The sequence below is a fragment of the Aotus nancymaae genome, unplaced genomic scaffold, assembly GCF_030222135.1.
Source record: "Aotus nancymaae isolate 86718 unplaced genomic scaffold, 86718_ANA_hifiasm-v0.15.2.pri h1tg000059l, whole genome shotgun sequence".
NCBI classification, from domain to species: Eukaryota; Metazoa; Chordata; class Mammalia; order Primates; family Aotidae; genus Aotus; species Aotus nancymaae.
In genome coordinates, this window is record NW_026988473.1 from 13,986,381 (window position 1) to 14,108,276 (window position 121,896).

A 121,896-nucleotide genomic window follows, 5' to 3' on the forward strand; every position below is an offset into this window, starting at 1 on the left:
CAGCTGAAGAAAAAATTGAGACTCCGGGAGGGAAGAAAGTACGTGGCAGTTATCAGGACTAAAACCCAAATCTCCAGCCCAGATCTCTTTCCACTTCACTCAAGGCCTCCTGGGTTGGGCCCTCTTCCAACTATAGAATGGTCAGCCTTTGTGTTAGGAGAGCTTTTGCGGAACAGAAGAGGAACCAGAGCGGAAAAACAAAATGTTGCTTAGCAACGAGAAGTGTGGGCGTTTGTGGTTTTGCCACCTGGCGTCCATTTACCCTTCTTTCTGGTGTCTTCATCCCTGGCTTATTCTCAAGGGGACCAGCTACACTGCCTTTTCAGGCTCTGCGCCTCAAAGAAATTCATTTCCTGGAATTCACTTCACTTCCTGCTCTAAGAGTGGACATGTGACTCAGGTTTGGCCAATCAGAGCATCACCTTTCTCTGGCCATGGTGATTGGCTCAGGAATGAACACGTGACCTAAGCTCAGCGGGTTGCCGTCTTCCTTAGGACCTTTGGTTTTCCAAGCAGTGAGGGAGGAAGAAAAGAAATGGTATGTGCGTTAGTCTGCTTTTTAGCCTAAATTTTAGTCTTCCTGACAAGTCACCCGGAGTAAAGACTCCTCCATAACCTTTCCAAAGTAGTAGTTAGGAAATGAGGTGGTAATGTCATTTTTCTTATTTCCGAAAGTCATGAATCACTTTAATTGAGGCAGAGCAACTTTGCTCTTACGTCGTTACTTGGAAAGTGAGACTCAATGCAAGAAAATTCAGCTGACACAGAATGTATTAAGAATTACTTTAAATCAGTGACACTCTCTGCTGTGTGATCCCCAAATCAGCAGCAGCAGTATCACCTGGGAAATGCAAGTTCTCAGGCCTCACCCCAGACCTACTGTATCAGAAACTCTGGACGATAGGCCAGCAATCTGGGTTTTAAGAAGCTCTTCTGGTGGGGCACCATGGCTCATGCCTGTAATCCCTGTACTTTGGGAGGCTGAGGTGGGCAGATCACTTAAGGTCAGAAGTTCAAGACCAGCCTGGCCAACATGGTGAAACCCTATTTCTACTAAAAAATACAAAATTAGCCAGGCGTGGTGACGGGCGCCTGTAGTCTCAGCTACTGGGGAGTCTGAGGCACAAGAATCACTTGAGCCTGGGAGACGGAGGTGGCAGTGAGCCAATATCACACCTCTGTATTCCAGCCTGAGTGACAGAGTGAGACTCCATCTCAAAAAAATTTTAAAAAAAAGAAGAAGAAGAAGCAGCTCTTCAGGGAGTCTCTCTGAGCCTACTCTGGCTCAGGAGGCTGCCTGATTTGAAAATAAAAATAAAATTATAAAGAAGCTCTTCAGGTGATTCTAATAAACAGCAGAGTTAGGGTGTCCAATCTTTTGGCTTCCCTGGGCCACATTGGAAGATGAAGAATTGGCTTGGGCCACACATAAAATACACTAATACTAATGATAGCTGATGAGGTTCAAAAAATCGCAAAAAAAGATCTCATCATGTTTTAAGAAAGTTTAAGAATTTGTATTGGGCCGAATTCAAAGTCATACTGGGCCCCATGTGCCTGCAGGCTGCAGGTTGGACAAGCTTACAGTAGAGCTTGCGCACTACAGCTTTAAACCATTAAGCTCAGTCCTAGATGGATTTACTTAAAACAGTAGACTATGAGGAAAGAAGATGTTTAAAAGTTGTGTCTGGCAGCCGAGCATGGTAGCTCACGCCTGTAATCTCTACACTTCAGGAGGTTGAGGCCAGAGGATCACTTGAGGTCAGGAGTTCAAGATCAGCCTGGCCAACATGGTGAAACCTCATGTCTATAAAAAATACAAAATTTAGCCAGGCGTGGTGGTGGGCACCTGTAGTCCCAGCTATTTGAGAGGCTGAGACAGGAGAATTGCTTGAACCCGGGAGGCAGAAGTTGCAGTGAGCCAAGATCGCGCCGCTGCACTCCAGCCTCGGCAACAGAGTGAGACTCTGTCTCAAAAAAAAAAAAGTTGTGTCTGTCTCTTTGCAGATCAAACTTTACAATATTATTTTTTATATTAGTCTAGTGGCTTAGGGGTAGGGTTTTACATCAAGTAGACCTGTGTCCTCACCCTCACTCTACTACTTATTGGCTGTGTGAATTTGGGCAAGTTATGTCTCTTCTTTTTTTTGTTTTTTTTTATAAAGACGGGGTTTCACCATGTTGGTTAAGCTGGTTTTAAACTCCTGACCTCAGGTGATCCGCCCGCCTTGGCCTCCAAAGTGCTTGGATTACAGGCGTGAGCCACCACGCCTGTTTTTTTAGACGAGTCTCGCTCTGTTGCCCAGGCTGGAATGCAGTGGCACAATCTCAGCCCACTGCAATCTCTGCCTCCTGGGTTCAAGCAATCCTTCTGCCTCAGCCTCCCGAGTAGCTGGGATTATAGGTGCCTGCCACAACGCTCGGCTAATTTTTTTGTATTTTTAGTAGAGATGGGGTTTCACCATGTTGGCCAGGCTGGTCTTGAAATCCTGACCTCAACTGATCTGCCTGCCTCAGCCTCCCAAAGTGTTGGGATTACAGGTGTGAGCCACTATGCCTGGCCTGTGTCACGTGTCACTTTTTTTTTTTTTTTTTTTTGATGAAGTCTCCAACTGTCACCCAGGCTGGAGTGCAGTGGCGCGATCTCAGCTCACTGCAACCTCTGCCTCCCGGGTTCAAGCAATTCTCCTGCCTCAGTCTCCTGAGTAGCTGGGATTACAGGCGCCCACCATGACATCCAGCTAATTTTCTGTATTTTTAGTAGAGACAAGGTTTCACCATGTTGGCTAGACTGGTCTCGAACTTCTGACCTTGTGATTCACCCGCCTTGGCCTCCCAAAGTGCTGGGATTACAGGCGTGAGCCACTGCGCCCTACCCTGTGTCACTTCTTTAAGCCTCAGTTTTCTCATATGAAAAACCTGGAGTAATAACATCTCCTTTATGGGTTACTCTGGAAATTCAATGAAATAATGACTATAAAATTGCTAACACATAAAAAGCTCTCAAATTTCAGCTCCTATTTATTATGTTAATGGAATTAGGGCTACTAATTACTTATTTATAAGCACCGACTCCCCTTCCCCATCCCATGCGGGATGAGAACATATTTCTCACTTGTCTGAGATTGATGTCTAGCCTGAGGGGCACAGAACAGAATCAGAAGATGTAGGTCTCAGGCTTGGCACTGCCAGTAAGTTACTGTGCCAAATTTAGTGAGCTAACTTCCACCCCTGAACCTCAGTTTCCAAATGTATTAAATAAGTAGGTTCAGCTACATGGGTCCTTCTTGGCTTTGACACTCTGAAATTCTATGCCTTAAGCCTTGAACAGAGTTTTTTTATATTTTTTTCCAAGATGACATCTCACTCTGTTGCCAGGCTGGAGTGCAGTGGCGTGATCTCGGCTCACTACAACCTCTGTCTCCCGGCTTCAAGCGATACTCCTGCCTCAGCCTCCCAAGCAGCTGGGACTACAGGTACATGACACCAAGCCTAGCTAATTTTTGTATTTTCAGTAGAGACGGGGTTTCACCATGTTGCCCAGGATGGTTTCGATCTCTTGACCTCATGATCTGCCCACCTCAGCCTCCCAAAGTGCTGGGATTACAGGTGTGAGCCACTGCGCCCAACATGAACAGAGTTTTTAAATTGGCCGTAGGAAGCATAGGCTTCAGTGCCAAAATGATCGGGAAGCAACTCTTTATTAGGATGTATGAAAGTAAGACCAAACTCTTAAATGTGGGCATCAGAGAAAGGCAAATCTTTCCACAGAGCAAACATTCCTAGAGATTTACCTGCTTATCTTGGGGCCCACCCCATTGTCTGGGCTATACCATCAAGGAGCCCACATCCCCTGCTAGTCAGGAGATCCACCCTCCCTTTCTCTGTTCTCCTTGTGGAGGCTTCATCTCTTGTCTTGATATGAGTGTGCAAACACTGTGGTCAAGGGCCCTCCTAGAGCATAAAGCAGAGTGGACTTGAACCTGCCAACAAGTATGAGAAGTTAACACACTATTGGGTCTGAAGCCAGGATCCACCATATCTCACAAGAGCCCTGCTCTGTGTAGGACAAAATGGCAGGGCAGGCCAAGGCAGGAAGATCACTTGAGGCCAGGAGTTCAACACCAGCCTGGCCAACGTGGCAAACTCCGACTCTGCTAAAAATACAAAAGTTAGCTGGGTGTGGTAGTGCAAGCCTGTAATCCCAGCTACTTAGGGAGGCTTAGGCACGAGAATCACTCAAAACCGGGAGGCAGAGGTTGCACTTAGCTGAGATTACACCACTGCACTCCAGCCTGGGTGACAGAGTGAGATTCTGTCAAATAAATAAATAAATGGCAGGGCATAGAATCACCCCTTTTTATTTTCATCTTTTTGGTTATCTACATTTTCTATGTTTTCCTCTCCTGGGACTGGCTGTTCATCATTTATCTGTTTAGTCCTAAAAGCAGCGGCTTCAAATCGAGACCTTCATCAAGCACAGTCACGGATTTCCTTTGGCGATGAGAATACAGTGCATGGGGAGGCTGGAGGTTCCATTCTAGCACGGGGCCACTGGGTACCTCGGGCAAGTCACTTAGCAACCAGGCTCTCCTTTTCACTGTTGCAAAGTAAGGGTCTGGGGCAGGTAGCGGGGTGGAGAGGCTTTTCACATATAGTGCTTCACAGGACTGCAAATCACCACTCAAGGATTGGAGGCTGGCTGAAATTCTTTACTGACAAGGTCCTGAGTCCAATCCTGCCCCCTCTCCAACTCCAACCTACCATCTGATTTTGGCCAGCTGTTCACAAATGTGAATACATAGGGAAGAAAACGTGAATCTGGGCCAGGCGCAGTGACTCACGCCAGTAATCCCAGCACTTTGGGAGGCCAAGGCAGGTGGATCACTTGAGACCAGGAGTTCGAGACCAGCCTGGCTCAATATGTTGAAACCCTGCCTCTACTGAAAATAGAAAAAAAAATTGCTGGCCGTGGTGTCATGCACCTGTAGTCCCAGCTCCTTAGGAGGCTGAGGCATGGCAATCACTTGAGCCCGTGAGGCAAAGGTTGCAGTGAACTGAGATCGTGCCATTGCACTCCAGCCTGGGTGACAGAACGAGACTCTGTTAAAAAAAAAAAAAAAAGGAAAATGTGAATCTAGTGATGCAAACCACTCAACAATATAACTCCAATGTCCTGCTAACAGGAGAGGAAGGGGAAGTCTTGGAAGATTCACAGATTTCTCAAGATTCCCAAACTCATGACGTACAGATTGCAAAGAGAAGTATCAGTGCGTTGGGTTCACCTATCTCCCCCATATCTCAGACAAGGAAACTAAGGCCCAAACCCGGGAGGTGAGTTCTTAAAGCCATGCAGAGAGTAGGTGACCCCAGGTCAATACTCAGCCAATTATGCTAACTTTGCTTTTGTTATTTTAAAGATGGAGTCTCATTCTGTCACCTGGGCTGGAATGCATTGGCGTGGTCTCAGCCCACTGCAACTTCTGCCTCCCAGGTTCAAGCGATTCTCCTGCCTCAGCCTCCCAAGTAGCTGGGACTACAGACACGTGCCACCACACCTGGCTAATTTTTGTATTTTTAGTAGAGACAGGGTTTCACTATGTTGGCCAGGCTAGTCTCAAACTCCTGACCTGCCCACCTCAGCCTCCAAAGTGCTGGGATTACAGATGTGAGCCACCGCACCTGCCTGACTCTACTTTTATATCATGAAAGCAAATAGCCCAGGATCATTTTTTTTTAACCATTAAGTTGGTAGACTATGTCAGTTTTATTTCTTCTTATTAGGACACACTGGTGTATAATCAAATCCTTCAGCCTCGAAGATTGGGATGCTTGTCAAAGCTGAAGAATACCCTCTGGCACCCCTATCTCCTTAGTAGTAGCAACAGAGGCAGCCCTGACCCAGCTGCATTTTTCTCAGGCTGTCTCAGACAAAGGGCCTGCCTTGCCTTATCTCTTTGTCTTAATCAGCTCTGCTCCATTTTCTATCATGTTTTATGTGCAGAAGCCTCCTTGGCTACCCAAAAGGAAAGCTGGGCTGAGGTCCCAGAGTTACTTTGAAAGCCAAGCTGGGACGGGTTTGATGGGAGAAAGTACAGCGGATGTGTTGGGCCTGCAGCCTGCGGTACCTTCAGAGATCCATATCTCTGCACACAGAGACAGTGTGGGGGAGCAGAAAGAGCAGGCCGACTGGCCTGGCTTCACAGTGCAACTGCTTCTCAGCTGCGTGACTTTCAGGGAGATATTTCGCCTTCTGAACCTTACTTTCCTCGCCTGTAAAAGAGGATGACACCACTCATCACACAGGGTTGTTGGATTTCGTGTGTAGCATCATTAGCTCTGAGCCTGGAGGATAGAACTCTGGCTATATTTGTTTTCCTGGTGCTCAGGGTGTGGAGTAGTACTAATGAAGGATCAGTATTCTAATCCACGGAATTAGAATTCGTATTCTATCTGCCCTGAGGGTTGGGCTGTGGTGTGAAAGGCAGAGCCCAGGAATTGGGTCTGAGGATGGTGCTGATGCTTACCAGCTGTGGCTAATCCCACTTCTTCTGTAAGATTCAATTTATTTTTCTCTAAGTGGAAAGCGTAATACCTTTCCTGCATCCTGATATTATAGTTATGAAAATGCCTTGTTAACTATAAAATACTATGTCTGTTTCATTTCTTCTTATTAGTACATACTGGTGTATAATCAAATCCTTCTGAGACCTTGGGCCAGTCATTAAACCCCTCTGGGTATATCCATCAGGGTCCCAGCAGGAAACAGATGGCACATTCAAAATGGGTAATTTGATTAGAGTGTAATAATGGGCCTATTTACAAAGATGTATGCACAAAATAGATAGGGCAGTACCTAGTGACCATAAGGAGCCCTTGCTCTCCCTCAGCCTTGAAAGAGCAAGAGAGAAGCAGTTCCTTGGACCAGAGATGACAGCTGCATGGAAAAGGCCACCTGACAAGGGCCGTGGCCTTCAGAGAAGGAATGCAGCTCATCCAGGGTGCCCTTGCAGGGAGTTGGATGAGGAAATAATACCCACATCTCGCTCTCCTCCCGCCCTCTGATCTCCGGTTCGTGCTATCCTTTGGCCTTACCAAACTGGAAGCCAGAGGGTAAGGGAACTCCTTGATGCAATCCATACAGGTCACCCTCCCAGGACACAGGACAGGATGGAAAGGGTGGAGAGCAGGTCGGGTGATGGGGGATGGGGAGGAATTGGCAGGTATCCAGTGCCCTGGGCTTTAATGTATTTCACAGTTAGAGGAAGGTGTTGAATGAGATGATGTCTCCTCCTTTCCCACCCACTAACAGATTCTCAGTGCTTTTTCCAAGCTTCAGATCTGGACCTAGGGTTAGACCATAAGCCAGAATCCAACCCCTCTCCTAGGGAGATCTTTAGTCTTCTTGATTAATCGAAAACAAGGACATCCTTTTCTGGCAGCCCCAAATTTAAATTACCCTCTTTGAGTCCCATACTCAAAGCAATGGGTAAGCCAGTTACAAAGAGGGTAATTCTTTGGATTACTATGTTTTAGTATTTATTTTTCTCTTTTAATCAAAGTGTGCCAGGTTCATGTCTCAAATGCTAAACAGATGGCCTTCCGCTTTCATTCATTGGGGGAAAAAAAACTAATGCAATGTAGATGTCTCTTTAGGCCTTATCTTTAGAAATAATAAATTGCGTACAAGTGAACACCCTGGAGCAATCTAATTTCTTCCAATACCTTCTAGCTGACAGGCAGTGTGGCTCCCAGGGGAGAAATCAAAGAACTGAGTCATCCTGATCTTGGAGAGACAATCGTTCCCAAGTCCCCTTTTGCACTCCATCCTATTCCGGATGGCTGCTATAAATCACGTGCCTGTGAAAGAAAAGATAAGAGAGGGCTTCCCCAGAAGTTCCTACATGGACAGTACAGGACAATGGTTAAAACCATGGGCTCCAGGCCTGGTACCAGTGGCTCACGCCAGTAATCCCAGCACTTTGGGAGGCCAAGGTGGGTGGATCACTTGAGGTTAGGAGTTCAAGACCAGCCTGGCCAACATGGTGAAACCCCGTCTCTACTAAAAAGACAAAAATTAGCTGGGTGTGATGGTGGGTGCCTATAATCTCAGCTACTCCAGAGACTGAGGTAGATAAGTTGCTTTAACCTGGGAGGCAGATTGTGCCACTGCACACCAGCCTGGGCAACAGTGAGAGTGAGACTCCGTCTCAAAAAAAACAAAAAAAAAACAAAACAAAAAACCAGGGGCTGTGGAGGCAGTAAAATCTGGGTTCAGGCCCTTGCTCTGTCACGTACAAAGTTTTCTTTGTGACCTTGAATAAGTGACCTAAGTTTCAATCTCATCTGTCAAATGAACATCATAATAATACTCTGCCTGCCTTCTCGGGTTATTTCAAGAATTGCATAAAATGGTACATGTCTTTAGCATTCCGTAAGTGGTAGTGGAGGGGAAGCTGGGAGCTGAGGACACACTAGATCTACAATAGTGCCCCCTTGCCTGCCATGGAACTCCATGGATGCTTCTTCTGTGGCCCTCGTTGCTTTCCCTTGCATTTTAGCCATCCATACTATCCCCCTGCTCTAGACATGTCAGTCAGCACTGGCCACATCTACAGTCCCCTCACTGAGAAGCACTGCCCTTCCCCCACTGCTCTACACCAGGGGTAGTTTTTAGCTCCTTAAGCAAATCATCATAATGAAATACTATGTTTTATTTATTCCCCCATCATAGATACAGGTCAAAGAAAGGCCATCCTGGTTCTATAATGCAGAGAACCTAGGTATTGTACTAGATAGAACCTAGAAGACTGACTTTTCTTTTTCTTTTTCTTCCTTTTTTTTTTTTGAAATGGGGTCTCATTCTGTCACCCGGGTTGAAGCACAGTGGTACAATCTCCACTCACTGCAACTTCCGCATTACAGGCTCACATCTGAGACCCCACATCCTCCCACCTCAGCTTCCCAAGTAGCTAGGAACCACAGGCACACAGGCACACTAGCACACATGCCTGGCTAATTTTTTTTTTTTTTTTTTTGAGACGGAGTCTCGCTCTGTCACCCAGGCTGGAGTGCAGTGGCATGATCTTGGCTCACTGCAACCTCCACTTCTTGGGTTCAAGCTATTCTCCTGCCTCAGCCTCCAAGTAGTAATGCCATTGCACCCAGCTGGCATCAGTAATATAACACTGGTATCTTTAACCTTTATTTTGGCAATGATGCCCCTGTAAAACACCAGACAAACCCTTAACAAGCCAGCATGGACTGGGCGCAGTGACTCATGCCTGTAATCCCAGCACTTTGGGAGGCTGAGATGGGTGGATCACGAGGTCAAGAGATCGAGACCATCCTGGCCAACATGGTGAAACCCCATGTCTACTAAAAATACAAATAATTAGCTGGGCATGGTGGCACGCACCTGTAGTCCCAGCTACTCAGGAGGCTGAGGCAGGAGAATTGCTTGAACCCGGGAGGTGGAGGTTGCAGTGAGCTGAGATCGTGCCACTGCACCACTCCAGCCTGGTGACAGAGTGAGACTCTGTCTTAAAAAAAAAAACAAAAACAAAAAACAAGCTAGCATGATGAGTCTGGGAATTTGTTTACAAGGCCGTGTCCATCCATGGGAGGATATGGTGTTGGAGGAAGCCCTAGGGATAGTCAGTGAAATGGCTGAGGATTCTCTTGCAATGAGCATATTACTGATGAGAAAATTTTAAAAGCTTTAGGGAAAACCCTCCCTCAATGATAGAATGCTTCCAATACATCTGAATGATGTTGGAAATGTGCATGTCATGTCCTGATGGGAGCTCATCTATGCATGCACAAAGTCGGGTAGGCACATTGATCCAGAAGCATTCCCCGAATGTGGCTAAAACTCCAAAAACTCAAGGGTCCATGTCCTTTTTTCAAATTGCTTCACTATCGGCTGCTACTGCTCTGGTCTGTTCAAATGATGCCCCCTTGATTTGAAAGAAGGATGTATTTCATTTATAAAGTCAATAAATTTATTCTGAGTGCTAATATGTTGCAGGTGCTGTTGATTCAATAGTGAGTAAGCACCATCTCGTCCATGAAGGCATTTCTGCAGTTCCACAGTAGTAATGAGAGTTGCTTGCTGTTGATGCATGATCATCCATTTACACTTTACCATGATTCTGGGTAGGCTGGGCCGATCTTATAATCTCCATATTACAAATGAAAAGCCTGAAGATGAGAGAAGTTATGGGTTTTTTCCAAAGTTTCACAACTTGTAATTAATAGATATGAGTTTTTTTTTTTTTTCTGAGACAGGATCTTGCTCTGTGGCCCAGGCTGGAGTGCAGTGGTGCGATCTCAGCTCACTACAGCCTCTGCCTCTTGGGCTCAAGCCATCCTCCCACTTCAGCCTCCCAAGTAGCTGAGACCACAGGTGCACACCACCAAAGTGGCTAATTTTTGTTATTTTTTGTAGAGATGGGGTTTTTCCATGTTGCCCAGGCTGGTCTCAAACTCCTAAGCTCAAGTGATCACCCACCTCAGCCTCCCAAAGTGCTGAGATTACAGGTGTCAGCCACCCTACCCACGTGGTCAGATGTGAGATTTGAGACTGCTTAATCTGAGGGCACTTTTGAGTTGTGTGCTCTGTCGTCTTATTTCAGATCTGGTATTTGTTAGAGATGCCTAGTTTTCTGCTTGTGGTACTACAGAGTAAGGGTTAGCAACCTATGACCTGTGGGCCAAACCTGGTGCCATCTGCTTTTGTTTGTTCGTTTTTTGTGACAGGGTCTCACTCTGTTGCCCAGGCTGGAGTGCAGTGGCATGATCACTGGCTCACAGCAGCTTCAACATCCTGGGATGAAGTGATCCTCCCATCTCAGCCTTCTGAGACAGGTGTGCATCACCATGCCCAGCTAATTTTTGCATTTTCTTGTAGAGACATAGTTTCGCCATGTTGCCCAGGTTCATTTCAAACTTCTGGACTCAAGCAATCTGCCCTTCTCAGCTTCCTAAAGTGTTGAGATTACAGGTGCGAGCAACAGTGCCCAGCCTGCTGCCACCTGTTTTTGCAAATAAGATTTTATTAGTGTAATATTGGGGTTCAGGGGTTCAGGGGAGCCCTCAGTTCCCCTGAGAGGACATTTCTCCAGGTTCTTGGTCTATCACTCCCCAAGAATGGGAGAGGAGACCACGGTACAGTGCCCAGTAAATGCCGGACTCAAAAGTGTTGGTAGAAAGTGATTTATTTAGGTAGAGAGAGAAAAAGGAGAAAGAAAGAGAAAGAAAACAGCTAACTCTCACACTGAATGAGAGAATCCAGACAGATGGAATCCAGGAGAGGAAAGCAGCTTCTACACTGAGTGGAAGGGAAAAGAGAGAGAGATGGAGTTTAGGAGGGGAAGACAGGCTTCCATGAGAGAGCGTGGAAGGGGACTCCAGAGGGAAAATCTAAGAAAGAGAAAGACGACTTCCACAAAGGGAGTGTTCGTGGAAGGAGACTCAAACATGGAGTCCAAAAGGTTGTAGAAGAAGGGGACTTTTAACCTGGGAGGAACCCCCATCTTCTCCAAGACCTTTGGCCAATGAAAGGATTTCCTTAGATCTTCTGCTGCAGTGATTGACTTTTTGATTCTTCCCGCGCCCACCAAAATTAAAACAGAGACCGTTAAATCTCCCGGATGGAGAGGGATGGGAGGGGGCATGGCGCTGGGAAGTTCTTGCCCTTAAAACTAACGCCCCCTTGTGGACCTGGAAAGAGAACACATTCTCTCATTAGGACACAGCCACTCGCTTATTTATGTACTGTCTGTGATGGTTTTGTACTACAACAGCAAAACTGAGCAGCTGTGATCCAGACTACATGCCCCACAAAGCCTAAAATACTATTTCTGGCCTTTTATAGAGTTTGCTGACCCCTGGTCCACAATATAAACTTAACTTGCCTTCCCCTTGATTACTCCCTTTGTTTAGGATTATGGGTCAATCTGAGACCAGGATCAGAGTTCCTTGTGATGCTATGAGGGATTACAGTTGCACAAATTCTACCTTGCCTAGGGCTTTTCTTCATCTGCTTGACCTCAAAGATTGCCCTGTATCTCCACCTCTTCCGGTATGACTTAGAGAGGGCCCCCGAGAAGAGCATATGACTTCATATCCAAAGGAGGAAGAATGTTCATAAACAACAACTTGATTTGCCGGAAAACTGCCCTCACTGACCCTATCCTATAGCCACGGCACATTCCATTTGCTGTATGTAACATTCAACTCAAGAGGAGGCTGCCCAGGAACTCACTTGGTCTGAAAGCCAAAATGACTCTCTGCGAACAATCCTGTTTTTCCAATTGTGCTTTTCTAATTGTGCCTGAATTTGAAACACTTTCTCTTTACTTTGTCCTACTAATGGGAGCCCAAGCAATCCCCACAATTTGCATGTTTGAATGGTCAAGGCTTCCAGTCACACTGTCTAGGCTTTTTTGCCCAATGTGTCATTTGAGATGCCCTTCCAGAAATTTTTTTTTTTGTTTTTGAGATGGAGTCCCGCTGTGTCACCCAGGCTGGAATGCAGTGGCACAATCTCAGCTCACTGCAACCTCCACCTCTCGGGTTCAAGAATTCTCATGTCTCAGCCTCCTGAATAGCTGGAGTTATAGGCGCCTACCACCATGCCTGACTAATTTTTGTATTTTTAGTAGAGACAAGTTTCACCATATTGGTCAGGCTGGTCTCAAACTCCTGACCTCAGGTGATCCACCCGTCTTGGCCTCCCAAAGGGCTGGAATTACAGGCATGAGCCACCGTGCCTGGCCACTCCCAGCAATTTGATTCCATTAGTGAGAGCCTTTTCACCTGACATGCTCAGCTCCCAATTATGAACAAATCTTATCATAGGCCCTAAGTTCTCTCTTTGTTGCTAGGCAAGTCTAATATGGTTTGAGGAGATGAGAGTCATTTAATCTAGGCTTCACATTGAAAAAGACCTCAAATTCAGGCTTTTGGCATCATCTAAGAACTTATACATAGTCACCCTGCTACACTGGTAGGATTAAACTCAATAGTGGACCATGTCACTTAGAATCCACTTTACACTCAATCAATATTGCTATAGAACTTCTGTAGTCATTTGTGAATAACATTTGACTTAGTGCATTTGGGTTGCTATAACAAACTACCTTAGACTGGGTGATTTATTAACAACAGAATTTATTGCTCACAGTTGGAAGCTGGGAAGGCCAAGATCAAAGTGCCGACAGATTCGGTGTCTGGTGAGGGCTCCCCACTTCAAAGATGATGTCTTCTTGTGGCATCTTCACATGATGGAAGTGGAAGGCAGTTCCCTTCAATCACTTTTTTTTTCTTTGAGACAGAGTCTCGCTCTGTCACCCAGGCTGGAGTACAGTGGCTTGATCTCGGCTCATTGCAATCTACGCTTTCTAGGTTCAAGCGATTCTCCTGCCTCAGCCTCCTGAGTAGCTGGGATTACAGGCATGTGCCACCTCATCCGGCTAATTTTTTGTATTTTTAGTAGAGACAGGGTTTCACCATGTTAGCCAGACTGGTCTCGAACTCCTGATATCAACTGATCTGCCTGCCTTGGCCTCCTAAAGCACTGGGATTATAGGCATGAGCCACCACACCTGGCCTCAAACGATTTTATAAGAGCACTAATCACATTCATGAGGGCAAAACCCACATGACTTAATCACTTCCCCGAAGGTCCCACCTCTTTTTTTTTTTTTTTTTTTTTGAGGAGTCTCACTCTGTCCCCACGCTGGAGTACAGTGGTGCCATCTCGGCTCACTGCAACCTCCGACTCCCTGGTTCAAGCGATTCTCCTGCCTCAGCTTCCCAAGTAGCTGGAATTACAGGTACGTGCCACCACACCCAGCTACATTTTTGTATTTTTAGTAGAGGCGGGGTTTCACCATGTTGGCCAGAATGGTCTCAATCTCCTGACCTCATGTTCTGCCAGCCTTGGCCTCCTGAAGTGCTGAGATTACAGGTTGGTGCCCGGCCTCGCCCCACCTCTTGAGACTATCACATTGGGTATTAGGTTCCAACATATGAATTTTGGAGAAACACCAATATTCAAGCCATAGCGACATTATAAAATTACGTTTTTACTTTTGTGCTAAAAAATTAATTTGGGCCAGGTGCAATGGCTCATACCTGTAATCTCATCACTTTCGGAGGCCGAGATGGGAGTTCAGGAGTTTAAGACAAGCCTGGGCAACATAGTGAGACCCCTGTCTCTGCCAAAAAATAAAAAATTAGCCAGACATGGTGGTGTGCACCTGCAGTCCCACTACTCAGGAGGCTGAGTTGGGAGGATCACTTGAGACCAGGAGTTCGAGACCAGCCTGGCCATCATGGTGAAACCCTGTCTCTATTGAAATTACAAAAATTAGCTGGGCATGATGGCAGGTGCCTGTAATCCCAGCTGCTTGAGAGGCTGAGACAGGAGAATCACTTGAACCCAGGAGGTGGAGATTGCAGTGAGAGGTGGTCGAGCCACTCCACTCCGGCCTGGGCAACAGAACGAGACCCTGTATCAAAAAAATAAAATAAAGTGAGCATTGATCATTTCCTAACATCATCCCAAAGTTTGGCCATAATGGGGTATTTTTTGTTTGCTTATTTGTTGTTATTATTATTATTTTGAGACAGAGTTTTGCTCTTGTTGCCCAGGCTGGAATGCAATGGCACGATCTCAGCTCACCGCAACCTCCGCCTCGCGGGTTCAAGCGATTCTCCTGCCTCAGCCTCCCAAGTAGCTGGGATTACAGCATGCACCACCACTCTTGGCTAATTTTCTATTTTTAGTAGAGACAGGGTTTCTCCATGTTGGCTAGGCTGATTTTGAACTCCCGATCTCAGGTGATCCACCCACTTCGGTCTCCCAAAGTGCTGGGATTACAGGCCTGAGCCACCACGCCTGGCCTTAATTGGGTATGTTTTACTTCCTACTACCATGTCTCACATTATTTGTTCATCTCAGGATCCACATAGGCCAATGAGGAGGATCTCCTGCCATTATGGGGCTCATCCCCTCTCCTGCATCTCCCTCCTAGAAAAAAAAGAGAAAAATTAGCCCTGTAGCAGGACTTACTTAAACTTTTCAGATACGAGCCTACCTGAGAACTATCTACTGCATCAATGGAACCAATATGCAGACTCCATCACACACAGCTGTAACCCAGTATTGCACGGACTCAGATATCATCAGTCAGCAACCAGCAGGATTGTCTGCCAGTCACCTATCTAACAAGGCCCAGTGCTGCCTACAAAGCTGATATTAATATATATGATGTTAACATGTTTGTATATATACATACGTGCCCATGCATATACTCACATATACATATATACACACAGAGATATATATATAAATGTAATGGATTGAATTATAGCACTGATTTCTGAAATTGCACTTCCAGTTTCAGGTAATAGAGATGAAAGCTACTGCATCTTTTGACATGATCTGGTGAAAGCCAGAGTCTGAAGGGTCATTTAGAGTTGGGTATACATTCATTTAATAACTTTTCATGGCTGGTGCAGTGGATCACACCTGTAATCCCAGCACTTTGGGAGGCCGAGGCGGGTGGATCACCTGAGGTCAGGAGTTTGAGACCAGCCTGGCCAATGTAGTAAAACCCGTCTCTACTAAAAATACAAAAATTATCAGGGCATGGTGGTGGGCACCTATAATCCCAGCTATTCAGGAAGCCGAAGCAGGAGAATCGCTTGAACCCAGGAGGCAGAGGTTGCAACGAGCTGAGAGCACACCATTGCACTCCAGCCTGGCCTACAAGAGCAAAACTCCATCTCATAAATAAATAAATAAAAATTTTCATTGGGCTGCCTAAACACCCAAGACTGAAAGAGCTGAATAAGGTGGCTCTGCCTATAAGGGAGTCACAGAGCAGCGGCAGAGACCAACTCCAATATAAGTCAGACCACGGAAGTGCTGTTTTAGAGATATTAACCAGGCATTGCTGTATCTCCAAGGAAGAAGCAATGCATTGAAGCTGGAAGAAGACTTCTCCTAGAAAAATTAATATCGGGGGTAGGCCTTGAAGGATGAGAAGATTTTGAGAGCTAGAGAAGAGGAAAAAGGTTTTCTGTTCAGTTTAATACTCTTTGATCACCTACCTTCTACTAAAAGCACGAAACTCTATGCCTTCCTTGAATAGATGCTCAGGTTTTGTGACATTATTATGATGCTAGGTGCAAACAGAGCCAGCCCTAGCCATATAACACCTTTGTTCAATTAGAAAAGGTATCTGCCAGGCATGGTGGCTCATGCCTGTAATCCTAGCACTTTGGGAGGCTGAGGCAGCAGAATCACTTAAGGCCAAGAGTTCAAGATCCTGGACAACACAGCAAGACCCTGTCTCTAAAAAAAACTTTTAAATAAAAAATAACAACAGGCTGGGCGTGGTGGCTCACGCCTGTAATCCCAGCACTTTGGGAGGCCAAGGCGGGCAGATCACGAGGTCAGGAGATCAAGACTATCTTGGCCAACATGATGAAACCCCGTGTCTACTAAAAAAAAAAAAAAAAAAAAAACACAAAAAAAAACAATAATTAGCTGGGCACGGTGGTGCATACATATTGTCTTAGTTACTCGGGAGGCTGAGGTGGGAGGATCACTTGACTCCAGGAGGTCAAGGCTACAGTGAGCTATGATTGTGCCACTGCAATCCATTCTGGCTAGGTGGCACAGCGAGACCTTGTCTCTTAAATATATTTATCTTTCCCTCTAGTCTTTCTTTTTTTTTTTTTTTTTTTTTTAGATAGAGTCTTGCTCTGTCACCCTGGTGGCTGGAGTGCAGTGGCGTGATCTCAGGTCACTGCAACTTCCACTTCCTACGTTCAAGCAATTATCCTGCCTCAGTCTCCCAAGTAGCTGGGATTACAGGAACCTGGCTAATTTTTTGTATTTTTAGTAGAGACAGATTTTTCACCATGTTGGCCAGGCTGGTCTCGAACTCCTGACCTCAAATGATCTGCCCTCCTCAGCTTCCCAAAGTACTGGGATTACAGGCGTGAGCCACCCTGCCTGGCCTTCCTCTAGACTTTCAGAAGCCAAAATCAGGGCTTATACTTGGTGAATCAGGCTAGATTTTAGCTCCATTTACAGCCCAACTTACCTCCCATGATAAGCTCCTTTGTACGTGAATAACCTGCTCAACTGTATGTGGTAACCGTGAGTGCAGGAAACACTTTTTACCTTTGAGGAGCTCAACTGGTCAAGGAAATAAATATGGAAATATATATGATATCATATGACATAATAGAGGTATGTTTGAACGTTATAGGAGTTAGCATTGAGATGGAAATGTCATCAAAAATAAGCATGAAAATATGAATACCTTTGGGAAGAAAGGAGCAAGTGGCGTTATTTCTCTACCCCAGTGGTTCCTAAGTCTACAGGGTCATCAGAATCATTTGGTGAGCACCTAAAAAATTCAGACCCCTTGGCCGGGCACAGTGGCTCATACCTGTAATCCCAGCTCTTTGGAAGGCTGAGGCAGGTGAATCACCTGAGGTTAGGAGTTCAAGACCAGCCTGACTATCATGGTGAAACCTCATCTCTACTAAAAATACAAAATTAGCTGGTGTGGTGGCACATGCCTGTAATCTCAGCTACTTGGGAGGCTGAGGCAGGGGAATCGCTTGAACCCAGGAGGCAGACGTTGCAGTGAGCCAAGATCACGCTGTTGCATTCCAGCCTGAGCAACAAGAGCAAAACTCCATCTCAAAAAAAAAAAAATTACAGACCCCTGCCCTCCAAGCTTATCCCAGAGTAGGCCTGAGGTGGAGACTAGGAATCTGCATCATAATAACAAGTTCCTCCAGGTGATTCCATTGATTTGCGGGATTAGGAACCACAGGTGTGGACCAAGCCCCCACCCAGCCTCCACTCACCCAGTGCCCACTTTCTCTTGGTGAGATAATAGTGTTCAGTACTTTCTCCCTAGAATAAAAAGGAAATGAAAGTTCTGTGGTCTCTAAACCTGACTGCCCAAGTGAAATTTCAGTTCTGCTTTAGAAAGACAAAAGGCACTGAGACCTGAGATGACCGACACATCCAAGTGGCAGGTTACATGGGGTCAGATGAGCATCTTGCATCCACCGATGCAAGGATACAAAGAGAGGAAGGCGAAGCCTGGCCAGGACAGTGGCCTGTGAGCAGGAATTCTGATAACAAACCCTCAGAGGAAACCAGTCTGGTGTCTGTGAACCGGACTATGATGCTCATGCCCACCAAAGGGCTCTTCCTGATTTCCTTGATTATGACTTTGGGATGTGTATTTGGGGAATTAAGTGCTGGCTTATTCACTTGAAGGATGAAGTATGTTCTTAGGCACCAGTGTGGCTTGCAGCAGAGTCTTCCTATCCATGAACATGGAATATCTCTCCATCTACTGTGCTGCTTTGATTTCTTTCATCAGAGTTCTGTAGTTTTTCTCATGTAGTTTTTTCTTCCTTTTTTTTTTCTTTTTTTTGAGATGGAATCTTGCTCAAACTGGAGTTCAGTGGCAAGATTTTGGCTCACTGCAACCTCTGCCTCCTGGCTTCAAGTGATTTTCCTGTCTTGACCTCCCAAGTAGCGGGGATTTCAGGTGCCTGCCACTACATCCAGCCAATTTTTGTATTTTCTTTTTTTTTTTTTTTTTAAAGATGGGGTTTCACCATGATGGCCAGGCTGGTCTTGAACTCCTGACCTCAGGTGATCCACCCACCTTGGCCTCCCAAAGTGCTAGGATTACAGGCATGAGCCACCGCGCCTGGCTAATTTTTGTATTTTCAGTAGAGATGGGGTTTCCCCATGTCTGCCAGGCTGGTCTCAAACTCCTGACCTCAGGTGATCCACTCATCCCGGCCTCCCAAAGTGTTGGGATTATAGGCATGAACCACTGCACCCAGCTCTCATGTAGATCTTATACATACTTTGTTAGATTTATACCTAAGGATTTCATTTTTGAGGTGCTAGTGTAAATGGTAATGTGTTTTTAATTTCAAATTCCATTTGTTGGCTGGATGGCAATGTGATGCTCCTGCCTTGGCTTTCCAAAGGGCTGGGATTACAGGAAGTCATGAGCCCAGGAGTCTGAGACCAGTCTGAACAACATGGTGAGACATCATCTCTACAAAATATTAGAACATTAGCCAGGCATGGTGGCATATGCCTATAGTCCCAACTACTCAGGAGGCTGAGCCAGGAGGATGGCTTGAACCAGGAGGTCAAGGTTGCAGTGGGCCACATTCATGCCACTGCACTCCAGCCTGAGTGATAAAGCAAGACCCTGTCTCAAAAAATAAATAAATAAAAAATTCACTCATCCATTGCTGCTATATAGGAAAGTGATTGGCTTTTGTTTTTAACCTTGCATCCTGCAATACTGTTCTAATCACTTGTTAATTCCAGGAGGTTTTTGTTGTTGATTCTTTTGGATTTTCTACATAGACAATCATGTCATTTTTTTTATGAGAGGGTTTATCTTTTTTATTAATGTCTCAAAGAGGTCTCCAATGCAAACAAGTTTAAAAATAATTAATATAGGCTTTATCCAAGAAGGATTTGCTTTAAACTTTTTAACCTCAGCCTAGGGAGAAAACCAGATACAAGTAAGGAATGCAGCAGTTCATATCAGGAAATAATAATAACACTAATACTTCAGTAATTACTCTTTTCCTCTGTGCTGATTGAGATATAGATCTGGCTTTTGCGAAACAAAAAAAAAAAAGAAACCCCAGTGATTTGTGCTGAGACCAAGAGGATGCATCTGTTTCCTGAATCAGCCAGATCAAATGAACATTGGATCAAAAGCTGCCAATGCTGAGACATTTTCTTTCAGAGAAAGATGAAGCAGTTATGCCTAAGAGATGGGGGGAAAGAGTAAACCCAGGCAAGAGGAGAAATATAAGCTCTGGTTTGGGATGATGCCAATGGATTCCTTGACATGGCGCCTTCTCCAGACTAAAGATCATCCACACAGGTAGTTTTTCTAAAATAGCTGCATGCTAACTCCCCTCTGAAATAGTTATGCAATGGAGTCTGGCTCGGTCTGCAAGAGCTGCATTGTATATTGCCACCCACTCCTGCATCTTACCCAGTCTTCCACATACCTGCCATGATCTAGCCATGCTTAATTCTTGGTCATGTTCTCAGTTCCCATGGCATCTTTGCATTTGCTGTTCCCTGGGCATTTGCTATTTCCCCTGCTTGAAATACCCTTCACTCCCTTTTCCCCTGGCTATCTCCTCTTCAGCCCAAGGGACATCTCTTCTAAGAAGTTTTTGTTAACCCCTTAGGGAAAATTAAGTGTGTGTATGTGTGTGTGTGTGTGTGTGTGTGTATATATATATATATATGTACATACATATACATATATACTTAATATATATACATCTATATATACACTTAATATATATACATACATGGACACACACACATATATGTACATATATACACATATATATATATATATATATATTTTTTTTTTTTACATCAGAGTCTCTCTCTGTCACCAGGCTGGAGTGCAGTGGTGCAATCTCGGCTCACTGCAATCTCTACCTCCTGGGTTCAAGCAATTCTCTTGCCTCAGCCTCCCTAGTAGCTGGGACTACAAGTGCGTGCCACCACGCCCAGCTAATTTTTGTATTTTTTCATAGAAATGGGGTTTCACCATGTTGGCCAGGATGATCTCGATCTCTTAACCTTGTGATCCTCCTGCCTCAGCCTCCCAAAGTGCTGGGATTACAGGCATGAGCCACCGTGCCTGGCCTCATTTTATTTTTCATTGACAAATAATGATTGTATCTATTTATGGAGTACAATGTGATGTTTTGCTATATGTTCACACTGTGGAATGATTCAATCCTGCTACTCAACAAATTTATCACCTCATATAGCAATCTTTTTTTTTTTGTGGTGAAAACATTTAAAATCCATTCTTCTATAAATCAACATTTTTAAGGACTAGAAGAGCTGCTCTCTTTCCTGGAAGCAGGGAGCTGTGCGGAGCGATTAGCGATGTTAGAATTCGATGAGACTTTTTTCATGTTAGAATGGCATAAGATCATAAGTTTTGAGATTTAAAAGGGACTTTGAAGACCCTTTAAGAATCCAAGCTCTCACTCTACCCATATCCTGATTTGATTCATATCTCTTGGCATTATATCCTTGGAGAGCACAGGTGGAATCCAACCCAAAATAGGCTTTCACAGGAGGGTTTTGTCCTGTGAATATCTTCCCCAAGGATCATGTGGTCTAAACACCTTCATTTGAGGAAGATATCTAAATACATGGTCCCCACTGACGTGTTCAGTGCTTTATGGTTTATAAAATGTGTCCTCACAGTTTCTAACTCAATAAGGGGTAACGCACTGGCTTAAAGGTCATTCATCAAGAATAATTTGTCCCGGTCACTAGCCTGTTAATGGTGGAACTTTGGCCAGAATACCTGGTGGGATGCACTTTCTTCCTCACCCTGAAACGTTCTTACCAAAAATTATTCCAAAATGCTACTACTTGTACAATTTTGAGCAGAAGTGATGGCCATATCCAGGAATAATATAGAAGTAAGTTAAAGATTCCGACGTTTTGGCCAGGCATGGTGGCTCACGCCTGTAATCCCAGCACTTTGGGAGACTGAGGTGGGCGGATCACAAGGTCAGGAGATCAAGACCATCCTGGCCAACATGGTGAAACCCATCTCTACTAAAATACAAAAAAAAAAAAAAATTAGCCGGCGTAGTGGTGTGCACCTGTAATCCCAGCTCCTCGGGAGGCTAAGGCAGGGAAATTGCTTGAACCTAGGAGGCAGAGATTGCAGTGAGCTGAGATCGTGCCACTGGACTCCAGTCAGGTGACAGAGCAAGACTCCATCTCGAAAAAGAAAAAAAAAAAAAAGAAAAATTCCGATGTTTTACAATGAAACTAACAAATCATTTCATGAAGCAGGCACAATCCTTACAGCCCTCAACAAGGACATGTTAGAGATGTTTTCAAGCTGAGGATAAACTGATCACACCAAAGCCAGTGATGTTCTGCCTCACTTCAAAGCAGTTCAGAGCCATCCTTCACAGGGCAGGATTTGTTGTAAGCAGTGCTTCTCAAACATTGATATGTATAGCGGCATCTCAGTATCCTGGTAAATGCAGATTCTGATTCACCAGGTCTTGGGGAGAGCCTCGGATTATGTGTTTCTAACAAGCTTCCAGGATTTACCAAGGTTGCTGGTCCATGGACCACACCATGAGCAGCAAATTGTAAGGAAAGCACATCAGAATTGGAAGCAAAAGACTTAGACCCAAGTTTCAGCTGTGTATTGATGAGCCGTGTAAACTTGGTCAGAGCTCACTCTGAGTCTGTTTCCTTACCTGTAAAATGAGGTTATAATCTTATCTCTATATGCCCCAAGAGCCTTAAGACTGTTGTCCACTATTCCTTTCCTAGCACTCCATCCCAAACATGTGTTCAGATGTATGTATGGGAGCATTTTTGAGCAAACATGTTCACAATACTATTTTTTTCTTTTTCTTTTCTTTTTTTGAGACAGAGTCTCACTCTGTCACCCAGGCTGGAGTGCAGTGGCGTGATCTTGGCTCACTGTAACCTCCACCTCTTGGGTTCAATTGATTCTCATGCCTCAGCCTCCCAAGTAACTGATACAGGCGTGTCCCAACATGCCTGGCTAATTGTTGTATTTTTAGTAGAGACAGAGTTTCACCATGTTGGCCAGGGTGGTCTCGAACTCCCAGCCTCAGGTGATCCACCTGCCTCAGCCTCCCAAAGTGCTGGGATTACAGGCATGAGCCACTGCACCCAGCCCTCAATGCTTTTTGTAATAGTGAAAAAAGAGAAACAACCTAAATAGCCAAGATCAGGAAAACATTTTCTTTCTTTCTTTTTGTTTTTTTCCATTCACCATGGAATCAGAAGGTAAAACATTTTAGTAAGCTAAAATATATCCATTAAATTGAATATTAGGCAGTCATTTCAAATCTTGTCTAAGGAGAAGATATACACAGAATATTAGGAATATGCATGGAATTTTAGGCAGCCATTTAAAATCATGTCTAAGGAGAAGTACATCGAAAAATGTTCATGTGATAACAAAAAATTTTTTTCTTTTTTTTTCCACCATCTGAATTCCAGATAACAAAAAATTTTTAAGCCAAAATACAAAATTGGCTGTATCCATAGAATAACCACCACACTAAATATATAAAATTCCTGCCCTGGCTGACTCACAGAAACACTGAGTATAAAATGAGACATTAGTTATTACTATTTTTTTTTTTTTTTTTGAGATGGAGTCCCGCTATGTCACCCAGGCTGGAGTGTGGTGGCCTGATCTCAGCTCACTGCAACCTCTGCCTCCCGGGTTCTCCTGCCTCAGCCTCCTGAATAGCTGGGATTACAGGTGCCCACCACTAGACACAGCTAATTTCTTGTATTTTTAGTAGAAACAGGGTTTTACCATGTTAGCCAGGCTGGTCTTGAACTCCTGACCTCAGGTAACCCACCCGCCTCAGCCTCCCAAAGTGCTGAGATTACAGAAGTGAGCCACCGTGCCCGGCAATTTTTTTTTTTTTTTTTTTTTTTTTTGAGACAAAGTCTCACTCTGTTGCCCAGCCTGGAGTGCAATGACATGATAGCTCACTGCAACCTCTGCCTCCGGGTTCAAGCAATTCTCCTGCCTCAGCCTCTCGAGTAGCTAGGACTACTTGTGCACACCACCACACCCGGCTAATTTTGTGTATGTGTCTGTGTGTGTGTTTTTAATAGAGAGGGGGGTTTCAGCATGTTGGCCAGGTTAGTCTCAAACTCCTGACCTCAAGTGATCCACCCGCCTCTGCCTCCTAAAGTGCTGAGATTATGGACATGAGCTACCGTGCCTGGCTGATAAATTAATTTGTAACTTACTACATAACTATGAGGCATCACTACAATTATTTTCTAATGGTGTTGAGAAAATTCAGGTCAGGTTTTGTCTTGTGCTGTGGCGGGCTGCCCTAATTCTGCAACATAACATTTCCTAGAAGGGCTGCCTTCTTCTTAGCAGGAAGAATCCATTCTGACTATGCTTGAAAATATGGATTCAAGAATGTCAGCTAAGAATGTCTCACTTATCTGAGAGCTCCTTTATAACTGCAAAAAAAAAAAAAAAAAAAAGAATGTCTCAATTAAGGACTTTCAAGAAAATAAAACTAAAGAATGTATGTTTCCTACTTCTGTCGTTACCCTTTAGGAAGAGAAAGAAGGGGACAATTTTTAAACAAGTTTTCTGGACAAACTATTTGAAAGGAAAGAAATGAAGAGTAGAGGTGGTTTTAAGATCAAATAGTCTTGGGCTTGAGTTTCCAATTTGTCAGTTATTGGTTGTGGAACTTTGAACACATCAAACACCAGTTTCTCTGAGCTTCAATTTCCAAATCTGTAAAATGACTCAACTAGTATTTATCTCTTAAGGTTGTTTGAGGATGAAATGAAATAATTATAAGTGAAATTGATGAAATAAATAATTATAATGAAAAGTGCTAAGTATAGTGTCTGGTACACTGTAGATTCTCAATAAATATATATATATTTATATTTATACAACAGCCTATATGTGTATATATATATATATCCCTTGAAATTATTTTAAAGGGTACAATCCAGTGGTACTTAGCACATTCCTACACTTCTGTGCAACCATTACCACTGTCTAGCTCTAGAACATTTTCATTGCCCCAAAGGAAACTCCATAGCCATTAGGCAGTGACTCCCTATTCTCCACTTCCCCCAGCCCCTCGAGAATCTGCTTCTCTCTCTATGGATTTGCTTATTCTGGACATTTCAGACAGACATGTATTGTGTGATACGTGGAGTCATACAACATGTAGCCTTTTGTTCTGGCTTCCTTCACTTAGCATGTTTTTAAGGTCATCCAGGTTGCATAATAGCATGTATTATGTATCTTAATTCCTTTTTATGGTTGAATAATATTATTTTTTAAAATTTAAGTATGTATTTATGTATTTATCTAGAGACAGGGTCTTGCTCTGTTGCCCAGGCTTGGGTGTGATCATTGCTCACTATAACCTCAAACTCCTGGGTGCAAGCGATCTTCCTGCCTCAGCCTCTCAAGTAGCTAGGACTACAGGTATACACCATCACATCTAGCTACCTGCTGGAATTATTCAAACTAGCCAATCCTAAACTGCTTTTTCTTTTTTTTTTTTTTCTATTCATATTGAATGTATCCAACTGATCTAAACAGTTTACCCTACCATGCTTTGCCTTTTCTGCTGAAACCCCGATAAAGGCTGTGGCCCATGCCTTACCCTCACTCCTTTCTGCCTCCTGACCAAACCTGATGTTTCTCCATTTGAGTTTGCATGTGAGGTGTGGCATGCCCTCTTCTCTCGGGAAATATAAGTAATAAATTATTCTTTCAATGGCGTGGACTTCTCCATGTCATCACGCAGTCACCTTCATAAGTTAAAAAATCCTGCAGGTATAATTGAGATAGTTCTACCCTCTGAACTTCCTAGTCAGAGGAAATAATGGATTTCTTTGTTTGTATGTTTGTAGAGATGGGGTCTTGTTTGTTTGTTTGTAGAGGTGGGGTCAAGCTGGTCTCAAACTCCTGGGCTCAAGCGATCCTCCTGTGGGGGCCTCCCAAAGTACTACGATTACAAGGATCAGCCATCACACTAATCTGAATTTCTTTTTTGACCTAAGCTAATTTGAGATGAGTTTCTGTCACTTGCAACCTAAAGAATCCAGACTAATACCTACATATCCCCAGGTTCTATCTCAAACTCTAGATGGAGGTGACCTACATATCCCCAGGTTCTATCTCAAACTCTGATGGAGGTGACTTTTTTTTTCTTTTAAGATGGAGTCTTGCTCTGTCGCTGATCTCGGCTCACAGCAACCTTCACCTCCCAGGTTCAAGAGATCCTCCTGCCTCAGCCTCCAGAGTAGCTGGGATTACAGACACACATCACCATTCCCGGCTAATTTTTTTTTTGTATTTTTAGTAGAGACGGAGTTTCACCATGTTGGCCAGGCTGCTCTCGAACTCCTGACCTCAGGTGATCTGCCCTCCTCAGCCTCCCAGAGTGCTGGGATTACACATATGAGCCACCACGCCAGCCTAGAATCTGCATCTGAATAAGATAATTCTTTTGTGTCTAACTATGCATAGACCCCAGGGTACAGTTTGAGAACCTTCCGTGGGGGGCACAAAAGGCCACAACAGGTTAATAAGCATAAGTAGATGGAATGAAATAAAGATCTGATTTGGGTTTTGGGAAAATCACTTCTGGCAGTTGTTTTGGAAGATGGACCAAGAGGGTAAGAGATGAGAGGCCACTCCTGGGCCTGACAGGCCACACACAGACTGGTGCGGATTCCACAAGGTCTTATGCCATTCCCAGGCCACTGGGTGTAAAAGGAAAAGGAAGGGATGTGGGCATTTGCTGACGCCCGGAGCCCGCTCTGCTCCCTTTGTGCTACTTGCCCAAGAGGGCGTATTTTTGGGAAGGGGTGTGTTCTGAAAGCAAGGAGGAAGTCGCCACCCCATTGGAAAGAATCTGCCACCCTGCCTTCCAGCTGAAATATCAGATAGTCTGTTCTTCTCAGGCAGCAGGGAACTGGAATGGCCAACTTTTTTTTTTTTTTCTTTTCTTTTCTTCTTTTTGAAAGATTGCATGAAAGAACATGATGTTTTAGGTTCACAAAGGGAAAAAAGATAAGGGAAAAGTGGCAAGTTAGAAAGCCCATTGTATATGTTATCTCTGTTATTTTAGAACAAAAAAATAAGTATGGCAGACTGGGATCACAGTTCATGCCAGCCTGGTTCAAAATTGTCACTTTTATCTTTTTCCTTGGTTTTATATTTTGGCAGAGGGTTTTCCTTCAGAGTTTTCTGGTGCTCAGAACCGCATTGCCTGGCTAAGGAAGAGACTGGAGGCCAGGGCAGCTTTAATTCTTAGGAGCAGACACACATTAGCTAAGCTCGTAAATCCGATTGGATGAAACTGGTATGCCAATGTATTTAACAGTGGACTTTGGTTTTTTGTTTTGTTTTTTGAGACAGAGTCTTGCTGTGTCACCCAGGCTGGAGTGCAGAAGTGGCACCATCTTGACTCACTGCAACCTCTGCCTCCTGGGTTCCAGCTATTCTCATGCCTCAGCCTCCCTTGTAGCTGGGATTACAGGTATGCACCATCACGCTCAGCTAATTTTTGTATTTTTAGTAGAGACAGGGTTTCACCATGTTGGCCAGGCTGGCCTTGAACGCCTGACCTCAAGTGATTCTCCCACCTAGGCCTCCCAGAGTGCTGGGATTACAGGTATAACAGTAGACTTCAAACTGTAGGCTTTGGCTAGCTGAGCTGGAGCTCAGACACTTAATGTAGCCAAACTCTCCAGTAAATAATCATAATGATGAAAGTAATAATAAAAGCTAACATTTACTGAGGACCTACTATGTGCTAGTCACTGTGCTGAGCACTTACATGAATTTTTTTCACTTCATCTGAAGTAGGTACTTTTGTTATCCTCATTTACAGATGAGAAAATTGCACCACAAAGAAGGTAAACCATTTGCCCAAGGTCATATGTCAACTCCCCATCTGGCCCTTGAACTGGAAGTGAAACTTGTGAACAGAAAGTTGACAGAAAACTTGGATGAGAGATTTTGTGGGCATAAGCAGAGCTGTCCTGGAGTACAAATAGAGCAGATGACATTCTCCCCACCTCCTCTTCCCAAGGCAGGTGGTTTTAGAAGCCTGGAGAGACAGCCTGGGCACACGCTTTGGTGTCGCCAGGTGGAGTCCCTTCAACTTTGGCCTCCGTGAGTTTCCATCAACTGGCTTTGTGGGCCAGGGACCTAGACCAATGGAAGCTGAAGCTGAAAAGGAGGGCGAGGTAGACCGGCAGGCTTTGAGAATGTGTGTGAGGTCCTGTGTGTGTGTGTGTGTGTGTGTGTGTGTGTGTGTAGGTGGGGAGGGCACAGAAGTTATTTGGGAATACTGCGGGAATACTGGTGGTAGATGCTGAGCTCCTCCTTGAGCATATAGCAGTGTAATTTGGTCATACATAACCGACTTCCATTTGCATATTCCAGTTCTTGAAGCCAAATGATGGAGGTGACACTGGATGACAAGGAACTGCCATGGGGACCCTGAGTGCCCGTGTTACCTGAACCAGGGCATCCTGAAGGTGGAGCCACAGGGGCCATCTTACTGTGGTACACTCACCTCACCCTCCACTGCTCTCTTGGACCATGTATCACTACTGGAGTTGAGTCGTTGTTTGTCAAACCTCTCTCTCCTCTGCTGGACTGTCAGCTCCATGAGGGCAGAAATCACTTCTGTCGGTTCTCCACTCTAACCTTGGCACCTCACACAAAATCAGAGCATAGCAAACACTCAATAAATAATATTTCTTGGTTGGGCACTGTGGCTCACAGCTGTAATCCCAGCTCTTTGGGAGGCTGAGGTAAGAGGATTATTTGAGAGCCTGGGTAACGTAGAGAGACCCCGTCACTACCAAAAAAATAAATAAAAATTAAAAATTAGGCTGCTGTGCTTATGGAGTAGCCATTCTTTTGTTTATTTACTTCCTTTTTTTTTTTTTTTCTTGAGATGGAGTTTTACTTTGTCACCCAGGCTGGAGTGCAGTGGTATGATCTCGGCTGACTGCAACCTCCACCTCCTGGGTTCAAACAATTCTCCTTCCACAGCCTCTCGAGTAGCTGGGATTACAGGAGCGCCCCCCCACGCCCAGCTAATTTTTCTGTTTTTAGTAGAGATGGGGTTTCACCATGTTGACCAGGCTGGTTTTGAACTCCTGACCTTAGCTGATCCACCCGCCTCGGCCTCCCAACGTGCTGGGATTACAGGCATGAGACACCACACCTGGCTTGTTTATTTACTTCTAAAATAAACTTGCTTTCACTTAAAAAAAAAAAAATTAGCCAGGCATGATGGTGCATGCCTGTAGTCCTAGCTACTCAGGAGGCTGGGACAGAAGGATCACATGAACCCAGAAGTTCAAGGTTGCAGTGAGCTGTGATCACGCCACTGCACTCCAGCCTGGGCAACGGAGCAGGACCCTTTCTCTAACAATAATAATAATAGTAATACTATTTCTCTGCTCTTCAGCACAGACAAGTTTCTCAAGTCATCTCTCTTCCTTACCACCCATTCCCTCTTCTGCCTGTTCCAATCTTGGGACCGTCTATTCTTCCTCAGGACCTTTGCACTTGCTGTGATGTGCTTGGAAGGCTCTTCCAGAACACGGTATTGTTTGCTCTCCCACTGTCTTCAGTTCTCTGCTCAAATGGAACTTTACCAGACCACCTTGTGAAAAATAGCAACCCTATCCCCATCCTTGGTTCTTCCACATTCCCCTTAATCTGCTTTTTTTTTTCTGTCACTCTTATGACTATCTAAAATACTCCATATTTACTTGTTTATTTGTGTATAGATCATCTCTCAGTCATGGAGTAGAATATATGCTCCATGAGGGAGAGGCTTTGTGTCTTTTGTTTCCTATTTATTCCTAGCATACAGTAGACAAATATTTGTGTAGGGAGAGGGAGGAAGGGAGGGAAGGGAAGGGAAGGAAAGAAAGGGAAGGGAAAAGGAAGGAGGAAGGAGGGAGGAGGAAGGAGGGAGGGGGAGGAAGGAGGGGGAGGGAGAAGGGAAGGGGAGAGGAAGGGAGGAGGGAGGAGGGAGGAAGGGAGGGTGAGAGGAAGGGAGGGAGGGGGGAGGGGAGAGAGGAAGGAAGGGAGGGGAGGGGAGAGAGGAAGGAAGGAAGGAGGGAGGGAGGGAGGGAAGGAAGGAAGGAGGAGAGGAGGGGAGGGAAGAGGGAAGGGGAGGGGAGGTGGGGAGGAAGGGAGGAAAAAAGGAAGAACTACAGCATTTCTCACTCTAGTAGAGAAGGAATTGAGGAGACTGAGAAGTGGCCAGAGAGATAGGAAAAGAGAAACCAGGCACATGAAGGATAATAGTATATAGAGAAAAGTTTCTTGTTTTTTGTTTTTGTTTTGAGACAGACTCTCGCTCTGTCACCCAGGCTGGAGTGCAGTGGTGTGATCTGCACTCATTGCAAACTCCGCTTCCCAGTTCAAGCAATTCTCCTACCTCAGCCTCACAAGTAGCTGGGACTACAGGCACCCGCCACCACGCCCGACTAATTTTTGTATTTTTAGTAAATACGGGATTTCACCATGTTGGCCAGGCTGGTCTCGAACTCCTGACCTCAGGTGATCCACCCACCTTTGCCTCCAAAGTGCTGGGATTACAGGCGTGAGCCACCGCACCTGGCCAGCATTTTGTGTGTGTGTATGGTGAAATATACATAACAAAATTTAACATTTTTAACCATTTTAAGTGGATGGCTCTACAGCACTAAACACATTCGCACTGTTGTGCGACCATCACCACCATCCATCTCCAGAACTTTCTTCATCTTCCCACAGTGAAACTGTACCCATTAAGCACCAGCTCCCTGTCCCACCTCCCTCCCGCTCTTGGCAACCGCCATTTTACTTTCGATCTCTATGCATTTGACTATTCTAGGTATCTCATATAAGTGGAATCGTACAGTGTTGTCTTATCGTGACTACCAGCATACACACAGATTTCAAGGTCCTATTTGGGGTCTCCTTTCCTTCTCCTGATGACTCTCTCTCTCTAAATAATCTGATCAACTTCCAAATTAAATAGCACATATAAGCTTCACAGGCAAGTGACCTGTGCAGTTACCTGGAGGTCTCTGTGCTTGGTTTGATGTTATCCTTTTGACATCTGGAAGTTTTTAATAATTTTTTAACGTGAGGATATGTATTTTCATTTTGCGCTGGGTCCCACCAATTATGTAACCAGTCCTGCTCCCAAATGTGTAACTTTATCCTGGACTATTCTTTTGAGCACTTGTCTCATATACCCAGATGTCTACTTGGCATCTCCACTTGAATGATTTCAAGACATGCCAGGCTGGGCATGGTGGCTCATGCCTGTAATCCCAGCACTTTGGGAGGCCGAGGTGGGTGGATCACGAGGTTAGGAGTTCGAGACCAGCTTGGCCAACATGGTGAAACCCCGTCTCTACTAAAAATACAAAAATTAGCCAGGCATGGTGGTGCGCACCTGTAATCCCAGCTACTCAGGAGGCTGAGGTAGGAGAATCACTTAAACCTGGGAGATGCAGGTTACAGTGAGCTCAGATCACGCCACTGCACTCCAGCCTGGTTGACAGAGCGAGACTCCGTCTCAAAAAAAAAAAAAAAAAGTCTTCTACCCAGCTTCCATTTATGTCCTGGGAGTCACATTATTGTTTCCAGAGGGGCTACATAACTGGGCTCTGATTCCCTGCACATTTCAGTAGTGTGATGTAAGCCCTAAAATTAATATTAGGTTCTGTCTTGACATCTAGTAGTGCTTGGTGTAGGGGGCCTCCACTGGCCTGACTGCAAGTTTCCCTCCCCACTCTGCTCCGGTGGTAAGATCCTCTTGCCAGATAACCCTAACTATCAAATGGACTAGGTGCAATTCCTGCTTATTCCTGAGTAGCAGATTTCAATTCCCATGGAATTATTCAAACAAGCCAATCACAGCCTTCTTAAGGAATCAGGAAGCCCGTCACCCTCTTGATACTGCAAAGCTTGCTCTTTCCAGCCCCTGACAGTTCCCTCTTCCCCCGGGTGTAACCCCCATGTGGCTCTGTGAGAAGCAGAGTCTTCCCCCACCTGAATCTATGTGACTAATAAACTACTGTGGATCTCATCTGCCCAGTGTTGGGTGTCATGGGTTTGGCCATCCCCATAACTCTAGGGCAAGAATCCCTCCCTCCCCAACAGATAAGTAGGAGGTGATCAAAACAAGTAGTTTAATTTTCGGATGGTATATCGGCCAGGTGCAGTGGCTCACGCCTGTAATCTCAACACTTTGGGAGACCAAGGCAGGCCAGTCGATCACTTGAGGCTGGGAGTTCAAGACCAGCCTGGACAACATGGTGAAATCCCATCTTTTCTAAAAATACAAAAATTAGCTGGGTGTGGTGGTACATGCCTGCAATCCCAGATACTCAGAAGGCTGAGGCATGAGAATCACTTGAATCTGGGAGGCAGAGGTTGCAGTGAGCCAAGATTACACCACTGCACTCCATCCTGGGTGACAGAGTGAGACTCTGTTTCAAAAAAGAAAAAACTTTTTTTTCAATTTTTTTCATTTTTTATCTATTAGTTAGGTGCATGTTCGGGTATCAAAGACCCAATAGAGGCCAGGCATGGTGGCTCACACCTGTAACCCAGTACTTTGGGAGGCCGAGGAGTGCAGATGACAAGGTCAGGAGTTCAAGACCACCCTGGCCAACATGGTGAAACCCTGTCTCTACTAAAAATACAAAAATTAGCCAGGCATGGTGGTGCACACCTGTAATCCCAGCTACTCAGGAGGCTGAGGCAGGAGAATTGCTTGAACCCCGGAGGCGGAGGTTGCAGTGAGCCAAGATCACACCACTGGACTCCAGCTTGGGTGACAGAGCAAGACGTCTCGGAAAAAAAAAAACAAAACCCAATAGAGTAGTTTAAACAAAACAAGTCTTTTCCCCTCCACAGTGAAGCAGCTCATTCCTCAAAGCCTTCAGCGGCCCAACTGTCCTGTCTTGTAGCTCCCCCACCCCAGGACATGGCACTCACCACATGGTTCTTATGCTGTAATCAGTGCTTCTCACTTATTGGGATGTACCCAAGTTTACTTTATTCCCATGAAAAGAACTGCAAATGCCCCCAACTCCATGACTTAAGACCAGTTATGCAAGCTCAAAAATTAGATGTCCCAACATATTTCAAAATCTTAAACCTGAAAGCAATTGGGACACCCAGCCCCTCAAATGAAGTCTAGCAAAGTGACAGTATAAAATTATGGTTAAGAAAGCAAATTCTGGCCAGGTGCAGGGACGTACGGCTATAATCCTAGCATTTTGGGAGGCAGACGCAGACAGATCACCTGAAGTCAGGAGTTTGAGACAAGCCTGGCCAACATGGTGAAACCCGATCTCTACTAAAAATACAAAAAAATTAGCTGGGAGTGGTAGCACACACCTGTAGTCCCAGCTATTCAAGAGGCTGAGGCAGAAGAATCGCTTATACCTGGGAGGCGGATGTTGCAGTGAGCCAAGATCATGCCACTGCACACCAGCCTGGGTGACGGAGCAAGACTCCATCTCAAAAAAAAAAATTAAAATTAAAAAAAAATTTAGAAATGCAAATTCTGGTGGGGTACCATGACTCATGCCTATAATCCTAGAACTTCGGGAGGCAGAGGCAGACAGATCACCTGAGGTCAGAAGTTCGAGACCAGCCTGGCCAACATGGTGAAACCCCATCTCTACTAAAAATACAAAATTAGCCGGGTGTGGTTGTGGGAGCCCGTAATCCCAGCTATTTGGGAAAGCTGAGGCACGAGAACCACTTGAACCTGGGAGGCAGAGGTTGCAGTGAGTTAAGATTGCACCACTGCACTCCAGCCTGGGCAAAAAGAGGGAAACTCCATCTAAAAAAAAAACAAAAAAAGAATTTGTGTTATGATGGATATGTACACCTAACACAGAGCTGGGCACAGCGCAGGGATTCCGTGAATGGTAGATCTGGTACTCCTTACCCCACTTGCCCAAATAATTTGAATGGGGTAGTAAATATCCAAGATCTGGGGAAATTTTGATCTAGCTTATGACAGTGAGATGCGTAAGTATAGACACATTGAAAATGGCAAAGTCAGGCCGGGCACGGTGGCTCACTCCTGTAATCCCAGCACTTTGGGAGGCTGAGGCAGGTAGATCGCTTGAGCCCAGGAGTTCAATGAAACCAGCCTGTGCAATAAAGTGAAACCTTGTCTCTACAAAAAAATGCAAAAATTAGCCAGGCATAGTGCTGCATGCCTGTAATCGCAGCTACTAGGGAGGCTGAGGTTGAGCCTGCAGTGAGCCATGACGGTGTTAGTGTATTCCAGCCTGGGTGATAGAATGAGCCAAAAGAAGGAAAGAAAGGAAGAGAGAAAGAAGGGAGGGAGGGAAGGAGAGAGAGAAAAGGAGGGAGGAAGGGAGGGAGAGAGAGAAAGAAAGAAAAAGGAAGGAAGGAGAGAGAAAGGGAGGGAGGAAGGGAAAGAGAGAAAGAAAAGGAAGAAGGGAGGGAGGGAAGGAGGGAGAAAGGAGAGGGAGGAGAGAGGAAGAAAGGAAGGAAGAAGAGAAAAAGAAAGAGAAAGAGGAAAGAAAGAGGGAAAGGAAGAAAGAGAGGAGGGAGGGAGGGAAGGAAGGAAGGAAGGGAGAGAGGGAAGGAGGAAGGAGAGAGAAAAAGAAAGGAAAGAGTGAGAGAGAGAGAAAGAAAAAAGGAAGAGAGGGAGAAAGGAAGGAAGGAGTGAGAAAGAGAGAGAGAGAGAAAGGGAGGGAGGGGGACGGGGAAGGGAGGGGAAGGGAGGGGAGGGGAGGGGAGGGGAGGAGAAGGGAGAGGAGAAGGAAATGGCCAAGCCTATATGTGACTACCTTATGTGACTACCTTAAAGGGGATTGTTGTGAGGATCGAATTAAATGAGTTAATGTGTGTTAATGTTTACCACCATACCTGCCACATAACAAACACTATGTGAGTATGAGCTGTTATAATTATTATGGTCATCATATCTACAAGAGATTGGTATTATTTACTTGTCCTTGGAAGAGCCTGTGGGCATTTGTTATTTGCTGGTATTTAAATGTAAAATATAATAATGTGACATTGTCCCTCTCTCTCCTAATAGAGTTTCCACGTATGAGATCATTGGAATTGTACTGCTCCCATTTGTGACCGTTGAGTCAAACTGGCAATTGCTCACATAGTAAAAGGGACACACACGGCCATGCAGCTGTGCTAGAAAACAAGGTCAAATTTTTTGAGAGTTCCTGACTGTCCAGGATTATTTTTTAAAGCTTTTCTGTAGAATTTTCAGTACAAAAATAGGTGTGAACTGTGTGCACTTTGGAAAGGCATGAGTTGGCCACTGTCGGACTAAGACTGATCAGTGAGCCAAATTCCTGTTCACTGATGTTTTGGGTTGGGCTGACCTTATGAACTGGATTTCATTTCAGATGGGTGTATTTTTCCTTATTGCAAATTTCCTTCAGTTCATCAGCAGAGATTCTAGCCACTCTTCTGGGAGCTTGCGATCCTGGTTTGAATGGCTTATGAACTTGCCTTACAACAAACGCTTATTTATTTTTTTGTAGTTTCTGCTTGGCACTGCCCACTTTCCCTCTGGGACACCATCTTAGTTTTCTGTCACCATCCTCTGCTTTTGTCCCCTATGAATCACTTCCTTTGGGTCACTTGAGACTTTTCTCCTGTAGAAGAATCTAATCTTCATTAACAACCAAGTTGAAAAGGACCTTCCTAGATTACTGCCTTACCACTCCTTCAACGATTCCTGGGCTCCATAACTTTAATGCAATTCACACATCCACTGCTCTGTTTATCCATATTATAAGGATTGCCATGGTGCTCAAAAGAGCATTGCATTTTCTAATACAATCTTCACTGTACCATGGGTAAGCTGTGGCAGGCCTAGGTTTTATCCATGGCGCTATCTGCTGCCCTAGAGAACTCACTTTTCTCTGGATTTTCCTATCCACAAATGTCAATTTTACTTATTTATCTATACCCTATCTTCTTACGAGAAAAATTTAAGGCCACTTATAAATATACAAACACTATAGAAAGATAAAATAAATTTGAAATAGAAACCACATAGCAAAGGGAAAGTAAAGGTATAGAGGTTAGATGCAAGTCATGAAGGTTTTGCTCTAGATGATATAAAAGTTGGCTCAGAAACTCCTGGTAAGGCCAGGTGCAATGGCTCATGCCTGTAATCCCAGCACTTTGGGAGGCCAAGGCAGGTGGATCACTTGAGCTCCAGTGTTGGAAACCAGCCTGGGCAACATGGCAAAACCCCATCTCTATGAAAAGTACAAAAATTAGCCAGGCATGGTGGGCATGCCTGTAGTCCCAGCTATTCGGGAGGCTGAGGTAGAAGGATGGCTTGAGCCTGAGAGGCACAGGTTGCAGTAAGCTGAGATCACACCACTGCACTCCAGCCTGGGCAACAGAGCAAGATCCTGTCTCAAAAAAAGGAAAAGAAAAAGAAGAATGAGAAAGGAGGAGGACAGTCTTGGGAAAGGCTAAGAAACACTCCCAGGAGGGGCTATAAAAGAGGGTTGAATAGGACACGAAGGAGTGCTCAAAGAGGGCCTCATTTAAATGCAGCCAAATGAACTTCCATAGGTTCTTTGGCCCCATACTGACTTTGTTTTTTTGTTTTGTGTGTGTGTGTGTGTGTGTGTGTGTGTGTGTGTGGTTTTTTTTTTTTTTTTTAAACGGAGTTTTGCTCTATAGCCCAGGTTAGAGTGGCACGATCTCAGCTCATTGCAACCTCTGCCTCCCAGGTTCAGGTGATTCTCCTGCTTCAGCCTCCCAAGTAGCTGAGATTACAGGTGCATGCCACCACATTCAGCTAATTTTTGTATTGGTAGTAGAGACAGGGTTTCACCATACTGGCCAGGCCAGTCTTGAACTCATGGCCTCAAGTGATCTGCCTGCCCTGGCCTCCCAAGTCCTGGGATTACAGGTGTGAGCCACCATGCCAAGCCAGCTCTTTTTGTTTTAATAGACTTTCTTTTGTAGAGCAATTTTAGGTTCACAACACAACTCAGCAGAAGGTACAGACATATTCCAAAGTTCTCCTCCCTTGTTCCCATGCTGCACCTAATCCCTCCATTCCCCCTTCTCCCACCCTGCCACTATCAACACTGCACACCAGAGTAGTACGTTTGTTACAACTGATGAACCTACATTGACATATTATTACCCAAAACCCATAGTTTACCTTAGGGTTCACTCTTGGTGTTGACTATTCTGTGAGTTTTGACCACATGTATCTACCATCATAGCATCATACAGAGTAGTTTCACTCTAAAAATTCTGTGTTCTGTTTCACTCTCTAAAAATTCTCTCTTCGGCCGGGCGCGGTGGCTCACGCCTGTAATCCCAGCACTTTGGGAGGCCAATGCTGGCGAATCACGAGGTCAAGAGATCGAGACCATCCTGGCCAACATGGTGAAACCCCGTCTCTACTAAAAATATAAAAAAATTAGTTGGGCGTGGTGGCACGTGCCTGTAGTCCCAGCTACTCAGGAGGCTGAGGCAGGAGAATTGCTTGAACCCGGGAGGCCGAAGTTGCAGTGAGCCGAGGTCGCGCCACTGCACTCCAGCCTGACGCCTGGTGACAGAGTGAGACTCTGTCTAAAAAAAAAAAAAAAAAAAAAAAAAAAAAAAAAAAATTCTCTCTCCAACCTAACCTTGTGTGCTTTAGCTTTTAAGAAAATTCTGTTGAGTCAGTTGTACATGCAAAGACATTGCCTAGCAAGGATGGGAATATTGGACATTAGATTTGCTTTCTTCTTTTTTTGTTTTTTTGTTTGTTTGTTTGTTTTTTTGGCCAGCTTAAGTAGCTAAGATTTGCTTTCTTCACCACCAAGTTTTGCATAGTATCTCTTTGATTAAAATCTAATTTAGCTTCTTCCTATCAGGGCCCATCAGTTTAAATCTCATGATATAACTCAGGAGATGGATAGATTGTTTCTAACTAGAGAAAAAAACTTCAGCTTAGCTGAATAACTAAATTTACATTAATAAAACTCAGCTATTGTGGACATTATTTAATTGATGTTAATTTAAAGTTATATGGTGTTTTCATTTTTTGTTTTTTGGCAGAGTCTCGCTCTCTTGCCCAGGCTGGAGTGCAGTGACTTGATCTCAGCTCACTGCAACCTCTGCCTCCTGGGTTTAAGCAATTCTCCTGCCTCAGCCTCCCAAGTAGCTGATATTACAGGTGCCCAACACCACACCCAGCTAATTTTTGTATTTTTAGTAGAGATGGAGTTTCACCATGTTGGCCAGGCTGGTCTGGAACTCCTGACCTCAGGTGATCTGCCTGCCTTGGCCTCCCAAAGCATTGGGGTTACAAGCATGAGCCATCCTGACTGGCCTACAGTGTTTTCATTCTGAAGTGCAACAAAATTAACATGTAATCAGCACATGAGTTTTCATAATTGTCCTGTGAAGTGCACAAAGGGAGATCCAAATGAATCCAAGGAAACAGGGCTCACGTTTCTACACATTAGAAGGGAATGGAGAAGGGAAGAGGATAAGGATGAAAATGAAAACTAAAAAATATTGACAAATGTTAATGATGGAAACTTTAAACCCTGAAAAAGGAAGGATAATAATAGCTTTTTCTCTGAGTCAGTTTTCAATTTGCACAGAATATCATCGCCAACAGGGATCTACACTTACCAAAAATATAAAAAGTTTTTAAAAAGGAAAGAGAAAGCATTTTTGTCTTACTTCCCTTTTGTAGATTAATTACAAATTGATTCACTAGTGTGGTCATTTGGCATCATTTCAAGTCAAAACAAATGCTTTCGTGTGGACCAAAGACCCCTGGTAAATTTAAAAATAAGATTTTCAAAAGTATTTTTTAACCAAATTTAAAAATTTAAAACATTTTTTAAGACTTTCAAGAACTATCTGTTACTAAAAATAACATTGACCTTTGATATTTGTCTGAGGAATCCTCTGGAGGAAAAAAAAGGATTTCATCCTGGAGATAAATGGGGCCAACTCATCTGTAGTCTTTGGTTTAATTAAACTCTTCCAGATGGAGACCATTCAAAGCAAAGGAATATTTCTGAGCCCCCGGAATTATTAATAAGCACAATAATATGTTACATGTAAAAGAAAATGTGTCCTTTATCTTTGAGGAAGTGTTTGGTAGCGTCATAATTTTAAGTTTGACTATTAAAAAAAATGCTCACATTTTATTCAACATTCAACAAACAAGTACTGAGTGCTTGCTTTTCACCAGTGCTAAGCACCAGACAGGACAGGATCCCTGCCTTTATGTAATCTCACAATTCTACCAGAATTTGCACTCTCAGTGCCTGGCACATGGTAGAAACTGAGTATTTGTTGAATACATGAGTGAATGATATAGACACTTGAATAAGGAATTATATTCATAAAGGTTTGAACAAATTACTATGGTCACAGGGAAGCATGGGGGCCTCAAGCTGTCAGAGAAGGCTTTGCAAAGAAGTTTGTCAGATAGGAGCAGGAAAGACTTGCAGACACAGAAAATGGCACTTGCAAAGTCAGGGAGAGAAGAAACAGTAACATATATTTAGGCAATGGCTAGTAATTTGGTGTGGTTGGAGAGTAATGTGTATATGGAATGTGCCCGGAAGGACTAAGACCACAACGATGGGTTGGGGCTCATTTGAGGAGGACCCTGAAAGCCTGCTAAGTTTAGACTTGATCCTTCAGTATGTGTTGGTGTTGTAGAAAGATAACTTGAGACATAGTATTAGAGGATACACAGAAGGAGAGAAGGAAGGAAAAGATACCAAGGGTTAAGTGCCACGCTTATGCCCATTCCTAGGCTAGATCTTCTACGTATTTATATTAAACTCACTTAATCCTTGCAATACTCCCATTGGGTACATAATATTGTCCTTATTTTCAGAGGGGAAAATTCAGAGGAATTAAGCAATTTCCCCCAGACCACACAGTTAATAAAAAATAGGACTAGAATTTGAAACCAGAGTTCTAAAAAAATCTTGTTGGAGAATACAAATACCATTGGACTCATACCAATTAGTATTAGAGAAAATATACAGTAGAAGACTGGAGAAAGTGAATATTAAGAAAGACAGACATGCAAGACGCAAGGGATAAAGAGCATTTCTATACAAAAGGATATTTACAGTAAGGAGATATAACACAGGAAGTGGAAAGATAATCATAGAAAAACCACAACATGTGTTTTTAAAATGCAAAGCCCCTGGGAAGAGAAAGCAAATGACACAATAATGCCATTCACTCTGGCATCCTGTGCATTTGGTTTTGCTCTACTTTTTTTTTAACTTTAAACAATTTGTTATGAGAGTAACAAAGATACAGCTCATGATCTTGCAACTCTAATGCTCTAAATCAGAAACAGATGGTACCTAGTGTACCCTGTTTCCTAGAAACCAGAATTTTGAAGACAGCACCCGCTCTGCACTGCACTGCTGATTTCAGTTCCTTCACAGATACTAATACATGGCTAAATAACGTGATTGCTGGGTATTATATTGGAACATCTGTTTTCCTTGCTTTTGAAGGTTAAAACTTTTCTCCATTTTTATTCCTTTTTTCTGATTCAAAAAGTAATTCCTTTCTATTGTGACAATTTTTTAAAATATGAAACAGAAGAAAATAAAAATCCCCCATTCCCTTCTCACCCAGCAGTAATGACTACTGTTAACATGTTGACACATCTCTTCTAGTTATTTTTCTGTAAACACACACACACACACTTTATAGAAAATGGAATGTATAGAAATTGTTTTCTAATCTGTTTTGTTCATTGAACAATAAATATTTTATATTTTTTCACATCATCAGATGTTTATGATAATTACTAGTATTCCATCATATTCAAGAATTTGATTTATTTAACTCTCCTCTTTTTCATTCAACAAATTCTTTTTTTTTTTTTTTTTTTTTTTGAGATGGACTCTCACTCTGTGGCCCAGGCTGGAATGCAGTAGCGGTGTGATCTTGGCTCACTGCAACCTCTGCCTCCCAGATTCAAGTGATTCTCCTGCCTCAGCCTCCCAAGTAGCTGGGATTACAGGCATACACCACCATGCCTGGTTAATTTTTGTATTTTTAGTAGAGACAGGGTTTCACCATTTTGGTCAGGCTGGTCTCAAACTCTTGACCTAGGTGATCCACCCACCTCAGCCGCCCAAAGTGCTGGGATCACAGGCAAGAGCCACAGCACCCGGCCTTATTCAACAATTCTAATTAACACCTACTATGTGTCAGAACTGTGCTTGCCACTGGGTACACAGTGGTGAGTAAAACAGGCAAAGATCTTGTCCTCATGGAGTTTAAAGTCCTACATTGACCTCTAGTTTATTTTTCTTATTTAAAAAAATAGCACAGTGAAATCTGGCAAACACTACCGCAGCTAAGTGACTAAGCTTAACATAATCAGTGAAAAGTAATGTAGACAGTAAGTACCCCTGCTGTGATGGGACAAGAACAGCATGCCACCTCTGTGGGCTTCCTCCCATAACCCCAATCCAATCATGATTAAAAAAAAAATAGACAAAAGACATTCTATAAAATACTGTTCAGTACTTCTCAAAACTATCAAGGGGAATTCCAGACTACATTGGGCAACATAAAGAGATTCCATCTCTACGAAACATCTAAAAATTAGCAGCTCATGGTCGCATGAGCCTGTAGTCCCAGCTACCTGGGAGGCTGAGGCGGGAGGATCACTTGAGCCTGGGAGATTGAAGCTGCAGTGAGCTATAATCATGCCATTGCACTCCAGCCCGCAACAAAAATAATAATAATAATAAAATGTTACAGATGTTTTTCTGACTTTTTAAAGACGTTTTTACCTATACCTTTTATCTTAGCAGTTTCCTAGTTGTGAATTAGGAAACCTAAGAGATCATGAAGCCCAGCTGCCTCGTTTTACACATGAGGAAACTGAGGCCCAGAGAAATGAAGTGACTTGCCAAGGCCAAGTGGTTAGTTAACAGTGGGAAGTGGAACCCTTATTTCTGTTAACTGCAATCCCTGCTGAACGGTCCGTGGGTTTGGCCAAATGACGTAAAATTTTCCTGCTCATGGTAGAATCAGTGACCAACAACCAGACCTGCATCTTTTTGTTTCCTGTAGGTAAATATGAGGGTTTGCTTCCTTTGTTTTGGACATGGTTGCTAGGAGTTAAAAGCATTTTAAAATGTTTAAATAATGGATTCAGACACAACTAATAGAATTGCCCGAGTAAATGCCTGGGCAAATCACTTTTTCTTTTTGAGCTACTGCTTTTTTTTTTTTTTTTTTTTTGAGACACAGTCATGCTCTGTCACCCAGGCTGGAGTGCAGTGGCATGATTTTCACTCACTGCAACCTCCACCTCCTGGGTTCAAGCGACTCTCTTGCTTCAGCCTCCCAAGTAGCTGGGATTAAAGGCGCCCACTACCACACCTGGCTATTTTTTGTATTTTTAGTAGAGACAGAGTTTCACCATGTTGGCCAGACTGGTCTTGAACTCTTGACCTCAAATGATCCACCCACTTCGGCCTCCCAAAGTGCTAGGATTACAGTGAGCTACTGCTTTCTAATCAGAAAATTCAGAATTCCAACACCTCCTTTTAATCTTCTGACAGGCACCTAGGAAAAATCAAGTAGCTAGTGCAGATAGATCTAAGGAAGGCTTAGAAATATCATTTAAGGAGGCTGGGCACAATAGTTCATGCCTGTAATCCCAGCACTTTGGGAGGCCGAGGTGGGGAGATCACCTGAGGTCGGGAGTTCGAGACCAGCCTGGCCAACATGGTGAAACCCCATCTCTACTAAAAATACAAAAATTAGCTGGGCATGGTGGTGGGTGCCAGTAATCCCAGCTACTCAGGCAGCTGAGGCAGGAGAATCACTTGAACCTGGGAGGCGGAGGTTGCAGTAAGCTGAGATCGTGCCACTACACTCCAACCTAGGTGACAGAGAGAGACTCCGTCTCCAAAGAAAAGAAAAGAAATCTCATTTAAGGAAAAGGCATTTGAATGAGAACAAATGGCACATTTTCTGTAGAGTGGTCTGTGGTATCCCAAGAAAGTTCATTTCCTTGCCCCTGTGGTCTTTAGACAAGGAAAATCCCAGACTTGGCACTGGTAAGAAAGAAGAGGGCGATGGAAAGGAAGGGAGAGAATTGTTAGACTTCTTGGCTGGAATTCAGAAACAAATAGTTCCTGAGCCTGGCATTGTCGAGACTAGCGTCAGGACCAGCCCAAGGAGCCAGACAAGGAACATTACCGCTACTGACTTGGCTCCACACATCGTTACTCAAGAGAAACTGGTGCGTAAGCAAGATCCTGGAAGATGCGAGAGAAATATAACAATCACTGGGTGTGGACCTGTGGCTGCCTGTAGAGGCTTTGCCAGCCCTTAGTTTGTAGTCATACATTTTGACTAATTAAATTCCCAGAAATTCTTGCAAGATTTGGGCAGTGACAAATGCAAGCTAAAAGAAGACTAAAGTCTGGGAGTTGGAAAAGCATTGGCCTCTGACCTCAAACTGGAGCCTCTCATCAAAATTCTAACACCTACTCGGGTCAGTGAGCATCCTTGCTCTGAGATGTGGAAGTGACTTATTTTATTTGCCTATAAACATCTTTCAGCACCTGCACCAAATTGAAACTTGGCAGGCGAAATGAGGAAGGAGTGATACTTCTAAAAACTCATCCTATTTTTATGATTTGAAGCTTTTTATTCTTTACAGAGGTAGCACAGGAGAAAGATATCTAAAAAAAAAAACTCAGGAGCAGATGAAAGAGGAATGAAACAGACTGCAAAAATCTCTCAACTGATATTTATTGCCATCATTATTTTGCAGAGAAAGACGTAAAGACATGAACATGTTGACTGGCATTGCCCATGATCATGCAGCAACAAAGGAAGTGATAGCCTTGAGGTTTTAAGACAGAACCAAATGAGAAGGGAGGGTTTGAAATGGGTGCAATTTCAAGAGGGTCTGGATAGATATAGGTGAGAATCTCTATTCAAATATCTGAATCTCTAGCATCTTAGTTGTATTGTATGCTGTTACATTAAAAAGCACTTCTGAGGCCAGGCGCAGTGGCTCATATCTGTAATGCCAGTCCTTTGGGAGGCCAAGGTGGGCTAGTCATTTGAGGTCAGGAGTTCAAGACCAGGCTGGCCAACATAGTGAAACCCTGTATTTACTAAAAATGCAAAAAAACTGAGCCAGGTGTGGTGGTGCATGCCTGTAATCCCAGCTACTTGGGAGGCTGAGGCAGGAGAATTGCTTGAACTCAGGAGGTGGAGGTTGCAGTGAGCCATGATCATGCCATAGCACTCCAGCCTAGAGTGCAGCGTCTCAAAAAAAATAAATTAATAATAATAATAATAATAAAGCACTTCTGGGCTCTACGCATGTAAATAAACCCTTTTTACTGGATCAGCTTTGATCTTGATTTTTTGTGGGTTTTTTTTTCAGACAGGGTCTCAGTCACTCAATGGTGTGATCTCAGCTAACTCACTGTAGCCTCAGCCTCCAGAGTAGCTGAGACTACAGGCACGCACCACCACACCTGGCTAATGTTTGTACTTTTCGTAGAAATGGGTTTCGCCATGTTGCCTAGTCTTGTCTCAAACTCCTGGGCTCAAGTGATGTGCCCACTTCAGCCTCCCAAAGCGCTAAAATTACAGGCATGAGCCACCATGCCTGTCCCATCTTGTTTTTTAAGACTAATACAGGCTGAGTACGGTGGCTCACGCCTGTAGTCCCAGCCCTTTGGGAGACTGAAGCGGGAAAATTACCTGAGGTGAGAACTTCAAGACCAGCCTGGCCAACATGGTGAAACCCATCTGTACTAAAAATGCAAAAATTAGTTGGGCGTGGTGGTGGGCACCTATAATCCCAGCTACTCAACAGGCTGAGTCAGGAGAATCACTTGAACTTGGGAGGTGGAGGTTGCAGTAAGCTGAGATCACGCCATTGCACTCCAGCCTGGGTAACAGAGCAAGACTCCGTATCAAAAAAAAAAAAAGACTAATATTAATCATATTTTACTGGGACGAACTTGACTGCCCCTACTGAGGCTACGTGAACAGCTGCTTCTTTGTTGATGCTTCCAATTCCACCACCAGAGTTCAATCCCTTTGAATCAGATGGTAAGTGGAGTATATAGATCACATGCCAATTCCAGTCAGCTGAAAGCTGTCCGAATCACTCTGTTGAAAATGATATTGAGACAATAGAAAAAAACAGAAAAATAAAAGAAAAAAAGGAAACAAAAAAGAAAAAAAAACAAAAAAAAAAGAAAATGATATTGAGACAATAGAAAAGCACTCTCTCAACTGATTAGCAAGAGGGGAAAGAGGGGTGCTGCCCTACCAGTTAAAGTAGTGTATGTTGCCATGCCTTACCTCTGGGAAGGGCAATTTATGAAGCTTTTATAGTCGTCAGCACCTCAGTGTGAATTACTGTAATGTCAACTCATTTCCAGTTATACCAGAGCTAGTTTTGGCAGGTAAAGCATTCATATTTTCAGAAGTAAAACTCAGGACATATGTTCAAGCAAGGATTGTAGTCCCAGCTACTCAGGAAGCTCAGGCAAGAGAATTGCTTGAACCTCAGGAGGCAGAGGTTGCAGTGAGCAGAGATGGCACCACTGTACTCCAGCCTGGGTGACAGAGTGAGATCCTGTCTCAAAAAAGAAAAAAATTTTTTTTTTTTTTTTTTTTTTTTTTTTGAGACGGAGTTTCGCTCTTGATACCCAGGCTGGAGTGCAATGGCGCAATCTCGGCTCACCGCAACCTCCGCCTCCTGGGTTCAGGCAATTCTCCTGCCTCAGCCTCCTGAGTAGCTGGGATTACAGGCACGCGCCACCGTGCCCAGCTAATTTTTTGTATTAGTAGAGACGGGGTTTCACCATGTTGACCAGGATGGTCTCGATCTCTTGACCTCGTGATCCACCCGCCTCGGCCTCCCAAAGTGCTGGGATTACAGGCTTGAGCCACCGCGTCCGGCCAAGAAAAATATTTTAAAGGGAAATTTATAGAAAATATTACCTGAAAGGTGAAAACAATCTAGGGTGTATAGTTCCCAAGGATAAGTCCAAAGCACAAGAAGGTCAAGTCTAGGCAGGAACCCTGGGCTTTCAGGGGCCCTCCAAGGCCCTGGAGTCTAAAGTCATGGTGGTTTTCTAACTGGGTGGAAAGAACACTGAAAATGGAATTGAGAAGTCACGACATGCTTCATTTATTTCACAATTCTGCTTTTTTTTCCCTTTTTTTTTGAGACAGAATCTCACTCTGTTGCCAGCCTGGAGTGCAGTGGCACTATCTCAGCTCACTGCAACCTCCACCTCCTGGGTTTAAGTGATTCTCCTGCCTCCGCCATTTTTGTATTTTCAGTAGAGACGGGTGTCACCATGCTGGCCAGGATGGTCTCAGTCTCTTGACTTTATGATCCACCAGCCTCAGCCTCCCAAAGTGCTGAGATTACAAGCCTGAGCCACTGTGCCTGAACCTTTTTTTTTTGAGACAGAGTTTTGCTCTGTTGCCCAGGCTGGAGTGCAGTGGCACAATCTCAGCTCACTGCAACCTCCACTTCCCAGGTCCAAGTACTTCTCCTGCCTCAACCTCCCAAGTAACTGGGACTACAGGTGTGTGCCTCCACACCTGGCTAATTTTTGTATTTTTAGTAGAGTTGGGGTTTTGCCATGTTAGCCAGGATGGTCTCGATTTCCTGACCTCGTGATCTACCCACCTTGGCCTCCCAAAGTGCTGGGATTACAGGTGTGAGCCACCACGCCTGGCCCTTTTTTTTTTTTTTTTTTTTTTTAAATAAACAGAGTCTTGCTGGAGTGCAGTGCCATAGTCATAGCTCATTGTAACCTTGAACTTCTGGGCTCAAGGGATCCTCCTGCCCCAGCCTCCCAAGTAGTTGAAATGACAGGTGCACACTACTGTGCTTGGATAATTTTTTAGTTTTCTTTTGTAGAGATGGAGTCTCACTATGTTGCCCAGGGTGGTCTCAAACTCCTGGGCTCAAGCAATCCTCCTGCTTCAGCCTCCCAAAATGCTGGGATTACAGGTGTGAGCCTCCATGCTCAGCTGATATTTTTAACATATGGGAAAAATGACAGCAAATCTCAAAATATATTCTCAAAGAACAATGGTCCAATGAGTTGCTCCTTGAAAAGAGTATTCTTATTCTGTAGGTCAAAGAGTCTGGAAAGCATATCGTGCATAAGGCCTTCTTGGAACTTCACAATGCTATCATATTAATGTCTTTGAAAAGTTCAAGAAAGAAATATGTTTAACTTTATCATCATTTCCCATACTTGTTTAAACCACCAAATTCTTCTTTCAAGGAGTAGCTATTAAGCTGGTTAGGAAAATCTCCTTAAAATTCAATTAACAGTATTATTCATTTATTTTTATGTATTTATGTATTTTTTTTTTAATTTTTTAGACGGAGTCTCACTCTGTCACCAGGCTTGTGTGCAGTGGCGTGATCTCAGCTCACTGCAACCTCTGCCTCTCAGGTTCAAGTGAGTCTCCTGCCTCAGCCTCCCTAGTAGCTGGGACTGCAGGCATATGCCACCATGCCCAGCTAATTTTTATATTTTTAGTGGAAACGGGGTTTCACCATGTTGGTCAGACTGCTCTCAAATTCTTAACCTCGTGATTCACCCATCTCAGCCTCCCAAAGTTCTGGGATTACAGGTGTAAGCCACCGCACCCAGCCCTATTTATTTATTTATTTGACACAAAGTTTCACTCTTTTTGCCCAAGCTGGAGTGCAATGGCGTGATCTCAGCTCACTGCAACTTTCGCCTCCCAGGTTCAAACTATTCTCCTGCCTCAGCCTCCCCAGTAGCTGAGATTACAGGTGTGTGCCACCATGCCCGGCCAATTTTTTGTATTTTTAGTAGAAATGGGGTTTCACCATGTTAACAAGGCTGGTCTCGAACTCCTGACCTCAGGTGATCCAACCACCTTGGCCTCCCAAAGTGCTGGAATTATAGGAGCCACCACGCCTGGCATATTCACTTATTCTTACCCATTCATTAATTATTATACTAATAACTATAGTTATTAGTACACTTTTAATTAGTATAACTATTAAAGTATTAGTTCACTTATACTTACCCATTCATTAGTAATGATCTGCCAAACCAAGACATTCTCAGAGTGTAGTTTTCAATTACACACATATTTTTCTCATGAAAATATCTGTAGGCCAGGTGCATTGGCTCATGCCTGTAATCCCAGCACTTTGGGAAGCCAAGGCAGGTGGATCTCTTGAGGCCAGGAGTTTGAGACCAACCTGGCCAACCTGGTAAAACCCTGTCTCTATTAAAAATAAAAAAATTAGCTGGGTGTTGTGGCAGGCACCTGCAATCCCAGCTACTCAGAAGGCTAAGACAGAAGAATTGCTTGAACCCAGGAGGCAGGGGTTGCGGTGAGCAGAGATTGCACCACTGCACTCCAGCCTGAGCAACAGAGTGAGACTCCATCTAAAAAACAAAAAAAAAGTATTTAAATAAAACTTGCTGCACAATATTGGTAGCATTCTGCATTTTGTTTTTCTTTTTTTTTTTTTTTTTTAAGACGGAGTTTCACCATGTTGGTCAGGCCGGTCATGAATTCCCAATCTCAGGTGATCCGCCCACCTTGGCCTCCAAAGTGCTTGGATTACAGGCATGAGCCACCACGCCCAGCCTGCATTTTGTTTCTAAGTGAAGTCACTACCTAACCACTAGATGGCAATATGATTCAATTTATATTACAACCATCCCCCAGAACATTAATACTTCAAAGGGTATTTGAGTTATATGCATTTATATATATATATGCATATATGCATTCATTCATTCATATAATTATTCTTCAAACATTTATTAGGTAACATAAAGTTTCCAGAATTCTGATGGATGTTGGAGATAAGACAGTGATCTAAACTAAAAAGTGTTCATTGTCAAAAAACATAATTCCTAGATTCCTATTAAACTGAAAGATGCCTCATTAATTTAACACTTTTTAAAAATCAAAAAACATTACTACATTAAATATGCACATTGAGGCCAAGTACAGTGGCTCATGCCTGTAATCCCAGCACTTTGGGAGGCCAAGGTGGGTGGATCACTTGAGGTCAAGAGTTCAAGACCAGCCTGGCCAATGTGGTAAAATCCCTTCTCTACTTGAACCCGAGAGGTGGACATTGCAGTGAGCCAAGATTGTGCCACTGCACTCTAGCCTGGGCGACAGAGTGAGATTCTGTCTCAAAATAAATAAATAAACAAAATTAAAGTAGCAATCATGTATTTAGCTCATTAACATGCAATATGAACAGGGCTCAGTGGTAATGACTCATCTCTGCTCTACGAAACATCTGGGACCTGGGACTTACCAGGCATCTCTCACTTCAAGTAGGATGAAGTCTCTGTGTGTGGTCTCTCCCTGCAGTCTCTCCAGGATGGCCCCAGGAGTAGCCAAATTTCTTACATGGCAGCTTGCTTCCCCTATAGCCAGTCTTCCAATAAAGATGTAGACTCTTATTTATTTATTTATTTATTTATTTTTGAGACTGAGTTGCTCTGTTGCCCAGGCTGGAGTGCTTTGGCGAGACCTCGGCTCACTGCAACCTCTGCCTCCCAGGTTCAAGCGATTCTCCTGCCTTAGCCTCCCGAGTAGTTGGGACTACAGGCGTCCACCACCATGCCTGGCTAATTTTTTTTGTATTTTTAGTAGAGACAGGGTTTCACCATGTTAGCCAGGTTGGTCTTGATCTCCTGACCTTGTGATCCATCTTGGCCTCCCAAAGTGCTGGGATTACAGGTGTGAGCCACTGCGCCAGGCCGGAGATATAGACTCTCTTAAGCTAGGCTGGCAGTTTTACTGTATTCTATTGCTTATAGCAGTTACAGAACCCTCCAGATTAAATGGGAGGGGACAAAGAACTCTACATTTCTGGATGGAAACAATGTCAAAGAATTTGTGGCCATCTTTCTTTTGCCATATGGATACATGAGATTTAGGTGCTGGCATTAAAAGAGAAAAGTCCAGGGTAATTACTAGATTTCTAGACTGGGTCACGGTGATGATGGCCACACAGATACAGACTACATGTGAGAGTATTTCGAGTGGGGTAACATGAGCTCTGTTTTCGATATGTTGAGTTTGAGATGCCATGGGAAATCCAAGTAGCATCAAGGAGGCAGCTAAATATAAAGGCTGAGAGCTCAGCAAAAGAGGTCTGACCTCTAGAAATCAATGTGGAAATAATCAGTCTTCAGAATAGTTCTCTCAACTGTGGAGCATCAGTGTCATGAGGAGTTATAATTTAGGTAGCCAGGAATTAGTAAATAATAACAGTTGAAGTGTTGGCATCTGGCTTTTTGTTTTTGTCTTGCTCCGTTGCCCAGGGTGAGTGCAATGGCGTGATCTCAGCTCACTGCAACCTCCACCTCCCGGATTCAAGCGATTCTTCTGTCTCAGCCTCCTGAGTAGCTGGGATTACAGGCACCCACCACCATGCCAGGCTAATTTTTTATTTTATTTTATTTTATTTTTAGTAGAGACAGGGTTTCATCATGTTGGCCAGGCTGGTTTCAAACTCCTGATCTCAGGTGATCTGCCAACCTCAGCCTCCCAAAGTGCTGGGATTATAGCCGTGAGCCACCTTGCCTGGCCGACATCTGTTTAATAATCCCACTCTCACCAGACATGGTGGCTCACACCTGTAATCCCAGCACTTTGGGAGGCAGAGGCACATGGATCACGAGATCAGGAGTTCCAGAGCAGCCAACATGGTGAAACCCCATCTCTACTAAAAACACCAATAAATTAGCTGGGCATGAGGCCTGTAATCCCAACTACTCGGGAGGCTGAGGCAGAGAATTGCTTGAACCCAGGAGGTGGAGGTTGCATTGAGCTGAAATCACACCACTGCACTCCAGCCTGGGCAACAGAGCGAGACTCCGTCTCAAAAATAAAAATGCCACTCTCACATTTGGTGTATAGTCTTAGTATAGCACTTTATTCAGGGAGAAATAATAGAATCTCAGGAGTTTAAAATTTTAATTCAGAAAAAAATGTTTAAATGGTAGTTCTGTTCAATAATGCAGCATTTTCATTCAGCAACATTAGAACCTTTAGCACCAATACTGACTGTTCCTACAAAGAAATACAACTCAGCTTTCTTCTCTGTTCTCCAGACTCGCTCCTCTTCTCCTGTTCCCACTCAGTCTATAGCACCAGTTGTCCAAAGACAGCAGTTATACTAGACTTGGCCCTCCCTCTCACTTTCACACTCACCAGGCCAGATCCCATTGATTTTACCTCCTAAACATTCCTACAAATCTGCTCCCTTCTTCTTCATGCCACTCACAGCCTCATCAACTCTTGCCTGCACTACTCATGCATTCATTCATTCACTCATTCATTCACCACATACCAAATGCCTCTAAGTGTCAGGCATGCTACTTGGAATGTGGAGTCTAGTAGAATGGTAGGGGATGAATACAGAAAGCAGGGGGGCAATTTAGGAGGCTTTTACAATAATCCAGGCGAGATATTGGTGGTTTGGACCAGGGTGATGGCAGTTGAGGTGAGAAATGCTTAGACTGTAGATGCTTTAATATTTTGAAGGTAGTAGGCTGGGTGTGGTGGCTCATGCCTATAATCCCAGCATTTTGGGAGGCCGAGGCAGTCAGATCACTTGAGGCCAGGAGTTCGAGACCAGCCTGACCATCATGGTGAAATCCTTATCTCTACTAAAAATACAAAAATTAGCTGGATGTGGTGGCGCATACCTGTGGTCCCAGCTACTGGGGAGGCTGAGGCACAAGAATCGCTTGAACCAAGAGGTTGCAGTGAGCCAAGAACACACCACTGCACTCCAGCCTGGGTGAGAGAGCAAGACTCCATCTCAAAATATATTCATACATACATATATATGCATGTATATACATATATATTTGAGAAAAAAAGAGGACTCAGGATTCTGTCTTGAGCAACTGGAACAGTTCTGGTAACTGAGATGGGGGAAGTAAGTGTGGGGAGAGAGGTCAGGATTTCAGTTTCAGACATGTCAAATCTAAGATGCAGAACAGGCAGTTGAATATATAAACCTGGACTTCGGGGGAGAAGCTCAGACCGGAGGTACACATTTGGGGATGATTGGCATATAGCAATCTGATATTTAAAGCCAGAAAGCTGGGTGAGATTCTCAGGGGAGTGTTTGTAGATAGAAAAGAAGACCAAGAACTGAACTCTGGACATTCCAACATCAAGAGGTTGGGGAAAACAGCATCTAGGAAGCAGTCTGAAAAGGAACAGTTAGTGAAATAGGTAGAAATCAAGAGAGTGGTGTTCCTGATGCCACATGAAGAATGTGTTTCCTCGAGGAAGGAGCAAACAATTGGTCAAATTCTACAAGTAGTCAAGTAAGCTTAGAAATAACAGTTCAGACCAGATGCTGTGACTCATGCCTGTAATTCCAGCACTTTGTGAGGCAGAGGCAGGAGGATCGCTTGAGACCTGGAGTTTGAGACCAGCCTGGGCAACATAGAAAGACCCTGTCTATACAAAAAATAAAAAATTTGGCAGGGCATCATGGCACAAGCCTGTGGCCCCAGCTACTTGGGAGGCTGAGGCAGGAGGATATCTTGAGCCCAGGAGTTTGAGGCTGCAGTGAACTGGGATCCCATCACTGCACCTCAGCCTGGATAACAGAGCAAGATTCTGTGCCAAAAAAGAGAAAAGAAATAGCAGTTTAGTATTAGATAGGGTGGGTAATGTGGATGTCATTGATAATCTGGAAAAAAAGCAGTTTCAGCAAGGCAGTAAGAGCAAAAGCCTGATAAACATGGATTTAAGAGAGAATGAGGCCAGATGCGGTGGCTCACGGCTGTAATCCCAGCACTTTGGGAGGCCGAGGTGGGTGGATCACTTGAAGTAAGGAGTTTGAGACCAGCCTGTCCAACATGGTGAAACTGTCTCTACTAAAAGTACAAAAAAGATTAGCCAGGCGAGGCTGCGCATGCCTATAATCCCAGCTATTTAGGAGGCTGAGGCAGGAGAATCGCTTGAACCAGGGAGGCAGAAGTTGCAGTGAGCCAAGATCCTACCATTGTACTCTAGCCTAGACAACAAGAGCAAAACTCCATCTCCAAAAATAAATAAATAAAAATAAGGGAATGAGAGAAAAGAATTAGAACACTCCTGAGTTTTGCTGTGGGGTGAGAGGAGAAGAGATATGGAATAATAGCTGCAGAGAGTAGAAGTTGAGGGAGTGTTTGTATGCTTAGTACATAGAGTACTAAGTAAAAAGAAAAAAAAAACTGAAAATGGAAAGAATTGCTGGAATGATGACCTTGAGCAGGCGTTTTTAAGGAAGTAGAAAGTTTGTCTCTGCATGAGCTCAGAGACAGTTTAATTTATAGTAACAGAAAGGGAAGGCAAAATATGTGGCTGCAGATGCTAGTAGGTGGGGAGATGTCATTGTAGAGGAAGTCCTCTCTTCCTCCTTCCTACTTTTCAGATGGGTCTCTTTCTAGCCATGCTGGAATGCAGTGGCAAGATTGCAGCTCACTGTAACCTCCAACTCCTGGGCTCAAGCAATCCTATAGCTGAAACTACAGAGGCACACCACTACGCCTCGCTAATTTTTTAAAAATTTTATTCAAGATGGGGGTATGTTGCCCAGGCTGGTCTTGAACTCCTGGCCTCAAGCCATCCTTCCATCTCGGCCTCTGATTGCTTTTTCTAAATGAAGAAGCAAGCTGAGAGTGAGGATTAGGGAGGGGGCACTGAAAGTTACAGGAGTTATGAAATACATACTCATTCAGAACAGTTTAAGTGGAGAAGGCAAATACAATGTGTTTACTGGGCAGCATTATGGGCCCACTCAAGGTTCATGGTCCCGATGGAGTTACAGGGAGGCATGTCAGTATTGGCGTATAGTTTTCTTTTTTTTTCCTTTTTTTTTGAGACAGAGTTTCGCTTGTTGCCCAGGCTGAAGTGCAACTGCACTATATCTGCTCACTGCAACCTCCGCCTCCCACGTTCAAGCCATTCTCCTGCCTCAGCCTCCGGATTTAGCTGGGATTACAAGCGCACGCTATCACGCACAGCTAATTTTTCTATTTTTAGTAGAGACGGGGTTTCACCATGTTGGCCAGGCTGGTCTGGAACTCCGGACCTCAAGTGATCCGCCCGCCTCGCCCTCTCCAAATGTTGGGATTACAGGCGTGAGCCACCACGCCCGGCCTGGGTGTTTAGTTTACTCCAGTCATGTTCAGCTACAGATTTGAATGTATTCGAAGTTGTAGTTTTTACCAAAGTATGAAGAGTTAGGAAATGAAGTAATTTAATGGTATTCAGGACAAGAAATAAACACCAAAGAAGTGAGGGACAGTGAAGAGCCTGTAGAATAATGGATTCCAGGCAGAATGAGGGGACTGCACTGCCAGAGTTGGTGTCCCAGAGGGAGTGAAGTGGATAGAGAATGATGGTCCGAACCAGATAAATGAAACGGAGAATGATAGACAGGAAATGGTTGTGGTCATTGGTAATAACAAGGTAATAGAAGTGCTTAACAAGCGTTGGCTCTCATTAAGGAACCTTTCCCCCTGGAGATTAGCATTTTCCTCCATATTGAGCATCTACTCCCACAACATCTTCTAAACACTGAGGACTATGGGCCCTTACTGTATTGACAGCCAAGTGCGAGATCGCGGGTTGAATGAATGACAAATGCCTTTCACGTATCCAAGCGAGTAGCACTCAGGAAACCTCAGCAGGTGGCAGCATCAAGGTTTAACTAACACATTACGTTTCATTATACAGGAATATACGAACACAGTCTCTTGGTGGGGGAAAAAGGCCAAAACCAAAGGCCTTAGCCTCACTACCCCTTCCTCACTCCGCTATCCAAGTGTCGCCGCTGAAGAGTGAAGGGGGGATCCGGTAGAGATTTACAGACGGACATCCTGACCAAGGGATGCCTCTCCGGATCTCGCCCCTCCTGGGAGACTCGACCCGAGTTTTTGAAACCGAAACAAATCTGGCCCCGCCCCCTGCCCTGCGGCCGCCGAGAAAAGAGCACCGCCCTCTGGAGGCGTCCTAGCCGGCCCCTCGAAGGTTCCCACAGATAGAGTCGGCCTCCCCAGCCCCCTTCTCTTCTGGCTTCCTCGCTGCCCACCCTCGTTCTCCAGGTGGAAGCCCCGCAACGAAGGACCGGAGCCACCTTCTGCTCGCCAGTTGCTTCACCTGTCCGCAGCTCCGCTCGCCCCGCCCCCGGAAGTGACGACGGCCGCGCGGACCTCCCTTTGTCCCGTCGGGCATCGCGGCGACGGCGGGAAGATGGCGGCGGCGGGTTCCCTGGATCGTAGCTTCGTGGAGCTAAGCGGAGCAGAGCGCGAAAGGCCGAGGCACTTTCGGGAATTCACAGTCTGCAGCATTGGTACGGAAGTGGCCAGGAAGGGCGCGATCCGATCTGTCCCCTCGGGCTCCTCTCATGGGTCCCAGGATCTCTGACTCCCTGGTTCATCCTCCTGAGTCCACATGCCTCTAGCCCCGGGATCAGATATTCCTTGGCGTCTGATGTTTTCCTCTTCTTCGTATGGGTTGTCAATCTGTCACCCTCTGCTTTGTCAGCTCCCTTAGTCCCTGTCATTTCTCGGAGGACGCGTATGCAGTCTGACCACGTTCATTTTGCAGGGACTGCAAATGCCGTGGCTGGCGCCGCAAAATACAGTGAGAGCGCGGGAGGCTTTTACTATAGGGAGAGTGGCAAGTTGTTCTCCGTCACCAGAAACAGGTTCATTCATTGGTAAGTACTGTGGTTCGCCAGACTCCCCTGGAAAGGTAGGGTTTGGTGTATAAATTTTCGTCGCTGTTCCCAAAGTGTCATTCTAGAAGCGGTAATTGACATTTAGGGAAAGAGAAAGGTTGTTTTTTCAGTTCATATGAGAATCAGGGGACAACTGAGACACAGAGTTCTAGAAGAGGTAACCCCCCCCGCACACACACACACACAAATATCAAACAACACTAAAAGCAGAGGAAATGTAGCTTAGGGGATAAAGCCCATAAAACCGGTTTTAAACATGAACCCATTATGTTTTTATAGTGATTTACAGCTTTCTTCATTGTACATATATGTTTGAACTTCAATATGTGAGGCATTGTGCTAGGTACCAGCATGAAATGTACAAAAACAACCACCATTTTCATCATGCAAGAAGTTGTAGCAATGTCAGAATAGATGTGGATCCACTTTTCATGGAAGTTTTGTGGAGGAAAAAGACATTAAAACTAATGACCACAACACAGGTATATAAACACAAGTTTTCATACTTGCCCTAGAAGAAAAATATCGGGGTATGAGAGGCTGAGAGGACCAAATGTAATTAGTGGGGCAGGGAAAGGCTTTAAGGAATTCACAGTTACCCTGAAATCTGAAGGACACAAGGTTAGCCAGGCAAGGGGAGTGGACAGAGAGCAGTCCGGCAAGTAGGATCACCATATGCAAAGGTCATAAGTGGTGAGAATTTGGCAGATTTGGAACTGACCAAAGATCTGTGTGGCTTAAGTGCAGTGGGTAGAACAGAAAGTGATGTGAGATACTGAGGTTGGAGAGGGAGGCAGGACTCTGATTATGAGGGACCCTTAGGCCATTTTTAAGGATTTTTGGATTTTATCCTAAGTACATTATCATTGAAAGGTTTTTAAAGAGTAACATCAAAATTGCATTTTTGGATGGGAAGAGTTAACACTGGGGATTCCAAAAGGTGGGAGGGAGGGAAGCAAGGGTTGGAAAACCTATTGGGTACTGTGTTCAAAGCTTGGGCAGCGGGATCATTAGAAGCCCAAACCTCATGTATATAGGGATATACACACAGTATACTCATGTAACAAACCTGCGCATGTATCCCTGAATCTAAATTTTTTCAAATGTATTTTTAGAAGATCTCAGTCTACTTTTGTGGAAAGTGGATTTGGATTAGATGGGTATAATAGATATAATACAAACAAAATTTTGCTCTTATGATGGCCTAAGTAAGAGTTGCTGGTGGCTCACTTGGGAGAATGACTAGAAACAGAAAAGTAGATGGACTCAAGATGCCTTTGAAAGATAGATTCACTAGGACTTAGTGGTGGATTGAATATGGGGTAAGGGATGGTCAAGGAAAAGGAGAGAGCAAGGACAACTCCCTGGTGTCTGATGTGACTAACCAGATATGAGTGGGGAGGGGTTGCCATTTACAGAGATAACATAGAAGATGGATTTTGGAAAGATATGAATAATTGTATCGGAAATAGTAAATCTGAAGTACCTGGGCAGCAGCCCTTTGAAAATGTCAAGTAGGCCTTGAAATTTATAGGTCTAAGGCTCAAAAGAGAGACTTATGTTAGAGATACAGATTTCTAATTAAGAACTGTTTTGGTCTACGGCCATACCACCCTGAATGCGCCCGATCTCGTCAGATCTTGGAAGCAAAGCAGGGTCGGGCCTGGTTAGTACTTGGATGGGAGACCGCCTGGGAATACCGGGTGCCGTAGGCTTTATAAAAAAAAAAAAAGAACTATTTTGGCTGGGCACAGTGACTCACACCTGTAATCACAGCACTTTGGGGGATTGAGGTGGGAGGATCTCTTGAGGCCAGGAGTTCAAGAACCCATTTCTACAAAAAAAAAAATTTTTTTTTTTTTGAGAGACAGTCTGGTTCCATTGCCCAGGCTGGAGTACAGTGGTGCAATCACAGCTCACTGCAACATTTGCCTCCTGGGTTCAAGTGACCCTCCCACCTCAGCCTCTCAAGTAACTGGAATTACAGGTCTGCACCACCACACCCAGCTAATTTTTGTATTTGTTTTTGCAGAGATGGGGTTTTGCCTTGTTGCCTGGGCTGATCTCAAACTGCTGGACCCCTTCTTGGCCTCCCAACTTGCTGGGATTACAGAAGTGAGCCACCATGTCCAGTTTGATTTTTTAAATATAAGCCAGGCAGCATGGCGTGTGCCTTTCATCTTAACTACTCAGGAGGCTGAGGTGGGAGGATTCGATCATGCCACTACACTGCAGCTTGGGCAACAGGGTGAGACCCCATCTCTTTAAAAAAAAAAGAAAAAGAAAGAAAATTTGCTTGCCTATTACGTTTCGTCAATTTTTAGGAGATAGGGATAAAGCAGGGAACAAAACAAAGTCCCTGCTTTCGTGGAGGAAGATAGGCAACAACAATTATAACCAAAAAAACCTAAGTACATGTAGTTTTGTTACAGGAAAAGGGTCCTGATCCAGACCTCAAGGGAAGGTTCTTGGATCTCGCACAAGAAAGAATTCAGGGTGAGTCTGCAGTGCAAAGTGAAAGCAAATTTATTAAGAAAGTAAAGGAGGTGAAGCATGGTGGCTCATGCCTGTAATCCTAGCACTGTAGGAGGCCCAGGCGGGTGGATCACCTGAGGTCAAGAGTTTGAGACCAGCCTGACCAGTATGGTGAAACCTGTCTCTATTAAAAATACAAAATTAGCTGGGAATGGTGGCGCATGCCTGTAATCCCAGCTCCTTGGGAGGCTGAGGCAGGAGAATAGCTTGAATCCAGGAGGTAGAGGTTGCAGTGAGACGAGATCGCATCATTGCACCCTAGCCTGGGCAAACAAGAGTGAAACTCCATCTCAGAAAAAAAAAGGAAAGGAATAAACTACTCCTTTACAGAGCAGCCCTAGAGGGCTTCTCGTTGCCCATTTTTATGGTTATTTCTTGATGATATACTAAACAGGGGTGGATTATTTATCCCTCCATTTTTTAGACCATATAGGGTAACTTCCTGACATTGCCATGACATTTGTAAACTATCATGGCATTGGTGGGAGTGTAGGCAGTGAGGACAACAGGCGGTGACTCTTGTCGCAATTTTGGTTTTGGCTGGCTCTTTCACTGCAACCTGTTTTATCAGCAAGGTCTTTATGACCTGTATTTTGTGCAGGTCCTGTATGACCTCCTATTGCATCCTGTGGCTTAGAATGCCTTACCTGTCTAGGAATGCAGCCCAGTGGGTTTCAGTCTCATTTTACCCAGCTCCTATTCAAGTTGGAGTTGTTCTGGTTCACACACCTCTGACAGTTTGTCAGTTGATAAATGGAATAGGGAAAAGGGGACAGCGTAAGGGGGAAGAGGAATACCTGTGGGAGTTATGTTTTATGTAGGGTGGTTGGGCAAGAGCCAGGGGTAAGTTGACATTTGAGCAGAAGAAAGGATATCTGGGGAATGAGTATTTCAGGTAGAGCCTTTCAAGAAAAAGGAATAAAGAGCGCAAAGAAGCCTGAGACAGGAGCTTGTTGTGTTCAAAGAGTGGAAAGGAGCCAGGATTCTGCAGCTGAGTGAACAAAGCGTAGAATAATAAGAAAGAGGTAGCTGAGGGCCAGATCAGGGCTTTGTTGGTTATTTTAAGCTTTGGCTTTTACTCTGAGTAAGATGGAAAGAAGCTGTGGAAGGTTCAAGTGGAGGAATGACATGTTCTTTTTTTTTTTTTTTTTGAGACTGGGGAGTTTCGTGTTGCCCAGGCTGGAGTGCAGTGGCGCGATCTCGGTCACCACAACCTCTGCCTCCCAGATTCAAGTAATTCTCCTGCCTCAGCCTCCCAAGTAGCTGCGATACAGGCATGCACCATCACGACCGGCTAATTTTGTATTTTTAGTAGAGATGAGGTTTCTCCATGTTGGTCAGGCTGGTCTTCAACTCCCAACCTCAGGTGATCCACCCGCCTCAGCCTCCCAAAGTGCTGGAATTACAGGCATGCACCACTGCACCTGGCCTAAGATCTGGGTTTCTAAAGGATTGCTGTGACTGCTATGTTAAGAATAGAGTGTGGTTGGGGAAAGGGTGGATGCAGGAGACCAATTAGGAGGCTGGTGCTACAATCCAGACAAGAGATGATGGTGGTTTAGATCAGGGTAGTAGTGACAGAGGCAGTGAGAAATGTTCTGATTGCAGATATGTTTTCAAGATGAATTTGTTAGAATTACTATTGCATTGGATGGAGAGTATACAGAAAGATAAGAGTCAGGTAAACCTCAGATTTTTGGCTTGAGCAGTTGAAAGTTATGGAGATGTCATTAATTGAAATGGAAAACAGTGTAGGTGAAGCAGGTATTTGTGTGTCTTCTTCAGGTTCAGTGGGTCCAGGAGTTCTGTTTTGGACAGGTGTAATCTGAGATGCCTGTTAGATATCCAAGTGAGTGTTGAAGCAGTAGTCAGGAGTTGAGTGGAGAAGTTGGGCTAAAGATAAAGATTGCAAACTTGTTGGCATTAGATGGTGCTTAAAACTGTTCTACTGAATGAGATCACCTACAAAGTGAGAATAAATTAGGATTTTCCACTTCTGCACTATTATTGTCAGCTAAGTCTTCATTGTTGGGGGCTGTCCTGTACGCTGTACGGTCTTAAACAGCATTCCTGGACTCTACCCTCTGCATACCAATAGTACATCTATACCCCCACTTCTACCCCAGTTATGATAACCAAAAATATCTCTAGATATTGCTTAATATCCTGGGGAGTGAGGCAGAATCGTCCCCAGTTGAGCGCCACTTGAGTAGAGTGGTCTGGGACTGAACCCTGGGGCAAACCAACGTTTAGAATAATGAGGAACCAGCAAGGAGCCCAAGAAGGAGTAACTGAAGTGGGTGTTGAACGAAGAATGTGGCATCCCAGAAGCTAAGGGAAATACTTCAAGGAGGAGGGGAGGAGGATAGTGAAAAACTTGTCGATGTTGCATTTAAGCCAGGCAAATTGAGAAATGAAAATTGGCCTTTGCATCATGGAGATCATTGGTGACCAGGTCAGGAATTGCTGCAGTAGTTGTACAAAAGCCTTGGTGGAGTGGGTTCAAGAGAGAAAGGAGAGGAGTTGTGAGTATAGAACAGCTCTTTCAAGGCGTATTGCTGTAAGAGAAGTGGAGAAATCACATGGTAGCTGGAGAGCAAGGGAGGAACATGGAGAAAATATAATACTGTAGTCTGTGTGCAGTTGGGAATGCAGTAGATGCAGTTGAGAGTAATCACTAAAGGAAAGGAATTTGGGAAATTGCAAAGGTGGAGTATTAGGATAATTGGATATTGTTTGTTCATTTATTTGCTCTTTTTTAGAGTCAAAGTTTCACTCTGTCACCCAAGCTGGAGTACAATAGCACAGTCATGGCTTACTGCAACCTTGAACTCCTAGCTCCCATCTCAGCTTCCCAAGTGGCTAGGATTACAGGCGGGCATCACCATGCCTGGCTAATTTTTTTTTTTTTTTAATAGAGATAGGGTCTTGCTATGTTGCCCAGGCTCATCTCATACTCCTGGGCTGAAGAAATCCTTCTGTCTTGGCCTCCCAGGATGCTGGAATTATAGGCATGAGCTACTGTAGCTGGCCCTGATACTGAAATCATTAAGAATTATGGCAAGAGTAGTGTGGGAGAGAGTGACAGTGGGCCAGGAGCCAAAATCAACTGCAATGAGCATGGGTAGCATGTGGTATCTGATTCCATGAGCTTCAGAGCTGAGTAGGAGAGGAGGAACAGTGGCCTAGAATGCCAGTGGGGAGCAAGAACATCTGTATTTTTTCCTTGAGGCCCCACTACAACGGGCATGGTAGAGAAAACTCTGGGGTCACTGTCCTCACGGGAGATCCAGGATCCAAATTTTACCATAAGGCAGGAAAGCGAAGGAATTATTCAGAGACAAAGTTGAGGATCCAGAAAATTATGCTGATGCCATGAGTTACCAGAAGCAAAGTAGCTCTGGGAAATCATCAGAGCTGAAAAGGTACTTATATCCTTGGGAGTAGATGAGCTGTTCCTTGGGAGAAAGTGTACAGTGAGAGAAGATGATCCAGGATCAAGGTTTGAGGAAATCTAGTGTATAGGGGTTAGATCAAGGAGAAGGGGAAGAAATGGACAGGAATGTGGGAGGAAAACTGGGAGAGGGTAGTACCATAGGATTCATGAGAAGAGATTGTTTTAAAAAGAAAGCCTTCTGTAGTGTGGAGAAAAAAAAAAGAATAAAAAATAAAAAGGAAGGCAAGATCAACTATGTGGAATGCTGCTGAGAGATCAAGTAAGAGGGCCAGGCACCGTGGCTCATGCCTGTAATCCCAGTACTTTGGGAGGCTTAGGCGATTGGATCACCTGAGGTCAGGAGTTTGAAACCAGCCAGGCCACCATGGTGAAACCCCGTCTCTACTAAAAATACAAAAATTAGCCAGTCATAGTGGCAAGTGCCTATAGTCCCAACTACTCAGGAGGCTGAGACAAGAGAATCGCTTGAACCCTGTAGGCAGAGGTTGCAGTGAGCTGAGATCACTCCATTGCACTCCAGCCTGGGCAACAAGAGGGAAACTCCATCTCAAAAAAAAAAATAGATCAAGTAAAAGAAAGACTGAAGAGTCCATTAGAATTGGTATATTGATTTTGACAAGAAGAGGGTGTGGCAGAGACAAAAGCCAGATTTAGTAGGCTTAAGAGTAGGAGGGATGTGAGGAAATAGAGAAAGCTTGGTCATGAAGGGGAATGTAGAGGATGGAATAACTGGATTGTGAGTGAGGGGAGGCCAGGAAACAGCTTATTTGAATGGTGATGGAAGGCCCTGGAAGCAGGACAGGTGGATACAGGAGAAATATGCAGAGAAAGCCAGAAGTTGGCCTTCAGTTGCTGGAAGGAGCCTTCTTTTTTGGAAAGGATGCAGGTAATAAGGTAGATATGGCAATGGGAAGTTAAGGCACTCCCAGCAATGCTGCATGCTACGGTTCCAGACCTACACCCGGCAGAGTTGCACCTGAAGAAGGTTACCTGCATCCTAGCACACTTCTGACTTTGTTTAAGCACAGTATGTATTGTCATTTCTTCTTCAGGCATATACTGTGAGTTATTTTCTGTCACTTTGAAGCTCTTTTTTTAAGGATTGATAGATTTTTAAAAATTTTTAACAAAATGTTCATTTTTTCTGGTTCTGCTTTAAACTGTGTTTTCCACTGGACTGTGTATTCCTTAACAAGATCTGATAAATCTTAAAACTCTTTTAGTTAGGCTGGGTTCGGTGGCTCACGCCTATAATCCCAGCACTTTGGGAGGCCGAGGCAGGCGGATCATGAGGTCAGACGTTTGAGACCAGCCTAGTCTCATATATTTCAATGCAATAGTCAGTGAGAAAGAAAAGCATAAAGTTTTCAAACAAATGTCTCTTATTTAACAGGAAGACCTCTGGAGATACATTGGAGCTGGTGGAGGAGTCGCTGGATGTAAATCTGTTGAATAATGCTGTTCGCCTAAAATTCCAAAATTGCAATGTCTTACCTGGAGGGGTTTATGTCTCTGAGACTCAGAATCATGTGATAATCTTGATGTTAACCAATCAAACAGTGCACAGGTTACTTTTACCACACCCTTCCCGGATGTATAGGAGTGTAAGTTGGCTAAGTACAATGTCTTTTATTTCCCAAATTACTCTGGGTGTCACAGATTGAGTGCTAGAGTGATATCCTTTGGAATTAAAGGAAATTTGGATTATTGTTATCCCTAACCAAGCATACTTTGATAGTTATCACTTAAAATCATCAGGGATATATTTTAAGTTGAGAATTAGTTTTCATTAAAAAGAATAGCTTTCTTCTTAAGCTTGACAGTTTTTTACTTTAAAAACTTCTTTAGCAATAGAGAGGAACTGAGCAAAATTCTGGTTATTTTGATTTAATAGATTTTTCTTTTTAATTACTCAACAGGAGTTGGTAGTTGAAAGTCAGATGCAGTCAATATTCACTGACATTGGAAAAGTTGATTTCACAGATCCTTGCAACTATCAATTAATTCCAGCAGTACCTGGAATATCTCCTAATTCCACCACCTCAACAGCCTGGCTTAGCAGTGATGGGGAGGCCCTGTTTGCTTTACCATGTGCTTCTGGGGGAATCTTTGTTCTTAAGCTACCTCCTTATGACATACCTGGTAAGAATGGGAACTGAGCATGGATTTAACTTTAAACAACGAATATTAACATTGAAAGAGACCTTAAAAGTTCAACCCCCTCATCTAGTGCAGGGATTGCATCTCTTCTGCCCCAGAACTGGTCATTCATTATTGCTTGTCTGATGAGTCCCTAATGCTTTACTTTTATACAGTGGATAAGGAACTATAAAGCATTTGGAGCATGGAAAAACAAATAGACAAGTGTAAGACAGCCTATTATAAATCCTATAGTAAAGATGAGTTGCCTAATTGTCTGCCCTGAGATGGAGGCATTATAACATCATAATTAAATTAATTGAAACGAAGTTCAATACCCTGCACCAAGTCACCACTATGTCTTGCCTGGATTATTGCATTAGTTTCCTAAATACCTCCCCAGATCTGTCCTTAACCCTCTTCAGAAACTTCTCAGGTGGACTGATATATTTAAAACCCAAATTGGGTCATGTCACTGCACTGTGTAACGCCGTCTTTTATGTAGTGCAGTGACATGACCCAACTTTTTTTTCTTTCTTTCTTTCTTTTGACATAGAGTCTCACTCTGTTGCTTAGGCTGGGATGCAGTGGTGCGATCTTGACTCACTGCAACCTCCACCCACCAGGTTCAAGCGATTCTCGTGTCTCAGTCTCCTGAGTAGCTGGGATTATAGGCACTTACCACCATGCCCAGCTAATTTTTGAATTTTTAGTAAAGACAAGTTTCACCAAGTTGACTAGGCTGGTCTTGAACTCTTAACCTCAAGTGATCCGCCTGCCTCAGCCTCCTAAAGTGCTGGGATTACAGGTGTGAGCCACTGCTCCTGGCCAACATGACCCAACTTGGATTTTAAATATATCATGTTATGCTGAATAAACCCAGAGTCCTTAAACTGGCTTAGAATGACTCACTGCTCTCTCTCTAACTTCATCTATTCACTCTTCCCCTCCTCTTCAGCCACATGCCTTCTTGCAATTCCTTGAATATGCCAGGAACACCCCTACTTTGAGACATTTGTTTGGTATAGTCAGCTACTAGCTTGGCTCATTCCCTCAGCTCCTTCAGGTCTTCACTTAATGTCATCTCGTTGAGGCCTTCATTGAACACCCTTTTCAAAACTGCAGTGCCCCTGCCTGCCCTCCCTACACCTTGGCATTCTGTGTACTCCTTTTGTGTGTGATTTTTCTCACTTACTACCATTCTACTTAATTTGACTGTCTCTGCTTCTCCCCTTCCCCCAAAAGAATGTAAGTTCCATGAGGACAGGAGTTTTAAAATTTGTTTTGTTTACTGCTGTGTCACCAGCATCTAGAACTGTGCCTGGCACATGAAAGGTACCTAGTGATTGTTTTGGAAAGAATGAAGTGATTCTGCTGGGTGACAATATGGGTTACAGTCTGTAAAAGGCAAACATTTTCACAAGAAGTATAAAAATATTATTTTTATTGATCTAATAATGATTCAAAATAGTTTATGTGTGATATATGTAGGAAAGTTACATCCTAAAACTTTGTTAGTACAGAAATACAGAATCCTGTTGCCTATTATAAAGACCTTGCTCATGGTTACATCATTCTTGCCTTTGGGTTTTCTAAGTGTGATCAAAAGGTGCCTTGGATATCATTGCAGGTATGGTGTCAGTTGTGGAACTGAAGCAGAGTTCAGTAATGCAACGATTGCTTACAGGATGGATGCCAACAGCTATCAGGTGAGTGATGTCTGGCAGGTAAATCAAAGGGCCCAAGAATTTAATCTTTTTGCACTGGTTGGCAGTTATTGCTTCCAGTCTTATTCCAAGGCAAATATTATACTAAAAAGGAGAACAGTCAGAATAACATCAAATTCTGTCTGAGGAAAGCCACACTCCCGGGCCCATTTCCTCTGCAATTTTATGCCTTGACACCATAAACCAGGCTACTGTTTATATTCTCACAATATCCAGTTCAGTGTTCTGCCCTTACTTACCTAAATCCAGTTTTGTGTAAAATTGTTAGACGTAGAAAGTATTTGATGGTTGAAGGAAAATAATACAAAAGGAAACAGTCTTCCATTGTTATGTAGAGCCTTTTAAATTTTATTATAGTAATCGGTGATAAATCAAATAGAAATGTAGTTGTCTTCTACCAGCATATAAGCTCTTGGTCCTCCTGCTAAGCGTGTACATTTATAATTTTATATTTCTTGAATTGCAAATTCTAATGATCAGATTCTTTGCAACGGTAAAACCAAAACGGGGCCTTATGTTTCAGGGGTGACCAGTCGCCTTCAGATCGTCCTCTCAGTCTTGCTGTTCATTGTGTGGAGCATGATGCCTTCATCTTTGCTTTATGTCAGGATCATAAGCTACGAATGTGGTCTTACAAGGTAAGTGCTACATCTATAGGTGCTGTGGGTTAAAATATGAGAATTGAAATAAATTTTGCTGTTTCTCTTAAAGATTATCAGATCAGTTGGTTTGGAAATTATTGGTCACTTCCCGATTCAGACAGTTTCATTTAGCTTTATTTTGCATATATTTTCCTCCTAACTTACTGTCTTTTTATTTGGAAAAATTATCAATCTTAAGGGACACTGAAAGAGTAAATACAAAGTATACCTTTCACTTTTTTTATTTTTATTTTTTGGGACAGTCTCACTTAGTCGCCCAGGTTGGAGTGCAGTGGCATGAATACAGCTCACTGCAGCCTCCACCTCCCAGGCTCAAGTAATCCACCCACCTCAGCTCCTCAAATACCTGGGACTACAGGTGCACACTACCACACGGAGTCTCGCTCTGTCGCCCAGGCTGGAATGCAATGGCGCAATCTCGCCTCACTGCAATCTCTACCTCCTGGGTTCAAGCAGTTCTCCTACCTCAGCCTCCCGAGTAGCTGGGATTATAGGTGTGAATCACTGCACCTGGCTAATTTTTATATTTTTAGTAGAAATGGAGTTTCACCCTGTTGGCCAGGCTGGTCTTGAACTCCTGACCTCAGGTGATCCACTCGCCTTGACCTCCCAAAGTGCTGGGATTACAGATGTGGGCTACCATGTCCAGCCCATGTTAGCCCTTTTCAAACAAAAACCTGTAAGGTCTTTTAGCAGATAAACTAGATAGAATGGTAGATATAATGAAAGGTCCATCCTTTTGAAAGGTATGTTCTTCTAGTCTGAATATTCTTTGAATACCACCTATTAACTGTTTTCTTGGGCAGGAGCAAATGTGCCTCATGGTAGCTGACATGCTGGAATATGTCCCTGTGAAGAAAGACCTTCGACTCACTTCTGGGACTGGACACAAATTACGGCTTGCTTATTCCCCTGCCATGGGACTCTACCTAGGCATATACATGCATGCACCAAAACGAGGACAGGTATGAAACAAATAAGACATCAAGTTATTCTGTGTGTACTGATTTGGGGAAATGGCTGTAGACTCAGTGAGTCTGTTCAAGCGCTTTGCACCAACCTAGATATGTTTCTGAGATGATGGTTGGGTTTTGTGTTACTATGTGAATTAGAAGACCTTGAAGAAGGGGTCAGTATGAAAGGAAGTAGAGAGTTTAAGGCAATATGAAAAGAAAGTTCACCAAAACTAAACAAGAAGAGCAAATTAAGAAGTCTAGGTGAAAAAAACAGAATTCCTGAAAGGGATGTAGGTGTTAAGTGGTTAATTTTTCTAAATAAATTTCCTCATCATCCAGACAGTAGCTGCAGTATGTAGATGAGATGTGTAGAATGTGATGTAATAGGGTAATCATATAATAAACAGCCATTTGTTGGGTATCGTGTGCTTGGCATTGTGTCAGGCCCTTTATGGACATTAATAATAGCAGACACTTGAATTGTGCTTACTCTGGGCTCATACACAATATGCATATTACCCATTTAATCCTAATAGCCCAGTGAGGTAGGGTCTGTCTCCCTTACTGTGCAGGAGCTCTGATTCCCCCACTGAGTCCCCATGCTAGGTCACTGCCCTTCCTGGATGCCCTTTTCACTTCTTTTGGGCTCTCATAGCCCACTCCACATTGCTTCTCTAATGTGGATGCCCTCCTTACCCTGTTTGGGCTCTGAGACCACCAGACTGCCCCCATGCAATGGACCTCCTCCTCACCCAACCTGAGTTTCCACCCTGCACCAAGCTTTCTGTACATGTGGAAGCCCTCTCAAACTGTTCCTACTCCTCCACCCCAAGCCAGGCAGTCCCAAATGTGGACACTCTGCTCAGGTCCTTAGACTCCTGCTTCATCACACTCGGCCACATCCCCTCTGCACACATGCCCTTCCCAGTCGCCAGTGTTCTCGCTCCTGTGCTGGGATGTGCCTGCGCCGATGTTCCCTTCAGCCTGTTCAGACTGACTCCCTGTGCCAAACCCCAACCCCTAGGTCCCGGACCCCTACCTTCTGGCCAGCAAAGATATCTACTTTGCTTTAGGTACCTATTGGTTTTTGGACTGGATTGCTCAGGAACAGAATGGAAGGGAAGAGGAAGAGCTCATTCTTGCAGTTTTTTTCCTAATATTATGGCCCAAAGGTATCATGCTATGAAGACATTTATCTTGATTGCATATAATTAGTCTATTCTCTCTTCTGGAGGACAACCCTTGAACTATTTGAACACACCCATCTATCTGCCCTAAGTACACTCTTCTCTGTGTGTAGGCTGTGGGTGGTAGGAGAATTGACTCTACTCTGACTTCCTTAGTTCATTCCATGTTATTCATATAACGTCCTGTTGATCACTCTCCTCAACATGTCACAATTAGTTTGTCACACTAAAATAGTGGTTCTCAAACTTTTGGCCTCAGAACCCTATTACACTTAAAAATTACTGAGAACTGCAAAGAGCTTTTATTTATGTGGGTTATATCGATGGATTTTTAATTTATTAGAAATTAAAACTGGCTGGATGTGGGTTGACACATTTTAGTATGCAGTATCTAAATTACTGTTTTGGGAGGTAATCCCCAAGACCACCTCACCTCCACATCCAGTAATACTCTAAAAGGACTCATAAGGCTCAGTATGTAGTTGTGCTGACAGCTAAGATTTATTACAGTGAGAAGATACAAAGCAAAGTCAGCAAAGGGAAAAGGCACACGGAGTAAAGTCTGAGGCCAGACACAAGCATCTAAGAGTCCTCTCCCGGTGGAATCTCACAGGACATGCTGAATTCTTCCAGCACCGAACTGTGATGACATGTGTAAAGTGTTGTCTCCCAGGAAAGCTTGCTAGAGGCTCAGTGCCCAAGATTTTTATTGGGGGTTGGTCATATAGGGACCCTCTGCCTAGCATGTACCAAATTTCCAGGCTTCTGAAAGGAAAGCAAATGTTCCACATAAACTACATTGTTTGTGCAAGCAGTCTAGACACAGTAAACCATCCTTATCAGTTAGGGAACCATGGGAATACTGCCAACTTTGCAAGCAAGCTTTTCTTTTTTTTTTTTTTTTTTTTTGAGATGGAGTCTTGCTCTGTTGCTCAGGCTGGAGTACTGTGGCACGATCTCAGCTCACTGCAACCTCTGCCTCCTGGGTTCAAGCAATTCTCCTACTGCAGATAGCTGGGATTACAGTTACATGCCACCATGCCTGGCTTAACTTTTTGTATTTTTTTAGTAGAGCTGGGGTTTCGCTATGTTGGCCAGGCTGGTCTCAAACTCCTGACCTCAGGTGATCCGCCCCTCTCAGCCTCCCAAAGTGCTGAGATTACAGGCATGAGCCAGTGTGCCTGACTGCCCTTTTTTTTTAGGTTTGGGGGTACATGTGAAGCTTTGTCATATAGGTGAACTCATTGTTGAAAAAACTAGTTCTTTGAATGAAGAGACCTTCCAAACAGGCTTTGTGTGAGCAACATGGCTGTTTATTCACCTGGGTGCAGGTGGGCTAAGGCGGAAAAGGGCATTAGCAAAGGGCAGTGGGATAGGAGTTGGTTTTATAGGTTTGAGTAGTTTTTTGTGGGTGGCAGGAGTGTTGCAGAGTAAGTTCAGTTACAGTGGCAGGGTTGGGTGAGAGGTGTTACATTATCATAAGAACAGTTAAAGATGGCAGGGTTGGGTGAGAGGTGTTACATTATCATTAGAACAGTTAAGATGACAGGGTTGGGTGAGGGGCTTGTCCAGGGAAGCTTCACTGGGCGACTAGGGACAATGGCGAACACAGGTAGGTGGTGGGAGACATCAACTCAGGCAAGCAGGACTTCAGACTTTCAGGCTCCAGGCTTGCATATGGAGACCTGACACTCATGTCATGGGGCTCTGTTGTACAGATTATTTCATCACTCAGGAATTAAGCCCAGTACCCAGTAGCTACCTTTTCTGCTCCTCTCCCTTCTCCCAACCTCCACCCTCAATTAGACCCTAATGTCTGTTGTTTTCTTCTCAGTGTTCATAAGTTCTCATCATTTAGCTCCCATTTATAAATGAGAACATGTGGTGTTTGGTTTTCTGTTCCTGCATTATTTTGCTGAGGATAATGGCCTCCACCTCCATCTGTGTTTCCACAAAAGACATAATCTTGTTCTTTTTTGTGGCTACATGTATTCCATGATGTATATGTACCACATTTTCTTTATCCAGTCTGTCGTTGATGGGCATTTAAATTGATTTTATGTCTTTGCTATTATGAATAGTGCTGCAGTGAACATTCATGTGCATGTGTCTTTATGGTTTGTATTCCTTCAAGTTATATACCCAGTAATGGGATTGCTGAGTTGAACGGTAGTTCTGTTTTTAGTTCTTTGAGGAGTTGCCACACTGCTTTCCACAATGGTTGAACTAATTTACACTCCCACCAATGGTGTATAAATGTTCCCTTTTCTCTGCAACCTTGCCAGCATCTGTTATTTTTTAACTTTTTAATAGCAATTCTGACTGGTGTGCGATGGTAGCTCACTGTGGTTTTGATTCACATTTCTCTAATGACCAGTGATCTGAACTTTTTTCATATGCTTGTTAGCTGCATGCATCTTCTTTTGAAAAGTGTCTGTTCATGTCTTTTGCCCACTTTTTAATGAGGTTGTTTGCTTTTCTTTTGTACATTTAAGTTTCTTATAGATGTTGGATCAGACCCTTGTTGATGCATAGTTTGCAAATATTTTCTCCCATTCTGTGAGTTGTCTGTTTACCCTTTTGATAGTTTCTTTTGCTGTGCAGAAGCTTTTAAGTTTAATTAGATCCCACTTGTCAATTTTTGCTTTTGTTAAATTGCTTTTGGTGTCTTTGTCATTAAATCTTTACTTCGTATGTTCAGGATGGTATTGCCTACGGCTGTCTTCCAAGGTTTTTATAGTTTTGGGTTTTACATTTAAGTCTTTTTTTTTTGAGACAGAGTTTCGCTCTTGTTACCCAGGCTGGAGTGCAATGGCGCGATCTCGGCTCACCGCAACCTCCGCCTCCTGGGTTCAGGCAATTCTTCCTGCCTCAGCCTCCTGAGTAGCTGGGATTACAGGCACACGCCACCATGCCCAGCTAATTTTTTGTATTTTTAGTAGAGACGGGGTTTCACCATGTTGACCAGGATGGTCTCGATCTCTTGACCTCGTGATCCACCCGCCTCGGCCTCCCAAAGTGCTGGGATTACAGGTGTGAGCCACCACGCCCGGCACATTTAAGTCTTTAAAATCCATCGAGTTGATTTTTGTACATGTAAGGAAGGGGCCCAGTTTCAGTCTCTCATTGGCCCATTTTTTAATTGGTTTATTTGTCTTTTTTGTTATTGAATTGTAAGAATTCTGTAAACAGGCCGAGCGCAGTGGCTCACGCCTGTAATCCTGGCACCCTGGGAGGCTGAGGTGGGTGGATCATTTGAGGCCAGGAATTTGAGAACAGCCTGGCCAGTATAGCAAAACACTATCTCTATTAAAAATGCAAAAAATTAGCCAGATATGGTGGCATGTGCCTGTAATTCCAGCTACTTGCTAGGCTGAGGCACAAGAATTGTTTGAACCCCAGAGGCAGAGGTTGCAATGAACCAAGGTCACGACACTATACTCCTCCATTCTGGCAAGACTATGTCTCAAAAAAAAAAAAGATACTATAATCTTAATCTTATGGGGCCACCATTGGATATGTGGTCCATATACCAGAGCATCATTATATAGTATGTAACTATATTATTCTGGATCTAAATCTCTAATCAGATTTATGATTTACAAGTAGTATCTTCCACCATGTGAGTTGTCTTTTCACTTTCTTGATGTTGTCCTATGAAGCACGAGTTTTTAATTTTGATAAAGTCCAAATTATTTTTTCTTTTGTTGCTTTTTTTTTTTTTGTAAGACAGAGTCTCGAGTCTCGCTCCGTCGCCAGGTGCCAGGCTGGAGTGCAGTGGCATGATCTTCGCTCACTGCAACCTCCACCTCCTGGGTTCAAGCAATTCTTCTGCCTCAGCCTCCTGAGTAGCTGGGACTACAGGCGTGCGCCACCATGCCCAGCTAATTTTTGTATTTTTAGTAGAGACGGGGTTTCACCGTGTTGGCCAGGATGGTCTCAATATCTTGAACTCGTGATCTGCCCACCTCGGCCTCCCAAAGTGCTGGGATTACAGGCATGAGCCACTGCACCCGGCAGTTTCTTTTGTTGCTTTTGTTCATGGTCATACCTCAAGTTCTTTTGTTGCTTTTGTCGTACCTTAAGAATCCCTTACCAAATCTAAGGTCATAAAGCTTTACTCTTACGCTTTCTTCTCAGAGTTTTATACTTTTAGCTTTTATATTTAAGACTTTGATTCATTTTTGAATTTTGTGGGTTTTTAACAAAATTGTGAAGTAAGCATTCAGCTTCATTCTTTTGCTTGTAGATATCCAGTTTTCTCAGCACCATTTTTTAAAAAGATAGTTCTTAACACATTGAATGGTCCTGGCACACTTCTCAAAGTCATTTGACCTTAGAAACCTGGTTTTATTTCTAGATTCTCAATTCTGTTCCATTGATCTATGTATCTGACCCTGTGCCAGTACCACACTGTCTTGATTATTGTTGCTTTGTAGGAAATTTTGACACCAGGAAGTGAGAGCCTTCTTACTTTGTTGCTCTTTTTCAAGATTGCTTTGGCTATTCTGGGTCCCATTCAATTCCATGAGTTTTAGAATCAGCTTGTCAGTTTTTACAAAGAAGTCAGCTGAGATTCTGATAAAAATTGTGTTGTCTCTATAGATGATATTACAAAGTATTGCTACTTAGCAATATTAAGTATTCCAATCCATGAACATGGGATGCTTTAGTTTTCAGAATATAAGTTTTATACTTTTGTTAAATGTATTCTTAAATATTTGATTCTTTTTGATGCTATTGTAAATGAAATTTTCTTGATGCTATTGTAAATGAAATTATTTTCTTAATTTCATTTTCAGAGTGCTCATTGGAAGTTTATAGAAATACAGTTGATTTTTGCATATAGATATTGCACCTTGAAACCTTGTTGAACTCATTCTGATAGATTTTATAGTGAATTCCTTAGGATTTTCTTTATACAAGATAATGTCATTTGCAAATAAACTTTACAGTGGCTCACACCTGTAATCCCAGCACTTTGGGAGGCCGAGGGGCGGATTGCTTGAGCTCAAGAGTTCCAGACCAGCCTGGACAACAAAGTGAAACCCTGTCTCTAAAAAATAGCAAAAATTAGCAGAGTGTAGTGGCTCGTTCCTATAGTCCCAGCTACTTGAGGGGCTGAGATGGGAGGATCGCTTGAGCCTGGAAGGTTGAGGTTGCAGTGATCCTGATTGCCTCGCTGCACTTCAACCTGGGCAACAGAATGAAACCCTGTTTTTAAAAAGAGTTAGTTTTATTACTTCCTTTCTAATCTAGATGCCTTTTCTTTCTTTTCTTTTCCTTCTTTCTTGTGGGTTTTTTTCCCCCTGGAGGCAAATGGATGCTAATTTTCCTGGCTAGATCCTCCAGCACAATGTTGCATAGAGTGGCAAGAACCGACATCTTGTTTTTTTTTTTAAAACAAGTTTTCACTCTGTCACTCAGCCTGGAGCTCAGTAGCGCAATCTCAGCTCATTGCAACTTCCTAGTTCAAGTGATTCTTCCACCTCAGCCTCCTGAGTAGAGTAGCTGGGACTCCAGGCACGTGCCACCATGCCCAGCTAATTTTTGTATTGTTACTGTTTTTTGGTAGAGACAAGGTTTCACCTTGTTGATCATGCTGTATGTCTTTATCTCGTTTCTGATTTTTATTACTAAGGGGGAAGTTGTCAGTGTTTCACCATTGAGTGTAATGCTAGCTGTGATTTTTTCTTTTTTTCATTGTGATGCAACAGTGGGCTGTGAATTTTTTTTGAAACAGTGTCTCACTCTGTCACCCAAGTTGGAGTGTAGTGGCGTAATCTCAGCTCATTGCAACATTCACCTCTTAGGCTCAAGCGATCCTCCCACCTCAGCCTCCCAAGTAGCTGGGACCACAGGTGCATGCCACCAGGCGTGGCTAATTTTTTTTGCATTTTTGGTAGAGACGGGGTTTTGCCATGTTACCCAGGCTGGTCTCAAACTCCTGCACTCAAACAATCTACTACCCACCTTGGCCTCCCAACGTGCTTTGAGAATACAGGCCCGAACCATAGCTCCCAACCTGAATTTTTCACAAGTGTCCTTTATCGTGTTGAAGAGTTTCCCCTTTATTCCTAGTTTCTTGAGTGTTTTTCTCATGAAAGGGTGTTCAGTTTGGTCCCACTGCCTTCATCCATGTTAAGACACCAGTAATTTTACCCCCATTGGTCTTGCATCATTGATGCAAATATCAACAAAATGAAAAAGGCAAATAATGTGGTATTATTATGAAAAGGGTTTGGGCCTGGTGCGGTGGCTGCCTGTAATCCTGACACTTTGGGAGGCCAAGGCAGACATATCACCTGAGGTCAGGAGTTTGAGACCAGCCTGGCCAACATGGTGAAACCCCGACTCTACTAGAAATACAAAAATTAGCCGGGCATGGTGGCTGGTGCCTGTAATCCTAGCTACTTCGGAGGCTGAGGCAGGAGAATTGCTTGAACCCAGAGGGTGGAGGTTGCAGTGAGCCAAGATGGCACCATTGTACTCCAGCCTGGGCAACAAGAGTGCAGCTCCATCTCAAAATTAAAAAAAAAAGAAAGAAAAGCGTTTTGACATCATTGACCATCTCAGATGATCTCAGGGACCTCTAGGAATCTGTGGACCACATTTTGAGAACTACTGCTCTAAAGGTCAGATCTGGAATTGAATGTTCAGGAGTGTGTCAAATTGAGCAGAGCTAATACTTCTTTTGTTTTGAGCATTATGATTCTTCATTGAAGCCAAAAATCAGAATAACTTTTTTGACAGCTGTGTAACAGTGCTAGTCTAATCAGATTATAGTGAACTTGTAGTATTTTTTTTCTTTTTGCTTCACAAAAACTGATCTTCGGCTGGGCATGTTGGTGCACACATATAGTTCTAGCTACTCAGGAGGCTGATGCAGGAGAGTCATTTGAGTTCAAGAATTTTGAGCCCAGCCTGGGCTGTTGGTTTTTTGTTTGTTTAATATTGTTTGAGACCTGCTAAATTGATTTTATGTTCCACTAATGGATTGAGATCTGTAGGTTATAAAACATAGGTTCAGGCTAGAATGGATATAAGCACTACATTTTTTTTTTCGTATTTCATGCACTACTTTTTTTCTCAAAAGGGAATTTTGCAACTTTTTTCTTTAATATTTCTTTATGAACAGTTGAATATAAGTAAAGGGTCATCACTCTTATCAATTTACAGTAAATTTACTTTATCAAAACAGTTAATTTAGGCTGGGCTCAGTGGCTCATGCCTATAATCCCTGCACTTTGGGAGGCCGAAGTGGACAGATCTCCTGAGGTCAGGAGTTTGAGACCAGCCTGGCTAACGTGGTAAAACCCCGTCTCTATTAAAAATACAAAAATTAGCCAGGATGGTGGTAGGGACCTATAATCCAGCTACTTGGGAGGCTGAGGCAGGAGAATTGCTTGAACCCAGGAGGTGGAGGTTACAGTAAGCCGAGATCACTGCACTCCAGCCCGGGCAACAGAGTGAGACTCATCTCCAAAGAAAAAAAGTTATTTAAAATATTCATCAAGCCAGGTACTGTAGCTCACTCTTACAGTCCCAGCAGTTTGGGAGGCCAAGGCAGAAGGATCACTTGATACCAGGAGTTTGTGACTAACTCGGGCAACATAGTGAGATTCCATCACTACAAAAATAATAATAATAATAAAAATAGAATTAGCTGGGTGGAGAGGCATGTGCCTGCATTACTAGCTATTTGGGAGGCTAAGGTAGGAAGATAGCTTGAGCCCAGGAGTTGGAGGTTAACACTGAGCTACAATCATGTCACTGCACTCCAGCTTGGGTGACAGAGTAAGACCTATTTCTAAAAATAAAAGCAAATATGAATAAGTCTTTTACCACAGTGAGATAATCACCTCACACCTATTAGGATATCTACAATTTGAATGAATGAATGAATAAAAAAAAAAATGTATGTCTTGGCAAGGACATGGAGCAATTAGAACTGTTTTGTCGTTGAGAAATTAGAACTCTTGTGCATTGCTAGTGGGAACGTAAAATGCTACAGCCATTATGGAAAACAATATAGTAGTTCCTCAAAAAATTAAACATAGAATTACCATATGATCCAGAAATTCCACTTTTGTGTATACATACCCAAAAATTGAAAGCTGGGTCTCAGACATATATTTGTACAACCATATACATGGTAGCATTATTCACAATAGGCAAAAAGTTAAACCAACCCAAGTGTCCATCCACAACGAATAGGTAAACAAAATGTTGCATGTACGCGTAGTTGAATATTTCAGTTTTTAAAAGGAAGGAAATGTTGACACATGCAACTAAATAGGCAAACCTTGAAGACATTATGCTAAAGACATAAATCAATCATGAAAAGACATACTATATGATTCTACTTATATGAAGTACCTAGAGTAGTCAAATTTATAGAGATAGAAAGTAAAGTGGAGGTTATCGGGGCTGGGAGTGAGGGGAAATGGGAAATTATTTAATGAATATAGAATTTCAGTTATGCCAGGTGAAGATGAAAAGCATCCTAGAGATTGATTGTACAACAATGTGAATATACTTAACACTGCTAAAAATGGTTAAGATGGTAAAATTTGATGTTATGTGTATTTTACTACATTAAAATAAAGTGGTTCTACCTGGCCTGTGTGGGTGAAAAAGAAAAAAGATTTTAAAGGGTTTCTGAATGCTAATAGCCCTTGCTTCAAAAAGCAACATGTTGATATTTCAGATAATAAATTATCATCTCGTATTTTAACAGTTCTGCATTTTCCAGTTGGTGAGCACTGAGAGTAACCGCTGTAGTCTAGATCACATTTCTTCACTATTCACTTCTCAGGTAAGTTGATTCATCCTTTGCATATCACATAAATACAAGAAAAAGAAGTATTGGCTGACTCTGTTATGGTATCATGGGACTGTAGTCTTAAAATGGACTATTTCATGATGTATGAAACAAAATTTCATTTGGACTTAACCAATTCACGTGGTACCATGTTTACTTTTCATGCATTTACCTCTTCTACTGATGAAAATGTAAGTCACCGTGAACTACTACTTTCTTTCTTATTTTATCCCTTTTTTCTCCACATTTCCTCCTAGGAGACACTGATTGACTTCGCCTTAACTTCCACGGATATCTGGGCCCTGTGGCATGATGCTGAGAACCAAACAGTTGTGAAATACATCAACTTTGAACAGTATGGGTCACTTCATTCTGTCATCCTACCTCATCCCAAGCAATTTTATGCTAAGAAGACAAGAGGCTGGGCACCATCGCTCATGCCTGTAATCTAACACTTTGAAAGGCCAAGGCGGGCAGATCACTTAAGCTCAGGAGTTTGAGCCCAGATTGGGCAACATGGTGAAATCCCGTCTCTACTAATACAAAAAAATAGCTGAGCGTGATGGCAGATGCCTGTAATCCCAGCTACTCAGGAAGCAAGGCTTTGGCATGAGAATCACTTGAACCTAGAACCTAGGAGGCGGAGGTTGCAGTGAACCAAGATGCACCACTGCACTCCAGCCTGGGCGACAGAGTGAGACTGTGTCTCAAAAAAATAAATAAATAAATGAATAGAAATGATAAAAAAAAAAAAAAAAGAAGAAGAAGAAGAAGACGAGAGCTTTTTATGTAGAACTAAGTCAAGGGTTTTCATTTGAAGAATTCCACCCTGGGTTTTCCTCATGTTACTGTCTTCCTGAAATACCTCTTGTGCGTTTTGTGTTCTTTCTTACATTTTTGTTTTAAGACAAAATGAGAATTCTTAGGGTTGGACTAAGATAAAGAAAATGCCATATTTCTTGGGAGAGATAGCATATGTCCAAAATACCTCTAATCCGGGTGTTTTCAGACTTCCTGATTCCTGCATCTTCCTTAGGACACTATAGCTCTTTTGTGTTTTCAGTTTTCTCCCCATGAGATGAGAAATAGATTGGACAAGTGCCGTGCTTCTCAATTTTTTTTTTTTTTGAGACGTAGTTTCGCTCTTGTTACCCAGGCTGGAGTGCAATGGTGCGATCTCGGCTCACCGCAACCTCCGCCTCCTGGGTTCAGGTAATTCTCCTGCCTCAGCCTCCTGAGTAGCTGGGATTACAGGCACGCGCCACCATGCCCAGCTAATTTTTTGTATTTTTAGTAGAGACGGGGTTTCACCATGTTGACCAGGATGGTCTCGATCTCTTGACCTCATGATCCACCTGCCTCGGCCTCCCAAAGTGCTGGGATTACAGGCGTGAGCCACCGCGCCCGGCCCTCAAATTTTTTTTAAAACAGGGCCGGGCACAGTGGCTCATACCTGTAATCCAGGCACTTTGTGAGGCTCAGGTGGGAGGATTGCTTAAGGCCATGGTTCAAGACCCGCCAAGGCAACATAGCAAGACCTTGTCTCTGTGAAATAAACCAGCCAGGTGTGGTAGCATGTTGCACCTTAGGCTGAGGCAGGAGGATTGCTTGAGCCTCGGAGTTCAGGCTTCAGTGAGCTATGAATGTGTAGTATTTTATGAGTATAAAATTATAACAATTTAATGTTGATTATGTCTAATATTAGATATATTTGGTATCTAATATTTTTTAATGTATATATTAGTTTGCAAACTTTAGGTAGTTAAAAAATACATTTTAAAACCCAATTTTCAGTTGGTCCCATGATAATGGATTGTCAGAACTTAACCTTAGTGTCACTAAAGTTAGTAAACAGCCCTCCACTGCTAAGTTTGACTAACCAAAAATAAAAAACAGTTTCGAAGCCAACACTTGTCTAACCCTGAAACACCTGTAGAAGATACCTTGTTACACAGCTTGAGGGCCACTGAACTAATTGAACCCTCTGGGTCCCTGATAACCCTAGAACCTAGGGTAGAATTATAGGAATAATTGCCCCCCAGGTTGACCCCAAGCCATACCTCAAAGATAAAAACTACTCCTTAAGGTGGAGGTTGCTGTGAGCCCAGATCACACCATTGCACTGAGGTACTCCTTATAGATGGTGGTCAGAAAGCACAGGCTGCAGAGTTGGAACAGGGTAGGAATCCTGGTTGTGCAACTTACTAGCTATGATATACCCTCAGCCTCACTCTCTACATCTGTGAAATAGAAGTACTGTGTCCTTCAAAGAATTATAAGGCATATATGAATAATGTCTAAAACTGCATCTAACATTAATATCTAGAAAATAGTAAATGTAGAATGAAAGTTAGCTATTCTTTGTATGTGATGCCTTAGTGTTAAAATGACATTAAAGATTGGGCTTGGGATCTGAAACAATGAGTTTCAATTTTAGGAAGGTACTTAGTAAGAAAACTTGTATTAAAACTAGGCTCTGCTAAAATTGTTTCTTTATTTAAAAAAAAAAGTTTTTAACCGGGCGTGTTTTTAGCTGGGCACTGTGGCTCACACCTGTAATCCTAGCGCTTTGGGAGGCCAAGGTGGGCAGATCATGAGGTCAGGAGTTCAAGACCAGCCTGGCCAACATGGTTGAAACCCTGTCTCTACTAAAAAGACAAAATTAGCCGGGTGTTGTGGCCAGCGCCTGTAATCCCAGCTACTCGGTAGGCTGAGGCAGGAGAATCACTTGAACCCAGGAGGTGGAGGTTGCAGTGAGCCAAGACTGCACCACTGCACTCCAGCCTGGGTGACAGGACAAGACTCTGTCTCAAAAAAAAAATGTTTTTAATAGAATTGATCATTGCAGGGATTCAGTGATGCCCCCCCCCCCACCCAGATACTGCCAACAGCATATGTTTCATTTTTATTGTTGATCATTTCTGTATAAACTGATGGACTTCCTTTGTCTCTAGTAATGTTGCAGGTCAGTGGAATCCAGTTTTTATGCAGCCTCTGCCAGAGGAAGAGATTGTCATCAGAGATGATCAAGATCCCAGAGTAAGTAAATGGTCAAGTGTTGTATAAGGTTATGATTTACCTTGAACTTTTTTTTTTTTTTTTTTTAACAGAGAGTTGGTCAAAATCGTTAGGCAGTGTGAGATTTTCCATGTTATTCTCTCCACTTCATTTCCCTACTTGCGAGAGTTTATTGCTATTTATTTTGTTTTGTTTTGTTTGTATATAATACCTATTATTACTGGTTCCATTTCTTTTCCACGTGAGCCATAAATGAATACTGTCGTAGATGGTGTAGAAACCAGCTCCCTTTACTTGCTCTCTTACCAATATATATCGCCAATAAACTAGATTTGCTTCTTCCATTTAAGATTGACATTTGACAAAGCTTGTTTCTGCTGGAATCCAACGAAGCTCTCCGTAAGGAGCACACCATTTTCAGTGTAGTACCTCCAGCTGACTCAAAGACATTGCAGTCTTCACTTTCCGTGTGAAAACATGTAACTGTTATTGCCCAAATATAGAAGGGCAAAATGGCCATGTTCATATCGTAGAAACTCAAACTTTGGTGTTACGTGTTGGATTCCAAATTTTGTTTAAGACGATAGTAACTTTTGTTTTAATGTTCTAACAGGAGGTATATCTGCAGAGTCTTTTTACACCAGGACAATTCACAAATGAAGCTTTATGTAAGGCTTTACAGGTCAGCAAAAAAAAAAAAAAAAAAAAAATTTACTGTTTATTTAAGACTATTTCTTATTTTATTACCATATTATATAATTAATAATTATCAAGTTTTTACATATATTAAACACTGAGCATACTTCTGTATTTATACATATGTGTGGGTTTGTAAATACTTTTATAATTTTTTTATGTTCTTTCCATTAAATGTAATATTCCTGGTGGAGAGGTAGAGGGTAGGAGGAGGGACCACTTTCCCAATAATCAGTGAGGCATGCCAGAGGTACAAAATGAAACCTGTGCCTACAGTATTGGAAAGGTACCCTACTACACTGCATATAATCTCTGTACTTGAGAAAAATTTAAAGTGGTTTCTCGTTTAGTTTTGATTATACTGTTTTAACATTTTTATTAGGACAGTAAGGTCTGACTTGGTTCTGATTCAAGAAAATTCTAAAAATTTTAGCTTCAGAGCCATACTGTAAGAGAAGCCCAGTGCTTTACAGAAGGATTATTTGGCCAATAGTGGTGACTCACACCTGTAATCCAAAAATATCGGGAGGCTGAAGCTGGAGGATTACTTAAGCCCAAGAATTTGAGAGCAGCCTCAGCAACATAGGGAGATCCCATCTCTAAAAAAAAAAAAACAATAGCCAGGTGTGGTGACATGTACCTGCAGTCCCAGCTACTCAGGAGGCCTAGGTGGGAAGACTGCTTTAGCCCAGGAGGTAGAGGGTGCAGTGAGCCTTGATCATGCCACTGCATTCCAACCTGGAAAACAGAGTGAGGCCTTGTTTTTTTAGAACAAAACAAAACAGGAAAGGATTTTTTTAAGGTTGCAAAGGCTTTTGGCCAGGTTCAGCGGCTCACGCCTGTAATCTCAGCACTCTGGGAGGCTAAGGTGGGCAGATTGCTTGAGCTCAGAAGTTCAAGACCAGCCTGGGTAACATGGCAAGATTCCCATCTCTACTAAAACAACAAAAAACAAATTAAAAAGTTGCACAGACTTTTTTTTTTTTTTTTTTTTTTTTTTTGAGGCAGAGTCTCACTCTTTTGCCCAGGCTGGATTTCAGTGGCACAATCTTGGCTCACTGCAACCTCTGCCTCCCGGGTTCAAGCAATTCTCCTGCCTCAACCTCCTGAGTAGTTGGGGTTACAGGCACGTGCCACCACGCCCAGCTAATTTTTGTACTTTTAGTAGGGAGGGGGTTTCATCACGTTGACCACGCTGGTTTCAAACTCCTTGCCTTAAGTAATCCACCTGCCTCGGCCCCTGCAACGTGCTGGGATTATAGGCATGCACCACTGCACCCAGCTTCCACAGGCTTCTTTAAACTGCTACTTAGCTTCGTGAGTGGATTTAAAATACAGTAATTCATATAATTGAAAGGTATATTGGAATCTTCTAGTCTGACCTCTCACATAAAACAGAAATGCCTTCTGAGGTTTTTCTGATAGATATTCAACCTTTAATTGTCTCTACCTCCAGTGACCAGTTTCTCACTGGAGTTATTATTCCCTAACTGTGCCATTTAAAAGGAAGCCTACGTCCTTTTGGTGGCTTCTTTCTTTTGGAAGTTTATAGAACATGTCTCTCTTCTATAAATCAACCCCTCAGGTATTTTAAGAATCTTTCCAGGTCATCTTTCTCCAGACTAAATACACCCAGTTTCTTAACTTTCTATCAGGTGATGTGTGTTCCACAAATGCCAAATCTCTATTTTACGGTTTTACATTGCCTCCATGTCTTCTAAACTGAAATATTTTTCATTCGGTTTTGACTGTTATATAGAAGTCTAAAGTGTCTCTTTTAATGTCAGATTTTCTGCCGAGGAACTGAGAGGAATTTGGATCTTTCCTGGAGTGAACTGAAAAAAGAAGTTACTTTAGCTGTTGAAAGCGAGGTGAGATTTGGATAGAGAAAGAATAAGAATTCCTTCCATCTTGATATAGGGCAGATTAGTACTGAAGAATTACTGGAATTCTTCATTTGACCTTGTTCATTGGAAGTATAAATGTTTAAACCTTTTAACTAGAGAATTAGATATACATTTGGATAGTCTATGGCCTTTAATACATAAGGAATATTCATTTGGCTGTAGCTTAGTATAATGATATTGGACAACTATATTTTTTGTGGACAAAGATCCTGAGTGGCATCAAGAGTTTAATTTATTTCATTTCTTCTTTGCCAGCTTCAAGGAAGTGTAACAGAGTATGAATTCACCCAGGAGGACTTTCGAAATTTACAACAAGAATTCTGGTGCAAGTTCTATGCCTGTTGTCTTCAGTATCAAGAAGCCCTCTCTCATCCTCTTGCCCTACATTTGAATCCACATACAAACATGGTGTGCCTGCTGAAAAAAGTAAGGGTGCTGAAGCATAGAGAAGAACTTTAGACAGTTCAGTGGGTGTTATAACAAAATGGCTTCAGAAAAAAAAAAAAATTCAGTGGCTCTTGCAGAATGTTAGTCTGGTGAATGTTGTGGTTAGCTTTTAGGACTTGCATTTGTAATTTTTTCCCCTAAAATTGTAATTGATTCATTTGAATAGTTTTCTGTGTTATTATCTATACTTTTTTTGCATTTTGTTTTATTTACCTTTTTATATTGAACGAATTTCCAACTTAAGGTAAGAGTTACAAGAATAGGACAAATAATTCCTATATACCCTTCACCTGAATTCATTTGTTCACTTCCAGTTGCTTTTCGTCATTCTCTAAACATGTTTTTTTCCTGAACTACAGAAAAGTTAGTTGTAGATATCATACTCCTTTATCCTTAAGTATTTCAGCATGAATCTAAGAACAAGGATATTAAATAACCACAGCTCAATTTAAAAGTCAGGTTATTTGATATTGACTTAATACTATACAGTTTATATTCAAATTTTGCCAAATATAATATATAGTTTATATTAAGAATTTTGCCAGTTGTGCCATAATTTTTCTTCCTGATCCAAGATTCAGTCTTTTTTTTTTTTTTTCCTGAGACAGAGTCTTGCTCTGTCGCCCAGTTTGGAGTGCAGTGGCACGATCTTGGCTCACTGCAACCTCCACCTCCTGGGTTTAAGCAATTCTCCTGCCTCAGCCTCTCGAGTAGCTGGGATTATAGGTGCACACCACCACGCCCAGCTAATTTTTGTATTTTTAATAAAGACAGGGTTTCACCCTGTTGGCTAGGCTGGTCTCGAACTCCTGACCTCATGATCCACCTGCCTTTGCCTCCCAAAGTGCTGGGATTTCAGGCATGAGCCAACACACCTGGCTTTATTTATTTATTTATTTATTTATTTTGACTGTGTCTTGCTCTGTTGCCCACTGCAACCTCTGCCTCCTAAGTTCAAGCAACCTCTTGGCTCACTGCAACCTCCACCTCCTGAGTTCAAGCAGTTCTCCTGCCTCAGCCTCCAGAGTAGCTGGGATTACAGGTATACCACCACATCTGGCTAATTTTGTAGTTTTAGTAGAGACGGAGTTTCACCATGTTGGCTAGCCTGGTCTCAAACTCCGGGCCTCAGGTGATCCACCCACCTCAGCCTCCCAAAGTGCAGGATCCAATCTAATATCTTATATATATTTAGTTATTATGTCTCTTTAGCTTAATCTCAAACTGTTATCAGCATTTGTCTTTCATGAGAATGACATTGTTTGAAGACTACACTTGTTTAGTTTGTTTATTTGTTTGTTTTTTGAGGCTGGGTCTCGCTGTGTCACCCAGGCTGGAGTGCAGTAGCACTCTTAAGACTCATGGCAGCCTCAGCCTCCCAGGCTCAAGTGATCCTCCCACCCTGACTTCTCAAATAGCTAGGACTAAAGCTGCGTGCCACCACACTTGACTAATTTTTTTTTTTTTTTTAAGAGATGGAGTTTCATCATGATACCCAGGCTGGTCTTGAACTCCTGGGCTCAAGTGATCCTCTCACCTTGGCCTCCCAAAGTGCGGAATTACAGGTGTGAGCCACTGTGCCCAGCCAAGACTATACCTATTGTTTTATAGAGTATATTTTAACTTGGGTTTGTCTTGTGTTTCCTCATGATAAGATGCACATCTCAATTATTTCATACCTTTAAAAATTTACTGAAAAAAGGCTGGGCGCGGTGCCTCACGCCTGTAATCCCAGCACTTTAGGAGGCCGAGGTGGGTGGATCACGAAGTCAAGAGATCGAGACCATCCTGGTCAACATGGTGAAACTCCGTCTCTACTAAAAAAATACAAAAATTAGCTGGGCATGGTGGCACACGCCTGTAATCCCAGCTACTCAGGAGGCTGAGGCAGGAGAATTGCTTGAACCCAGGAGGCAGAGGTTGCAGTGAGCCGAGATCGCGCCACTGCACTCCAGCCTGGAGCCTGGCAATGGAGCAAGACTCTGTCTAAAAAAAAAAAAAAAAAAATCCACTGAAAAAAATGTAACTGGAAAATTTGTATTTCTAGGGGTACCTGTCTTTCCTTATTTCCTCCTCCTTAGTGGATCATTTGTATCTCCTGCCTTATGAGAACCTTTTGACAGAAGATGAGACAACCGTATCTGATGGTAATAGTAATTGTTATGTCCATACTTAATCCCCTTTCTATATAAACCTAATGCTTCATTTCACACAGACACAAAAAAATATTGATTGCTACAATGACCTGCCTTGATCACTTTACCATACCACAAATATTTTAATGAACACTTAAGAGACCTAAGCATCTCTGAGATCTTAGATTTCTTGTCATTTAATTACAAACATTTTAATATATTATCAATCAGTAGATTGTCATTGGCTTAAGACATGAATGTTAACTTTCTCTTATTTGTAGATGTGGATATTGCTCGTGATGTCTTATGTCTTATAAAATGCCTGCGGCTGATTGGAGAGTCAGTAACTATGGATATGTCAGTTATGATGGAAATGAGTTGTTATAACCTACAGTCTCCGGAAAAGGCTGCAGAGCAGATTCTGGAAGATATGATCACTATTGATGTGTAAGGAGAATTTAGGGTAAAGTGCATTTCCTAATGGAAATTCAGCAATGTTTAGCACCAAAGTTGGGTTTTTAATGTATGTTCAAGAGTGTTCGAAGTAGTAGCTTAAAGTCAAACTGATGTGCTATGATTCTAAATAGATATTTCAAATTTTTTTTATTTTTTTTTTTATTTTTTTTTTTAGAGACGGGGTTTCACCTTGTTGGTCAGGCTGCTTTCGAACTTCTGACCTCAGGTGATCCACCTGCGTCGGGCTCCCAAAGTGCTGGGATTACAGGCGTGAACCACCACGCCCGGCTGGCATATTTCAACTTTTAATGGAAAATCTAACATATGACTTCAAGTCTGGAAATAGACTCCAAATAATATGGTTTAACGATTAACCAAGCTTAAAATTCTAAAAAGCAAAAGTGTTCCTCTCACATTTGTTTTGTGTGTTGTTTTTAAAAAAAACAAAAAAGAGAGGAAATTTGCTATGTAGAGGGAATGTATCTTGTATGCCAGAGTGATTATCTTCATTCCTTTATCTGGTTCTCTTGTTTCATAATGTATTTAGTTTATAGGACATATAGAACTTGTCTTAGGTATTCTCAGTAGTAATAAGAATTTTGTAATTGTCCTTATAGAGAAAATATGATGGAGGACATTTGTAGTAAACTGCAAGAGATTAGGAACCCAATCCATGCCATTGGGCTACTTTTACGGGAAATGGATTATGAAACAGAAGTGGAAATGGAAAAGGGATTCAATCCAGGTAAATGACAGAGCAACAAATGTGCCTCTTTGATTAAAACAATGATGCATTCAGCTCCATTTTTCTTCTCTTTACAGCTCAGCCTTTGAACATTCGAATGAATCTTTCCCAGCTCTATGGTAGTAGCACAGCAGGGTATATTGTGTGCAGAGCTGTGCATAAAATCGCCAGTACTCGTTTCCTAATCTGCCGAGACCTTTTGGTCTTACAGCAGCTGTTAATGAGGCTTGGAGATGCAGTAAGTACTGCTTGAGGGAAAACTTGTAAAATCTAAAACCTGGTATAGGCCTACAAGCACTTAGCAGCAAAATGTCAGCCCTACTAGCACAGATACTTTTGTCTTGGTTCACTGCTTTATTCCCCAAGCTTGGCTCTATGAGGTGCTCTAAGCATTTTAATCCTTGTGAGATTATAGATTAAGAATATGTGTGGAGGGGGTGGTGGGGAGGGAGAACATCAGGAAGAATAGCTAATGGATCCTGGGCTTAATACCTAGGTGATGGGTTGATCTCTGCAGCAAACCATCATGGCACATGTTTACCTATGTAACGAACCTGCACATCCTGCACATGTGCCCTGGAACTTAAAAGTTGATTTTTAAAAAACAAAGAACATATATGAAGCAGATTGCTTTACTCTCAACCTTTGTATATGTAGTAGTGGGAAATTTTCCCAGGTTGGCTCTCCCAAAATGTAGTATTACTAGTAACTATGAATGTGATAAAAGTCCCTTTAGTATGGAAGAAGAAGAAGAAAACTCTATTTCTTTTTTCTCTCTCTCTTTTTTTTTCTTTTTTTCCTTTTTTTTGAGACAGCATCTCATTCTGTTGCCCAGGCTGGTGTGTCGTGGCCTGATCTCAGCTCACTGCAACCTTCGCCTCCTGGGTTCAAGTGATTCTCCTGTCTTAGCCTCCTGAGTAGCTGAGATTATAGGCGTGTGCCACCACACCCAGCTAATTTTTATGTTTTTTATAGAAACGGGGTTTCACCATTTTGGCCAGGCTGGTCTTGAACTCCTGACCTCAGGTGATCCACCCACCTCAGCTTCCCAAAGTGCTGGGATTACAGGCGTGAACCACCTCCACCGGCCTAAGAGTTCTCTACAGTGCGAGGCTTACCTTAAACACAGTTTTGAGCTGCAAGTTTTTCTTTGTGGTCCTCCTAACTCCATTCTGTACTTTCTTTTTCATTCTGTTCTTCTTAGACCACCAGACTCTTGCTGCTATTACACAGTCCTAATTATCCACCCTACCTAATGTCCCATGCTAAAAAATTATTTTTCTGCCCACAGTCAGACATCCTATTTTCTAAGTTAGTAATCTTATTTGAGCCTGTCAAGGAAGCAGTCTAATTAAACCAATTCATCTTAATGTGTAAATAGCCAAAAGTCCTTTGGGGTTCCCATTTTAAGTCAGAATGTATTAACTCAGGCCAGGAGTTCGAGACCAGCCTGGCCAACATAACAAAACTCCATCTCTATTAAAAAAATACAAAAAAGTTAGCAGAGTTTGGTAGCACACTCCTGTAATCCCAGCCATTCAGAAGGCTAAGGCATGAAAATTATTTGAACCTGGGAGGCAGAGTTTGTAGTGAGGCAAGATTGCACCACTGCACTCCAGCCTGGGTGACAGAGTGAGACTCTGTCTCCAAAAAAAAAAAAAACTTATTAACTCAGATACATTGCTAATGATAGAATTTCAAGCAAGAGGAAGAAAAAGTGTGGTGGCTAACACCTGAAATCCCAGCACTTTGGAAGGTCAAGGTGGGCAGGTTGCTTGATCCTAGGCAACATGGGGAAACACTCATCTCTACCAAAAATAGCAAAATTAGCCAGGCATGGTGGAGCAAGCCTGTAGTCCTAGCTACTTGGAAGGCTGAGATGGGAGAATTTACCTGAGCCTGGGAGGTTGAGGCTGCATTGAGCCATGATTGCACTGCTACACTTTTGCCTACATAACAGAGTGAGACTCTATCTTCAAAAAAAAAAAAAAGAAAAAAAAATTGGGAAAAGAATTTGTTAAGACCACCAAGGATAAAAAGGAACCTTTCCTGAAAGTCTGTCACTTAGGTTAGTTAGCCTTTTCTAAGTTCTTTTGATCTATGTAGATTCTTCCTTTTTTTTTTCAGGTTTTTTGTTTTTTAAATTATAACTTTTGTTATTTTTTCTGAACTCAGACGTAATATTCCTTGTAGAACCTTTCAAAATATATGTAAGCAAAAATTAAAAAATTATAATTTTCTACCCAGTGATTACTACTTAAATTTTGCTATATACCTTTATTTCCATGCAAATTCTTTTTGGTTTGTAAAATTTAAATAAACTACATAGTATCTTTTGTAATCTGGTTGTTCTGTTCTTCCACTTTATAAATCTCATTAACATTTTTCTTTTTGTTGTCAGTTTTTCCCTTATGTCTGTAATTTTCTGTGCATTGTGTGTGTGTGTGTGTGTGTGTGTGAGAAAGAGAGAGAGAGTGTCTTGCTCTGTAGCCCCTGAGTAGCTGAGATTATAGGCACGTGCCATCACACCCAGCTAATTTTTGTGTTTTTTATAGAAACGGAGTTTCACCATTTTGGCCAGGCTGGTCTTGAACTCCTGACCTCAGGTGATCCACCCACCTCAGCTTCCCAAAGTGCTGGGATTACAGGCGTGAGCCACCTCCCCTGGCCTAAGAATTCTCTACAGTGCGAGGCTTACCTTAAACACAGTTTTGAGCTGCAAGTTTTTCTTTGTGGTCCTCCTAACTCCTAACTCAGTTAATATAAAAATATAATTTTTATATTTTTAGTAGAGATGAGATTTAGCCATGTTGCCCAGACTGGTCTCAAACTCCTGGCCTCAAGTGATCCACCTGCCTCAGTCTCCCAAATTGCCAGGATTACAGGTGTGAACCACCATGCCTGGCTGCTTTCTATACATCTTTAATTATATCTCTAGGATAAGTTCTAAGAACTAGAATTTGATTGGTCTGCAGGTTATGCACATTTTTAAGGCTTTTGGTAGTACTACCAAATTTGCTTATAATGGTCATACCTATTTTTACCCAACACCAGCAATATATGAGAGAACTTAGATTTCCCTGTGTCTCTTCAATTCTTTTTTTATTTTTTTTCGAGACAAGCTCTTACTTCTGTTGTGCCCAGGCTGAAGTGTAGTGGCTATATCTTGGCCCACTGCAGCCTTGATTTCCTGGGCTCAGTTGATCCTCCCGTATTAGCCTCCTAAATACCTGGAACTACAGGCACATGCCACCAGGCCAGCTAATTTTTGTTTGTACTTTTAGTAGAGATGGGGTTTCACCATGTTGTCTAGTCTGGTCTTGAAATTTTGGGCTCAAGTGGTCTGCCTACCTCAGCCTCCCAAAGTGCTGGAATTACAGGTATGAGCCGCCATGCCCAGCTCTCTTCTTTAATTCTGAACCCACAGTTTTTTTTGTTTTTTGTTTGTTTGTTTGTGTGTGTGTGTGTGTGTGTGTGTGTTTTGAGACAGAGTTTTACCTTGTTGCCCAGGTTGGAGTGCAATGGCACATTCTCAGCTCACTGCAGTCTCTGCCTTCCAGATTCAAGCGATTCTCCTACCTCAACCTCTCGAGTAGCTGGGATTACAGGAATGCGCCACCACACCTGGCTAATTTTGTACTTTTAGTAGAGATAGGGTTTCTCCATGTTGCTCAGACTGGTCTCAAGCTCCTGACCTCTGGTGATCTGCCTGTCTCGGGATTACAGGCGTGAGCCACCATGGCTGGCTCTGAACCCACAGATTTAATGAAAATTAAGCTTTTCGTTGTTGGTTTCTTTTCACCATCAGCTTCCATTATTTGGTGAGCTGTTTTTGATTATTTTTTTGAACTTAACTTTTGGGAAGATATTTTGCCACTTGCTACCATAAAATGCAAAACATGTCGCTTTTACAGTATTGTAAACTTGGTATTTATTTTATTTTACTTCCACCTGAGCCATAAGAGTTACCATTACTAATTACTATTATTTCTTGTCCTGTCCACCCACCCATAATATATAGGTGATTTGGGGAGCTGGTCAGCTCTTTCAAGCTCAGCAAGACCTACTGCATCGAACAGCTCCTCTACTCTTATCTTACTACCTCATTAAGTGGGGAAATGAGTGCTTGGCAACTGATGTTCCACTTGACACACTGTGAGTTTCATTATCCCAATTATTTCAAAAATATACTTCGAGTTTATTTTTCCCATTGTCTTCAAGGGAAATAGTTTTTTGTTTTTTTGTTTTTGACACAGTCTCGCTCTCTGTCACCCAGGCTGGAGCGCAATGGCGCAATCTTGGCTTACCGCAACCTCCGCCTCCCAGGTTCAAAGTAATTCTTCTGCCTCAACCTCCCAAGTGGATAACACGCATCTGCCATCATGCTTAGCTAATGTTTGTACTTTTGTAGGGATGGGGTTTCACCATATTGGCCAGGCTGGTTTTGAACTCCTGACCTCAGGTGATCCACCTGGACCTACCAAAGTGCTGGGATGACAGGCATGAGCCACCGTGCCTGGCCGGGAAAAAGTGTTCTAACAGTATGCTGTGAAATTATATGCTGTTAAGATTCAGAGAGCTTTTTGGTGCTCTATTTGTTAGAGATTGAAGGCAACTTATAAAAATGTAAATAATGAGCTACATGTAACCATAGACCACATATGTATGTATACAGATATATCATATATATACTTACATATTATATATTTGTATGTACAGATAAATCATGTTGAATGTAACATAATAAGATGAAACCACAAGGAAAGACCATACACAAAAACGTTATGCTAGTTATTTTAGGTAGGCTGAGTTTCTTTATAGCCAAATCCAAGAATTACAAGATTCAGTTTTTGTTTGTTTGTTTGTTTTTGAGATGGAGTTTCACTCTTGTTGCTCAGGCTGGAGTGCAATGTTGGGATCTCGGCTCACTGTAACCTCCACCTCCCTGGTTCAAACAATTTTCCTGCCTCAGCCTCCCGAGTAGCTGGTATTAGAGGCGCCTGCCACCACACCCAGCTAATATTTTGTATTTTTCACCATGTTGAAATTTCAGCATTTCACCATGTTGGCTAAGCTGGTATTGAACTCCTGACCTCAGGTGATCCACCTGCCTTGCCCTCGAGCCACCACACTTGGCCAAGGTTCACATTTTCAATAAGATAAACCATCTGTTTGCCCTGGCTCCATTGAAAGGTCACTAAGTGATATGATAGGCAACAATCTATATTATAATGATTTCCAATTTTCTTTGTGCTTTCAGTGGAGCTTTTATATGCAACTTATTAATTAAATTGACAGTGTTCTTAGTAGAAGAGCTTGTAGAAGTAATGTTTAGCATAGGAGAATTTACCAAGCTGTCTTTTTCCCTTTTCTCACAGGGAGTCTAATCTCCAACACTTATCAGTACTGGAATTGACAGACTCTGGTGCTTTAATGGCAAACAGGTTTGGTAAGGAGTGGACTGTGTACGCATTTGATTTTAAACTGGGGATTTATTGCATATTCATTAAAGTGGTCTTTTGCCACCTTTGCCATAGAAAGGTTGTCTAAGCTCTTTGCTTACAGAAGGCATGAGTAAGCTGTGACGTGAGATCTCTGATTGTCGCATGGGGTCTATGAAGCTGTAGTACCAGATCAGGCGTATGTTAAGGGTATGGTACGTACATATATATATGTACCACATATATATATATATAGCTGCATTCCCATTCTGTTTTGATGCTCCAGTGATTAATTCGACAAAATCATTTAAAAATATGTTAAGTTCATGGTAACTTTTGTAATCTTGATCAACAGTATCCCTCATGTTTGAAAACCATTATTCTGGAGAATTTATTTTGTATTGTTCTGGTATAAAAGTTGAAATCCTGGGGCTAATTGAAGAATTTCTAGGGAAGCCACTTAGGTGTTGTGAGATCAGTGGAAAAGTGACTAACTTTGATGTGAGTGATGTTTTTATTGCATTTTTGTAGCACTTCACAGTTTACAAACCACTTTTATTTATATTGCCACTGGATATATACCCATGATACATTTTGTTTTGAAGTAATAAATGTTGTTTGTTATAGGCATAAAATGAATCGATAGACTATTTTAGTTGAAAATTGGTATTACCACCATACAAGACTGTCATAACTTTTTCTTTTTAAGTATCTAGTCCTCAGACTATTGTGGAGTTATTCTTCCAAGAAGTTGCAAGAAAACACATTATATCTCACCTCTTCTCTCAGCCAAAGGCACCTCTGAGCCAAACTGGATTGAATTGGCCTGAAATGATTACTGCAATTACCAGTTATTTATTGCAGCTTTTGTATCCTTTTATTTAAAAGCCAGTCAAAGGCTCTCTTCTGGCCAGGCATGTTGGCTCACACCTGTAATTCCAGCACTTTTAGAAGTGGAGGTGGGCTTATCACTTAAGGCCAGGAGTTTGAGACCAGCCTGGCCGACATGGTGAAACCCTGTCTCTACTAAAAATATGAAAATTAGCCAAGCATGGTGGCCTGTGCCTGTGATCCCAGCTACTCAGGAGGCTGAGAATCACTTAAACTCGGGAGGCAGACGTTGCAGTGAACCAAGATTGCTCCACCATGCTCCAGTCTGGGCGATAGAGCGAGACTCCACCTCAAAAAAAAAAAAAAGCAGCTCTCTTCTATCTAAATAGTCCAAAGCTCTTATTCTGCCTATATAATGAATTTTAATGAGGTTGCACTCTCACCTCTCTAACAAGAGACCATAATATTTATTTTCATATATGATTCCAATTTTTCATGTTACTTTGTTTTTTGCTCAGGAGTTTAGCAAGATTTTATCAGTGTATACATTAATAAAAAGTGTAATACCTGGATCTGTTTTAAGACATTATTCATTTTGCTGGGTGCAGTGGCTCATGCCTGTAATCCCAGCACTTTGAGAGGCCAAGGCGGGCAGATCACTTGAGGCCAGGAGTTCAAGACCAGCCTTACCAACATGGTGAAACCCTGTCTCTACAAAAAATACAAAAATTAGTGGGGTGTGGTGGTATGACCTTGTAGTTCCAGCTACTCAGGAGGCTGAGGCAGGAGAATCACTTGAACCTTGGAGGCAGAGGTTGCAGTGAGCTGAGATCATCCCACTGCACTTCAGCCTGGGCAACATATATTTTTAATAAATATAATTTTTTCTCTTTTTTAAAAAGAAATATTTTTTAATGGCTTTATATGCCAGGCACCATGTTATGTGCTGGATGTCCACTGGCACCAATACTGTGTTCTGCAGTACACCAACTGGAATTGAAAATGAACACCCAGGAATAAAATACAGGCTTTTTAAAATTTATGTATTTTTAGAGACAGGAATCTTACTATGTTGCCCAGGCTGGTCTTGATTTCTTGGGCTCAAGCAGTCCTCCCACCTTACCCTCCCAAAGTACAGGGATTGCAGGAGTGAGCCACCATGCCTGGTGAAATACATAGTTTATTCCGTAGTTACCTAAGTTACTAAGCTGTATGACAAGTTTTCTGGTATATATGTAACCGTTTCATTGTATTCTAGTGACGATGAAAGAACTCATGTGCTTGGCCACCTTCTCTACCTTGTTTTTGTAAATTAAGCTATTTTGTGAACTTTTCTGAATTTGATGCCCAATGTGTATATTTAAGATTTGCCAACAAAAATTAAGGAATCTCCTTAACCAATGACTAGATGGCCTAGCAATCCTGGTTGTCTCTTTCTAGAATGTTTGATGGGGAATTGTCAATATGTACAATTGCAGGTGAGTTCCTTTGAACGTTCACATCTACTCATTCTTGTGAAGCATGGGATTGCTGGAAATTTTTTTCTTTGTAAATGTTAACTGCAGTTTAAAGAACCACAATAATTTAAACTTGATTGTGCAAAGACATACCCCAAAGAGATTGTTCTCTATTTCTATACCATCCTGAACTTGCTTGATCTTGTCTGATCTTAGAAGCTAAATAGAATTGGGCCTGGTTAGTACTTGGCTGAGAGAATACCTGGTTCCATAGGCTTTTAAAGAAAGTAATAAAATACATTTTTATAGAGATTTTTCTCTATTTCCCTCTTGACAATATCTCCTAACATGATTTTTTCTAGAGTATCTTTTTTTTTTTTTTTTTGAGACAGAGTCTCACTCTGTTGCCCAGGATGGAGTGCAGTGGCACGATTTGGCTCACTGCAACCTCCACCTTCCAGGTTCAAGCAGTTCTCCTGCCTCAGCCTCCTAAGTAGCTGGGATTACAGGCATGTGCCACCATGCCCAGCTAATTTTTGTATCTTTAGTAGAGACAAGGTTTCACCATGTTGGTGAGGCTGGTCTCAAACTCCTGACCTGAAGTGATCCACCCACCTTGGCCTCCCAAAGTGCTGGGATTACAGGCATGAACCACCATGCCCAGTCTCTAGAGTATCTTTTTAAGAAATTCTCTCTTTAGGTTTTCTTTATAGTAATACAAATATACTCTTGTTTTCATATAAATCCTTTACTGGAATCTAGCCATTGAACCAATGAATATCAAAAACTGGAAAATTGCTGAGATATAAAATACATGTATGTGTGTTACTGGGCTCCTGTTTGCATAAGTAAAAGGGAATGGATGAGGAAGGAATGCAACGGGTAGGTTTTAATTTCAGAATGATGTCAGGAAATAAAACATTTGTTCAAACACTATCTTTTCATACTCTATGAAGAAGAACTTGGAAATGAGTATCTCCTTAAGTAACATTTATTTTCTAATCAGAAAGCACCTTTTATGCCTTTAAGGATTATATTCAACTGCTACAACCCTGGTGTCAAGTCAATGTTGGTTCCTGTCGATTTATGCTGGGAAGATGTTACCTAGTTACAGGAGAAGGACAGAAGGTAAACTACATTTAAATGGTAAATAAACTTTAATGCAAGGAAGAGGCTTAGCTTCCATCTGACTAGGTTATAGGGGATGGGAGACATAGAATCCTCTAGAAAAAGTTAAAAAAGACTGTATTAATGTCAGTGAAAGGCATGATATACATGTGAGGACTATTCACTTTCTTGTATTCTGCAGTTTAGACAGGACTCAGGAACATAAGAAAACATTAGAACCCTCCTGCCCCTGTATGTTTTTAGGGATTCCTTTCATTATTATTTTTATTATTATTATTTTGTAGAGTCGGGGTCCACTAATGTCACTGTGTTACACAGACAGGCTGGATTCAAGCAATCCTCCCACCTTGGCCTCCACAGTGCTGGGATTACAGGCATAAGCCACCGCATATGGCCAGGATACATTTTTTTTTTTGGACTAGTCAAGTGAAGCAGTGGGAATGGAGAAGGAACAAAGAAATCTGTAACTGGTTGTGATCAATTAGTTGTAAACACCACTGCACTTGGACCAGCCACAGGATACATTTTTATAAATCAAATTTATTTACTTATTTTATTTTTTCTTTTAAGGTATCACTCTATCAAACTGGAGTGCAGTGGCATAATCATGGCTCACTGCTGCCTCAACCTCCTGGGCTCAAGCAATCCTCCCATGTCAGCCTCTCAAGTAGCTGGGACTACAGGCACACGCCACCATTCCTGGCTAATTTTTTAATTTTTTGTAGAGAGGGGTTTACCCATGTTGTCCAGTCTGGGCACGAATTCCTGGGCTCAAGCGATCTGCCTGCGTCAGCCTCCCAAAGTTGAGACTACAGGCATGAGCCACTGCACTCAGCCGAAATTTATTTATTAATTACATTTTTTTATTGTCTTATGCTGCTTTTTTCTCATTATGGTAGTTTACATTTTTAATTTTTTCCCTGATATTCTATTATTATGTAAATTTTCAAACAGAAAAGTTTAAAGACTTTTACAGTGAACAGTACATACCTGACATTCAAATTCTACAATTGTTAACATATTGCTATAGTTGCTTTATTATGTATGTACGTATCAGTCATCTTATTAAAGTTTACTTTTTTTTGCAGGTTGGGGGCAGTGAGGGAGACAGTCTTGCTCTGTTACCCAGGCTGGAGGGCTGGAGTGCTGTGGCGCAATCTCGGCTCACTACAGCCTCTGCCCACCAGGCTCAAGCAATTCTGCTGCCTCAGCCTCCTGAGTAACCGGGATTACAGGCATGCCCAATCAGGCCCACCTAATTTTTGTATTTTTAATAAAGGCGAGGTTTCACTATGTTGGCCAGGCTGATCTCAAACTTCTGACCTCTAGTAATCAGCCCACCTTGGCCTCCCAAAGTGCTGGGATTACAGGTGTGAGCCATTGCACCTGGCCAAGGTTTACTTTTTAATTGGTAGCATTTGAGTTAAATGTGAAATAAATGTTTTTAAATATTAAATAATGCATCACATAGAATTCAAGATATGTCAGAAACTATGAATATAATAGACCATGATAAGCAATTTTGTTTCTTTTCTGGCTTTCCTTCGTGTGTGAACCCCTGATTTATAGCACCTAGAATTGGAATGATCTGTTGTTATAAGTCACTTTATATTTTATTTCTCCAGGCTCTGGAATGTTTTTGTCAGGCAGCATCTGAAGTAGGCAAAGAGGAATTTTTGGATCGTTTGATTCGCTCAGAGGATGGGGAGATCGTGTCTACCCCCAGGCTGCAGTATTATGACAAGGTACATTATGTCTTGGTCTGGGCTTTCTTAACACCACCCTGTGTAAAAATATATCTGAGTCTGGGGATAGCGTTTAATCCCAGCACTTTGGGAGACCGAGGTGGGAGGATTACAATCAGACAAAAACAATTGAACTTTTCAGGAATGCTATTTGAAAATATTAGTAAATGTACCTTGAGCCATGAAATGTCGGTTCAAGATAGCATAAAACCATAAACATTTTCAAGGCATTAAGCATTCCAGTCACTGTGGTGAAGTATAAATCTGTTACAACCACTGTGTCTTTATCTATCATAATTCCAATTCTAAATATATCCAGAAAGATGTACATACTTCCAAAAGCCATGTATAATTTTCTTCCAAGTAGCATGTTCCTACAAGTCATATACAGTCATGTATCACTTAGCAATGGGGAAATGTTCTGAGAAATGTGTCTTTGGATGATAGTATTATTGTATGAACATCATAGAGTGCACTTACACAAGTAGATGGTATAGCTCACCACACACCTAGGCTGTATGTCACAACCTATTGTGTAACGTATTACTGTACTGGATACTGTAGGCAATTTATAATGCAATGTTATTTGTATATGTAAACGTAGAAAAGTTATAGTAACACAGTATAAAAGATAAAAGGCCTGGTGTGGTGGCTGACGCCTGTAATCCTAAAACTTTGGGAAGCCAAGGTGGGTGGATTGCCTGAGCTCAGGAGTCTGAGACCAGCCTGGGCAACACGGTGAAACCCTGTCGCTACTAAAATACAAAAAGTTAGCCTGGCATGCACCTGTAGTCCCAACTACTCGGGGAACCTGGGAATCGGAGGTTGCAGTGAGCCAAGATTGCACCACTGCCCTCCAGCCTGGGCAACAGAGCAAGACTCTGTCTCCAAAAAAATATATATATATTAAAAATGGTACACCTGCATGGCATACTTACCATGAATGAAGCTTGCAGGACTGGAAGTTGCTCTGAGTGAGTCGATGAGTGAGTGGTAAGTGAATGCAGAGGCCTAGGACATTCCTGTACTGTGTAAACACTGTACACTTAGGCTACACTAAATTTAGTTGTTGGAGTTTTTTATTTATTTATTTATTTATTTATTTATTTATTTTGAGACACCGTCTCACTGTGTTGCCCAGGCTAGTCTTAACTTTTTGGCTCTTTTGACTAACACTTACCTTAAAACACAAGCACATTACACAGCTGTACCAAAGTTGTTTTCTTTGGTTTTGGGTTTTTTGTTGTTGTTTTTGTTTGTTTGTTTGTTTGGACAGTCTCATTCTGACACCCAGGCTAGAGTGTTGTGGTAAAACAGCTCGCTGCAGCTTCAATGTCTTGGGCTCAAGCAATCCTCCCACTTCAACATCCCAAGTTGCTGGGACCATAGGTGCACACCACTATACCTAGCTAACTTTTTCTTTTTTGTAGAGATGGAGTCTAGCCATGTTGCCCAAACTGGTCTTGAACTCCTGAACTCTGCAGTCCTCCCAAAGTGCTGGGATTACAGGCGTGAGCCATTGCCCCCAGGTAGTTTTTTCTTCATGTCTTTTTCTATTTAAAAAAAAAATGGCGGCTGGGCACAGTGGCTCACACCTACAATCTTAGCACTTGGGAGACTGAGGCAGGCAGATCACTTGAGGTCAAAAATTCAAGACCAACCTGGCCAACATAGTGAAACTCCATCTCTACCAAGAAATGCAAAAATGGGTGTGGTGGCATGTGCCTATAGTTTCAGCTATTAAGTAGGTTGAGGTGGGAGAATTGCTCGAACCCAGGAGGCAGAGGTCGCAGTGAGCCAAGATCACACCACTGCACTCCAGCCTGGGTAACAAAGAGAGTGAAACCCTATCTCAAAAAAAAAAAAAGTATTATGTACTGTATATTATTGTATATGCTATACCTTTTTTTTTTTTTTTTTTGAGATGGAGTCTGTTGCCCAGGCTGGAGTGCAGTGGCATGATCTTGGCTCACTGCAACCTCCACCTCCCAGGTTCAAGCAATTCTCCTGCCTCAGCCTCCCAAGAAGTTGAGACTACAGGTGTACTCCACCATACCCAGCTAATTTTTGTATTTTTAGTAGAGACGGGGTTTCACTATGTTGGCCAGACTGGTCTTGAACTCCTGACCTCAAGTGATTTGCCCTCCTCAGCCTCCCAAAGTGCTGGGATTGCAGGCATGAGCCACCACGCCCAGCCATGCTATACTTTTTATACAATTGGCAGCACAGTAGGTTTGTTTATACCAACGTCACCACAAACATGTGAGTAATATATTTTACTGCAGTGGCTATGTCACTAGAAGATAGGAATTTTCCAGGTCCATTATAATGGGTGCAGTCGCTCACACCTGTAATCCCAACACTTTGAGAGGCTAAGGTGGGAAGATCACTGGAGCCTAGGAATTTGAGATTAACCCAGACAACACAGGAAGACCCCGTCTCAACAAAAAAGTAAAAAATTAGCTGGGCATGGTGCTGCATGACTGTGGTCCCAGCTACTCAGGTGGCTGAGATGGAAGGATCACTTGAGCCCAGGAGGTTGAGGCTACACTGAGCTATGATCACACCACTGCATTCTAGCTTGGGCAACAGAGCAGGACCCTTTCTCAAAAAATAATAAAAATAATTTTGAAACTTTTTATTTTAGCTTCATCCTTTATAAACTTATATTTTAGGTGTATCATACGTATATATTAGAAAATTGCGTGTATATAAGATAGGGAAATGTGCACATTTAGGGGCACGTGCAGACGTTGATAGGGTGAAAAACCAAAATGTCAGGCTGGGCACCATGGCTCACGCCTGTATTCCCAGCACTTTGGGAGGCCAAGGCAGGTGGATCACCTGAGGTCAGGGGCTCAAGACCAATCTGACCACCATGGCAAGACCCCTAAAAACACACAAATTAGCCAGGCATGGTGGCATATGCCTGTAATCCCAGCTACTCGGGAGGCTGAAGCAAGAGAATCACTTGAACCCAGGAGGTGGAGGTTACAGTGAGCCGAGATCGCACCATTGCACTCAAGCCTGATTGGCAGAGTGAGACCCTGTCTCAAAAAAAAAGGATTATGTCAATCATTTAGCAAATTCTCTTTAGGGTTTTTATAAAACTATGGTGTTAATTTATTTACTATTCTTTACATTCATTTGTGACCTGAACAGTTAGTAGTGAAATTATATTTATTCTTATGTTCAACAATTTTTTTAAATAGAGATGGGGTCTCACTATGTTGGTCAGGATGACAGGTGTGAGCCACCATACCCAGCCTCAACAAGTATTTATGGAGAGACTACTGTATACTGAGCACTGAGGATAGAGCTCTGAGTTTTAAAAGGACAATTCAGACTGGACAGCAGTGGCTCACACCTGTAAACCCAACACTTTGGGAGGCCGAGGCAGGAGGATCACTTGAGCCTAGAAGTTAGAGGCCAGCCTGGGCAATATAGTGAGACCTCATCTCTACAAAAAATAGAAGAAAATAGCTGTGTCTGGTGACATGCACCTGTAGTTTCAGTTACTTAGGATGCTGAGGCAGGAGGGTCACTTGAGCCTGGGAGGTTGAGACTGCAATGAGCTGTGATCGTGCCACTGCACTCCAGCCTGGGCGACAGAGTGAGACCATCTCAAAAAAGAAAAAATAGTTCCCTGCCCCCATGGTGCTTACATTCAGGTAAGGAAAGAAGCTAGACAAGTAAATATAAGTGATAAGTTCTCTGACTAAAACAAACAGATCAAGAGAATAGAGTAGGAAATATTCAGCTTGTTATGAGATTATCTTGGGAACCATATAGTGGTAAGCTTTGGAGTCTGGATGCTAAGGTTTGAATCTTAGGTCTCCCAACTGTGTGACCTTGGGTAAGTTACTCTGCACCTCAGAGTCTTCATCTGTAAAATCCCCATCAGATTGCTAGGGGAGTGAATATATTCACTACAAAGTGTGAAGCCATGCCTGGCTGGTGGTAGGCCTTCAGTATTCAGAGAGCATTTCTTTACACCCCCCCAACTTGAATTGAATGCATGCATATATTAGTACATAAACATATTAATGACTATGGGGGCCATTTTATTACTTTGTAACACTGTCAAAAGGAAAGGACAACGAAAAGCCCTGTATTTAATTCCTCTATTGTTTATTAACAGTCGTTCCTGTAAAAGTTCTATAGAGAACATGTTAGAATTATCTCTTAATTTCAACTGTCTCTCTTCCTACCTAACACTAGCAATCACAATTTATCTATAATTAGAGAGCTATTATTCCAATGGTAATATCTGGGGAAACGAATAGAAAGCTTTTACAAGATGGAATATAACAGAATAATCTAAAGGAAAATCTTAAATATTAACCAAATAATCCTGTCCATCTTGTCAGCATCTTTGATTTAAACTTTATCTTACCTTGTTACCTTTTTTTAAAATCTTTTTACTTAATTTTTAAGAGACAGAGTCTTGCTGTATTACCCAGGTTAAATTGCAGTGGCAGGATTAAAACTCACTGCAACCTTGAACTCCTGGGTTCCAGCAGTCCTCCCACCTCAGCCTCCCAAGTCGCTCCGACTACAGGTGCATGCCACCAAGTGCAGCTAATTTTTTAAAAAATTTTTTGTGGAGATGGGGGTGTTACTATGTTGCCCAGCCTGGTCTTGAGCAATCCTGCTGCCCCAGCCTCCCAAAGTACTGGGATTATAGGTGTGAGCCACCATGCTGGCCTACTTACCTTTCTAAATTATTTTAAACCATAATTTAGTTTGAAGTGCATTACCATATTAATTTTAACAGAAATTTCTTCTGTTTCTCGTTAGGTTTTACGACTACTAGATGTCATTGGTTTGCCTGAACTGGTTATTCAGTTGGCTACATCAGCCATAACTGAAGCAGCTGATGACTGGAAAAGTCAGGTAAGAATTGACGGTAATTTGTTTGTTTTCTTTAAGGTTTGTTGTGGGTGTGGTATGTTCATTTCTATTGCTCTTTTTGATATTTGATCTACATTTGATATTTAGGCTACTCTAAGGACATGCATTTTCAAACATCATTTGGATTTGGGTCACAATAGCCAAGCATATGAAGCCTTAACCCAAATTTCTGATTCCAGCAGGTAATCTCATGGTCTTTTTTAGAGAAGACAATTTACCAATTCTGTTTAACCTACTAAGACAGTTTGCCCTCATATCCGTTTCTTTCCTTCTAGGCAATTAGATTGTTTACGGCAGTTGGTGGTCGTTCTTTGTGAACGCTCACAGCTACAGGATCTTGTAGAGTTTCCTTATGTAAATCTGCATAATGAGGTAATTTTAGTTATCTGCTGATGGCTTTCAATAACTATGGTGGCTGCCATGATTGCTACTGACTTAGTTATCTGATTGCTTCCCCTTCCCTAGGTTGTGGGAATAATTGAGTCACGTGCTAGAGCCGTGGACCTTATGACTCACAATTACTATGAACTTCTGTATGCCTTTCACATCTATCGCCACAATTACCGCAAAGGTGAGCAATGTAACCAAACGGTATCTTGGAAACAACCTTATTAACCATGTTTTACCAAAATATTGTGAGTTAGACTTAGGTAATTTTTAATATGTGTTTAAGTACAAGATTAGCTTAAACCTTTTGAAGATTACCTTGAAGATATGCCCTTGCTTCCATTCTAGAACTTTCTCAAGGCATTGCCATTGAAACGGCATTCTATGTGTATCTTCTATCCAATTATAAAGGAAATGAGCGCTACATGTGGTGGCTTATGCCCTTAATCCTAGCACTTTGGGAGGCCGAGGCAGGTGGACACCTGAGGTCAGGAGTTCAAGACTAGCCTGACCAACATGGCAAAACCCCGTCTCTACTAAAAATACAAAACTTAGCTGGACATGGTGGCAGGTGCCTATAATCCCAGCTACTCAGGAGGCTGAGCCAGGAGAATTGCTTGAACCCAGGGGGCGGAGGTTGCAGTGAGACAAGGTTGCACCACTTCACTCTAGCCTGGGTGAAAGAGCAAAACTCTGTCTCAAAAGAAAAAAAAAAAAGGAAATTAGCTTTTTCACTAGAGACAGCATGAATTTTTATGACTAGTTTGGAGTTCTTGTGCCATTTTACCATTGGCCTTCTCTCTTTCCTCATTTCAGTTCTTAGAGCAAAATTCTGACTGCTGCCGGGCACGGTGGCTCACGCCTGTAATCCCAGCACTTTGGGGGGCCAGGGCGGGTGGATCACGAGGTCAAGAGATCGAGACCATCCTGGTCAACATGGTGAAACCCCGTCTCTACTAAAAATACAAAAAATTAGCTGGGCATGGTGGCGCATGCCTGTAATCCCAGCTACTCAGGAGGCTGAGGCAAAAGAATTCCCTGAACCCAGGAGGCGGAGGTTGCGGTGAGCCGAGATTGCGCCATTGCACTCCAGCCTGGGTAACAAGAGCGAAACTCCGTCTCAAAAAAAAAAAACATTCTGACTGCTTAAATGTGCTTGGATCATGAATATAGTAGATGATATTCCTTGTTAGCTATGGTTAGATTGTTCCACATCCCTTCAATTAAATGTAAAATCCTTAAAGAGGGGACTACAGTTTACATTTAGGGCCAGGCACAGTGGTCCACGCCTGTAATCTCAGCACTTTGGGAGGCTGAGTGAGGTAGGTGGATCACTTAATGTCAGGAGATCGAGGCCAGCCTGGGCAACATGGTGAAACTCCCTCTCTACTGAAAATACAAAAATTAGCCAGGCGTGGTGGCACGTGCCTGTAATCCCAGCTACTTGTAAGGCTGAGGCAAGAGAACTGCTTGATCCTGGGAAGTGGAGGTTGCAGTGAGCCAAGATCATGCTACTGCACTCCAGCCTGGGTGACAGAGCAAGACCCTGTCTCAAAAAAAAAAAAAAATCTACAGTTAGAAGTTATCAAATGATATCCTGGTGAATTCTTTTTTTCATCATTCATTTTGTTTGTTTGTTTGTTTGTTTTTGAGACGGAGTCTCACTCCGTTGCCTGGGCTGGAGTGTATTTTGGCACTATCTTAGCTCACTGCAACCTCTGCCTCCCAGTTTCAAGCGATTCTCCTTCCTCAGACTCCTGAGTAGCTGGGACTGCAGGCATACACCACCACGCGCAGCTAATTTTTTTGAATTTTTTAGTAGAGTCGGGGGGAGGGGTTTGCCATGTTGGTCAGGCTGGTCTTGAACTCATGACCTCAGCCTCCCAAAGTGCTGGGATTACAGGCATGCACAACCATGCCTGGCTAATTTTGTTGTTGTTGTTGTTATTTTTAGTAGAGATGGGATTTTGCCATGTTGGCCAGCTGGTCTCAAACTCCTGACCACAAGTGACCCACCTGTCTCAGCCTACCAAAGTGCTGGGATTACAGGCGTGAGCCACCGTGCCCAACCAAGAATTTATGTGTTTTTTTGTTGTTGTTGTTTTGGTTTTTGGTTTTTGGTTTTTTTTTAGAGATGAGTTCTTGCCATGTTGCCCAAGCTGGAGTGCAGTGGCTGTTCACAGTCACGATCCCACTACTGATCAGCATGGGAGTTTTGACCTGCTCCATTTCTAACCTGGGCCAGTTCCCTCCTTAGGCAACCTGGTGGTCCCCCGCTCCTGGGAGGTCATCATATTGATGCCGAACTTAGTGCAGACACCCAATTGGCATAATGCAGTACAGCCCAGAACTCCTGGGCTCAAGCGATCCTCCCACCACAGCCTCCTGTGTAGCCGGGACTACAGGCACAAGCCACTGTGCCTGGCGAAATTATGTTCTTAAGCAGAGTATCCAAACATCTCTTGGTCTCACAGTCCTGAGCAGGTATAGGTGACTAGTTCTATAAGCTAGTATTCTGTACTTGTTAAGGTAATGTAGTATCTGAATATCAAAAATAACATTTTTCTTTTTTTTTTGTTTTAATTGTGGTAAAATACACATAACATACAATATATCATCTTAACCATTTTTAAGTCTACAGTTCAGGAGTGTTAAGTGCATTCACAATATTTTGTAACTGGTCTCCAGAACACTTTTCATCTTGGAAAACTGAAGCGCTGTACCCATTAAACAACTATGCCCTGTTTCTCCCAGCCCCCACCCCCTGAGAACCACCATTTTACCTCCCGTCTTTATGAATTTGGCTACTTGAATCATACAGCATGTGTCTTTTTGTGACTGGCTTATTTCACTTAGCATACTGTCTTCAAGGATCATCCTTGTAGTGGCATGCATCAGAATTTTCTTCCTTAAAGTTATCTTAAAAGATTAGCCAGGTGTGGTGGCAGTCGCCTATAATCCCAGCTTGGGGGCCTGAGGCAGGAGAATCATTTGAAGCAGAGGTTGCTGTGCGCAGAGACTGCACCATTGCACTCTAGCCTGGGCAACGAGAACAAAACTCCATCTCAAGAAAAAAAAAAGATAATCTCAAAGATAACTAAATGATTTTCTGTTATATTTAAATGTCAGATTTTGTTCATCCATCAATGAACACTTGGATTGCTTCTACCTTTTGGCTATGGAAAATGATGCTATGAACTGGGGTGTAGAAATACCTCTTCGAGACCCTTTTTTTAATTCTTTGGGGTATATATCAAAACATGGAACTTTATATGATAATTTCCCTTTTAATTTTTTGAGAAACTGCCATACTGTTTTTCATAGCTGCTGCACCAGTTCCCAGCAACAGTGCACAAGGGTTTCAGTTTCTCCACATCCTCACCATGTGATTTTTTTGAGGGGAGGGGAGGGGTTACATTAAGCCCAATTTTGTTTTGAATTTTAACATTTGATTAGGGATAGCATTCTCTCTGCATATCTCTAGAGAAACAAATTTTGGAAGGCCAGTGTGGTAATCCCAGCACTTTGGCAGGCCGAGGCAGGTGGATCACAAGGTCAGGCGTTTGAGACCAACCTTGCCAACATGAGACGGGTGAAACCCCGTCTCCACTAAAAATACAAAAATTAGCTGAGCATTGTAGTCTTGCGTCTGTAATCCCAGCTACTCAGGAGGCTGAGGCAGAAGAATCACTTGAACCTGGGAGGTGGAGGTTGCAGTGAGCTGAGATCAGACCATTGCACTCCAGCCTGGGCAACAGAGCGAGACTCAGCTCAAAAAAAAGAGAAAGAGAGAGAGAGAAACAAATTTTGGAATTTCTAATGTCTAATTTATTACCGCCTCATAGCTGGCACAGTGATGTTTGAGTATGGAATGCGTCTCGGCAGAGAAGTTCGAACTCTCCGGGGACTTGAAAAACAAGGCAACTGTTATCTGGCTGCTCTCAACTGTTTACGACTTATTCGTCCAGAATATGCGTGGATTGTGCAGCCAACATCTGGTGCAGTGGTATGAAAACTTTTCATCCTGGAATTTTGGGGTCATTAAATCTACTTGTTTTGGTCCTTTCAAAACTATTACATCATTTTGCTTCATTTGATTTATAATTTCTACTGAGATATTTGTGAAAAAAAATCTATGTTTATAACAATCCAATTGTTGTATATTATTACACCTTTAGTTCTCAAGTTCAGAATTATTGTAGGAAGAAATATTCCATAGTAGTCTTGGAGTTAGATAGACCTGACCCAATTCAGACAAGTTACTTAATCTTTTGTTATTCAGTTACTCTCTGGCATAAAATATGGATAATATCTACTTTATAGGATTGTTTGGGAAATAATGAGATAATTCAAGTCAATTGCTTAGAACGGTAACAGTGTTTGGCCCACAAAATGTGCTAAGTAAATGGTAGCTGCTTTTATTTCTATTGTGTTTGTTAATGCAGTCTACAGTTGTTGTTTTAAAGGACACGCGCTTTGAGTTTTCCTATCATACTGATGGGTCAGTTACACACAGTTGCTTCTGTTATATATAACTCTGGAACCAAGGAAAATTCGTTGATTTACATGGAGGTAAAAATCCCTGTCCTTGGACTCAGTAATATGTTATAGTTAAGTTTGCAACTTGGCAAAGAACTTTCTTTGTCTCATAAGAACTCTGCTGGTTGAAAAAAGCTCTGAATCACAGTTAATGATATCAAAATAAAATACTGATGTTCACAGTTAAATTGCTTGTTTTGTTTTATCAGTATGATCGCCCTGGAGCATCACCTAAGAGGAATCATGATGGAGAATGCACAGCTGCCCCCAGTGAGTCAAGAGTCTCACACTGATCTTTACTAGACAGTAATATATTGTTATTAATAGTTATGATAGAAATATGTAGTTAAGCCGGGAACAGTGGCTCATGCCTGTAATCCCAGCACTTTGGGAAGCCAAGGTGGGCGGATCATGAGGTCAGGAGATCAAGACCATCTGGCCAACATGGTGAAACCCCATCTCTGTTTTAAAAATACAAAAAATTAGCTGGGTGTGGTAGCGTGTGCCTGTAATCCTAGCTACTCTGGAGCCTGAGATAGGAGAATCACTTGAACCTGGGAGGTGGAGCTTGTAGTGAGCCGAGATTGTGCCACTGCACTCTAGCCTGGATGACAAAGTGAGACTCCGTCTCAAAAAAAAAAAAAAAAGTTGACTGGGCACAGTGGCTCATGCATGTAATCCCAGCACTTTGGGAGGCCAAGGCAGGTGGATCATTTGAGGTCAGGAGTTTGAGACCACTCTGGCCAATATGGTGAAACCCCATCTCTACTAAAAGTAGAAAAATTAGCTGGGCACAGTGGCTCACACCTGTAATCCCAGCACTTTGGGAGGCCGAGGTGGGCAATTCACCCAAAGTCAGGAGTTCAAGACCAGCCTGACCAACATGGAGAAACCCCATCTCTACTAAAAATACAAAACTAGCCAGGCGTGATGGCGTGCACCTGTAATCCTAGCTACTCTGAAGGCTGAGGCAGGAGAATCAATTGAACTCAGGAGGCGGAGGTTGCAGTGAGCCAAGATTGCTCCATTGCACTCCATCTTGGACAAAAAAAATTCTTTTAGGCCAGGCACAGTGGCTCATGCCTGTAATTCCAGCCCTTTGGGAGGCTAAGATGGGTGGATCACCTGAGGTCAGGAGTTCAAGACCAGGCTGGCCAACATGGTGAAACCTCGTGTCTACTAAAAATACAAAAATTAGCTGGGCATGATGGTGCCGCCTGTAATCCCAGCTACTCCGTAGGCTGAGGCAGGAGAATCGCATGAACCCAGGAGATGGAGGTTCCAGTGAGCTGATATCGTGCCACTGCACTCCAGCCTGGGTGACAGCAAGGCTCCGTTTCCAAGGAAAAAAAAATGTTTAAAGAGTTAAATGAAATTACATGTCGTACCTTGTAAGCACCTCCTCAACTGCAGTTGTTAAAATACTTTGATTTGACTTGGGCTATTGCTTAATTTGTTTAAGTTAGCATTTATTGAGTTCCCTGTTTTCTCCTTCCTTCATACATTTAGAAATTAGATTGAATGTTACTTAATGTTCAGTGGAAATTGGCAGGTTGAGTTAATCTAATGGATACTTCTTTGTTCTTTGGTAATTGAAAATATTTTTCTTTGATGTACATAGCAAATCGACAAATTGAAATTCTGGAACTGGAAGATCTGGAGAAAGAGTGTTCCTTGGCCCGCATCCGCCTCACTTTAGCTCAGCATGATCCATCAGCGGTTGCAGTTGCCGGTAGGAATTCAGAGTTAAAGCCTCTAACCTGTCAGTACCAATAGCACATTTTAGGTCCAGGCAGTGTATGTAGCACACTAGATCAACATAAAGCATGGGTTGTTACTCAGAGATACTCATCAACCAAGCAAAATCTTGGTTTTATTTGTGTATACCTTGGCTACACTAAATAACCTTTTTCCATTTTCACAGGAAGTGCATCAGCAGAGGAGATGGTCACTCTCTTGGTTCAGGCAGGCCTCTTCGACACTGCCATATCACTTTGTCAGACTTTCAAGCTTCCCTTAACGCCAGTCTTTGAAGGGCTTGCCTTCAAGTATGTATAAAATTATCTTTTTATACACTTTTCTAATGCAAATATATTATCCTCTTGCTTGGGGCAAAGCAATCATCATAAGCCAAGTAGCCTATATATCATTTGTGGTTTGAAGAAGTATTTTTGTTTAAATCCATGAAATGGTTTTTTAAAAATTTTAGTCGTTTATGATTTTACTTTAAAGAAAAAAATCTTGATTTGTAGTTTCTTTTGAAAACTCAGAAGAGCAGATAACCTGAGTTAAATGATGGTGTTCATTCCAAACAAGACATATGTTCCGTTTGGTCCTTTAGGACATCTGTTGTTCTCTCGAAACATTCTTTCTTTTTTTTTTTTTGAGATGGAGTCTCACTCTGTTGCCCAGGCTGGAGTGCAGTGGCACAATCTTGGCTTACTGCAACCTCCACCTCCTGGGTTCAAGCAATTCTCCTGCCTCAGCCTCCCGAGTAGCTGAGATTACAAGATTACAAGTAAGCACCATGACACTCGGCTAATTTTCTATTTTTAGTAGAGACGGGGTTTCTCCATGTTGGTCAGGCCAGTCTCAAACTCCCCACCTCAGGTCATCCGCCTGACTCAGCCTCCCAAAGTGCTGGGATTACAGGTGTGAGACTCCATCTTAGTTTAAAAAAAGAAAAAGAAAGAAAAGCGTTTTTTATCATTAATTTTCTCTTGGAAGTAAATTGTCTCTTAATGCTTACTCATGTCCTTGTAGGTTTTCAGTTGTGTGACTTGAGGAAGAGAAGAGCCAATACTCCAGTAGTGAATTCAGCAATAGAGATGAAGTTGTCCTCTTACCTCTTTAATTTTAGTAGCAAAATAAGGTGGTACATTTCAGCGTTTAGTTTTCAAGTGTGGAACCGTTTTCATTCCAGATGCATCAAATTGCAATTTGGAGGAGAGGCAGCACAAGCAGAAGCCTGGGCCTGGCTAGCTGCCAATCAGCTCTCATCTGTCATCACCACTAAGGAGTCTAGGTACAGCCTTGGTGTTCCTCCAACCCTGGGTGATTTTGCCTTTTTCAAAGCTGTAGCCGTCTTTTTCTGATTAAATTATCCTACATAGATCATTTCACTTTTTTCTTTCTTTTTGGCTAAGTTTTTGTAGGGGCTGGGAAGTTTATAATTAGGGCGACATCATGTCATTTATTGTCCAAACTAGGATGTCTTTGCCTATGAAATGTCTCCTCTGTATTCCCCTCCTCAAAGACTTATTGTATCATATCATCAGGAAAAGGTACTCTTACAGGCAAAAATCTGTTTCCTTGGTTTCAGAGTGTTACTTCCCATTTCTTCCATTGAGCAGTCCTGCATGGTTTCATCACAGTGTCCTCTTACGGCTTGTCTCCAGCTGCTGTTCAGCAGTCTGTCACCCATCATCCACAATACTTTCTTTGTTTGTTTGTTCGTTTGTTTTTTTGAGATAGAGTCTCACTCTGATGGCCAGGCTGGAGGGCAGTGGCGCAATCTCTGCTCACTGCAACCTCTGTCTCCCAGGCTCAAGCGATTCACCTGCCTCAGCCTCCTGAGTAGCTGGGACTACAGGTTTGTGACACCATGCCTGGCTAATTTTTGTATTTCTAGTAGAGACAGGGTTTCACCATATTGGTCAGACTGATCTTGAACTCCTGACCTCGTAATCCATCTACCTCGGCCTCCCAAAGTGCTGGGATTATAGGCATGAGTCACCGCACCCAGCCCAATACCTTCTTCAGATTTCCTCTGTTCATATACTTCCCCAGTGCATCTACTTACTATCGATGTAAATGTACTTCAGCTTCTTCAGAAACCTTCTCTAACATCCCAAACCCTCAGTAAACTTCCTTTCCTGAACTACATTTGCACTTTGTATTATACAGCTTAGCACTTTAGCACGATAGCATTTTAGAATTTGGAAGTTTGCTGACATTAGTTTTCAACCTCTAAAGTAGCACATCAGAATAACTTATTAAAATACAGATTATGAGACATCACCCTAGTCTTCTGAGTTAGAACTTCTGTGTGATTCTAATGCTTGATCAGGTTTGAGATCCAGTGTTCTGAACCAGTTTCTTGTTTTAGAAATACAGAAAGGAGTTAAATGAATTATATATATTCATAGCCAAACAAATACATAGTTAGTGGGAGAGGAATATATGAACCCAAGTTACCTAGTTTCTAGTACTATCCCCCTAAGTCACATTAGCCCAAATAATAATCGTTCCCATTTAGCTATATTATTGATTCAGTTGTGAATTTCTAAAGTTTTCCTTGTAAGGCCAGGCATAGTGACTCCCGCCTGTAATCCCAACACTTATGTGAGGATGAGGTAGGAGGATCACTTTAGCTCAGGAGTTCAATACCAGCTCAAGCAACATAGCAAGTCCTTGTCTCTACAAAATTTAAACAAAATTAGCCAGGCATGGTAGCCCATGCCTGTATTCCCAGCTACTCAGGAAGCTGAAATGGGAGAATCTGGAGCTGAGACTGCAGTGAGCTGAGATCACACCATTGCACTCCAGCCTGGATGACAGAGCAAGACCCTGTCTCAAAAAAATGTTTTCTTGTAAATACGTACTTTGAATGGTATTCTAAATAGCTCTTGAGAATGTGAAACTCATTAGTCATTTTTTGTTTTTTCAAGTGCTACAGATGAAGCATGGCGACTATTATCAACTTACCTAGAAAGGTACAAAGTCCAGAATAACTTGTATCACCACTGTGTAATCAACAAGCTCTTATCTCATGGAGTGCCTCTGCCTAATTGGCTTATAAACAGCTACAAGGTAAGTGGATCATAACCTTTACTCTTTATCATTCTAGATAACTTCATGAGATGATTAAAAAGAGGCCAGGCTCCTGGAGTCTCACACCTGTAATCCCAGCACTTTGGGAGGCTGAGGTGGGCAGATAACCTGAAGTCAGGAGTTCGAGACCAGCCTGACCAACATAGAGAAACCCCATCTCTACTAAGAATACAAAATCAGGCTGGGTGCAGTGGCTCACGCCTGTAATCCCAACACTTTAGGAGGCCGAGGCAGGTGGATCACGAAGTCAGGAGATGGAGACCATCCCGGCCAACATGGTGAAACCCTGTCTCTACTAAAATACAAAAATTAGCTGGGCATGGTGGTGCACACCTGTAGTCCCAGCTACTCGGAAGGCTAAGGCAGGAAAATTGCTTGAACCCGGGAGGCGGAGGTTGCGGTGAGCTGAGATTGCGCCACTGCACTCCAGCCTGGCACCTGGTGACAGAGCAAGACTCTGTCTCAAAAAAAAAAAAAAAAAAAAAAATCAGCTGGGTGTGGTGGCACATGCCTGTAATCCCAGCTACTCGGGAGGCTGAGGCAGGAGAATCGCTTTAACCCATAAGGTGGAGGTTGCAGTGAGCCAAGATTGTGCCATTGCACTCCAGCCTAGGCAACAAGAGTGAAACTCTGTCTCAAGAAAAAAAAAAGAAAAAAGATGGACTGGATTTGAAGTTTCATATGTTAGTAGTTAGGTTAATGGCTACTACTATATTCACTGAAAAATAAGTTTATACACAGGATTTACTATTCATAACTCAAAAATTCTCAGGAGTGGGTGGAGTACTTTTCAAATAATATAACAATATGGCTAGTCTGAGTGCCATGGTATTTACAATGAATTGAGCACAGCTAGTTTCAGATTGGTTCCTTCTCCACTCCGTTTCACCTATTAAAAATCAAAAATGGCCAGGCACGGTGGCTCACACCTATAGTCCCAGCACTTTGTGAGGCCATGGCGGGTGGATCACCTCAGGTCAAGAGTTCGAAACCAACCTGGCCAACATGGCGAAACCCCATCTCTAGTAAAAATACAAGAATTAGGCCGGGTGCGGTGACTCAAGCCTGTAATCCCAGCACTTTGGGAGGCCGAGACGGGTGGATCACGAGGTCAAGAGATCGAGACCGTCCTGGTCAACATGGTGAAACCCCGTCTCTACTAATACAAAAAATTAGCTGGGCATGGTGGCGCGTGCCTGTAATCCCAGCTACTCAGGAGGCTGAGGCAGGAGAATTGCCTGAACCCAGGAGGCGGAGGTTGCGGTGAGCCGTGATCGCGCCATTGCACTCCAGCCTGGGTAACGAGCGAAACTCCGCCTCAAAAAAAAAAAATACAAGAATTAGCCGGGCACAGTGGTGGGCGCCTATAATCCTAGCTACTCTCAAGGCTGAGGCAGGAGAATCACTTGAACCCAGTGGGCAGAGGTTGCAATAAGCCAAGATCGAGCCATTGCACTCCAGGCCAGGCACAGTGGCTCAAGCCTATAAATCCAGCACTTTGGGAAGCCAGCCAAGGCAGGCAGATCACCTGAGGTCAGAATTTCGAGACCAGCCTGGCCAACATGGTGAAACCCCATCTCCACTAAAAATACAAAAATTAGCCAGGTGTGATGACACATGCCTGTAACCCCAGCTACTCGGGAGGCGGAGGCAAAAGAATGCCTGAACCCAGGAGGCAGAGATTACAGTGATCTGAGATTGCACCACTGCACTCCAGCCTGGGCAACAGAGCAAGACTCTGTCTCAAAAAAATAAATAAGTAGGGAAGGCAGCTAAGATGGTAAAGGTAAGATTGTGATCAAATCAGAATATAGAAAGCATACTTAATTAATAGAGCTCTTCCAAATAGAGACTTCAGATTTGAAGTTGTTGATTCTTTTTTTTTTTTTTTTTTTTTGAGGCGGAGTTTTGCTGTTGTTACCCAGACTGGAGTGCAATGGCGCAATTTCGGCTCACCGCAACCTCCGCTTCCTGGGTTCAAGCAATTCTCCTGCCTCAGCCTCCCGGGTAGCTGGGATTACAGGCGCGCACCACCATGCCCAGCTAATTTTTGTATTTTTAGTAGAGACGGGGTTTCACCTTGTTGACCAGGATGGTCTCGATCTCTTGACCTTGTGATCCACCCGCCTCGGCCTCCCAAAGTGCTGGGATTACAGGCGTGAGCCACCCTGCCCGGCCCCGAAGTTGTTGATTCTTTGAACTTCTTTTGCATTTGTCATTTGTATAGTTCTTATTATGTGACTATACTGTTACTTTAGTATTCAGGAAAAATTTATTGACTTTACAACTGTGGAAACTGAACTGGAGAAAAGTTAAAATACATCTTAGGTCACAAAAGAGGGGAAGAAGGCTATTTAACAACAGATAGAGCCTCCTAAAGTGCCTAGAGGTAATGGCTCTTGGGAATTCAACTTTTTTTTTTCCTAACTCCCCAAACTTGTTATCAGCTGTTATACTAAGATACAGATGAGTAAGCCAAGGCACTGGTTTAATTATTTTGAGAAATAAAACATTAGGGAATCAGCCACTCAACGTTCTTTTGGTCAGTACCCAAATAAGAGGGAAATAGATACATATTCTTAATCACTGACTTTTCACAGAAGGTTGATGCTGCTGAATTGCTTCGTTTGTACTTGAACTATGACCTTTTAGAAGAAGCTGTGGATTTGGTGTCAGAATATGTGGATGCTGTATTGGGAAAAGGACATCAATACTTTGGAATTGAGGTAGGCATATACAAACGATCCCCAATTTACAATGGTTTGACTTATTATTTTTCAACTTTACAATGGTTTGAAAGTGATGAACATTTATGAGAAACCATACTTTAAAATATTCATACAACCATTCAGATTTTCACTTGCAGTACAGTATTCAATAAATTAATGAGATATTCAGCAGTGTATTACAAAGTAGGCTTTCTGTTATATGATTTTGCCCAACTTACAGGTTAATGTTAAGTGTCCTGAGCATGCTTAAGTAGGCTAGGCTAACCCATGATGTTCATTAGGTTAAGTGTATTATATGCATTTTCAACTTACGATATTTTCAAATGATGATAGTTTGAACAAGCCCACCATAAGTTGAGGAACATCTGTATAGGCATATTTTTTTGTTTGTTTGTTTGTTTTGTGGATTTTTTTTTTTGACAGAGTCTTGCTCTTTCACCCAGGCTGGAGCACAGTGGTGCAGCCTCTGCTCACTACAACCTCCACCTCCCGGGTTCAAGCAATTCTCTTGCCTCAGCCTCCTGAGTAGCTACGATTGCAGGCACTTGCCACCACACCCAGCTTTATTTTATATTTTATTTTATTTTATTTGAGACAGAATCTTGCTCTGTCACCCAGGCTAGAGTGCAGTGGCACAATCTTGCCTCACTGCAACCTCCGCCTCCCGGCTTCACACAATTCTCCTGCCTCAGCCTCCCCGAGTAGCTGGGATTACAGGTGCCCATCACCATGCCCGGCTAATTTTTATATTTTTAGTAGAGATGGGGTTTCACCATCTTGGCCAGGCTGGTCTCGAACTCCTAACTTCAAGTGATCCACCCACCTCGGCCTTCCAAAGTGCTGGGATTACAGGCGTGAGCCACCACGCCTGACCTAGGCATTTCTTTTTATTATCATGCTATGTAAGGTGAGAATCTGAGAACAAATTGAACTATATGTTAATGTATTGAACTTTTACTATCTATAGTTATACAACTAAATCTTGACACTCTAAGAATTTCTAGTCTCCCATTTATAAAATAGGAGTTTCATCTTTCTCTATCAAAATATTGTGGCATTAGTTAGCATTCAATGGAGAGAGGTAAACAAAATGGTATTATGTGTGCTGGGACTGTGTTAAGTCTCTACAATCAGTTTTTTTTTTTTTTCAGAGTCTCGCTCTTTCACCCAGGCTGGGATGGAGTGGCATGATCTCGGCTCACTGCAATCTCCGCCTCCTGGGTTCAAGCAATTCTTCTGCCTCAGCCTCCTAAGTAGCTGGGATTGCGCCACCACGCCTGGCTAATTTTTGTTTTTTTAGTAGAGACAGGGTTTGACCATGTTGACCAGCCTGGTCTGGAACTCCTGACCTCGTGATCTGCACACCTTGGCTTCCCAAAGTGCTGGGATTACAGGCGTGAGCTACCATGCCCGGCCAGCATTTTCTTACTTAATCCTTATAGCAGCCTTATGAAGGAATGTTTTAATTTTATTTTTTTTAACCCCTGAAAGAACAGGTTCACACAGATGGTAAATATAATAGAAGAGCCAGGTCTAAGCTACAGAACCAGGTTCTTCCACCGTCATGAAATCAGCCAGGTGCAGTAGCTCACCCTTGTAATCCTAGCACTTTGGGAGGTCAAGGTGGGAGGTTCGTTTAAACCCAGGGGTTCAAGACCAGCCTTGGCAACATAATGAGAACCTGTCTCTACAAAAAACAGAAAAATCTTAGCTGGGCATAGTAGTGCATGTCTGTAGTCCCAGCTATGTGGGAAGCAGAGGTGGGAGGATCACGTGAGCCCTGGAGTTGAGGGTACAGTGAGCTATGATCTTGTCACTACACTCCAGCCTGGATGACAGAGTGAGACCCTGTCTCAAAAAAAAAAAGAGAAAGATGACATGAATTTTTAAATATAGCCAGGCGATGTGTCTCATGCCTATAATCCTAGCTCTTAGGGAGGCAGAGGTGGGAGGATAGCTTGAGCCCAGGAGTTCAAGACCTGCCTGGGCAATATAGTGAGACCCCATTCTCCACAAAAGGAAAAATCAAAAAGACAAAAAAAAAAAAAAGAATTTTTGAATATACCGAGAAAATGACAAGTTTCCCAATTGGAGAAAGGGGGGTTTCCATTGTGTACATGCACCTGCACACACACACAGTTTCTTGTTGTGAAATAAAAGTGTTTTATTTGGCCCATCACAGTGGCTTACTTTGGGAGGCCAAGGTGGGTGGATCACTTGAGGCTGGGAGTTCAAGACCAGCCTGGCCAACATGGTGAAAGCCTATCTCTACTAAAAATAAAAATTAGGGCTGGGCACGGTGGCTTACGCCTGTAATCCCAACACTTTGGGAGGCCGAGGCAGGTAGATCACGAGGTCAAGAGATCGAGATCATCCTGGTCAACGTGGTGAAACCCTATCTCTACTAAAAATACAAAAAATTAGCTGGGCATGGTGGTGCGTGCCTGTAATCCCAGCTACTCAGGAGGCTGAGGCAGGAGAATTGCCTGAACCCAGGAGGCGGAGGTTGGAGTGAGCTGAGATCGCGCCATTGCACTCCAACCTGGGTAATAAGAGCAAAACTCCATCTCAAAAAATAAATAAATAAATAAAAATTAAAAAATTAGCTGGGTGTGGTGGTACACATCTGTAGTCCAGCTCCTCAGGAGACTGAAGCATGAGAATCGCTTGAGCCCAGAAGGTGGAGATTGTAGTGAGCCGAGATTGTGCCATAGCACTTAACCTGGGCAACAGAGCAAGACTGTCTCAACAAAAAGGGGGCATTTTATTTTACTTCATTTTATTTTATTTCATAGAGTCCTATGAAAGCAACTACCCAGAAGAAATGGTACACTTTGCAGACTGTTTTCAAATAAACATTTTCCTTTTAGTTTCCACTATCTGCAACAGCCCCATTGGTTTGGCTTCCATACTCCTCTATTGATCAGCTTCTCCACGCTCTGGGAGAGAACAGTGCCAACAGTCACAACATCGCGGTAAGTCAGCCCTTTCACGAGACGTCTTCTGTAAGCCCCCGCACTAGCAGTTACACCTTGCAGCTTGATCTTCAGTACTCAGGGATTAGAAAGGAAGGACAAAAGCCCATTTTTGGCCCTTAAGCTGCCCAGTCCCTTTATAGATAAGGCAAAGGATCTAAGCAACATGGTCAAGAAAACGCAATGAGAAACTATGTAAATGTTAAATTTTGCAGAGACAAATGGCATGCAGTTAGTCCATCCTTTAAAGTGTTTAGTTGGTAGGGCAGACCTTACAGGGTAAACAGGTACTTGAAATACAGTGTGATAGGTCGGGCGCAGTAGCTCATGCCTGTAATCTCAGCAATTTGGGAGGCTGAGGCAGGTGGATCACCTGAGGTCAGGAGTTCAAGACCAGCTTTGCCAACCAACATGGTGAAACACCGTATCTACTAAATATACAAAATTAGCCGGGCATTGTGGTGGGCACCTGTAATCCCAGCTACCCAGGAGGCTGAGGCAGGAGAATTGGTTGAACCCAGGAGGTGGAGATTGCAGTGAGCCGAGATTGCACCAGTGCACTCCAGCCTGGGTGGCAGAACAAGACTGTCTCAAAAAAAAAAAAAATACAGCAACATATCTCAGGAGTCATATATTCCCTTCTGCTTGCCTTAAAATAAAAAAACAATAGTGTTTCCTTTGCTCAGAATAATTATAGTGATGGCTTGTTTACCAGTGAGATAGAGTGCCTCCTGAGCCTATCTAAAATATTAGTTCTCGGCTGGGCGCAGTGGCCCACGCCTGTAATCCCAGCACTTTGGGAGGCCGAGGCAGGTGGATCACCTGAGGTCAGGAGTTTGGAGACCAGTCTGACCAATATGAAGACACCCCATCTCTGCTAAAAATAACAAAATTTTCTGGGCGTGGTGGCACATGCCTGTAATCCCAGCTACTCGGGAGGCTGAGGCAGGAGAATTGCTTGAACCTGGGAGGTGGAGGTTTTGGTGAGCTGAAATCACAACATTGTATTCCAGCCTGGTTAACAAGAGTGAAACTTCGCCTCTAAAATAAAATAAATATTAGTTCTATATTTCACTTGGCAGCTGATAACTAGTTAAATCATATGCAGCATCTCTGATTCTGAGAAAAGAGTTAGTTATCCCTTTTTTTTTTTGAGACAGAGTTTTGCTCTTGTTACCCAGGCTGGAGTGCAATGGCGCGATCTCGGCTCACCGCAACCTCTGCCTCCTGGGTTCAGGCAATTCTCCTGCCTCAGCCTCCTGAGTAGCTGGGATTACAGGCACGCGCCACCATGCCCAGCTAATTTTTTGTATTTTTAGTAGAGATGGGGTTTCACCATGTTGACCAGGATGGTCTCAATCTCTTGACCTCGTGATCCACCTGCCTCGGCCTCCCAAAGTGCTGGGATTACAGGTGTGAGCCACCATGCCCGGCCGTTAGTTATCCTTTTATTAGAAATACTGGTATGATTTCCACTCTTAGAAAATGAGATTGAAATGTTGTATGTAACAGAGAGGCTTAGTTTTATCAGTAGAGTCACAGAGGAGACTCCTATACTGAATGGTAATTTTATGAAACAGGGTGGCTAACAGGCTAACATCTTTATTAGATGGAATCTACTTGATGAAGTCAAAGTGATTAATAACTTCAGTCTTTTTCCATCATTCAGCTGTTCTGTAATGTTTTCCTTCTTTTCTCTAATAGCTGTCCCAAAAAATACTTGACAAATTGGAAGACTACCAGCAAAAAGTTGATAAGGCGACACGAGATTTATTGTATCGTCGGACCTTGTGATCCGGAATGTTACCTAGCCTTTGTAACCGCTTGGTGCCTCTTAGGGCTTAAGACTACCCTACAGGAACCCTGTACTCAAGGCCGATTTTTATAACTGTAAATCACGTGTACAGCATTCAAGTCTGCATTCTGCACAAGATAGGGCGGAAGAGTCAGAGGACCCTGTACTTGCTGGTGGTGCTAACACAATATCTGGTTTTCAACCTTGGTCTCAAATAGCTGCTTTTGTATATGATTCACAAGCTTTTTTAGAGTTTATATTTTTTTAAACTACCGAAGACATTCTTTATCTGCAAATTAAGACCCACCTTCACTTTCCAAAATAGCTGAGGGTTGTTGGCTTGTTGTAGCTGACCACCAAAAACAGTCACAGCAAATCTTTTAATTCTTCCCTATCACCTTTTGTATTTTAATGCAATTATTTTGGTCCAGAACTGACATGTATTTTCTGTATTGCACACAGAGGCTAATGATTTTGCGTACTCTTTTCATTATTTATTTTGGAGGTTTTATATGATCTTCAATAAAATATTAAATAATTTGCCTAGATTAAGCCTAAAATGATGACCAGCTGTTTAAAGAAGATATTTTGAATCTGGTTCTGATCTAAAGTTGAGTAAATTCTTAGCTAAGAAAAAATTGGATATCCATCATCTATATTAGCAACAGATTCTCAGAGTAAATTGTTAACATCTATGATTTATGATAATCAAGCTGGACTTGATGATACAAGTTAGTCTAATAATGTATTTGGACCAAAATATAAACTTTATTGGTCAGATTCAGAAGCATTCATGCTCACAAGTTTTGGGAAAGTGAAAAATAATAAAATCATCTTGGATTTTATTCTATATATTAAAATTTATCTTTTAAGGAAACAATCTGTATACTACTTGCTTGTATAGCCTTTTGATCCTTCTTGAGTTTTTCATAAGCCTTTAATTTTTATACTTTCAATACTATATTTACATTATATACTTTAATTAACAATGTGAATTTCTGTGGTACTGTTGTTGGTAGATATTGAAGTGTGTGGTTCTTTTTTTTTTTTTTTTCCCATTTTTGCTCTACTATGATTAATATGAAGCATTTGGGGCAATTAGGAACTGGGAGAGCCCCCATCCTCCCAGCTCTCTAAACCTGTGGCTTTCAACGACAGTAAGAAAGACATTTTGACCTACATACACATATATAACCAAAAGAAAAGTTTCACAAAATTTGTATCCTCACCTACTGTGCATCCTGATATGCTCATGAGTGACTAATGGATCATAACCCATAGTATGAAAAACATCAAGGGCCAGGCATGGTGGCTCACTCCTGTAATCCCAGCACTTTGGGAAGCTGAGGCAGGCAGATCACTTGAAGTCAGGAGTTCAAGATCAACATGGGAAAACCACATCTCTCCAAAAAACTATTAGCTGGACGTGGTTGTTCGTACCTATAGTCCTAGCTAATGGAGGGGCTGAGGCGGGACAATGGCTTGAGCCTAGAAGATGGAGGTTGGAGTGAGCCTTGAGCATGTCACTGCACTCCAGCCTGGGTAACAATTCGACCAAACCCTGTTGCAGCCACCTCTGGAGAGCAATGAGTAGTGAGAAACTATCCCTATTCTAGAACCTCCCCCACCATTTGTGTTGTTGATCAATGCAGTGGTTTCCATGCTGGCAGTTCACAAGATACTGATCAGCTTTTCCTGTTCTAGAATCCGTGCTCAACCCAGCCCAGCTCTTGTGTCCATTGTCTTCTTCCTTCCTCACTTTGAGTCCCAGCCAGAGCAGAGCATGCCCCCATCCTTCCACTCCACTTTGCTCAGTTTTGAGTCTGCATTTTTGATTGCCGGACTAGGTGTTACTTTAATAATCTATTATAGCAGTATTTCTTGTTTTTCCCAATGCTGGCAACTTTCTAATCATAAAGTAGTATTTAAAAGGTTCCTTCCGGCCAGGTGTGGTGGCTCACACCTGCAATCCCAGCATCTTGGGAGGCCAAGGCAGGTGGATCACCTGAGGTCGAGTTCAAGACCAGCTTGACCAACATGGCGAAACCCTGTCTTTACTAAAAATACAAAAATTAGCTGGGCATGGTGGCAGGTGTCTGTAATCCCAGCTACTCAGGAGGCTGAGGCAGGAGAATCCCTTGAACCCGGGAGGCGGAGGTTGCAGTGAGCCAAGACCATGCCGTTGCACTCCATCTCAAAAAAAAAAGTGCATTCCTTTTTAGTATCTAGCTACTTACTGTTAAAGTTGTGACTCTTAGATGAAACCTTAATTTCATAGTTCTTAAATAATTTAACCAGTTATAGCTGGTAAGCCACCTACCTTACCAACCTGTGACAATAAAAGTAGGTTTTTTTAATATTAGAATTTATGATGGCCAGTGTGGTGGCTCACACCTGTAATCCCAGCACTTTGGGAGGCCGAGGCAGGTGAATCACGAAGTCAGGATATCAAGACCATCCTGGCTAACACGGTGAAACCCTGTCTACTAAAAATACAAAAAATCAGCCGAGTGTGGTGGCCTGTGCCTGTAGTCCCAGCTACTCGGGAGTCTGAGGCAGGAGAATCGCTTGAACCGGGGAGGCATAAGTTGCAGTGAGCTGAGATCACGCCATTGCACTCCAGCGAGACTCTGTCTCAAACACACTGAGTTTCATATTGACCAAGTTTTAGCTGTAATTTTTTCTACTAGAACAT

The 121,896-nt window shown here is 42.8% G+C and overlaps 1 protein-coding gene and 1 non-coding gene across 3 annotated transcripts; both read left to right on the plus strand.

The window, feature by feature from the left end:
- The first annotated feature begins 55,014 nt into the window (after positions 1–55,014).
- NUP160 (nucleoporin 160) lies at positions 55,015–120,200 on the plus strand. 2 transcript variants are annotated; one of them, XM_012452588.3, is made up of 36 exons: positions 55,015–55,146; positions 55,404–55,515; positions 62,922–63,132; positions 63,448–63,670; positions 65,298–65,376; positions 65,918–66,032; positions 66,863–67,021; positions 76,940–77,017; positions 77,281–77,378; positions 79,978–80,062; positions 80,655–80,723; positions 82,525–82,608; positions 82,900–83,070; positions 85,139–85,238; positions 85,508–85,673; positions 86,300–86,427; positions 86,505–86,665; positions 90,449–90,582; positions 91,806–91,876; positions 92,578–92,737; positions 94,108–94,177; positions 95,186–95,284; positions 96,910–97,029; positions 101,830–101,925; positions 102,031–102,125; positions 102,219–102,315; positions 102,409–102,514; positions 106,176–106,336; positions 107,079–107,139; positions 108,491–108,601; positions 108,794–108,917; positions 109,793–109,894; positions 111,540–111,681; positions 114,303–114,428; positions 117,302–117,406; positions 119,111–120,200. In XM_012452588.3, exons 1-36 carry the CDS (start codon positions 55,047–55,049, stop codon positions 119,198–119,200), a joined length of 4,209 nt encoding a protein of 1,402 aa, XP_012308011.1. In that variant the 5' UTR covers positions 55,015–55,046; the 3' UTR covers positions 119,201–120,200. The 2 variants fall into 2 exon arrangements, with proteins under 2 accessions (XP_012308011.1, XP_012308012.1); XM_012452589.3 differs by lacking the exons at positions 62,922–63,132; positions 63,448–63,670 and having other exon boundaries at positions 55,057–55,146.
- Positions 57,133–57,251, plus strand: LOC135270250 (5S ribosomal RNA). Its single transcript, XR_010338418.1, has one exon. It is a non-coding gene; the product is annotated as a 5S ribosomal RNA (ribosomal RNA).
- Positions 120,201–121,896: the final 1,696 nt, after the last annotated feature.

Bases quoted from the DNA above. Each gene is read 5' to 3' on its own strand.
- NUP160 (XM_012452588.3), top strand. From the start codon at position 55,047: ATGGCGGCGGCGGGTTCCCTGGATCGTAGCTTCGTGGAGCTAAGCGGA. The intron at 85,239-85,507 runs GTAATAGTAATT...TCTTATTTGTAG, and splicing joins TGAGACAACCGTATCTGATG to ATGTGGATATTGCTCGTGAT. The intron at 108,602-108,793 runs GTAGGAATTCAG...CCATTTTCACAG, and splicing joins ATCAGCGGTTGCAGTTGCCG to GAAGTGCATCAGCAGAGGAG.